The sequence below is a fragment of the Thunnus albacares genome, chromosome 11, assembly GCF_914725855.1.
Source record: "Thunnus albacares chromosome 11, fThuAlb1.1, whole genome shotgun sequence".
NCBI lineage: Eukaryota > Metazoa > Chordata > Actinopteri > Scombriformes > Scombridae > Thunnus > Thunnus albacares.
The window spans coordinates 7,392,267-7,514,162 of NC_058116.1; the positions used below are offsets into that span (position 1 = coordinate 7,392,267).

The window sequence follows — 121,896 nt, forward strand, 5'->3', positions numbered from 1 at the left end:
ACAACAATTTGACATTCAAATTAGTCATTTGCAATTTTTCCAAACAATGATCCCCAGCGTAATGTACAGAAGCCCACATTCACGCAAGGACACACATCATTATACCAGACACACACACACACACACACACACACACACACACACACACACACACACACACACACACACACACACTAAACGAGGCAAAAATATTCATCACAGTACATGTAATACATCATAATTTACCTTCCTCTGGACCTGCACTCACTTTTAAGCTATGCTAGCAGACTGGCTCTAGGGAAGTTAATGTCAGTCAGTCCATCGGTCTCTCAGTCCATCCGCCCACCGTTTTGGTCCAGACCTAAATATCTCCCTGCATCTAACTATAGGATGGACTGCCATGAAACTTTCATAGAATGAGTCCTGATTTTGATCCCCTGACTTTTCATGTGGCACCACTAAGGTTGACATTTTTTTAGTGAAATGTTTTGTCAGCTATTGGACGGACTGCAAATAAATTTGGTACAGACATTCATATCCCCTCAGGATGCAAAATTAATGACATTCCCATTTCCATCAACCTCAGCTGTATTTTGTGTTCACTGCTAAACTAAAGTGTACACTGCACTTGCTAAACATCAGCATACACTGCATTCATACGCATGCATACATTCACACTGCCATTATGACCTTGTTAGCATGCTGATGTTAGCATTTAACTCAAAGCACAGCTCTGTCTCCGAGAAATTACATTAATATACTATTAATCTGCAACAACAAATATATTTTAAAGAAAACATAATGCCACCCAGATCACGTTTTTATGAACATAATTAGGAAAAGGTTTTAATGAACATTTCTGGCAAAAGTCGCCAAATGCTGACTGAATGTATCTGTAAAATACATACTGTACAGTATTTCTTTTGTTTTCCAACATCAATATTTACCCTTGTAATACAATTTCTGCTCCTAACAACTGAAGCTTCAATAAACTTTTTTGCAATTTGTGTTTTAGGCAACTCACAGCACTTCTGCAGTGAATTAATACATAAAGCATGACGTGTTTACTTAATTAACATTTAACCCAAACTTATGCTTTATTGTACATTTACAGTGGGTTAACATATATCTTTTTTATTATTTTTTACATTTTCAGATTTCAATGAAGAACTGGTATAGGTTACTTTTTGGAAGAATTCAAATTAATCCAATGGATTTTGAAGATGCATTGAATCAGTTGATTTTTATATACATTATTAATGTTCTCTGTACTAATAAATGTTTCTCTAGAGATACACCCAATATTATTTATGAATTGGTAAATTTAAATAATTTTTTACATTATATTTTAATCAAGCAACATATCTAAAATGACTTATTAAATTATATATTTACTTATTACATATTATCAACACTGTCTTCTCAGAATCAAGAAGAGAGAATTGCATGTTGTACCATATCCAAGTGATGAAAAGTCCATGACCTTCCAATGCCCTCTCTCTTGCAGACATATTTTGGTAATCAAGATGAATCACTTATTCCAACACATCAGTAAAAAGAAATAATGAGACTGACACAGACCCAAACATCAGTGATTAACCCTGTTTCTGATATCAGAAATGCACATGCTTGTGACAGGAAAAAAGAGAGGGCTGAATGGGCAATTAGCGAATTAGTGGTTCCCCAGCTGAATGGTCATCTGATTAGTATGGCCCTTAAGCTTTATGTGATCATCCTGGATCATTTTCTTTCATTTCCGCTGCTGGTTGTGGATCTATTCCAGCTGCTGGGAGTAAACACACTGATGTACTGTTTGACTCCATTGCCCAAAAGCTGTACTCCTAATGTGATTAGCATGCTTTAGTGTACAAGCCCTCTGTGGAAGTCTAGATAACCAATTACAGAACGGAAGGCAAGCCTTCGGAAATATTCCCAAAAGCTGAAGTGTTGAAAAAAGAAATAAACAGAGGGAGAGAGGCTGATTTACAGTATTGCTCAGAAGTGTTAAGAGAGGACAAACAATGCTAAATCCACTGTTTATTTTACTCTGATAATGACACAAGCAATGGTTCCTCTCCTCTCCTGAATGGAGGCACTGTTCACTTTCTATAAAATGCCACTCTCCAGTGTTAATAATAATAATAATAATAATAATAATAATACATTTATTTGTACAGCACCTTTCATACAAAAAAATGCAGCTCAAAGTTCTTAACAACAAAAGAAATTACTTGCACCAAGTGCTTCACATCAAAAAAGACATAAAATGAACATAAAAACATTTAAATGTACATAAGATACAAAATAAAACCCATTTGATAATTTTAATAAACATAAAATAAAATAAAGTGAAAATATGACACATAGAGTACATACTTTAGTGGTGGTAATTTGAGACTTAAGTGAAAACTCAAAGTATTGTACAGCCATGTGTACACAATCTATAAATCGGTGCCTAGGTCTCTGAAGACATCAGCATACCAGAAACTCCCTTTTCCCAATGGACACAGACTCACCGGTCTTGATTAACCGAAATAAGCCTCTTTCAGCTAAATAACCATATGTGATGACGCACATATGTTTTAATCAGAAAGAGTTCGAGTGATTTCCTGGGGAAATAAAAATGCAAGTAATGAAAATGCTCCATTCAAATATTCTGCTTCAAAGCTTCATTTAATCATGGAGCTATTTAAAGATGAGAGCATGGACAGTAATCACAGTCGCAGGGTTAATGGTGGCCCCCGTAAGCCCAGTGTCAAAGCCAGGATTTTAGAAACACTGAGATCATGTCTCCCCTCAATGTAATCCCATCACCCTCAGCAACTTTGACCTGAAACCAAAATGAAGACAACATGAAGGTCTACATGATGTTTCAAAGCCTTCTCCACCCTGCCAGGAATTAAATGCTGCAGAGAAATGCTCTGAAACACTTTTAATTATGTATTATTTTGTATGTATTTTGTTTGTAGTACTTCTATTATTTTGTGTATATGTATATGTAAGTGTAGAGTGAGATAAGTGTAAAGGTATATGATCACATTCATTCTCTGTTCAATGAAACTTGCCTGCACTTAGCTCCCAAAATGAAGTGATGTCACGGTTTCAGTGAGGGTAATAAATTAATTTTGAGCAGAACGATCACAAGCTGTAAAAAGCTGCATGAGAGCAGTGCTGCAGTTTGTGGTCTGGTAGTGTAATATTATACAAGGAGATGACGTATTACTGGAGAAATGACTCCTTCTCCATTTCTAAACATAGTACATCAATGTCTCAACTTGTCTGCGTTATGAATTTGCAGGGCAAAGCTGTACAAAGGTTGAACTCTGACTCACAAGAGAAAGCACCAAAACAGGAAATGTTCACTTCAATTCATCAGTCATAAAGGCTTCAATTGAAGTGAATGGGAGACACAGGAAATCTCTGCAGGACAGAAGTGTAATGTGAGCATACCGTTAGTGGCTCAGTGCAAGAGGCTGCAAATGCTGTTTGAGGAATGAGGCAGCACTTTGTTAAATCAAGTTACCCTGACAAAGGCATTTCTATGGCCAGTAAAGTGCAACGCTTACATTCCATGGTCACACTAATCCTCTATATTACTAGTAACGTTTGATCAAGATAGACGAGAGAAAAGAAGTCAAACATTTTTTCTTGCCAGCACGTTCAGTGATTGTTGTTGGATGTTTGTTTTTTGATGATTTTATCACCCTAATTTAAAAGTTAGGCCACCATAAACAAAATGGTGCAAAACAAGGTAAGCAGTGCTTTTGAGGAAATATGCGACATCTCTTCTTAAAGCAACAGTATCAAATAGTTATTTCCAAAAAATGAGCATGAAACTTAAACCCATAAAATAAAATGTTAACTATGAGGCAGTCTGACTTTTACAACCAGCAAAAAGATCAGCATAGAATTCAACACTCAGTCATGTAATGGATGATTTTGGAGGTCTCATCTATGATGGATTGCATATTGGCCATTATATAAAATTGTTGTTGTCCTGCCCATTACACTTGCTGGAGAATGTTTTTGTCAATGCTATAACGACTCGAAAAAAGGTACTGAAATAGACTAACAAGAACAGCAGACAACAGGAGCTCAGAGAATTTTGGCTCCCTGTAAAGGTAAAAATTAGGTTCCTGTTATTGGTTTTCCTCAACTGACACCATAGGAATGGGAAGACTTGTCACCGGCTGCCAAGTCTTCTTCCAGGATCGCTGTGTCTCAGCAGTTTTTAATTAAAATGCTCCATTTGTGCCACCTATCCCAGCTGCCTGGGAGAGAAAATACAAGAGAATAAATTACTGTATCCATCCCTGCTGGCTAAGCTCTACAGTTTCACAGCATTTCATTAGGACTCATATGCCATTTTCAAAATAACTTGTTAACTGCTATTCCTAAAAACTAAAAATCTTGATGCCAATTTAAAGAAAAGATTAAAGAAGCAAAGAGTTCAAAATATGGCTGAGATATTGTTCAAATGGTTGGAGGTTGGATAAAAAAAACAGACTGTTAAACTGTTGGACTGATTTTAATTTATTTTATGTATTTAGGATCCCCATAAGTTATTACTGCAGTAACAACGATTCTTCCTGGGGTCCACACAAAAGACAATAAGTTCAAACATCACATTATGGACAATCCACAATATCAATAAACAAAATGAAATAAAAATTAGAGAAAATAAATAGTTCTCACATTCATAATGTCACCTTAACAGTAAATTGTTAAAGCAAATAATAGAGTTAGTAAGCTAGGTATATATAAGTATATATAACTGCCCAATTCTACTAGTGCACAGTGATGCATTACCTAAGTTAACACCACAAATATAATCAACCTTCACATAGAGAATATCATATGTAGCCTACACTGATTTCCCTCTGAATAAGTGCTGTTCTTAATTTTTTTTTTAAACAGATCTTACTGGTAAAGTGGGTTAAATGTATTGTTGGTTTGTTCCAGTTTGTCATAGCCCTATACATTACAGTTTTCTTTAAAGCATTGGTTTTACGTAAAGGTAATGTGAAGCATCCCATGACAGCATGTCTGGTGTCATTATCATTGGTGTGCTAGCTGTGAATATAAGTATGTAGGTTTACTTAAGGCACATATGTTTCTTATATACCAGACCAGGCTGCATGTCAGTCTCTCTTCCAACCTCATCCATGACAGCCTGGCATGCATCCGTTCCACACTGTCCCTCACTAAGCAGTGGAAAGCAAGGCGGGCAGCCCTGTTTTGAGTGAGCTGGATCTTATTAATTTCTTGTTTTGAAGCACTAGACCAGATTGCTGTACAGTAATCAGGTGGGATACTAAAGATTGCATTACTTGTTTAATTGTTGTCTCTGTTAAAAAGTAAGTGCACCTTCTGATGATGGAAATGCCTGTAGTCATTTTGGCAACCATATTATTCATGTGAGTTGACCATGAAAGTGTTCCCTCAAGTTTGACACCAAACAATTCAGCCTCTTTAACCTGTTCAATAGCTACCCCTTACAAAGAGCTGCACAATTCCTGATCTGTCCTTAGAGCATGCCTGGAGCCGAATATCAGACTCTTGGTTTTTTGAGATGTTCAACTTTAGCCTGTTTTCAGAAACCCATTCAGAAACCAGAATAAACTCTTCTTGAAGCTTCTTTAAGCTCCTTGATATTTTCTGCAGATATATAAATTGTAGTATCATCAGCATACATAGCCATGCATTCATTTTTAATACACATGGCAGATCATTTGTAAATATGGAATATTGAAGAGGTCCTAAACAGCTGCCCTGGAGAATTCCGCATGGCAGTGATTTAATATTTGACAGTGTACCTTTAAACAAAACACACCGTTGTCTGTTGGATAAATATTTTTTCATCCAATTGATAGCTGAGGTTTTGAATCCATATGCAGATAGTTTGACAAGTAGTGGCTCATGGTCTATAAGCTGCACTGCGGTCCAGGGGTACAGTACCCACCATTTACTTTCTGTTAATTTGTTTTAACCAGTCATCTATTAATTGAGTTAAAGCTGTACATTTTGAGTAACCCACCTTATATGCATGTTGAAATTCAGAGTTGATACTGTTTTCCCAGAAGTAATGCTGAATTTGTTTAAATACAGTACCCTCCATAAGTTTGCTCAAAAGAGGCAGAATATGGCATAGTAGCTTTGTCACAATCCTTGTTGACAGTTATAGTAATTTACCATCCAGATTATTATAGCCAAAAGGTTTATCACACTTCAATGATATGCAAAGCTTTTCCATTTCTTCTATATTTATATTAATAAAGTCAAATTTGCACTTTTTGTCATACATAATATGTTGTTTAATTAGTAACTCCGACAGCTTATCATTGATTGGCAACATTTGATTTCTTGTATCCACTTTACCTATTAAATAATTATTAAAATAATTAGCTATATCTTGAGGTTTGGTAATAAATCCACCACCAGATTCAATAAATGAGTTTTATTCACTTTATTTTACCCATTACTTCATTAAGGGTTCTCCATAACTCACCCTTTATTTCCTCAATCTTGGATTGATAATATTGCTTTTTTTAAATATATATTCATTTTTGTGACTCCATTTCTCAGTGAACAGTAAGCCTGCCAATCAGCTTAGCAACCAAATGTAATAGCTGCTTTTTTCAGTTTGTCCTTCTCTGTCTTACAGCTTCTCAACTCCAAATCAAACCAAGGGGCTTTAGTGGTTTTGACAGTTAAGTTTTCTGATAGGAGCATGTTTGTCACAAGCAGATAAAAACAGTTGCATAAATTGTAAGGCAGCTTCTGTATGAGTTAATTTAACCACATTATCTCACATTATCCTGTTATCTTAATGTGTCTCAGAAATGGCCGTAATATGTAAAGCATTTTCGAACAGCACAGAAGTCAGTTCTTGCACCTTATTTTTAAGGCTACATATCCAGATGGGCAATTCTTAGTCCTTTCTTTGGTAGTTTAATAGCCATTTAGTGACATATGGCACAATCTCAAAGACAACCTAATGATACACAGTCATTTGATGTCCATTAAAACTAGGATGACCCATCAGTGTTTCTCTTTGGTCTCACAATGTCATAGGGTCATAGCTGATTATGGCATAATTACCCTTTGCTCTGGCTGCTCTCATCGCAGGCAGAAATTCAGCCCTCCTCTTCCTCAGCCACTCGGCAAAGTCCTCATTTCTGTACACCAAGGTGTTTTTTAGGTTTGCTCTTGCCTTTTCCATAATGAGTTCCTTATCCTTAAAATGCAGGAGCTTCACTACGATGCCTCGGGGTATATCAGCCTCTCGTCTGAATCTTCTCCTTCTATGGGCTTGTTCGATTTGAATTGAGTTGGCCTCCATTTTCAGCTTGGTGGTTAACAGTTCACGCACCTTGTTCTCAGTCTCAGCCCATGATTCCTCTTCATGATCCAAAGTTATTCCATCATTTATAATAATGTTCCTTTGGCTTTGGTTCTCCAAATAGTCAAGACGCTCAAGGAGGATATTAGACTGAACTGGAGTGGAGTGAAGTTGTTTTACCAGTTTGTCTAAGTCCTTAAAAGCATCTTTATCCACAGACTGTGTTGCTTTTATTTCATAAATGTCCTTCTGAGAATATTTTAGACTGTTACTAAAGTCCTGGAACTGGACTGGAAAGAGGTCTATGAGAAAATGATCCTACTTCTTACTTGATTTAATGAGTTTATGGTCTCGATCTCTAGCAGGATATGCTTTAGGTTGTGGCTACCATGTGACTGTCGAGTTACTACCACGGCAGAGCATGAGGTGCTGTAGTTGGACCCTGGGGAGCTCCTCCACAGCTCCATGTTTTTATCCAAATATGGTCACTTCTGGCTCCAAAAAACCAAGATGGCGACAGTCACAATGCCAAACTCGAGGCTTCAAAACAGGAGTCAACAAACCAATGGGTAAGGTCATGGTGGCTATACAGTCTATGGTAGCAACTATTACACCTGGTAGGCCGCAGCAGCGAGCTCCATTACAGTAGCGAATAGCGTCCGCACACCGCAGCTCCAAGTAAACACATTGATCATTTCAGTCTGATAAAAATGTATATTTCTTCAAACCAATTGGTTCATGTTGAATTCATATACATATACATCAGTCTGTGTTCATACACAGACTGATAGGAAATGCTGTCATTTTCTCAAGTTTGTATTGTATGTCATGTTTATCTGCCTCAATACAAAGTGAGAAACCGACAACAGCTCTAGGCTTGACTGCACTGTTATTTTATAGGTATTTTATAGGCACACTGCCAAACACTATGTTTTCTGATGCAGTTACAGGTTTGTTTAGCGTAGTGATGTTTGTGACCACAGGAGTTTCATAATTTTAATTAAGATTTGTTAAGAAATACACAAGAAATACACACACATTAAATATTACATGTTTAATGTGGCAGACATATTTTAGATTTCTGTATTAGGAGAAGGTATATTTTAAAGAAAAGCAGCATGTCAGTTTTTCCAAGCAGCAGTTGAAACCTGTTAGAGTTAAAAGTGTTAACATATGTAATTTAATTGTCCGTTCTAAAACAAACAAAATGTAAGACTGTCCTTTGCATGATAAGAATTACTTGATATTGTGATCCATTTTTTTTTGCTCCAAGATTTATACTGTCACATTTTTGTATTTCAAAATATTTTGCCACAATTGACAGGCCTATGAGAAATATCAGTGACTTGTCTCTGACTTGTCTGCCCATTCCTCCCTCCAGGAGAAAGCCAGTCTGTCGTTTACCTCTTGTCACACTGACCACCATCACTTCATTGCATGGCCTTTTTATTTTCCCTGCAGGCAAACAGTTCGTTCTTCAGATCATTCTCAGGCTCCTCAGCTTCTCAGTCATGTTGGAGTTATTGCACTGACTGAGTGGCTACCCCCCATCTCCTCAGGAAGCTGACATTAATCTGAGAGAGACAGAGCACTATTGTCTTGTTAGGTTGTTGTTTAAGACCACTTGCTCTATGTCCATTGTTCAGAAGGGATTTTAAATGACCCTCTCGGAAGTGCTGCACATCTGTGTTTCACTTGATCCTTCATTAACATTTTGTTGACAGGATCCAAAGAGTTCAGTGTATGAAGGCGTCTGAGCAGCTGAACACTGTAAAGCACCCCTCATTTATCTTCCTGTAGACGTTGTGTAAACATACCGGGCTTCTCTTTGGTTCATCTAAGGCATCTGCCCTGACCGAGCACATCATTACACCCAGTTAATCAATTTCTCATACATTCAAACAAAAAGAGTGCACCAGATATGTTTCAGAGACATAACAATAGAAAGTAGAACCTCTCTGCTTCAACTTCCTATCAGCTCAGTCGTAATGAGACCATGATCATAATGAAGGACACTTAAAATACTGATATTTGAGTAACAGAAAAGAGAGAATAATAATGTTGAGATGAAGAAATAATGTCAAAAGAAACAGCCATAACTTATTTACCTCTTATACTTTTACTTTGCATTTGTCTTTCTTATGTAGCTAATGCTCTCACCCAATGCCCCCATGACCAATGTTGCCAGATTGGGTGGTATTCCACCCATTTGGGCCACTTTTTATTTAATCTGGCAGGTAAAATTTGTTTTGATTTCTACCATATATTTTTCATTATTGTAACTGTGGTGTTGAGTTTGCCTAATCATGCCGGATAAAAATAGAAGACCAGATTTATATATGAAAAAATTGGGCTAATTTTATGATGATGGACCTTTTTCACCATTCCATGAAGTGTCCCAGTAAGCCATGTCAGTGAGTGAGCATGCATAATACCAGAGAAATGGAACTGGTTCATCTGAATGCAATGCAGCCATCATTAATGTTATTAATTCTACCCGTGCTTTTCCTGCTTTGATAAGTCAAAATGTCTGCCATGAAAAGGATCTATTGGGCAGGTTCTAGGCTTTGATTGGGCTACTTTTTGTCAGTCCTATCTGGCAACACTGCCCATGACCCTGAAAAAGATAAGTAGATGTATTGATGGATGAATGGATGTGATTTTCCAATGCATACTCTTTCTATTTAAATTCTTAAACATTTACTCATTTTGCCATTATTCTTGTTGTTCTCATTTTTTACTCTGTAAAACATTTCCTTAGAAAGACAACAAAAAGGATAGAAAGCATGGAAATGACAATAAAGTAACATTCTTTTGAGAGTTTATTTCCTGGCACATGGGCTATTTTCAAGTGGAAATTGTTCATCATGCAGTATTTAAATGAATAGTAGCACAATGCAGTCCCTCCAGGAAATTGCAAATTTGCATTTTATAGCGATTTTGATCACAATAATTAATCTAAATTCAAGAAATCTCTGCAATATTTATGAGAGCTTGTTAAATTACCGCAACTTTTCCGCATGAAATGAACAAATCAACAGGCAGAAATTACTGCCATAGACTATGCAAAACAATTCCCAAATGTTCCCAAATGAAGTTTGCATTTAGTCAAAGACTACAAGTTGATGCATTGTTCAGACAGCAAAGATGGACATAATATACCTCAAACATAAAAATGGGCACTTTGGAAATGAAACTATATTTTTACGTTAATGGATTTATTTTATCGGCGTAATTGACAGATTTTATTTGTTGCTAATGTTGAGGTGAAAGGTGAGGTTTAATAAAAGCTTAGATGTGGAACTCAACTACAGTATTTTCTTTTTTATATAACTTTACCTTTTTTAACTTTGAGCCCATGGTTCTCATTGTCAGAAAATAAATAAGAAATTAGCACTGAAATAAAGTTGCTTCTGTGATATGCATATATCGAAGGAAGTGATTACATGTGACTCTTTATTGGTGGTAGTTTTTTAAAAATCGCATTATTTTCCTTTGCTTGCTATTTCTCCCAGTTCCTCAGCACAAAAACATCATAATTTTTGAGAAAAGCCACTGCAAAACCAAGCATTTTTGGCCACAATAATCACACACAAAAAATAACTCTGGCTGGGTGTAATGAAATAAATATTTAAAAAGAGAGGGATGACCTGAATAGCTGGAACAAAACTATAAATACACTATTATCCCGTAGTACAAGAGATACATCCACTGAACCCACAAGGCATTAGTCAAGAGGGGTCCCAGCAAAGAAAACCTTGACCTTCTCTCACAAGATGGAAAATCTCCGGCACATTTCAAAGACACACTGGTTCTTTTCAGGTTTGACTGCAGGCCCAGGGTCTGCCAGTTCTTTGCCTCCTCTAGTGCTTCCTCAGCTCAAAACACAGTACGCTTTCACTGGAACCTCAATTGCTGTGACGTAACCAGGCTCTCAGTGTGCTGCTATGGAGCAAAATTCAGTTTATATTTCCAAGAATAGATGCGGTAGCTACCATGTAATACAAATCTGGTGACGTTTAAGAGGAGTGCAGATGCCTGCAGTTATGTGAAACCACAAGGGAACCAGGGGGCCCCGAAATGAAAGGTTGAAGAAAGGAAAACACACTAGTTCATCCCAGATATGTCAGTCTTCTATCAATAGACCTCACTTTGGGAACCTCTGATTCCATTATGAGTTTGTTGTGCTGTTTTGTCTCCATGACATTTTCCCCTCAAGCAAGCTAATTTCCAAAAATATACACACAGCACCGGAAGAATGGACAGGACAGCTGAGGTCTTTTGATTCAAACTTCATTTCCTGAGGATTGTCCCTCATCTCTGTCCCAGGGTCTTCCATGTGAACAGGGCTGCAGCAAGGATTTTAGAAATCCAAATTCCCCCAGTGCCACCCACCCCTTGAGCTATTTAGCTACCTTATTTCTTACATTTACAATTAATTTATATCAATTATACAATATATTCAGTATTTTTCTTCCTACAGAATTATCTAAATTCTGTTTCAAAGACTGCAGCACTGCAAAAAGAAAGTCCAATTTAAAGCTGCATTAATTGATTGTTTGGCCACCTGGGGGCAGCACAACAGGCTGTAGACACAACACATACATATAATCACCTTATAAAGTTGTTATGGCAAACATGTTATCAAGCAGTTGCTTATTTACACATCCAGTATACACTGACCAACATTTGCATTCATTTTGAGTTGTGTTTCGTCCACCTGAAGTCCAAAATTTACTCTACTTTTTTAGTTATGTTTTGGTCTACACAAACTCCTGAGGAAAATATCTGGCTCTTTAGCTGCTTCATGCTCCACTACAGTATGCTCAAATAAAAAATATAGAAAAAAATATTGGTTAGTACAGCTTTAAAGATATCAAGTCTAAGTGTAAAAAATAAAATAAAACAACAACATAACCTTTCACCCCTCAGTTTATATCCAATCAAGTGGCAACCTCTGGGGCTAAAAAATGAAGCCAACGCAGAAGTGCCACAAACTGCAGTTCCTCAAATGGCCACTTGAGGTTGGCTCCAAAAGTGAATCAATACTCATAGACCCCCATGGTAAAATGCCCAACTTTACAGCAGAAATAAACATGTTTACAGCCTGGTACAAAAAACAGTTTTGGTCTCTATAGCTAGTTTCCCCTTTCATAGCCGCTAGGTGGCATGTTTCAGCAATTAGGCTTCATTTGCCCATTTTGGATTAGCCAGAAGTTAGGTGGAGTCAGGTACTGCCAAGATGGCCATGGCTGGAGCCGCCCACTTTGAGCTTCAAAACCACTCTTCAGAAACCAGTGGGTGATGTCACGCTGGCTACATCCACATTTTTTACAGTCTATGCATCCAACGTGCTGAAACAGCGATGTAGGTTAGCTTTTGATAGCCACAAACTAGGCATATTGTTGCTAAGAAAACACATGGACAGCTGCAGGAGCACAGGAGCTACATCAATTCACAGACACTTTTTCAAGAACACAACTCGTAAGCTGCCAAAATGGCAGGACAAAGAGGCTCTAACCCAGTTAGTGGGGAAATTGGTCCAAATGGTCTAGATTTGATTTAGAGATAATTGCATGTAACAGGTCGGTTCCAGTACAGAGCTTTGCGGGCTTGGAAAATTGGACCCATGCAAGACTCTGGACGCATTAAGAGAAACGTCCTCTACTGCTTTATCACACACCAAATCTGAACAAGATTTTGTTCACATCGTGATGGTGATGTTATCATCCTGTCACAATGGCATATTCATATATTTGTGCCATTAGTACTAAGCGTTGCAGGTGGGTTGACTATGCGAAGAATGATGTGGTGAGGTGATAAGTCTGTCAGGGAGGGAGGAGGAAACAGTATTAGGCTTCATCAATACTTCTGCAGCATACAACTGACTGTTAACATTCCCAACCACCATTACTACACTGCGGGCTGAAACTTGAGTTCACTGCCTGGTCAGGTCCGAAACGTGTGATACAGCTTGCATCTCATGTAAATTTAACATTTACTCGACACAGCAGTTCTCAGTTCATTTGGTGTGAATGTGATGCTGAGTAACATCCTGCATACAAATCATGCCGGATAAATGTAAGAGATTGTGAAAGCAAACACTATTATGCCTGAGCTATTTGTCTGAATTTAAACCTGTGTCGGGTTTTCGACAGAGCTGTAGGAGCCTTCTCTCTGCATGTGTGTAGCAAACAGAAGGTGTTTTACTGCCATCCACTCGTCTCTTCATTAGAATGCAGCACCAGCCTGCAGCTGCACGCAGCGCGGAGAGAGAGGAATGATGAAACCAGAGCTAAAAATAGCTGCCTCCCAGGATCCCCCCTCATACGGCACTGTAAACACTCAGAGAGACAGCGACAGGCAGCGCCAGCCTAGGCCTCTGTGTGTGTGTGTGTGTGTGTGTGTGTGTGTGTGTGTGTGCATACATGGCTTAGGAGTTAGTGTATTGGATATAGTGCAGTCCTGCTCACCCTCCCCTCCTCAGTCATAAACCAGTGTTTGGTTTGGCAAGCATGTGTCATTGGGCTGCTGTACAATTAAAGCCATCTGTGGGGTTTTTACTTGAACAAGTCTTGGGAACATTACCGCCTCACAGCTTTGCTGCAAACACAAAGCAATCACCTTGATAAATCAAAGCTGAGCCCACATTCACATTACCAAAGTAAAAATCTGCATTATGCAAGCATGACAACAGGCAGAATGTAATCCTGATTTAAGGAGACAGTCACCTTTATCACAGGGTTTGTTATTACACTACACAGTGTCCAGTTTTTACACAGTATAAGCAAACAGTGTCAAAGCCTGTACACATACAGCCTGTACAAGGTTATCTCCTGCTAATCTCAGAGTAAATTATGCAGTATCATAAAAATATGCTGTTATAAAACTGTATCATGCAATCTCTGTCGAAAGGATGATTTGATCTCACACATAAACACCAGCAAAAAGAATCATGACATCCAATTTACAAACTGGCATTAAACATGCAACAAAGCTATAAATAGGTATACATGTCACCTAGTTTATTCTGACTTTTCTCACACAAGTCCAGACACCATAATGGGAGGGGCATTTCTGTTAGATGCAAATGAAATAAGGAAGGCAATGTCATCGATGTGAATAACCTTGAAGCCCCACAAATCAACAAATCCATGTGACTGAGGATGGCAACACGTGCACCACAGCCTGGAGAGGACGACAGAGGAACCCCTAGGAGATATAAACTGTATGTTTGAGCCAGATGAGCTTTTAACAACCTGAACCAAAAATGATACAGAGCAGCTTCAACACATTCAACCCCAACAACTGAATGAATGGAAAGTTTGTTTGTGCCGAATGCTGATTAGCATACACCTCATCAATGAGACCAATATACCTGAAGGACTTTATGCATCGCATGCACCAAATCAATTTGACACGATAACTCAATTTGTCAGCCTAAACAAGTGTCGCTAAGCCCCACCCCCTGTCTGTCAAGCTTCCATATTTGCAAGGCAAAAATACAGCTTTTAGTGACAACAGTGCCACACAAAATTCTTAGTTTTGAAACAATGGGTCCCTGATTTTAGACAAATGTAGACAAAGCTGGCTCTTCATTTCTAGCTGGTAACCATCAATTTGGCTGGCTGAAATGACAGGTGTCTTTGTCAGACTTATCTTGCTTATCTAGCTTGCTAATTAAGCTAACGTTAGCTTAATAATTTGGTTGAAAACACCTTAGCTTACATACTTGTTCATATTTTCAAACTGAATATTTTCACTTTTAATGGTACAAGACAAAAGGCTTTCACGATTAGGACTGTCCAGGAAATACTATCGACTACTACTAATACTATCTAGTTGCTTTTTGTGATTTTCTGTTATTTTTATATCATTTTAAACATGGTCAAAGGACCAAAACTTGGGGTGAACATATGTTAAATGGTCCCTGCAAGTCAGAAGACAGGGCTTAAGCCTACGCTGAACACTTTGTTTGCAATTTTAACTCTACTTCGTCCTCAAACTGACATCAGATTGTTTGCGCATGTCCACAAATGGCCGTCTGCTCCATAGTCTGGATCAGATTTGGACTAGAAGATGTACGGATGTATTTGATTACTGTCCATGTTGGTTAAGAACAAGAAAAAGAAGTGAAATCCTACTACTACTGTTTGATTATGAGCCTCCAGAGCTGCCAGAAGTCAGCCATGATGCAGCTTCCAGAAGCTAACCAATCAAGACAGAGTGCATGGGCTCATCAGGAGGGGGGCCTTAAAGTTTTGGCTTCTAATCCACACACCAATGGCATTTTAGGTCTAAAACTGAAATTTTTTTAAAATGCCTTCTAAAGTGCAGATTTTTAAAAGCTCCATTTTCTGTGTATGCATGTGGACATGTAAAACAGAGCGTTTGGGAAACAGTGACGTCACACCTCAATTCATGCATACCCATTGTTGCTTTGTGTAATGAGCATGCACCTGAAACAACAACAACTGCCAAAGGAAAAAAAGGCTGTATTCAGAACCGCCTAATAGATACTACCAACAAATGCAGTTAACATACTGCATACTACAAACATACATACAATTTAATTCTCAGTATACTAGGCAAGGCTTAGCCAGTTTCTAGGTTTGGAAAGCAGAAGTAAACAATAGCACTGATTACAAGTTATAAATGTGGGTTTTCATAATTTACAAATGTCAGAAATCAATTTTCTAAATGTTAGTTTATAACATGATGTTGACGGAATGAAAAAGGTGGAACTCAACTGCGAGGGCAGTGCAGCACCCAAACAGTCTACAGCACACACAAGCTAGAGTTGTGACCATTTCAGCGCTTGCATTGTGGGACACAGTAGGAGAGGTCGGATGCATACTGGAGATTTTTTCCAAATCAGTATAACATCTGGGTAGTTTGGGCGTACTGCAAAATTTGCTTTTGTTTGCATACTGCATACTACATGCTACATTTTGGCCAAATCAGTACATAGTGCTTGTATAGTAGGTTGTTTCAAATGTAGCCCAAGCTTACTATGCATGCTCAGAATGTTCTTCTCTGGTATTTGACATGTCGTTGATGTAGACTTTATCACTGCCACCTACTGACCCGGCATGCTTGTTTGAGCACTTGTAGTTGTTTTTGCGTTCTTGTGTGTACAGAGATATTCTGTAAAATGAGGGTTGTGTGGACAGAATTATTTTTTTAAAAAGAGGGGGAAAATATCTGTTTAGAAAAATATCCATGTATGTGTGGTAAAGGCCAAAGGGACAGGAGCTAAAATGGCCTGTTTCAGACAGAAGCCTAATTGAGGGGCTGCATAATCGGCCAATATAAGATAAATAAGGAGTTTTTTAAACTGTCAAGATAGTCCGGTAGAGCCCCAGAATATGAATATGGACCTGGAAATGTGCATGATGTGCATGCACCTTCCCTTTCACAGGGCTTTTTTTACAACTAGTGTGTAACCCCACAAACTAACATAGTTAGTTAATGACTTAGCTAACTCCTGGCCTTGGAGGAAATGCTTGGTTACTATTGTAGGTAGTAAGCTAATGATTGCAGCTCACATTACAACAGACAAAGGCTAAAAAAAGACACTTGACAGACCTGCTGTACTAGTTATGGTTGCTAAGCTGTGAGTATCGCATTTCAAGTGAGGGGTTTATAGACCCCTATATCCCCCTAGCAATTGCAGTAATTGCAGTTGGTTGTTTTCACAACTATAACTAGCGAATGAGACTAATGACCTGTCAATCACACATCCAATGTTTGAGTGGTGTTCCATAAATGGACATTTTCTTTCTGTGATAAAACAATTCAAACCAGCAGAGAAGACATTAACAGCCGTTCACTTACTTTACTGATAAGATTTCTTCTCAGGACTGTGTGGATTTATACAGACTGTTTCACTGACATCTCTTAAATTAGCAAGAAATCACCAAAACAAGATTTGGTGATGTTTTGGTGAACGAAGAGCAGGAATGACACTTCAACATATAGTACCACCAAATGGTCACATTATGTGTAAGAACCAAATCAACTCTTAAAAATGTTGGTGATACCTTGAAATTTATGTAATGCGTCTATAAATGGGACTCATCCACAGTCTTTAAATAAGGAGTAAAAGCTATTTATGTAGCAGTTCTTAAAGATAAACACAAAGCTGCTGTCCAAAAATAATTTTAATATCCATCCAGTTTGTCTTTTCTACATCCATGCAGTAAAGTAGAGGGATTGTCTCGCATTACACAGTCTTCATGTTCTCAGATCCAGGATGGATCAGAGATCATAGAAAAACAGAGGGAGATATGTTTCCATGGCAATACTGTTTCTTTTTCCTTCTCCCCAGCTTGACGTCACATCTGGCTCCCCAGTAAACCTTTAGCACAAAGGTGTGTATGCACAGATGAGAGGAGAAGAGGGAATGAATACAAAAATGGGTGACAGACGGCAAAGATCCATATTCACTGTGTGGTGAAGGTGGTGTGAATCATCTATTGACTGGTGAGGCAGTGCCTCTTGTTTCTATATATCAGTCCTGTGTCTCATCTCTATTTATCTCATCTCCCATGTGTTTTATATACTGCTACAGCAAAATAATTACCTTAATCTCTCTTATCTTCTGTCGAATCCATTTTAATTCACACAGAACAGCAAAATCCAATCCTTCAGTCTCTTCTACTGTTTAACAAAAGTATCTGGTTGAATATTAGACCAGGCAGGAAAAATACTGACAGCTGCTTTAAACTGATGCTGTCCCTGTAGTGATGCACTTCAATCAGTTTGTAGAGGTTATTTGGTTTGTATACTAAGCTTTATCCTGGTGCAGTAGCTACTCTGTGTACAATTCTGCCATCTAGTGGTTTCCAGTGACACCTTTACACATGGATTGGTTGTGAATCTGATATTTAGTCAGTGAATGTCTGTAGAAAGATAAAAATACATCACTCTACTAATATTAATAATTGAGAAAAAGAATGAGAAATTATTAATAAGCAGGAAACAGTCATAAAATGTAAAATCAGATAAGCTATAAGCAAATAAGGTATTTTTAGATACAGTGTGATGGGGACCCTTCCTGCATAGAACGCAGGTCCAAATTAAGGTCTCAGCATGTCCGTATGTGCGCCAGATGCACGCTGGAAAAGTGTGAACAAAGGTGCATGTGTTTGTTTGAGTGGCAGGTGTGTGAAGGAGACTGTGAGAATACTGGCTGACTGAGGGTGCCACGGGCAGGAAGCCACATCACAGGGACACAACCTCTCTGCAGTGGGTCTCCTCAGAGGACAAGAGGGTGACAAGAGACCGAAAGCAAATTTATCTTGTCCGGCTACAGCACTGCCTTGCTCAGAATGAGGACAGACACAGGCTTTTAACTCTGAGTCATACTGTATTTCCTGGATTTAATGGTGCTGCCTCTGACCCCAAGTCTCAGTGTGATTTTGCTTGTGCTGCTTCTCTGGTTTTAATTTCTAACAGACCTTTTTTCACAGAAGACACTTTAACATGTCACAGTAATAAAAGCACAGGTGTAATTAATAAAATTAATGATCGCTGAATTATTTTTAGCTGCTTTATGTGGAGTCATGGCTTACTGGGACACTTAAATAGCAAGGAGCCATTGGCTACGTTTACATGTGCACAGTAGTGCGATTATGGCCAATACTACGACTAAGATATTAGTGTGATTATGCCGTTAACATGATTGTGAAGGTGACAACTCCCTTTAATAATCCTGTTTGCATGTGTCATATAGTTAGTTTGATTATCTAGAGAGAGTTGTGACATTGAGGAGCTTTGTTTACTTCCTGTTGTTATGTTCTATTACTTTTAAGTAAATAATGAACACAGTAGAGCTCTAGTTGACCCAAGTGACTTGTTTATTCTTCCATGCATGTCATACATGTCGTTATGTATAACTATGAATACATCACACTTGTTCCACCACAATATCATTTGACCAAAAGAACTATGCCATACTATCAGATAATGACATTTGTCGCTGCCATGGCCTAACCCTACTGCAATTACAACTACTTCAGGTGCTACTTTTTGATTGCATCCTCGCCACTCCATATGTAGGTAGGCCTACCGATTCTACCAGCCCCTGCTACTTGGCATTTTTGGTTGAGGATTGGCAGCAAGGAGTGGTGGGAACGGGTGGTCCTGAAGGAGTTCAGTAATCTAGAGTAGAGAAAACTTCACAATGTCCATAAGATCATTCATGTAGCTATGTGAACTGATGTGTGAAATGCATCACCAGCACATCACCGTTCACGCTCCTGTGCCCTGAATACAAGAGTGGCAGTGGCACTATACATACTTGGAAGCCGTGCGGAGTACCGGGTGATTGCCAACCAGTTTGGAGTACACAAAAGTACCCTGAAGAAGGTTGTGTATCTGTTCTGCAAGAAAATGGCGCTTGTAGCACATGATTTAATACAGGTACCCACAGTGGATAAGGCACGAGCCATTGCACAGCGATTTGAAAATGCACGAATCATAGGCTGTATTGACGGAACACACATCCCTGTACTGCCGCTGTTGGACAGCTATAGGGATTTTGTTGATAGAGAGGGGTGGCCTTCCTACATCCTACACTCTTAGGAAAAAAGGTGCTGACTAGAACCATATAGGGTTCTTCGGCTTGTCCCCATAGGAGAACCCTCTTTGTTCCTGGTAGAACCTTTTATAAAGATTCCACCTGGAACCCTTTCAGAGGGTTCTACCTAGAACCCAATAGGTTATACCTCGAACCATCTGTGAAAGGTTCCACCCAGAACCCCCTGTGTTCCACAGAGAACCCTTCTATGGTGTAATGGTTTCACCCCAAACTCTCACTGGGGTTCTATCCAGAACCTTTTCACCTTCTAAGGGTTTCATCTAGAACCGACCCAGGGGGTTCCACCAACAACCCTTTCGTATTTTAAGGGTTTCACCTAGAACCCTCAGGTCTTCTTAGGGTTCTACGAAGAACCTTCAGATTGTATATCGTGGTCATCCATCATTTAAGCAATATTACTCAAGAGGGTGTGCTTTACCGCCGTTGTTGGCAACAATAAAGGTAAAGCACTCCCTCAAGTGTAATATTACAATTATACAACATTAAAAGATAAACACAATGTATTCATATTGTGAGGCAGTTCACTCTAAAAAAAAAACTAAAAAAAAAAACTTGCTTGTGTTATCGCTGTTTCTATTGAAATACATGGGGTATGACTAATACCTGGAAAACAATCACTCACGTCAGTAGACTCCTATGTAATGAAACCTAGTTTACTACTCCAGCAAGTAGGCCAACCCATAGTAATGACCTAGCAGAAGAGGCTATTTCTAGTCCCTGTTGAGTCAGCCAACCAACTTGAGCTAATGCTTTTTAGAGATCGTGGGATTTCCCAGTCTGAATAAATACCTCACATATAAACACAAAAATACTTTGCTAGCTCAATCTTGTTGTGGGAGCTGAGCTATACTCTCAATTGAAGGGAAAACGGCTAAGTTTTGTTGTGTATGAGGGTGCTGGGTAACGATAAAGAGTGGAAAAGGGTTCAGGTTTTTTCAGTGTGTGCAACTGTGTGAGTGTAATCGTCCCACAGTCCTGAGTTGAATCCACTCAGTAAAGGGTCTGTTTTGTTTTCCCCACAACCCCTAATCAGTTCAGTTCAATCAAATTTTCACTGTAAATCCCCCCAAAACAAAACAAAACAAAGACACTAGCAAAGCAACACAGTACATAAAATAAACCCAGCAGAAACATCAGATAGGTCGGACCACCGTGTTTAATTATCTATCTTCAAACGTTACAGTTACGAATGAAAATGACAACAGAAAAAAACAAGTTTCACATATCTCCGCAATTCAAATCAACCACCAGTCTTCTATCCAGAAATGACTGTTGTTGTTAGGGCGACGTCACGGTCTGTAATTCTCATGAATGGCGAAGTAATATTTTTAGTGATGAGGCTTTTTTCATTTGAGCACGGCTAGGTGTGGTGCCATGCTGATTTGAGCACGTTCTAAATGTCTAGTTGACCCAATCAGATTGCTTGCCACGTGTTGTATAATTTAACAATCTATGTTACTATTACCAGTGTTTACGATGTTGACATTGTGAAAACGTTCAAATAATTTTCAATGAGAAAAAAATACTTAAAATAAGCAGTGGAGATAAGCCAACAGGATTGGAGAGGCTGTGCGGGTCCTGGGGGTAACAGGTCAAAAGTGAGCATATGACCAGTGGGATCAGCAACATGACAGATAGGACACAAGCCAGCCTCATCAGGCTGTCCTAAGCAAGTGAATTCATGTAATCTCCAGCAATAGTGACATAGCAGAGAGGGAAGAGAAAAATGACAGTTTGTAGCATCAATCCAAGGTACCCTTACTACACAAGATGAAGCAGTAAGCCATCTACACACAACAAAGTAATGCATGGTCCAATGAGAGCAATCGGAGTATGGGCACGTAATAATGGTGACATTGGAACAGATTGAATAAGCCTGTCCTCCATCTCAAGGCATTTGAGTTATCACCCAAACCCTCTGGTTCAAGCCTTTGGCATACATATTTTTTTGTCCAGGCTGTATAACTCATTTCTACAAAAAAAAAAAAAACAAGTTAGAAATGCCAGCATTAAAATAGTCGACCTTTCACTATAAAAGTCCTTGGTTAGAGTTAAGCTTGCTGAAATAAGATATTAGATTTAGCTTACCTTGACTCTCTGAAGATTTTCTGTCACCTCACAATCCAGCTTCTAGTATCAATTCATACGCAGGTGATCACACAATGTGTGAACAGTAATCACTCTTGATATGTCACACCTGTTTTGTAGAGAAGGGCAGACTATGTGATGCAATCTGTAGGGAAACCAGCTCTCACCTCCCACATAGTAACCCCAGCAGGGCAGCCAGCTCCCAGGCCCCACACACCAAATCCTAGCTTTTCCCCCGGGAGATCGGGGTTCAATTCTCGGCTCCAACACCCCTCCACGCTGTAGAACTCCACCCCCCTAAGCCCTCCCACCATCCAAAATAAAGGAAAAATAGATAAGGAGGGTCGACTGCCCACTCTCCAAAAAGAAGATAAATTTATGGGTAACTCTTTTGGCTCATGAACTCCTCCCTCCAGAGGTTGTAGTTACAATGGTCACAACAAAACTAACATGGTGGCTCAGTAGGTAAGAGCACAGTGTTTTGAAGATTGAGGGTTCAAGACATGATCTTCCCACCAGAGACCACATCATGTAGCTACATTATATACCGTATATGCACTGTATTTTTAGCCACTCTTTATAAAAACTCTCGTTAAGTGTTGTACATCATGAATTAGAAATTATCAAAAAAAAACAATATTAAAAAAGATCTTCAGCAGACAAATGCCCCTCAACTCAACCCTTGTCTCAATGCTCTCTCCACAGTCTATACACCTATACACAGCGTATCTCACATTAGAGGGACTAACCAACATAGTGTCAATACAGGTACACAATTAACTATTGTATGGCATGAAATGATGGTAAAGAAAGACTATGGCAGAACAAAAGTAAAATGAATTGATTAAGGGGATTCCAGATACATCTACATTTAAAAATATTATTTGAAACATAGGTAAACATTTGAATATTTGAGGGTGAGGATCTTCTAACACCCATGCTTTCAACAATCCTTGAAGAGCTCTTTTTTCCAAAAAGGGTTCTTTGGATTGAAAGGGTTCTTATTGGAACCCTTAGTCTTACAAAGAACACCCCGAGAACCCTTTCTTCAAAGGAAGGGTTTTCAGAAGTAAATAGTTCTGGGTAGAACCTCAGCCCTTCAAGAAGAACCCTTTTGGAACACTTACCTCTAAGAGTGAATATTGGACCTGTTTTTCGGACATAGATTAAGCCTAGAACTAAGACTAAGACTTTTTTTTTCAATTGAGAACTCCCTTGGGGATAAACTTAAAAACAAATGGCTAGGACTAGGCTTAATCTATATCCAAGCAAGAGGCCCAGCCTATTGTAACCTTCTGAGGGGGCACTTGGAAGACCTGTGGGAGCTGTATAAGCCATCCAAGCATGCTCTGAGCTCAGTTGGTGCCACTGTTCCCATTATTTATTGTATTTGTAAACTGATTGTTATTCAATATTTAGAGTGTGAAGATTATTCAGGGGAACCAGTTGACTTCCTCCTGCTTGGAGACCCTGCATATCCCCTTCTTGAATGGCTAATAAAGGGCTACATGCAGTCCCCAGCATTAACCCCAGAACAAGAGTCCTTTAATATCTACTTAAGTGCAGCACAGACAGCGGTGGAAATGCGTTTGGAAGGTTGAAATCAAGGTGGGGGGTCCTCTTGAAGAGGAGTAACTTCCACTTCACTGTCATGCCCTTGATGGTGGTTGCATGTTGTGCACTACATAACTTTTGTGAGCAAAAGAGGGAGAAGCTCAATCCAGTGTGGAATGGAGAAATTATTGGCCTTGAGAGAGCTCTGCCTCAGCCAATTGCCAACACATTGCTGGCCAAGAAGCAAGTGCTGTTCGACGAGCACTGACTGAATACATGGCTGAAAATTTCCTGCTGCTTCAACATGTGTAAACCTTAAACATCTGTAAAATCTATTTCATTTCAAAAAGTAAGAATGTTTGATTGAGGTAATCTTGTTTTATTTTCCCTAACACTATCAACACTAACACTAACAACTAACACTTTTTGAAAAAAAGGAAAAGCAGTTTACTTTGCTAAATGCACAAATTATTTAGTGCACATTTTGAAGTATTTCAAGCGTATCTGTTTGTGGACCAGTTTCAAGTAAAAAAAAAGACATTTTCTTTGCAATAATGTGTAATAACAGTGTCTACACTTTTTCTTTTCATTAGTCAAAACGTGTTCAGTAAACATGACCACAGTTTGGTAAAGTACAACTTCAATCTGAAATTTTACTTCAAATAAACTTAACATAGAACTTTTTGCATTGAAGTGTGCTTCATTGAACTAATTCAATTAGCTGTGCGTAAATAATCTGCACTACAGTTGTTGCTATCTGTATTCCTCCTTAGGTGCAGGATGGTTCCTCCCAGTGGGGTAGTTGGGGTGGGATTGTATGGGGTAGCAGGGTGCAGGGTAGGGATGAGGATAAGGTTGAGGATGTGGAGGAAACTGGGGCTGAAGAGTCCTTCCAGCAGAACCGACACCACATGCTCTGTAGTACAACCATGATTTTCCAAGATGCCATTCATCATCCTTTGCTTTCTGTCATGACTCTGAGCCAGCTGGGCCTCCATCCATTGGTTTTGGTTCTGTTGCATCCTCTCCAGGTGTTATGCCCTCTACTTCTGCCTAACTGGCAGCCTCTCTCCTCCTCCCTTTCCCTCTCTCTCTGGATGCTTTTCATTATGCTAACCTGCCTCCTCGTTTCCCTCACTCACGTCTCTTCCTCGTGCCTGAGCTCCTCCCAGCGATGATGAGAGAGAGAGATGCGAGGAAGAGATACGAGGACAGAGGAATTTAATTTATCAAATGGTCCTCACTCACTCCAGCGTCATTTTGAAGAGATGACAAGTTGTCATGATGCGCTTCACCCTAAATGTCAAATATGAATAAGTCAGCAATAGAAATTACTAAGTAAAAGTTTAAACTGTAAAGTTTGCATTTAAAATTCATGTACAATTAATGAACACTTTACATTCAGTAATCTTTATTTTGTGAATAAATAGGCTATGAGAAGCTGCTGTTGTGCTTTCATTCCTTCTCCACAGGTAGTTTTCCTGATCTGCTGTATTACAATAACAGCATGACTGTTTACTCTCCCATCAGATTAGCTGACCAATCAATATACACTTTGGATCAAAGGGGTGTTGCGGTCCGTTAAAACACTTCCGCATAGGATACACCTGTGTTTCCTCGCTCTAAGCTCCTCCAGGAGCCTCCTCTCTCCTCGCTCTTCCTCTCCTTCAGGTGCATTTCAGGGATTGGAAGATCCTCCATGATGGCGGACGGAGATCAATTTCTGGGTCACGGAGGAGAGAGGACGCGAGGAAGCATAGAATTAGCGTATTGAAAAGCACCGTGTGTGTGTGTGTTTGATTGCAGGAGTGGAGTCAGGTGTGAGAAGTCAGGTCACCAGCTGCCAGCCGTCATCATAATTCTGCTCTGCTTCAAATACCTGGTTCCAACTGCCACACTCCGCCAGATCGTAGACTCAGTTACCCTCATTCCTGGCTTGACTCCTGTCTGTCTAGAACCTGCTCAGGATCATCTCTGTTCCCCCAAGCCCTACGGACTCACCCTGCCCTGCTTCGCTCTGCCAATTCCCCTGCTCTGCCCTGCTCCTGTCTCGGCCTCAGATTCCGGCTGCCAGCCCCACCCTTCCCCCCCCGTTCCTCCTCACCCAGCATCTGCCTCCCCCTGGCCTCAAAGACTCCTTTCTTCACCTCAACATCAGGTTGTTAATAAAATCTTCCTGATTCGAATTCCTCACTTCTGCCTCTGTGTTCTGCATGTTGGGCTCTCTGTACTAGCCCATAACACTAGGAGTGCTTGATGCTTAGAAGACCAGGTAGCCATGGCTGAGGTCAGCTGTCTCCTCCTTTTGTTCCGTAATGCCCCTGTATGAGATCATACAAGTATTTAAATACAAGATCCAAATACATAGCTCTGCATGGAACATAAATTTTTTTCTTTTATATTTCAACTAGAAAAGGTGATCAAACTTGGATGAGCAGGAGAATGGAAACGGAAAATGGTCAAATTGCTCTTATAAAATTGTAAATGATTGCTAATGCACTCGTGATATAACCATGAAGATTTCTTCTTCAGTATTTTTCAATCAACACCTATTAAGTAGGAGCTTGAGCAGCTGAATTGGTAAAGTTAACAATATAAAAATAGAGACTCATTCTTTATAAAGAATTTATACTACAGTATGTACTGTTGATTTGCAATCTGAGAATATAATACAAGTAGTCAATACCCGACAGCATGTGTTATATGGTCCCCAATGACCAAGGCAAAGCACCTACTAGTAATATTACAGATCTTTTGACCTACAGTACCAGATTCTGCTGATTCTGGCTGTGTGGATCCTGTAGCAGGGTGTAATTCTGCTTTTTGAGTACTTGTGCCAGGTTCCTCAGCCAGTTGATTGGATGCTATCCCAGGTGGTTCCCCGGAGTCCACATTCTCCTCGATAGCTCTCTCTGTTAAAACATAAAGCAGTTGCCTCTTACAGATAACCTAACACAATTTCTCAAAAGTGTGTGTAAAAAAAAAAAAAAAAAAAAAGTGTGTATGAGTGTTCTTTGCTGGCCATAGGTATCAAATGTTTGAATGAAATGAAAGCCAATAAACCAATTAACTGGTCAGCTGTGTAAGGAAGGTAGGGAATAACAAACATTAAATATAACTTAGTTTACCTTGATCATCATCAGCATCACCGTCACCATCGGGTCTTTGATGCACCCGTGCAAACCCAATGTCCAGCCCACCTTCATTGGCAGTGGCCAGGGGTCTTTGACCTAAAATATCATTAAAGAGGTTGAAGTGTGTAAATGTGGACGGGTGGGAGCCAGTCATTAAGTTCTGTTTTTTGGCTTTACAATATGCAGCCTTTCCTACTTTCCAGCGGACGCATACTTTCTTGGGTGTTCTGGCAAATCCTCTCTCATTCAGTTTGTCTGATACTAGTATCGTCATTATGGTGCTTTTGCCCATCTAAAAAATGCATCATGTCCATGCTACGCAAGACACGCAACATGGACTCTGTCTCCTCAAACTTCCAGAAATATTGTTTCTTCCCTGTTTTGCTTTCAATTATCACATTTGTCAACAATACACCACATGGTCATGGTGACATACATCATCAGTCTCACATGCGCACCTTTCTCAGTTTCAGTAATGCCACTCAGGTGTATACATGTTCTGACTAGCCCCAAATAATGCAAGTAAGATTGGAGTAATCCACATATCTTATTGCGATTATGCTTACTTCGACTAATCGCATTAGCATAGTTGGAGTATAGTGTTTACACAGGCTCTGCCTTACTTGTATTATTGCCTTAATCGCGTTATAATCTAATTATAAGTGTGCATGTAAACATAGCCGATGTTAATGTGATTAGTAACACCTGTGCTTTCTCTGCTATGAGAGAAATGTCTAAATGTCTGTCTAAATGTCTTCTGGGGAAAAGGCCTATTCTGTTATATATATGTGATATGCAAAGTTTAGTACAATAATATGTTGAAGGAGAGGATTTTCATAGATTATATTTCATAGATGATATGTTCTTCATGTCTGTCCATATAGAATCATGTCAAGGTCATGTGGAATAACAGAATTGTCACAAACCATCAAGACAAAAGGCCATAAATGCCTGTGCTTCTGTTTGAAAAATCATTTACATCCAAAGCGTCATAAACTAAGAAACAGTCTAATTTTAAGCTTTGTGACAATGTAGCTTTGAGATCATTGATAATACAGTAAATAATTACTTACAAAAGCATCATAATGTCACAATCCCAGCCTATCCCTTTTGTCTTCCTAGTGTTTTGCCTCTGCCTCCCAGTCTGTGTGAGTATATGTGTGTGTTTGTGTTCCTGCCGCTTACCTGGATCCTACACACCTGCCTGAAATCAGCACATCAACTCCTCAGCCAACGTACATGTCATGCATCAGTTCAATACCTTTACAGAACATGTACCCTGGCATTTCTCCCACTCATCGCGAGATTGTTCTGTCGGGTTTAGTTCTTTATTGGACCCAAGCGCAGAACATGGACTCAGAAGCAGATGATGTTTAACAGATTTATCAAATTGTTGCAGCACAGGTATAGGAAGCCGGGTCTGCTACAGCACAGGCTCTGGAGACTGGGACTGCTGCGGCATGGGCTCTGGAGGCCGGGGCGGCTGCTGGGGCTGGTAGCTAGGCTGCTGGGGCTAGAAGGTCTTGTAGCTAAGCTGCAATGCAGGAGCAGGGAACTGGTGAGTCACTAACCAAGCGTGAGCTGCAGGCTGACAGGCTGGTGTGGTGCCCACCAGGCTGGAGCAGCAGTCCAGGTTGACACCAGTACAATGAGGACCAGAGCTTGGGCAGGCCTGGGTGGAGCCGGCAGGGGCCCATGGGCAGAGACTGGAGACCGATGGGAGCCAGCTGAACATGCTCTGGATCTGGCGGGCACAGTGGCAACATAGCCCAGGGGGATGCAGGGCTGTTGCCAACAGGTTTGAAGGCTTGGCTGGCAAATCGAGGTCCCCCCAGTGCCAAACAGGTTCCCAGGAAAGGGTCTGTCTCCACTGGGTCCATGACTGGCCAGATTGTTCTGTCAAGTTTAGTTCTCTAGTGGATCCAAGCACAGAACACAGACTCAGAGGCAGATGACATTTAACAGATTTATTGTAATGCACTTCAAAAGGGGATGAGATGGCTGCAGACAGCAGGAGGTATGGAGGTGGCATGGTTGACGGAGGTTGTGAGGGAGAATGAAAAATCAGGCATCCTGAAGCACAGGAGACAAATAGGTGTTAATCAGTTGTTAACCGGAGGAAACTAACTTGAAGAAAATCAAAAAATAGTGAGCCAGAGTATATCTACCACACGAGCAGATAGAACTATTTGGCAATGAGTGGGAGAAACACTGGGGTACATATCCTGGAGAGGTGATGAGCTGATGCATGACAGGTATGTTGGCTGAGGAGGTGATGCACTGATTGCAGGCAGGTGTGTAAGAATCAGGTAAGCGGCAGGGACACACACACACACAGACTGGGAGAGAAAACACCAGGAAGAACTAGGGCTAGGCTAGGATTGTGACACATAACCAATATATGATATATCTATAGTGAGCCACATTTACAGCCTCTACCCCAACTGTAGGAGAGTGAAATTTGATGTGCACATGTTGCTTGGATGGGTCACAGCTAAGCATGATAGCTAATTTTTCTCACAAAGAAACTCAAGATACATTAATCAGGTTAAACAGTGCTCCACTGTCCCTGCAGAATGCCACCGTGGGGACTAATAGGGATAGCAATAGCAACTGTTAACAATGCTTTTTGCAATCGTTGAAAAGCATGAAGCAAGTTTGAACTGCTGATGTTTTGTTTTTTTTCTTGAGAAATGTCTCCCTATTGCTGCACCTATCTCTCTGTCATACACATACTGAGACTTCAACCTTATATGCAAACCCTAATCTAGCCAGAAGTGTTTTTCTCCTCAAGTAAATAATGGAGGATGTTAAAGTATCATTTGTCCAAACTCAGTAGATAAAGAAAGAGTGTTCTTGCTCAGCTTCAGTGGATTTCACCTACAGCCTCGATTTAGTTTCTCTGACCACATGCTGCAACACTGGTGATAGCATGTCATTTTAGTGCAGATCAAAGACCTTTTACATGAAGCTGTGGTACTCATGACTGCTATCGTAAATCAGCTTCAGGTAATACTGCGTGCTTCAAACTAGTCAGGGAGTCACATCGCAGCCTTTCATCAGCTGCCTGTGGTGCATCAGCAATCATCACTTATTGAACAATCCATAAGGAGTATTGCTGGGAGAAATATTCAGAATAACCGCTTACATCATGTTGGTTATTGCTCCCATGAAAACTGCTCCAGCACTGCAGGACATGCACGTTAAAGTGTCTCAGCAATTTTAGCTTTATCATGTGTGTAACAGTGTTTTTCAAATATGCTTTCTCTCTGCTATTTTTAACCCTGTAGAACATTTTGTTTAATGTATTTAACTTTGTTTCTGCGTATCCGTCTTGTCTGTATGACTCCCTCTCATCCTCTCTCACTACATTAAGTCCACCATCTCTCTTCTCCGATCTGTCCATTGTTGCCATACAAGGTAACACTTGCAGCCAGAAACCACATTCTTTCCACAGGATTAACATAGTTCCTCTCAGCTGCAGAGAGAAATCATAGCCACATAAGCTATAAATAACTGAGCCGGAGGAAATGTGGGGGAAGACGTAAAAGTTTTAGGACTGAACCTCTGTAAACATTAAAGGAGATTTTTGTTCATGAAAATTACAAAACATCATAAAAAAATGTACATGATACAGATGACACTATAGATTGGAAGTCTATACATACAGGGATGAATCTATAATCTATGAATCTGGTTTTGGATTGTAAAAATGGTTTCAGGGCCCAAACAAGAGTAGAGGAGATCTGATCTCAGTACTAAACTCAAGTCATGACCTGAACAAAACTGAACAAGGGCTGTAACTACAGGAAATCTTGCCAAATCATATACATTGGGTCAGAATTGCTGATATCTATATTTTTTAACAAAATTTTAATTGAAAAACAATATATGTATTCAACATATCCATATTCCAATATGTTTATCTTCACATCTGTGTTGTTATAGCAATGCAGCATCAGTCACAGTGACTGAATTACTTATGGATTACACAACGTTATCGATTTTGACTTTTTCCTCCTCATTAAGACTATTGCTGCTCATCCTTTAATCATTTTAAGACTGAATCTGAAGCCTTAGTCAATTAGCTGCTTCAAGAGAAGAAGCCTCCAGATGACTGTCCGCACCTCTGGATCATTTTTATCTTTTCTCATCAGTCTTGAATTCCCTTATCATTTCTTCATACTTCGTAATAACTTAAAAAAAGAATATAGTTGTAATACATTTTTTCATAGATACTTAGTTTTCTGTGATGTTGCTGTAATTTCTCCCAGATATGAGTAGTCCCATTTCTGTTTTGCATGGCATTGTAGGACAACAGTGTCAAATCAAGCTAATTTAGCATGCATACCCTTTTGACACATTTTTACGCAGACTCAGTTTTGTTGCTTTTCCAACACACCACACTTGACATGGCCAAAAGTATGTGACCACATATGAACATTATAACCATATGTCATTGTTGAACAATCATAGGCATTAATATGCGGCCACTGAATAACAGCTTCCACTCTTCTCAAAAGGCTTTCCATAAGATTTTGGAACCTGGCTGCAGGCATCCAGAGATCAACCACTGATTCTGGAGTTAAGGTCTGGCAGGCTGGTCAGGTTCCTCTACAGCATACCTGGCTTTGTGCACGGAGGCATTGTCACATGGAAACAGGAGAGGGTCTTCAATAAACTGATTTAGCAATAAGATTTTCCTTAAATGGAAGTAAGGGGCCTGGCTAAACAATGAAAAACTGCCCCAGACCAAAAGCAAACACACAAAAGTATGTGGACTGCAGCTCTAAACATCCTCCACAAGAGGGTGCACACCGGCTCAATGTGATATGTAACTCCCTGTGAAACCATATTTGCTTGCTCTCTCCTATTACCCATTAAAAGCATCAGGGGTTGCAGTAAACAAAGAGGCTTTAGAGGTGAATAACCCCAGCTGGGAGAACATGCTGGTTGGACTCCCTTTGTGTTTTTGGGGTCACAGTGTTGTTCCAGTGAGCTGAGCGTCAGCACTAACAGCAGCTGGCATGCTCCAGGCTCTTACTGGCAAATCCCACTGAGTCATCAGCAAGCTGCACCTCTTTGTCCCCAGGTTTAGCTGAGCTCTGTGACCTCCTCCTGTACTCCTGTCATCTCTGTGTCATAGGATTGTGTGCATTGACGTTCAGGCACCACAGAGTGGGATACATACTGCAGCACAGAGACCAAGCAGTGACCTGCACGCACTTGAGTGCACACATATCAAGTTTGTCCATGCATCTTTAAAGATCAAATACATCTGTAATCAATATTCAGATTCAACTCATGCATTAGAACAACAAACAATTGTTTTTATTTTTAAAATGGTTGCTTAGATGTTTTTGCAGACATAAAAAGGATTTCTGCTATTTTTGAGCTTCAGTAATGAGGGTGAATAGAATAGATTGTGATCATGCAAGAATCCCAGAAGCCCACAACACTTTCACATTTTCTATTTTTTGTAAGGGGTAGTTAGACAGAAATGATGAATGATGACAAATTTAATACATTAAGTAGATTAAGAAATCTTTGTCAAAGTGTAAAAGTACATATTAGTTTTTGTAGTAGTTTTGGTATCTCATTGTGTGTCATGGAATTTTGCTATTCTTTGTTTATATACAGTATATCAAATAAATATTCCATAAATGTGTCACACATATCAAAAACCCTGGCCATTGTGTCATATGATTTTTGTTCTTGAACAAAATGAATGACCAGTACCAATTAATAGTTATCTCAAATTGATTACTATGACTTCTTATTATTATGATCTTACAAAAAATAAATCTTATTCTCATAAGCGATATTCTGTATCCATATCTGTATCAGTAACATTATTCAAATTTTTGTAGTTGTATCAGATTTCTAGCAGGTTAGAGAAAAAAGACATCTCAACTTTGTCTCATGCATTCAAGACAAATATGGAATCAGTACATCAAACTAAACATAGCACAAAAAGTAAGGAAATTTTTGTTTGGTAGATTATTTCTTTGTTGTAACAATGCTTCTTGGCAATAAATCTTATACCGTATATCTTATACCAGCATTTGTCCGAGTGACCAACGTGGTTGTGTTGGTCACTCGGGCACGAACAGCATGCCCAAGCTGATCCCACAAGTGTTCAATGGGGTTGAGGTCAGGACTGCTGGCAGGCCATTCCATCCTCTCCACTCCCAAATTCTGGAGGTAATCTCTGATAAACCCCACAAACCGACAAATGCTGGTTGAAGAATGGGATGCCATCCCACAGCAGTGTGTGACCAGGCTGGTGACCAGCATGAGGAGGAGGTGCCAGGCTGTTGGCTGTGTATGGTTCTTCCACACGCTACTGAGGCTCCTGTTTGTTAAATGAATAAATTGTAAAATTGCCAATATGTCTTGTTTCTTCAAACTTCAATCATCCAATCCACCAAACACCAAACAAGAGTCAATGGCAGAATAAGCTGTTTGGCATTGGCAGAGAAGATTTGGCATATTTTTCATGGCCGCAACCCACATACTCAACTCTGCTGCTCATCCCACAAACACATGTTCCTTACAAATGTGGCACCATTTAAAAGGGAAATAAACAGGCTTTCCAACGGTATAAGATTTATTGCCAAGAAGCATTGTTACAACAAAGAAATAATCTACCAAACACAAATTTCCTTACTTTTTGTGCTATATTTATAAATGAGAAAGATCTGCAGGCACTGAAATGTTAGTTTGACGAAATAATTCAATAAATGTCTTGAGTGCAAGAGAAATGTGTAGGAATCTCCCTTTTTTACAAGCTGTATCATATTGATAATTGTTACTAGCATCCATTCTTATGAACTCCAGAGGCCTGTACTACAAAGCAGGATTAGGAGTTGGCAAGGTAACTTCAGGTTTAACTCTGGGTTTTCAGTCCTATGATGGTGGTTCACTTCTTACCAGGGTACATCAGCATGGTAACTTATGCTGAATAGCTAAACTGCTCAGATCAGAACCTGTCAACACCCCGACCACTGGCCAATCAGATCACTGGAAAAAAAAGAGTCATCATTCCTACAAGATGCCGACATGGGCAAAAGTCCTGAGTTTACAATAAAGTGACAAGTAAAAAAGAGCGATATATATTTTTATAGGTCAGTGGAAACATTTTATTGTTCCAGGCTTTCTATTTCCACTCTGGTTTTAAAACAGAGCTTCTAACAAACAGAGAGATCATTTACAACACTAAACACATAATGATGATTTTAGCTGCATTTTAATTGTGCAAAGTTGATTTTATCCCCAGAGTGACAGCTGACAATGTGGATGATTTTACACTCTGATTCCATCACTGCAGCTCAGAATAACACGAGACAACTGTGTGATGATAACTGGAAATAAAAACCAAAGCTTGTCTTTTATTAGAAAAATAATCCACACACTGTTAATTGGCTCCCATGATTAAATGCAACATTTGGGTAAGACAGACCTCATCAGTCATTAACTACTTTCCCACTCTTTGCTTCAGCAGCAGAAACAGTCTGGTGTTACTTTTAAGTTGTTTCATGTGGTATATTCAAAATGGTTTCTTCACCATCCAACTAAATAGCAAAAAATACTCACTCTATACCTAAGTCATATATAATAATTCTTACATGTATTTTAAGCCTTAGCCTACTTTTAATATGTGGAAATTATTTCTAGTGTTCCTACATCTTCTTATTCAGTTGTATGATTACAGGCTGTCATTTACATTTCACTTCTTGAATATGACATTTTTCTGTCCCTAAAACAGAAATTTAACGCATGTACTTGATACCACTGTTTAATCTCATATCATATTAAGTACTTCATTCATGGTTCTGATGATGTCACTTGTAATTAACAACCCTGCCTCTTTCACATGAACGCACTTGTATCTGGATAAGAAAACCCCAGGTTGACTGAGCTAGTTTATAACCAGCTTCGTAGCACTGGTTATCTGGACAGCCAATGTTGGGCTCAGTGAAGGCAGATAACGAAAAAATATCTTGGATATGGCTTCGTAGTACAGGCCCCAGATGTTATCATCATGGACTCATGTTTTGGACGTTCTTGGTTAGCTTATGGTATTTTGTACTTGGTTTTGTGTTCATGTGTATTCTTGGACAGTTTAATGTATGCTGGGTTGTATCTTGAGTATTGTGTTTTCTGGGTTTTGGTTTTCTGTTTGCTCTGTTTCCCTCCTGTGTTCCTGCACTCCTCCCCAGACTGTTTTTCCCTCCACACCTGCCCTGCATCATGTTCATTAGCCCTGCCCTGCTCTCAGTGTTCTTCCCCAGTCTGCTGTTACCTTCACACCTGCCCTGTATCAGTCTTGTCAGTCCAGCCCTGCTCCCAGTGTCTTCCCAGCCTATCAGCTCTCAGCCTGCCCTTGTGTCTTGCCACCTGTTCCTTGTTGTCTGATTAGTTTAGTTTGTATTTAAGTCCTGGTTTTCAGTTCAGTCTTGTTGGATCATTTGCACAGTTTAGTTGCTGCCTGCATTTGTGTCCTGTTCCTGTGTTGGTTGATAAATATATTCAATTCCTTGTGCCTGCTGAGTATCTGCATTTGGGTCCTCCTGCTTTGCATTTGACAGTTCTCATGTAAGGAAAGCCATAATGATTGTACCAAAGATCTGTGTCTATGCATGGACAAACAGTGCTTAGCTTTACATCTGTAGTTTATCAGTGAGGTAGCTGATTCTAGGAAACTCAAAGTACAACATGCTCAGAAGGAATTCTTTACTGCTTTTATTGTGGATGTTGGAGCACCAATGATTTTTGCATTATGTTTAGACTCCTCAAACATTCAAATACACTAAATGCTGACCAAGGAAAAGCCATTCTTCTCTCAGTAAAAGTCTCTGTAAACATCTTGTGAACACAGCATTCAGAGATGCCACTTGCTCCCACCCTGGCTAGGTCTGCTATGCTTGTTTTTTAGCATGCTAATGTTTCTTTCATGTCTATTGTAATGCTGAATATACGATTACAATGTACACATCATAAATTAGCTGTTGATAGCTATATTTTCCATGTTTACAAACCAAGCAAGCAAGTATACATTGACCAGATGTCTCAGATTGTGCTGGTTTCAAGCTGGGTGTCCCAATAAATGTGTTTTTAACATTCACTACCAAACTGTCCCAGTTTTCACCACAATTAAAATACACTTGTTTTTAGTGCTTACATAGACATTTATCATGCTCTGTCCCACTCATTATTACCTAACCCAATATAAAAACAATGCACCATGCGTCTGAATTCAACACTGATTTGTCTGTATGTGTGCAAATCAATGTGTCATTGTCAAGGCTTTTGCTAAACTATGACACTTGAGGCTCTTACTGACAGAACCTCTGACAGTATGCTAATGCCTAGCTATCATGCTGAACAGAGTCAGCCTTTTCTAAAGATCTCCAGGAGGCTTACTCGTTCCTTTGCAAAGTACCTAGCAATGAAAATGCTGTTTTCTGCTCATACTGCAAGAGTACATTTTTGGTCCTGCATGCTGGAAATGTTGATATAAAAGATCATATTAATACAGCCAAACATAAGCGGTGATTTCCCTGAGAGTTCCAGAAAAGAAACTCTGCAAAGCAAAAAGACTGCAAAGCAAAAAGTACCCAGAAATCCTCTTTCTTTAAAGGCTCTTTTTCTCGGTTTTTGTTATTAATGAGATGCAATGGTGATTTAATTTTTTGATGTTTTAATCTTTGTAAACTCATGACCAGCTCATGGTGTAGCATTGTGAAGATGTAAATTAAAGTTATTTTTATGTTATAGTCTATAAAGTTATTTATTGGCCACAAAGAGATTTGTACTTTGTTCTGTTTTAAAAAAAATAAATAAAGCTGGCAGAGAATGTGTCACAGTCGGCCATTTAGCCGGCAGCCTGCACTTATGCACACTGACAAATACCGTGGTGGATTATGAGAGACCAAACATAGTTTTCGGTCTGCTGAGGCGCTGTCCATGGTATTGAAAGGCGCACTTGGTAGGTGTGCTAAGGGCTGATATAATTGTCCCCCATCCTGATGAAAACAGCTATGGTGTATGCATAAGCGCATACATGTGCATGTGCATGAATGTGTGGTACATTTAAGGGTCCCAGTTTGGGGATTTGAAAATATGGTCACTTTAAGCAAGTAGCAATACACTACTGGTCTTATGTTACACGCATGTAATGTCATGCATGTAACAGTCAACTGCTCTCTTGATCCTGTTGACATTAATCATGTTTTACATTTTGCCTTTGTGTTGTCACACACAATGTTCATCAGAAACAGCCAAAGAGTTTATCTTTATGACTTTTAAATGTGTAGTTTGACAAATACTGAAAAAGGGCACTTTTAAGAAACGTATGGTGCTGACCTCTCTCTTAAAAGTAGAAAGACTGTGATCATGAAAAGCCTAAACTTGTATCTTCAGAAAACAAAACTACTAACTCTTCATAGATTTTTACAGCATTTTAAATCCTCAATTCCACTGTGGCTTTTAAAAGCAAAGAAAGGTCCAGTGTTGCATAAGTGGCTGTGCAGTGATTGAATTATGAATTATAACATTGTACTAGGATACAATTAGATTTTGTTTACTGTTTATTCTCACTGAATGAAAGTTTTTCTCAATAATAATACAAATATATGTTCTCAGTGTAATTTATACTACCAACTGCTTGTAAATATGGGAAATAAGAAAATGGAGGACAGAGGGATAAATATACTCAGCACAATATATTTTTTATTAAATGTGCAAAGAACAGTAATGTGAAACACAAATCAAGAGAGAGACAGTCTAAAAGTCATGGACGCGGCGGATGGACCCCACGGTGGGGTTCATGGCTGCCCACTCAATAAAGCGGCGGTACTCTCCCTTCTCCAGCAGGTACTGGCGTCCACGGAAGTTGGGGAGCTCGTAGAAGACCCAGGCACCGTCCTGCACGTGGGCAGAGTGGACCTCTTGGAATTGCCAGTGTTCGAGCAGGGTGCTCACATCTTCACTGAACTCCATCATCTTACCGGTGAAGTGAAGACACTCGTAGATACGAATCCTGAACAAACCAGAGGTCTGCAAAACAACCATAATTACAAACATTTTAGAAAATATACTGATGGTATATAGTTGGTTTGAGTATTTGTTGCACATTGCAACTGAAGACAAGATTAAAAGACAAGGTTAAAATTTTCTCCTTTTTTCACATTTTCTAATATACAATATCAAATATCCAATCTTGTCTCCTATAAATTACATTTACTTATTTGTATTCCCAATTACACTTTGAAAGGAAATGTAATTGCTTTCTGAAAATGTTTATTCAAATGTAGGAAGAGCTACATTTATGTACCATACACAGCTCTTAAGGAGGTGGTCAGGGTAGACGGTGAGTGCAGGACTAATGCAACAGGTACTTAATTTAAGGAAAGATTATGATCATGGTTAAATATTAAACTAAACATGTCATGTTTAATATAACCATGAAGTTTAATAATGTGATAGTTGATAAGTTTTGCAAGCGCTAATATTGTTCATCTGATACATTGGTACATATGATGCATTCAGCATCAACATATTGCAACTTTCTAAATACGTTCATTAACAACATTTCTTTGTTATACAGTATCGATAAACACTTAATCTGGGCACCATAACAGTTCCTACAAAATGAATTCTATGTTGCAAATTAGCTGTATATAAAGGTTGTGTGTGTGTGTAATGAATTTGTCAGGTGTATGTGAATAAATAGAATAATGTTCATCATATTATAATAATCAGTACATCATACTCACATTTCGTACAATCCGGCAAGACCTTATGCTGTCATTGTAGCCCATCCATTGCTGGTAATCAGGGTACTCTCCTCTGGTCAGGATGTACTGGTAGCCCAGGTAGTTGGGCCTCTCATACAGAACCCAGGCTCCACTCTCCACCCGAACTGAGTTGCAGCGGCTAAAATGGATGTTAAGCTCAGGACAGTCACTGTTGCACTCATAATATCGACCTTGGAAGTTCCTGTCTTCGTAAAAGATGATCTGTGAAAAAAATACAAAGTGATGGAGGACCTTGCATGTTCAGTAAGTTGTCTGAGCTAAACCTGTCAATGTAGTAACTCTAAAGACATTTCTCATTGTCCAACAGTACCAGTCAAAAGTTTGGACACACCTTCCCAATTCCCTTGAATCAGAAAGTGTGTCCAAACTTTTGACTGGGACTGTATATCCAAAATGACGGTAAACAAGCAAACAGCGCAAACAAACAAACAGGATGACCGTTGATGATTGTATAATCTGTGTAATAAATCAAATAATACAGACAATGGCTCACAGGCATAATCTGCTTGCCTGTCTGCTTACCTTTCCTACACGGTCCATGTTTGGGCCTCACACCAACTATTGGTAACAGTTTGTTTATCCCACTTTTCACATACACAATATTGCCTACAGGACTGGTCCAGATTTATATATACAGTGTATGTGGGCACACTGAAATGCACTCCCAGGGGCAGCATTGTTTTTGTAATTGCCTCAGCATTTACTGTATATCTGCACAATGGCTGATGCTGCAATTGTTTTAAAAATGCTCGGCTTTATAGTGTTTACTCACTATTGCGATGGCTGACCTTTTGATCCGTCAATGCGTGATTCTAGAAACGATTTATTGATCAAATTAAATTGTCTTCTGCGTACTGGTACTGAGGCTGATACTGTGATCCTGGCTTGTGGCCACACAGCAGCGTGGTATGAGCTTAACGTCTGTTTTGGAGGGGACGGCTGATTACAGACTGTAATGCTCCATCCTCTTGTCTCCCTGCACATCCACACCTCAGTGCACAGTCAGCTGACCACTCTCAGACAAGCTCTGAAAGACATGGTGAATGGGAGGCTCATTATTCTTTGTTTATATCAGCAGCTGAATGTGTTTACAGCCAAAGAAGAGCGTGGCTCATTACTCAAAGTACATTATATGATTTGAGACTCAAAGCAGCATTTAGAGTTTTAGTGTTTTCCAAGTTGTCAACAATGTGTATAGACATTTTTCTTGTTTTTTAGAATGGGAGTCGGGGTCATTCGTAGCACTGTGACCAAACAATGGTATAAACAGCCTCTGGCTGTTACTGTATTCAAATCTGTGACCATACAAGAACCTCTAATGCCAATGCAACTGTGCTGCCCTATTAATATCTACAAAATTGACACAATACCATCCAACAGCATCAGAAACTACAGCCTCCAAAATAGCCATTAAGTTCAAATAACACTTAACAGTGTCAACAAAAATTGATTATAACCTTCATGAAAGTGGTCTGTTGTATTTGACTGCATTAGTTTTAGCTAGGTGTACCTAATAAATAGTCAACTGAGTGTTTATTTTATGTGTTTTATGAGTGTTATGAACAGTTTTGAAATTTTGGTTGAGATGATATGTTCAGGTAACTAATATGAGTATAATATTTATATAATATTAATAATATAATAAAGTTTATTGTACAGTAAGTATGACTGATATACTTTACAATACAGGTAAAATATGTTATTCGTTGTACTGTTTTATTATTATCATATTTATCTCTCTTTATATTATATTTCATGATACGTGGAAATTTGAATTCAACTTTACAGGGGCACAAACAAAGATTTGCATTAAAGCCATTTATTGGAATGCATTTCATTTCAGGAAACTGATTGAAGAACTACAACTCCATGATTCTTCTGATGGAGCCCACGGTTGCTTTCAGAGCTCCCCACACTGAGTGGTGTCGGTACTCCCCTTTCTCCAGCAGGTACTGGCGACCACAGAAGTTGGGATGTTCAAAGAACACCCAGGACCCCTCTAGGACCTTGCAGGACTGGACTTCACGTGTGGGCCACTTCTCCTGGAAAGACTTCATGTTTTCTGTCAACTCCAGAGATTGGCCGTCAAAGTTTGGCCGGTCGAACAGCTTCAGCTTGCATGGCCCTTTGGCCTGAAACCAAATCAGTCGTTATAATGTGTGAAATTACATGTGTGACAAAGAAAATGTGCTCTTTTTTCATATTACTTTTTATTATGGCACCTGGTGACTTACGTTTTTGATGATCCTGCAGGATCTGACACAGTCATTGAAGCCCATCCAGTGGTGGTAGTCATTGTATTCCCCTGGACCGATAACGTACTGGTAGCCTGTGAAGTTGTTGCGCTCAAATAGCACCCACCAGCCTCCCTCTACCTTGACTGAGTTACATCGGCGGATGTAGCCATGCAGGTCAGCTGAGTCCCCTTTGCAGTCATAGGACTTTCCCTGGAAGTCCCTATCCTCGTAAAACACAATCTAGAAAGAAGAGAAACAGACCAGATGATTCACTTTTAAATAAATCATCTGTATTTGCACTTTTTTAAATTCCCACTTACAATACATCTGATTTCAGTGTTTAGTACAAAATTTGTCCCTCCAAGTAGATGTACATGTTACATGTGTTACATGTATACTGTAAATTTTCTAACCTTCTCCATCTGTGAAGCTTCAAATACTGGGCATAGTAACCAACGCAGTACTCTTTATACACAGCAGAGACAATACTACCAAATGCATGGTTAGCAGTGCATGTAGCAGTTATTACAATTCAAATATTCATCTAGATTCTGCCCTTTGTTCTTACTCACTGAATTGCCTCTCCACACACAATAGATGTTTAGCAGTGCCAAGTATCTAAACCTCAGTCACTGCTCAATCCAATCTGATCTGAACCAGTGCCATAAATGTTTCGTTTATGTTTTAACAGTGTAGTGTATGTGGCCCACAGATTACTTCTACATTAATTAACTATGCACTTACAAAATATGTAATTACTTACAAAGCATAAATTATGACAACAATCATGGCAAATAAATGACACTGGTAACATAAATTTAGACGCAAATAGTGGTCCACTAATTATATTCAGTTTTGTCATTCAAAACTTGTGAAAAATATTTGTCATAACTTTGAAAACTCAACTGCTTTCTAGAACAAAAGTGAAGGACAAAAATAACACCAAAACAACTTTGTAGATGTCTTTTTAGCCACAGTAGCAGCATAGCTCTAAGGATGGCAATGTAGGTCTGTTGGTCTGTACACCACATTGGTCCAGACTGAAATAAAGACTGAAATCCAGTGGATGGATGGAAATTTTGTACAGAGATCTATCATTTCCAGATAATGAATCATAATGACCTTGGTGATCCCTGACCCTGACTTTCCCTCTAGTGCCACCATGAGGTTGATATTTGTGGTTTTGAAATATCTCGACAATGATTGGATGGATTGCAATGAAATCTGACAATCATGTTCAGGATGAATTATAATAACTTTGGTGACCCCCTGACTTTTTTGAGTTATAGAGCTAGAGTGAGAAATCTGACCCTTAAAACTGACTACTGCTGCTATCCAAATTATCTACATTGCAGGATTAATATACAGTAGGTCCTCTTGTGGTTTAATTAAACTTCATTAAACTTACATCAGCAAAATTGCGAAGGCAATTTTAGAAAGAGATTAACCACAAAAAATAATGTGTACTGAAATAAACAAATCTATAGTGTAAATTGTACAAATGTTGCTGATACTGTTGTGGTGTTGAACATTTACTTACTAAAGAACTCACAGTTTAAAAGACTTTCATTTTATAGTGATTGCATAGTGGTGCACCACACTGTGCACACCACTATTTATCACTATAAAATCAAGGGGCCCTCCACTAAAGGTTATTTTATTATTCATTTACGATTAAATTTAACAAATAAAGATAATGTTATCACAAACACATAGTATCAGCATCAAATATACTTAAAGGTTGTGATAATACCATATCAAATCAATAAGCAAATAAACAATATGTGTAAGTGGTGTATCTAACTTTACATATATCTGCTGAGCCACTATTTTCATATAAAGTTACAAAGAGTATATATCTTACCTCATTTTCATTTCCTTCTTTGTTTAATTTACAATAAGGTATTTTAACTGGTAGAAGACATACAGTACTCAGAGTTTCAACATAAAACATAAACATGTCTACAGTATTGGCCTGAAATTATGACACTGTGAAGTCCACATAAATGCTGAAAAAAGCATCTGTGCAGACAGATACAGTATGTTGGTGTTCAAATGTTTTTTACCAATAATGTCTAATGTTAACATTTTGTAAATGAGTGAATGAGTGATCTTACACTTGTCAACATTCTTTTTCTTATTATATAAAACCCATCCTTTTTTGTTTGTTTCATTTTGTTTTGTTTCTGTCCTGTGCTGAACACTTATTTGTGTACACTAGATGACAAGACTAGAAGATGTCAGATAACAAAAAATGAAAGAATATAGACAGCATTGTAATGGGTAGGTAATATATTTTTATTCATTTGAGTGCAATAATCTGGGGAGAAGGACAGGTGTCCTGATGGAAAAAGGAGTTTGGAAGCTGAAGGGTCTCAAATTCTGGAACTCTCAACCACCTGAAGGGTTCTAGAACTCTGGAGGCCTCAAGGTTGTGAAATGATTACAGAACTTTAGTGGCACCATTACTCTGGAACTCAAAACTTTTCAAATGATTTTTAACTTTGGTTGTATTGGGGCTTTTGAACCTCGTAGGGGTTCTAGAATTCTGGAGGCCTCAAGGTTATGAAACCATGAACTTGCTCAAGATTCCAGAACTTCAGTGGCATCAGAACTCTGGAACTCAGAATATTTCAAATAATTTGTAACTTTGGTTGTATTGGGGCTTTGGAACCTTTTAGGGGTTCTAGAAATCATGTGACCTCAAAGTTCTGGAGCTGGATCATCTTCAACTTTTGTGGCCTCTGGAACTCTACAAACCTGGTCGTTGCTGTTCTAAAAATCTGTGATCATGCGGAAGGAGCCCACAGCAGGGGAGGTGGCACCCCAATCTGTATAGTTGTGGTACTCGCCACGTTCCAGGAAGTACTGCTGTCCGTGATAGTCGGGCAGTTCGTAGAGGACCCAAGCACCATCCATCACCACACAGGAGTGGAACTCCCGAAACTTGAAGGCCTCGTAAACCGATGGGCAATCGTCAACACACTCTACCGCTTGACCTGCAAAGTCCTGCTTTTCGTAGAATCTGATCTTCCAGGACTTTCCATATACCTTGAAAGAATCATACACATTAGAGCCAAATAATTAGAGAGTGATATAATATTATACTAGTATTTAGAATGTGAATCTGTTAACTTGTTGGTGTTTCCTCAGTTACTTTGAGGGCACATCTACAAATGGGTTTCTTGGCTGTTTTCCTAGATTCCTTCAATAAATGATGGGCATGGGCATGGACATAAAGCACACTGCTGCCAAATCATGAGCCTTTTATCTCTCCGTTTTGTCTGTTGGCCTTTGACTGATTACTGCTTGGTTGGTGCACTCTGTGGTATTTCACTGGAGTTGGAAATACTCCTGCACCAAATTAACCCACAAATGTCAAAAAATAAATAAATTACTACCCAATTTGACTTTGTTATTATGTTTTATCAAATCTATAACGTGGTGTGGTAAGCCTACCCACATCTCAATGAAATTGATACATTAACAATATAATTTACAATTATACAAAGAAGACAATCAATACTAGATGATGAATTTGAAAGCTTTGTTACCTGATGATTATGTATTAAAAAGCATGTAGTGTTTAGTGAGCTTACATTCTTGACAGAGCGACATGACTTGATGCTGTCATTGAATCCCATCCACTGCTGGTAATCAGGGTATTCCCCGGGGCTCAGGATGTACTGGTAACCAGTGTAGTTAGGGCGCTCGTACAGCACCCAGCAGCCACTCTCCACTTTGATGGAGTTGCAGTGGCTGAAGTAAGAGCGCAGGTCTGGGCAGTCAATGCTGCACTCATGGCATCGGCCTTGGAAATTCTTATCCTCAAAGAACACAATCTGGATGGAAGAAAGCAGAGGCAAATCCTGGTAAACTAGCAGCCCAACATTGTAATAAATACAACAATAACACATTGTTGTGCCAGGCTACAATAAAAATGACAAAATGATTAGACAAAAGACAGTTTGAACACATTCTCATTTTGCCTGTAAGATCTTCGAAAGCTTTTTAAGATAGCATTTGCTCCTTACCTTCCCCATTTTTACTGATGTTGCTTGCCTCCCACCCAGCTGCAGCTGTGTTGTGGTTTATATCGAAATGCAGAATGTGCAGACGAGGGAAAGCTATTGTTATCTAAATTAGCTGATTTGCATATCAGCAAAATGGTCAAGTTTGATTTCCCTTTGTCCACATGTGATGGCCTCATATCAAAGAATTGCCAGAACTGAGATGGGAAACTTATTCTATTTAATAATAACTGTGTGGTTGTTGAGTTCTGTCCTATCAAAGGGTTATTACTTGTCTTTAATGCCCATATACTTAAGCATCTTGTTCCTGCTAGAAATGCACCAACATATTTTATCCAGTTTGTTGTTAGTTACAGATTACAGATACACACAAAATACAATGTAAAAAAAAACCTAATAGATGACAGAACTCCAACAAGCAAATGTGTTGAATGTTACTGTACTTTGTTTTGGGCTCTTTCATTTCTGTTTGGAACTGTTCCAGCAGGTAGAACAGCTTGTCTGTCCACTAATCTAAAGGTTGGCAGTTCAATCCCCGGCTCCTCCGCTACATGTGTTGGGGTGTCCTTGAGCATTTGTTCCAGATGCATGGCTCGCTAAGTGAATGTGTGTATGTGAGATGGGGAATGAGAAGCAAATTGGAAAGCACTTCAGATAAAAGTGCTGTATAAATGCATTCCATTGACCAATTTTAATACCATGACATATTGTGGCGGATTCTTCTTGCATTATGAAAACAAACTTTGCTAGTTTAAATTCACAAAACTTGGTTTCATTAAACTGAACATCCTTTTCAAAGCTAATAGTGCTTTTTCTCAGCCAAAAAACACACCTTTCAATCCCAGGTGGAGCTGCAGTGCCACCTCCTCAAAGATTAGCTCCCAGCAGACATTCACAGGTGTCATAGGGAAAGCACAGGTGCAAATAATATTAATGATGGCCCCTGTTCCATAGGTAGAATACAGTCACAATGTTACTTAATGCATTGAGAAAGGTTTATTTGACATGAGAGTCACTAATGAAATGAATGTCAGTGAGTCAGTTGCTTTATGGTGATTACTAAAGTATATATATATATGTGTATATATATATATATATATATATGTAATATAAACTGGATCTTGCATTATGACATAATCTTGTGGCCCTGTCCTGCATACTCTATTAAAATCATATTTTAACATCTTTATTGTTTTATTTTCTGTTCTGCTCACATGGTATCTTTTCTTAAATAAAGTTGTGTTTTATCAAATTATCACAAACTAACTGACCCACAGAAAGCTATGTGGTATTCCAGTTTAGGAGTGCTTATTGCAAATAAATAAAAGTACAATAAATGAGTCATCATAGTGTGTTGTGTGCACTGCACTTGATGGGAACTTGGAGGCAACAGGGGCCTAATAGCAAATGTTTGCCCCTTGGCCCCTAAACAGGTTAATCCAGCCGTGCCATCAGTAATTCATTTCCACACACATCATCACTGAGACTGACACCAACCCTACCTCGATTTCCTTCAGGTTGGGCTTTTAAACTTATTTTATTGGTAAAGCCGATTCACCCCGAATATACCCTAATGTCATGAAATTGTGGAGTAAATCTTATTAAATACACCTGTAGATATTTGAAATGCGTTGTCCCAATTCTTAAGGCATCACACACACTCACCAAATGTGATCTAACTCAGATTTTCCTTGTCACTCTACTCCAGTCTGAGAAATATGAAAACTGTAGCTCAGTTTTTCTCCCTCCTCTCCTGCCTTGTGTCTTCCATCCATTTCCCCTCCCTTTGTTCTGGATCATGATGGCACAAATGAAATTAACAGCGATCGCAGAGCTGCTTATTCATCAGCTTCCAGATAATTTGAATAACAAAACCCTGTTACAGCGTGTATAAAGTATAAAAGCCGCCTGGCAGCCACAGGTTGTTGGACAGATTCCCACAAACACAGATCATCAAACATGGGCAAGGTATGTAGAGACCAGAAAACACTTTTCAGTTTAGGAATGAACCCAACTGACACACAATGTAAACAAACGACTGGTGAAAAGTAAAAGAGAGGAACATGAAACAATCTGAGTTCACAAAAATTAATTTTATAAAAGGACAACTTAAAGCCATTTCCAAATCAGTTCATACAGTTTTTTGTTTTTTTCTTCTACAGATCATCTTCTACGAGGACAGGAACTTCCAGGGTCGCTCCTATGAGTGCATGAGCGACTGCTCTGATATGTCCACCTACCTGAGCAGGTGTACTTCCTGCAGGGTGGAGAGTGGCTGCTTCATGGTATACGACCGCCCCAACTACATGGGAAACCAGTATTTCCTAAGGAGGGGAGAGTACTCTGACTACAATTCTTTTGGCATGAGTGACTCTATCCGATCCTGCCGTTTAATTCCTCAGGTATGAGAGTTATAAAAAGATGCACAATATTATAATTGAGAACCCTAGTTGAGAATATTTGTAATCTTTAAGTAGTTGAATCAATTACTAATTCTGATTTGAAAGTAAATTTCTGCAACTGATGTTGGGTTTTTTGCTCTTTGGAGGATAAACCCATTTTACAAAGTTAACAGCAGCACAATTGTAATTCAAAAACTGCAGTCCATGCTAAGCTGTCTTCTTCTGCGTATTCATCAACAGCACAGAGGAACCTACAGGATGAGGATCTATGAGAGGGAGAACTTCCAAGGCCAGAGTCATGAGCTGATGGAGGACTGTGACAACATCCAGGACCGCTACCGCATGTCTGACTGCCAGTCCTGCAACGTGATGGATGGCCACTGGCTGATGTACGAGCAGCCCCACTACAGAGGCAGGATGATGTACATGAGGCCTGGAGAGTACAGGAGCATGAGAGATATGGGATACAGTGGCATGAGGCTCTGCTCCGCCAGGCGTATTATGGATTCCTGCTGAAGCAGAGTGAAATAATTTGTCATCAAATAAAATGAAAGAGAAATCAAATGCCACCCCTGTCATCTTGTCATTTTATCAAATAGAGGAAGTGCTTTTCTCAGGGCTAAATCTACATTACAAGTCCTGTGCAAACACAACAGTGCATCACTTTCTTCCATCTTCTTCCACATTGTATGACAGTATTTTTTTTTTTAACAAAGAGTTTATTTGTAATTCTGCACATTTGCATAGCTCACAGCTGCCTTATCAGAAAATTAAAACCAAAACCAACAAGAAATACACAAAACAATTTTTTTTTAAAGGGTACTATTCACAGTTCAGCAAACATACATAAAAATTATAAATCATGGTATTCTGTACATCCACATAGAGGAGTCACCCAATAAAGATAAAATAAATAAATGAAAGAAAAGTACTCTACAAGAAACAAATGTTAATCTTAGCCAATTTCATATTTACGTCAGTAAAGCTTCTTATCACATTGATAATCTATAATAAGCAATTACTGGAGCCCATCGGTTTAAAAACATGTCAGTCTTTACTAGGAGTTTTCCTGTTATTTTGTCCATTGAGTAAACGATCATTAACCTGTCTTTCCATTGATGTAAGGTTGGTGGCAGTGTTTTGAGCCAAGATAACGTAATCATTTTTTTTGCCACCAATAGAGGGATATTCAGCAAGTATGTGTATGACAGTATAAAATTTAAATGCATAAAGTCCAAATTACACTTTATCTTCAGCAAGCCAGTGAGGTATAGATATAAATACCGAAATAAATACTGTAGTATGATGTATACAAAATTTTAATGCACGCTATAAAGGTAACAGATGCCCTTTGACTTCACAGTAGCAAGTGTTAGCCACAATAAATCACATCCTGCAGTAATGCTATTATATCCTCTTTAAAACATCACATTGTAATCAGTTTTGTGCCATGCAGTTAGGTGGACCTGTAGTTATTAGTACACATGTATGAAACTTTGAGAGATGATTTTTTAATTTTTTAAGATCATCTGATTACATTCTCTACTGTACCAAACTGTTCAGTCTGATGCAAAGATGCTTCTAGATGAGAAAAACTGTGTAACTCTTGAAAGGGAACTCCACTGCTTTAACAGCATAAAGGTCAGTTTACTTGCTATGGGGAGGTATGACTTGGCCTGTGAAAACAATCATATAATGTCTTCTGTAGCTCTGGAGAAGGAAGGCTGGGGGTCAGGAAATGCCAGAAAATTATTGTGTGTTTTTTGAGCTTGTCCTATAGTACTGTGCAAAAGTTTTAGGCACTAAAAGTAAAGTGAGGATGCTTTCAAAAATAATGCCATGAATAGTTGTTATTTATCAATTAATGTCTTACAAAGCTCAATAAACAGAGGACACCCAAAATCAAATCAATATTTGCTGTGAGCAGCTTTGCTTTTAAAACAGCAGCAGTTCTCCTCGGTACACCTGCACACAGTTTTTCAAGGTACTTGACAAGTAGGTTGTTTCAAGTATCTTGGAGAAGTTGCCACAGTTCTTCTGTGGATTTCAGCATCTCAGTTGTTTCTGTCTCTTCATGTAATCCCAGACTGACTCCATGATGTTGAGATCAGGGCTCTGTGGGGACCAAACCGTCTGTTGCAGGACTCCTTGTTCTTCTTGTTGGTGTAGATAGTTCTCTGTGACTCTGGCTGTATGTTTGGGGTCGTTGACATGCTACAGAAGACATTTTGGGACCAATCAGACGCCTCCCTGATAGCATAATGGATAAGTATCTAGACATTTAAAGTGCCTAAAACTTTTGCACAGTACTGTACATAAGAGACTAAAATTTCCCATTTTAAGAGGGGGTGCAACAATTTCATTATCTGTGAAAGTACACTTTGTAGTTACTATTCGTGTTTTGTGTATGTAGCATTTAGTACAATTTATTTGTGTTTTTGCATGCTTCATTTTATGTGTAGTAGATGTTCATAATGTATACAGTATTCTGACTTTTAGTTACTTGAGTTTGGTTACTTATCTGTTCTTGTGCCTATTCTGAGGTCAATAAAGTGTTTCTTTTCATTTCTTTTTGCCTTTCTGGTGATTTTCAGAATTTTTCAGAGAAGGATTCTCAAGACAAACTGGCTCAGTGTCAATCAGTGTCTGGACTATAAATTACCACCACACCATTCAGACTGCATCACATTTATGTCCACTACTTACAAGAAAGATCTCACAAATGTAATAGGAATATACAGTACATAATACATGCTAATCCCTTCATAATAATAATAATAATCATCATCATCATCATCATCATCACCACCATCATCATCATCAGCATAATCATAATGATAACAACAACAACAACAACAACAACAACAACAATAATAGTAATATCATAACATGTTAATGTCATCAGGTAAAATATATTCTGTACTTTCAAATATTTAAGAAAAATGGGAAATAGATTTTGGCAGGGTTTTTGCATTATCCAAAAGTTTTAAAGGCAGTTTTATGATCCTAGGAAAATGTCTCATGGAGTACTCATGCTCATGGAGTATGTAGTCCTTATACTCATTTACAAACACAAAAATTACATTGTTTTCATCTGACAGAGACTACATGTAGTAAAGCGTATAAGGCCTGATTTTATATGTGTATTATTTGACATTAAAGTCACAATAGACACCAACAATAGATTAATTGTTAAACCTGAGTTTCTCACCCAGCCACTTATTTTATATTAAATAGTATCATACAGTTAAAGGCTAGCCTTTCATCATTGCTGTCAGGGAAGTGTTACAATCTCTTCTGTGACATGACAAAGATATAACTTTATGTATCAAGGTGATGGACTGATGAGTAATATGTGAGTACAACAAAGTGCTTGTCACCATAGACCAAACACTAACAGTACAAAGAGTTCCAGCTGATACATTTGTTACTGTGACCCACCTGTACCCCATAGGAGAGCCGCTGGAGTTGGCACTGCACCAGATGCATACAGTCTGGAATAATAACCATTTACAGACCGATTTAACAAACATTATAGTCCTGTATGCTATGCTGCTGAGTAAGATATTCAAAACAATGACACCATAGGTCATTTAGCTATCATGATGAGTATAAAAGTGACACACAGTTCGTCTGGGCAAAGTACCAGCACAATCAGAGATAGAATTGAACACCAAAATGGGCAGAGTAAGAGACCATTTTAATGTTTTACTATAATTCAGGTTGACAAATATAACATTTCATCATGTGCTATTTGTTAACATAAAGAAATGCTTTAAAAAATGTACTGTTTCATTTTCAGATCATCTTCTACGAGGACAGGAACTTCCAGGGTCGTTCCTATGAGACCAGCAATGACTGTGCTGAGCTGACCTCCTACCTGAGCCGCTGCAACTCCTGCAGGGTGGAGAGCGGCTGCTTCATGGTCTATGAACGTCCAAACTATATGGGCCACCAGATGCTGGTGAGGAGGGGAGAGTACCCCGACAACCAGCGTCTGATGGGAATGAGCATGAGCGACTGCATCCGTTCCTGTCGTATGATCCCCATGGTATGAAGATTTGCAAGGATTCATTAGCTCCTAAGTGTGAACATACTAACTGAAACCTCAATCAAATCTCTCCAACACACCATAGAGGCAGTTTTTGATAACAAAAGTAATCTTCTGTCTCTTCACGTGTCATTTTACAGCACAGAGGTCCATTCAGGATGAGGATCTACGAGAGGGAGAACTTCGGAGGTCAGATGAATGAGCTGATGGAAGACTGCGACTCCATCCAGGATCGTTACCGCATGCCCGAATGCCAGTCTGTTCACGTGATGGACGGCCACTGGCTGATCTACGAGCAGCCCCACTACAGAGGCAGGATGCTCTACCTGAGGCCCGGAGAGTACAGGAGCATGAGAGACATGGGAACAGGCCCCATGGATATGAGGATCGGATCCATCAAACGCATCATGGAATCCTGTTAGATAGAAAAGACTTGTAATCATGTAATCAATAAATATGAATAAATGGTTAATATCTACAGAGAATTTTTCAATGCATAATTCACATTGAGTTTCTAAACTTAAAGCTATTACAAAATGAAAGGAGAAAATTGCATGAATTATCAGCATCTAACTGCTCCCATATGTTTAAGGACCGTTTGGTCCATGGTGAATGCTGCCATTTTAAATAGCAAGGTCAAAAATTTTGTTCTGCCTATGAAATGTGTTATGTCAGATGATGCACGTGACATTAAAAAATGAATCTGAAAGGATGGAAATGGTAGCTGTGAGAATGTGCGTGATTCTCCAGAAGTTAATTACTCCAATATAATAAAACATAGCTTATTTGAGTGTTGAAATATGGCTTGAGGAAGACATGCCAGTGAACTACTACTTACAAGATGCAAAAGGGTCAATGCTCCAGCAACACTTGTATAAAGAACAACTTTATAGACCCTTTTCATAGCAAACATTTTGTTGTTTTAGCTGGAAAATTGCAGGTGGAACCCCTAACATTAATAACGCAACCTAACAGAACAGAGTGACCATTACTAATGAATTAGTTTTTCCTGTTATGATCAGTCCGCACTTTGGAAAAGGCCTGTTGTCAGACCATTTCTACTCATTTGGGTCATCATATCAAACAAAGAAAACATCTTCAGCCAAAAATACTGGCTTTTCTCATTAAATTCAACTAAGAGGGAGGCATAGTTTGTTTCTTGTTTCTTGTCCCATATGATCTGCTCCTCTGCCCTCCTGCTAGAATTTGTGTCTTTCCATCACCCCTCAGTACAATTTAGAGAGCTTTCATATGTCTACATTCAAACGATTTTTATAAAAAATAAAATAAATTGTAATTTTAATTTAAAATGTTTATTTACAGTCAATAAAGAGTGCATTCAAAGAAATTTTATAATAAATATAATAATAAATAATACAAATTTTTGACTAAATTTAATAGGTAAGAATAGAATAGATCATATTTTTTTCTCAGTCCATTAAGGCTCCACTGAAAGATTAAAAAGATAAAGACTTTCATAATGAGAATGCCAATAACGGGTCACTTTTACACATTTTCTGAATGAACAAAACCTTGATAAGACTGCTAAAACAGCACCGAGTGTTTGTAATTAAAGTCAATTTCAGACAAAAAAAAACAAAAACTAACCTTTCAGGCACAGCAATGAATTGTTGTTTTTGTTTGTAGTTATTTATGTGGATCCAATTAAAGGAGAAAATATAACAATGATGTTGTTGAAGTTTCCATAAAGGCAAATTACCTCTATTAATACTCCACTGCAAGTGATAGCTGCTTGTAAGATATGTGGTTAGGAAACAGTAACAATAACTACTCATTTTACTTTTATTGGTGGCATGGATGGGCATTGCCTTTAAAAAAAGACATCCAAAAAAAGGGCAGAGGTCCAATCAGATGACATGTTCATTTGTTTCAATAACACTGTACACATATAGACTTATGGAATTTATCCAAACGTACACTGTAAATATTTTATTTCCATCACTGTTCCACAATAAATCAAAGCCTGCTGCATGAGTGACCTACATCTCTCAATAAGCCTCACCTCACCAGCATTTGTGATCACAGCTACTGTACTATACCATGAAGGACACAGACACCAAACATATTACATACTAAAAGTGTATTTGAATTGCAACATTTAAATCTTTAGTTCGGTACATTTGGGCTGGTGAGAGAATTGCCAGGAGTAACAATGCCATCATGGTGCACAATAAATGACCACAATAATATTGGCTGATAATGTAGGCTTAGCAGCTGGATATTTTAATGCAATCAAAAACTCAGAAACACAAAGTTCTACAGATGAAAGCAAATGGATGTTATGTTACATCTGATAGCTAACAGCTCTTCATGCTTAGAAAGCTAAAGAGAACAAAATAAATAAAGTTTGATTCAATTCAAACCAACGTGAACCCTTCAGAACAAATAAACAAAAATAATAATAATACAGTATAATTACTTACATATAATTACATGAACTACATTTTTTAAGTTTATAAAATATGTGGCTGTTTGGACTTATAACCAAAGAGCAACTAGCTCATGATCATACTGTAATAAGTCCTATAAGTCTCTATAAATTACAACCTTAGTGGTTTGTTTATTATACATGAAGCATGGATATGGAGATGGGAAGTGCTTATTACTGTTGACATTTTACAACAAATAAGGTTCAACAGTAAAATATATTAGACTTCATAAAAATCCATTTTCATTCAAGCCTTCTTGGATTCTATCCATCTGTACAGTATGTACATGTATCAACAGAGATATTTTAATCCCTATCAGCCAGGTAATTATGCAATTGTGCTTTTCTTATATATCTATATTGATATCGATACCTATATATTTCTTATCTGATATGTTTATATAAATTGGTATTGAATCATATTTCTAAGAAAATATGTTTCATCATTTACAGTAGTGAGTGAATCATCCCATACACTGTGGAAGATAGAGACGGCTGTTTATCCATTACAGTTAGAAGCTTCTCTTTATTTTCTTTATGTCAGACAACAATACTGCATGTATACAGTACATGCATTTCAACCAGAGTGTATAGCGCTAAATAATAACCCTTTAATGCCCTGACTGCTCAGTAGGCTTCTATGGCATGTTGTTGCTGGGTCAGGGTTTTGCACAATAGAAGCCCTACATACTTTTTTCACATTGAGCAAGTATAAAAACGGTTACCACCATCAGGAGTACACAGCAGTCACAACTCAGTCCTGAGAAGCAATCAAAAGATCATGACCATGGGCAGGGTGGGTAATAAATATAACAAAACATTTATTTAATATCAATGTCCCAATTATAGTCATTAATAATCTCTGAAAATTGTCCTGATGAAGCATCTTTGTCCTTTCAGATCATCTTCTACGAGGACAGGAACTTCCAGGGTCGCCACTATGAGACCAGCAGTGACTGCCCTGAGCTGACCTCCTACCTGAGCAGGTGCCACTCTTGCAGGGTGGAGAGTGGCTGTTTCATGGTCTACGACCGCCCCAACTACATGGGAAACCAGTATTTCATGAGGAGGGGCGAGTATGCTGACTACATGAGCATGATGGGAATGAGAGACTGCATCAGGTCTTGCCGTATGATCCCTATGGTAGGACGTTCATTCTTTAGAAATCATTTTGTCATCTTTGAATGGTTGTCTGGACTTCTGCCAATTGTTTTTTCTGATGTTTCAATTTACAGCACAGAGGAACCTACAGGATGAGGATCTATGAGAGAGAGAACTTCGGTGGTCAGATGCATGAGCTGATGGAGGACTGCGACAACATCCAGGACCGCTACCGCATGACTGACTGCCTGTCCTGCCATGTGATGGACGGCCACTGGCTGATGTACGAGCAGCCCCACTACAGAGGCAAGATGATGTACATGAGGCCTGGAGAGTACAGGAGCTTCAGGGAGCTGGGCATGAGTGGCATGAGGTTCATGAGCATGAGGCGCATCATGGACTCTTGCAACTGAATGTTCACTAAATACCACTACTGAATAAAGTACCCCACACTCTTATCCTGACTTTTTGCTTAATTGGTTGTTTTTGAGGCCTTAACAGTACAAGAAGAGCTGGGGATTAGAATGGCATCAGTGGGTGTAAATGAGCATGAGGCATATCCCTATATGTGGTAGTTAGAGAACTGCAGAATATTCAATAAAAATTATAACTTCTCAGACATACAAGAGTGTTGTTTTTGATAACACACCCTTGCCTTTGTAATGTGATGGTATATCATTCACGTGTATTTCTTCTTGGTTTTACAATAGAATTCAAAAATCCCCAACATATAAATTGTTTATGCTGCTCACAATTTACCTTCTTGTGCTCACACAGTATATGTGGACAAGTGCTTAGTGACTCCTTCAAATTATTGAATTAAACTATAAAATATCTCTGTTAAAGAAAGTTTTGCTACTGTTGCAAGTGGTTTGAATTCATTAAGTGCATTGATCAAGTTATTAGGATCACATCAGTGTATGATTTTGTAGAAATCACGTAAAGTACGTACTAGGGGTGTGCCCAAAAACAAATACGTTATTCGGCAAAGCACAAATAGTGGGTTTTTTCTTAATATTTGTTTCATACAAATATTTTAAAGATGATTTGTTTTCAGGAAGAAAAAAAAACATGTCAAATACCAGCACGTAGGTTGGTTACATCGCATACATATCACTCTCTCCTCTGCTCTGCTATTACATCTATCAGCAGGTCTCAACGAGGGGAGTCACATTCACCTGCTACATGAGACACATTTCCTAATTTGGACATCATTTCCTTATTTGGGGGTGTTCCCCAGAGATAAAGCTGAGCTACTGAAGGCATGAAGTGCTCTCATGGGACTCTCCATAACCTGTTGTTCCCCTTCTCCTTTCCACATGAAAATACATGAAATAAAATAAAATACACGTAAATACATGAAAAGTGCAAAGCAATAATCACCTTTGAAGTTCTTCCCTACACGTTACACGGTGTGCTGTCACTGTGTTATGGGTGTACAAATAGGCAGAGGTCTGTCTGCAATGAGGTGATGAGTAAAATTTTAGCTCAGTAGTTGAATTAGTTTTATCAAGTCTGATAAAAAAAAGAGTATCCAGGGTGATGTCATCGGAGGTTATCTCATTTTGGGCTTGGAGACAACATATTAAGGGAAAGCCTGTGTTGAGGGCACAGAGTTTGAAAGATGCAGACATTAACAAGACAAGAAGCGTCTCATGAAAAAGATGCTAAAAGAAAAAATGTCTTTCTCTCCAGCTACAAGCAGCAATGCAAGTGAAAGTGGTTGAGTTTTGCAACACAAAGCTGTCACCTAAGTGTGTATTCTGTCTTGTAAGAGTCAGTGACAGTGCTTTGTGGGGCATTTCAGCTGCAAATGTGTGCGTAGAGAAAGACTGAGTGACAATAAATTTCTAATCCTTGAGGGGAAACAAATGAAAGTCAACAGGTGAATGCTCGAGTGGAGGTACGGCAATCAAATTCCTTTTTTGTTCTTTTAAAAAAAAATAGTTTAAGGCTTTTTACATCTTCACTAGATTAGACAGCCGATAGCAGAGAGATGACAAGAAAAAAGGGGAGATGAAGAATGACATGCAACACAGTCCTCTAACGGACACAAAGCAGGAGTGTTGCAACTCATTGTCTGCACCCTAACCCAGACCTCCAGGGTGCCAGGGGTCAATAAACAGGATACTGTGTGTACTCTTTTGTGGCATGTGATTGTTGTCATCTTTTCATATTGTTTGTTGTTATTGTATTTATTGTTGTAACAATGTTTTTATGCTGTCCTCTTTGATCGGTCTCCCTTGAAAAACAGATTTTAATCACAACTAGATTTTTACCTGTTTAAAGGAAAATGAAAAACAACTGATTAAATTCTGTATGACAGCAGCAGCAGTGATGATGAAGGAATACTGAGTAGGGTAGCAGTAACCACTAAGATAGAGCAAGAGTGTTCAGAATATTGACAACTCTGCACTGACTGTCAAAAAACATGTACACGTCAAATAAATTTTTCCCAAAGATGGCTTCTGTCATTTTAGGTAGTTCTTATCACACTGTATGTCCAAGTGCTCATTTTTCTGATGTTTGTTTTTAAGTAGTTATTTGACAATATAAAAAACAGTGTGATCTCATGATTGACAGCTGTGACAGCCACTCTAAAACCTCTGTAAGGCAGTCAGACTCTACCGCGCAGACTCTGGCTCCAAATGACGTCACACAAGCAAGATGGCATCTCCCAGAAAGGAGATATTTTGGCTTCACTTTTACATAGCGGTAGGAAGTGGAGATGCATCAGTAATGGGAGTTTGCTCAACTGTACATTGTAGAAGTCATTTTAAGTGTTACTCTGAGTTTTTGTTGAAGTTCAAAAATCATATCACTGACCTGTCACCTTGACCTGATCACATTCTTGTATATATATATATATATATATATATATATATATATATATATATATATATACATATACACACACACACACACACACACACATATATATATATGTGTGTGTGTGTGTGTGTGTGTGTGTGTGTGTGTGTGTGTATATGTATATATATATATATATATATATATATATATATATATATATAAAATCTGCTTCTATTCAATCTATGCACTCTATGCATCACCTCGGTGCACCACCCGTTGGCATCTACATCCTATCGGACTCAAACTTAAGCTTTATGGCACTTACTTGTGTTGTTCTCTCATGACTAGATCCCTGCTTGTGTTGTATCAGCATCTGTTAAATGAAATTGTAAATTCATATATATTATAAATCCATTATAATTTTGTCATCTTGTTTTTCATGCTGTATTTCTGTAATTTGTCTCTCTTGTTCTATTCTCTACACACATCTATTGCATGACTTGCTGTCCTGAGAAAGGATCCTTCCTCTGTTGTACTTCCTGAGGTCTCTTCTGCCCCCCATCCTAACCCCCTTATTTGTGAGTTTTTCCCTCATTCAAATCGAGGGTTTAAGGTCAGGGGATGTTGTATTGCTTGTATTGCTGTACAGATTGTAAAGCCCCCTGATGCAAATTTGTGATTTCTGATATTGGGCTATACAAATAAAAATTGACTTGACTAGACTGGCTGACCTGAGTGTGATGTATGGAAACTAAACATTTCAGCTTTAAATTCACCACGTTATTGCAAAGGGTGTGTTGGGTATGCATGCAGAGAGCAGAGTGTGTAATGTGTCTGTAGCAGAACATCTTTTGTTGTCTGGCTGAAATGATTTGAAGGTTCACTCTAATAGCTTTAAAAACTTCCCTCAGAAACATAAATTTGACTTTATTATAGCACCTCAATATTTTTAAACCAAGACCAATACTAATGTTTTAAATTCTGGGAAATCACGTTAACAAATAAGGTATTGTTGATTTGAAATACAAAATATTCTAAATAATTTGTGTCAAGCATCCAACATCATCTAGGATAAATTATATTAGGATTGTGAAGTACCTGATCTATCCTGCAAACTGTTTTATATAGATGTAAATCCTAGAGTGATAGTAATCCCAACCCATAATCATAACCAGGACTCCCATCTGAAAAAATCTACCAACTTCCCGCACTGAAACTAAGTCTACAAGGGCAATGTGGTAATGTCAACCACTAGTACAGCATTTAACATTTGATACTACCAGCCTTTGTTCCAAAATCAAAGGTGTTAATACATCTATTTGAGAAGGGATACAATGTATGTGCATAATCACAAATGACTACAAATGGCTATTGTTTGTTTGAGAACCCTATTGTCCACTGAATATTTTGCTTTGATAAAATATTAGCTCCTTGGCTCCTAGTGTTTCAATTCAATCGAGTCAATGATTTATATACTGTAATATAATACTCATATATAACCAATTACATCCCTAAACCATTTTTTGAAAAAGCTGTGCTCTTGTCAAAGGAAAATTCTGTTTGGAGGTTGTGACCCTGTTGGTATATGGGTAAGCAACTCAAAAACTCTATAGGCTTCTATAGTAGGTTGCTGGGTCAGGACTTTCAACAATAGAGGGGCCAACAGTCTTTGTCTCTGGCCAGGTATAAATGTGACATGTTCACACAGGCAGGGCATCAGTTCAAAAACAGTTCTCTGAGAGACCTGGGAAACCACCGCAATCAACATGGGCAAGGTAGGTCTAAATTATTAAATCAGCATTCATTTGCCTACAAATATATAATAGGACTGTGTAAATATGAATTTGGTATCTAAAACCCTTCAATATTTTTTCAGATCATCTTCTACGAGGAGAGGAACTTCCAGGGCCGCTCCTATGAGTGCATGAGCGACTGTGCTGAGCTGACCTCCTACCTGAGCAGGTGCCAGTCCTGCAGGGTGGAGAGTGGCTGCTTCATGGTCTACGACCGCCCCAACTTCATGGGAAACCAGTTTTTCATGAGGAGGGGCGAGTACGCTGACTACATGAGCATGATGGGAATGAGCGGTGGTATCAGGTCTTGCCGTATGATCCCCATGGTAAGTATAAAACACAGCAATAGTACGACTCTGGAAAGAAGCTTAACGTTTTTATCAAATCAATTATTTTTTGGTCTTGTTTTTTAAAAACAGCACAGAGGCCAGTTCAGGATGAGGATCTACGAGAGGGAGAACTTCAGTGGTCAGATGCATGAGCTGGTGGATGACTGTGACTCCATCCAGGACCGCTTCCGCATGAATGACTGCCAGTCCTGCCACGTGATGGAAGGCCACTGGCTGATGTACGAGCAGCCCCACTACAGAGGCAAGATGATGTACGTGAAGCCCGGCGAGTACAGGAGCTTCAGGGACATGGGCATGAGTGGCACCAAGTTCATGAGCATGAGGCGTATCATGGATATGTGCTAATTGTACATTTTGACTCAAATAAATGATCTAACTTTCTAAATTCTGGTGTCATGGTAATTAATTTTATCAATTTATTAGGGTCGACACATTAAAACAGGTCAACTCCCCCTCATCATGTACTTGCTGAGAACCCATTCAATTTAAGGTTTTACATAGAATTCTTTTTAGTAAATCCAGGCTAGCTGAGATTTCCCAGGCTCAGATCCACGGTGTGACCGTTGCTTTCACTCACTGACTGATATGTTTTGGTCATGCTCTGCACTTCAAAATTATTGGTCTTTGGTTTTCAACACCCTTCAGATGTCTTAGGGGTCCCTGTTAACCAAGTCCACAAATTGCCATCTTTGGAGTACCAAATAATTTGCTCTTATCTTTCTTTCTTATCTTTGAATACTAAACAAAGGGATGTTATTGCATTCAGAACTCTTTTGGCCCAACAAAGGAATTCTTTTAGCCTGGAAATCTCCCTCATCACCTTCACATTCTGGGTGGTTAAAAGTTATAATGTCATATTTAACCTTAGAAAATATTTAATATACTTTGAGAGTATATTTTTACTCAAAGAACATTTTTACTAAAAATGGCAGCCTTTTCTTTCCCATTTTGCAAACCTGTCTGTATTACCTTCGAAGTAGAGACCAGATGGTGATGAGAAATTTGTCCTAATTTTACCCAAATTATGCTGAATTTGTCATTACTCAGCTATCTGCTATCTAGAAAAGCAGATTTCAACTAATTAATATTTCAGCATTTGGTTAGAGATGAGTGTTAAATTGCACAACCCAGTATCATGGCAGTTCATGAAATCTTATTTAATCTATAGATTCGTGTTCGTGGACACAAATTTTCCATTTTTTTCATGACACTCAGCACAACTTTCAAACTAATGTATTTCAATTGGAAGTATCTTTCATGCCTGCCTGACTCAGAGCAGTATAAAGCTGTGCTTATTTATTTCCTCTGGTGGGCGGACCAGAGGATCTGCTGCCGGGAAGTATTTTCTTCACTGTCAGTTCCCTTATTAAGGTTTTATTTTAATGATATCCTCAACATTTCTCAACACAAAAACACTAACGTGTCCTTGATAACTCTACAATATGATAGGTTAATGTTATGGCCATCCATTTTAATTATTTCTCCAAAATCAAGTGTTTTTGTTAGTTTTGGATAGCAGAAGGCTACATTACCCATGATCCTCAGCCACCATTGCAATGGAGACAAAGACAGTCCACTTTGTTACCTGTTACAAAACTTTTATTTACTGTTATATCTACAATTTATTTTTAATTACTGAATTTATTCCAAACTTATTAAGATTGTGTGTGTGTTTATGGAGTCCCCCCCATGGAATGCCCCTCTCCCCCTTATCACAGAGACAGTGGCGTTTGGATTCAGATAGTCGTGATTGCGGCCAACTGGTAGCAATTTGAAATGGAATGACGCCCAGCCATGGCAGACAATCCAAAACAGTAGATGAACATGCCAAGTCCACTTGCAACACAATGCCCTTCCCTAACCCTAACCTGCCTTTGCACTAAATTGCATCAAATCTTGTACCATGGCCATATAAATGGGATGAAAACAGGGTTATACAGCTGCTTAGAGGAAGCCATGCTTGCTGAGTGTTTGCACAACGTTTGAAGAGTCAGAGTATTTGCAAAGCTTTAAAACTTGGCACCAGCTGACATTCCGTAATGACAATTGTTGACATGCCTCAGGCCTAACGAGCTGATTAAGGTCTGAGACCTTGTAAAAAGAATCTGAGACTTCAGAACTCTTATGTTTTTTTTAATTTTTGTTTATTTATGACATAAAAGGTAACTATGCATTAATATTTGCTGAAAATGTTGGGGTTTTTTGGACCCATTAGCATCATGTCGAAGCTAAGAGCTAAGCATGGTAACTGCATAATGTTGTAACCATCAAAGGTAGACTTACCACGAGCTATGACATTGTGAAACAATGGTATATGCTCCTGTCGAAGCCACAACTCCGTATGATATCAACTGTGTTTTAAGAAAAACGTTTTATTTGTTTTATTTGTGAAAACTGCAAACATCATGTCGGCTAGTGAGTACTGCTAGCACTGAACTGTACGATTATTTATGTTACATTTACCACTATGATTTCCCTGTGACATGCTGCCTTTTTTTTTAGAGATGAGAACAAGAATGTCCAAAGAGGTGAAAATCACTTCAAGTCAGGCCATGTACTGGAGTGTAGTGTTTCTGAGGGCCAGCTTGTGGGTTCTGTCAGGGCCAGTATGAAAGACAAGTCATACAGGGTTGTGGTGAGTTTTGCAGACTGACTAGTTTGGTAGCTAACTTTAGCTAACATTACTCTACATGAAACTACATGTTGGACCAATCATGTTGTTATCATGTCAAAGTGAATATAAAAAATACAGTTAAAATTTAATCAATTAATTTAATTAATTAAAAAATAGAGCACTATAACTAAATTTAGTGAGCATTAGATTAAATGAGCTGAAAAAGATGAAATGGTGTAAGAGCAGATAGCTAACGTTAAGCTAACTAATTTAGGTGTTTAAAAAAGTGAGTGAAAAATAAGAATAGTATAAATAATAAGTATAAATAGTATGAAAACTATTATAGTATACTATTATAATGGTATAATATAAACAATAAGAGAAGTAATTAGGAAGAACAGTATGCCCCTTCCCAATATTCATGTTCACACTACATACATAAATAAGATCACTTTGGATATATTGTCCTTTCAATCAGGAGGCAACTCGAGGTATGTAAAATTTATTGATTATGTAATGATTATTGTATTCTTTTGTGAGTCCAATCACATCAAATGCTATTCATTGTGTTAAATAGGCTGTGAGTGGGATTTTTTAAAAATCTATATATATGAGTATTTCTTTTCCTCTTTACAGGTTTACACTGGTGACTCTGGAGTCATCAACTCTACCTCCTGTGAGTGTCCCCATGGGGAGTACAAGTGCAGCCAACCTGCTGCTTTGATGATCTGGGCCATCCACAACCTCAGCTCCACAGATGTTGAGTGCCAGTGGAAAAAGCCCAAGGTTCCATCAGACAAGGTTAAGGCAGTGGAGGAGTGTGGGAGTACAAGCCTCTGACCCGTGCACCAACCCCAGTGGCTGCTCAGTCAATTCTGGTTTACTGGGATTTCCTGGATGCTCACTCTCGAGCCTAAAACCCAGCAGGAACCTCTGCTTCACCTCACCACTGACTGTATCATTGCCCCCCACAAACACCTGGGCAGTCATGGCATCCTTGCAGCTATGAGGATGTCAGTGAGGCAGATAATGGCCATCCAGACATTGACAGTGGGGCAGAAGGACAATCATCTCTGGCATGTTCTGAGGAAAGATCGGCCGACGGCAAGCCACTTTGGAAGTGTGCTGATGGTGAAGCGCCCCCTCATTTCCAAGCTCTGTGGGAATCAGGACCTGCAAGGAGTACTGGCTCTACAGTGGGATATAGCTAACAAGCAGGAATGGATCAATGCATTTGAAGATGCCACCAGCATGAAGGTCAGAGGGTCTGGTTCGTGGCTGGCTGACTCTTGGGTCCTGGGTGCCTCCCCAGATGGTCTGGCTGGAGAGACAGACATCATTGAGGTGAAGTACCCATTCCAGTGGGGGGACCATACTATTGAGGAAGCAGTGCAGGATAAGTCCTTGTACCTTCATCAGAAGGAAGGTGGCGCCTTCCACCAGAAGGAGGATCACCACTACTGGCACCAAGAACAGGGGCAGCTTCACATGTCTGGGAAGACCACCTACTGTTTCACCATCTGGACACCCAAGCAGTGTGTGATCATACCCATCTCCCGTGATGACTTCTGGCAGCCTAACGTGGGGATCTTGGAGTCCTTCTACAAGGATCACATGCCTCCACAGCTTGTGTAGAACTGTCAATGGACTAAAACACTGCTTGTAAATCGTTAATAATAGTTAATCATTTCTGAGATCAGTTCACCTTTTTACATCCTTGAGGATAACTACATTGTTCAATTTATTTGTTCTACAGCTGTTCTAATGTTTATATTTGTTACTTTATTTAATTTTTTTATTTATTTTTTGGGAGGCAATCGATCAGAGTTCTCGCCATGCCACCTGTCAGTGCCTGCTAACAGGGAAGCCAATGATCCAAAACATTAAAGGAAATCAAAACAATGATGATCATTTCATTAAGGTATAAAAAGGAGTGGAATTTGTTACTGTGTAACTCTTTATTTTACAGTCTGCTGAAAGCCAATCACATAACACCACACCCTCACACGTGCGTTATTTGAAATGTAATGCAATCTGAAAACAATGAAAAGAACTCCTGCCCACTGTCTCGCTTACTGCTGAAATTTATTACAGGTATATGGGCAGCATCACAACACTTACATGTATATAAACATTAGAGCTGCCTCAATCATTCAATCAGAGGACCACAAAGACCGGTCTGGCTGATGAGCACCTTGAATTAACACAAAGCATATGTGTCACCTGCCAGAAAATAGCATTAAATACAAAATGGACACAAAAGCTTTAACAATGCCAATAAATCTAAAGCAACATCCATATAGCCTCAAAACTCTCCAAAGGTCAAAAGACAGAAAAGAGCAAATAAATTAAGAACAAACATATTGATATATCATGAATCTTACACTGTTATCAAACACTGTCTGTGCAACATCTTTAGTATGTTTAATCTCACTCTTTGTGAACATGCCATGATGCAAAAACAGTGGGATGTTCACACTGACTCCTTCTGGCATAATGTCTTGGATTAGAAATCCTTCATCAGCAAGTATAAGATCACCTGACTTGAAGACCTCCAGGATTCCACTCTTAGCCACGATGTCCTTGTCAGAGACTGATCCAGGATACAGTTTGCTGCAGTATGTTATCACAGCGTTTGTCACCACACCTTGCAAGATTTTAAATGAATGCATGCCTCTGTATGAGTAGGTGTGCTTCTGAAGGTCCATGGAGGCTGAAGTAGCAATTTTAACTGCTGTGCAAAGTATGACCATCCTGCAGTTGCGATACATCTGGAATGAAGACTGTAAGCTTGACAGATTTTTCTCCCAACTTGGTACAGTGGTCATGATGTCCTTGAACCATAACTCATGGAGAACATGGATGAATGTAAGTACTAAATTTGTCACACAAGTGGAGCTACACTGGAAGAGCTGAGCAAGATGCAAGTTGGTGTAGTTATGAAAGAGCTTCATGAGAGTCATGAAGATCTAGTCATCAAGTGACAGAGATTATACCTTCCAGCCAGCATAATAAACGATGGACTCTTTAAATCGTTTCATATAGCCAAAGAAGATGTTGAAGATGCTTCTGTCTGGGAGGCCAGTTTCCATCCTAAGTACCTTTTCATCAAGGGTTGAACTTCGAGTACCTGAAACCTAGACATTTGGGGGTCAGCACACTGTCAACAGGCCCACTCTCCTCCATGGGCAGACTCCCTTCCACAGGAAAATTGCCCCCTACAGCCAGACTCTTCTCCATGGGCAGATTGCTCTGCACAGGTGGACTCTTCCCACACAGGTAACCTTATTGGACCCCTCTCAAGTCCCTCTGTAAAATGGCAGCTGCACTCTCTAGAACTGTCACTGGGCCTCCTGTCTGCATGTCTGAAAGAAGAAAATAATACTTATTCATACTGTGTTATATACACGGAGTAGGCATGATAAAGTAGATATATATTAAAAAAAATACAATTATATAGTATAGTAAATTACATGTCTAGCTACCAAGTTAATGCTGACAACAAAGACTTGCAGAAAGTTAAGAGAGTTGTTGTTAGTGCTGTAGATGAAATAAGCTGTATATGTTGAAAAATATGACTAGCAGTGCTACTAATGCTATAGTAATTTAGGTAGTTTTGAATATGGACGTATGGTTTTTTTAATTGATTTAAAAATGTGCAGGGACGAAATCATGATCTTGCAGGTGTCCCTTGCTGATACACTGAGTATTGATCGATGTGAATCGAATCTGAGAATCTGAGAAGTGATTTTTGCGAGCGGCCAGTGGCTACTTTTACAGATTTAGCATACAGACAACCAACAGCTGGGCTAGCCACAAACACTTAGACATTAGTCATTAGATCTCTAGTCAGGTGTTTCTATGGTAACAGGGTAGATAGTCCTGCCCCAACATACAAAATATGTGATCATTTTATCAATTTATGATGCAATATTAAATATTAAATTACCAACAGTATAATAAGTAGTTAGAATTTACTCAAACTCGACCAGCTACATTAAAATTGCTCCACCAACTTCTCGAACATGTCACAGACAGAGTTCCATCATGTCTTCGTAGACTGGATAAGGGTGTGCTGTGGCAGCTGCATCTGTACCTGCTTCACTTTCAGTGCCAGGGTGGTTGGATGGCTGTGGCTTAAGTGCTTCACCAGCCTCCCAGCAGCAACCAATCACACGACACACGTAAACATTGAAACTGTTGTTGTTGGCGAGTTGCACATAACATGGCACAGAGTCCCAGAGGATGCGCATAGGGGAATTAGCTGCCACAATGTTTTTGGTGTTATCTTGGACACATGCCAACACACAGCTGTTGAGGCCCTATGTCTCCACCGCACTAGTCAGCTTCTCTGCGAGGTTGTCTGACGTGTGATGGACAGAGAGGCTTTGAGTGAGGAGCACACTTGACTGTATCTCCCAGTCAGCATTAACAAAGTGACAAGTAGTTGTGATGTAGCTTTCATTTGTGAGAGCTGTCCAGCAGTCAGTGGTTAGCTTGTCTGCTCTGGCCAACTTGATTTTAAGCTCATCCTTCTTCTCCTCAAAGTGTTTATCAATGCGTTTAGTCACAGTAGCTCTCGATGGCAAAACATACTTGGGCTTGAGGTACCGAATAAGTCTGACTTATTAGAAGTCAGCTGAACTGGGCATTGACAATGGGCAATGGTGCTTGTGGATGTATGGCAAGACAAGATCTGGCCCCATGTCTTCCTCTCCGATATGGATGGGACCCAGTGTGATTCAATCTGGTCTCACATCGGTGGCCTGTTACCAACATAATCTGGCGACTTTCCAGGCATCCGAGAGCCAACCCATAGTAGTGCTCTGTGGGCTGTGGTTTGTGTAGATCCAGGAGAGGGGTACGAAGAGACTCACCTGAGAGGCATAAATAATTTAGGGAAGTGGGAGGATGGATGATTAAAGTATATAAAATTCATATAGTTTATGTTTTTATCAGCTTTTGTGTAGGGCTAAATATCTCACTTCTTCACAGATCATTTTCAGCATGTTCCCAAGGTAATTCACCCCCATCAGTTCCTGAGTGTACCACACTTGAGTGGCTTTAAGTTGCCACACCATATCTGACACCATCCTCATGATGCAGCAGAACAAAAGATGACTTAATCAGCTCTCGGTTTCCCTCTCTGCCCCTCCATGCAAAGCAAAGCTGGATGTTGAACCATGCCTTTCTCAACAGGCCCACAGGTGTATCTGGGGACAGTATAGCTGAATTTCTAATAATTTCCAGGTCAGACTCGGTAATATGAGGATGATGGACACTGGTGTCTTTGCTGCTTTTCCTGTAGTGTTTCAACTTGGCTTTAAAGACAGCAATGCTTGACTTGAACTTTGTATCACTTATCTCTCTATATAAAGCAAGGAATCTCTGTCTGTCTGTATGTATGTATGTTTTTCCTTCGCATATCTCAAGAACCATTCATCCAATGTACTTCATACCTGGCAGGTAGATTGCTGGGGAATCAAGGAAGTGCAATGTCAATGTGTGAAGTTGTTTGGATGAGCAGTTCTCGAGAAATATAAAAAAAAGTACCTCATAAACAACATTGATTTGCTTCTTTTTCTGCCCATGGAGTCAATGAGCAGAAATACGGACAGCACCACTCTGCCATTGCAACCCACATTGTGGTCAGAGATGGAATTATGTCTGTAGTGATAAGAACTAACATAAAGAATGAACTGAAAAAGTTTAGAGAGTTAAGCCCTATTCCCATTCCTTATGCGCGGGAATTTGTGCAGCATGTCTCAGGCACATTTTGAACGGGCTCTACAGTTCATCCGATCAACTTCAGCTCAACTCAAAATTGTAGTCTCCAGATATTCTGCATGTGAGGCATTTAGGGAGCATCAGTAAATTGTAGCATCTACCGATAGCCTGCATTTGAGGTGTTTCGGGAACATGGGTAAATTATAGCATCTACTGATAGCTTGAGTGTGAGACATTTAGGGAACATCGGTATATTGTAGTGTCTACCAATAGCCTGCATTTGAGGCGTTTAGGGAGCTTCGGTAAATTGTAGCATCTACTGATAGTCTGCATGTGAGACGTTTAGGGGTCGGGCACTGTTCTCATAGGTATTGAGAAATCAGCCCGTTCCGAACCGGCACTTTTTGAACAGGTACTATGTGATATATGGCAGTTAATACCAGCTCTAATGCCACACTGTACTCACCTCCAGCCTTAGTGGACTAAATCATGGCATAAATTCAAGTAAGGTGTCATTAAGCATAACCACAGAGTATGTCTCCAAATCAGTGTTCTTTTGTTTTTGGTAGAGAAAGTCTCTCAGTATATTAACTGCCCATGTTGTTCCCTTTTTTGTATTAATCTCATCCTTCTCTTCCTCAATCATTTTAAGCTCTTCAGGTGTCAGTTCCTTCTGCTGTTTTTCGTTTGGTTTCTTTGTTTTCTTCTCCATTTCTTTTTCTTCTGCTGTGTCCCATTCTTCAAAACTGCTGTAGATTGCAAATAGGTTGAAAGAAATGTTAAAATCAAGCATTGTTGTGTTTTTCTTCTCGGTCATTAATTTATCAAGTTGATAACTCAGCTGTGCTTGCTGCAGTTGATAACGAATAAGCTTTGACAGCTGTGCTCTGTAATGTTACTATGGTTACAGGTTGGGTAGTGGATGAACTTTGAACAGTGATTAGACTTGAGCCGAACTATGTATGCAATATATGGTTTTAACGCACACCTGCCGGCCAATCAGAAAAGAGTACTCACCCAGACCATGCTCTAAATTTGCATATTCATAGATACTGGAATTTTTAATGAGGGAGAAGAAGTAAATGTAATTTTAAGAATTTTAACGAGATAATTGAACTTCTTTTGTTGAAAAATGTCAGACACAAATTATTATTCAAAGTAGAGTATTTTAGATACATCTTAAAACATGTCTGGAGGGGATCTTTAAGCCTCTCTTTCCTCTTGTAACAGTAAAATATTTTGTTTTAAAATACTTACAACAAAGCTAAAATCTCATCTTTATGTGGCTTCTCCTAATCTGCTATAGTTAGCATATAAACAAGGATATGTTGGACAGAACAAACATTCTGATCTTACACACATTTTTTTAAACATCTATCCAGTACAACAACAATACCTAGTGACATGTTGCTGCCCATACTGAGTTAGCATGATATAAATGCAGTTTTTCTGGAGTCTTTCTGGCTCCCGTAGTCCTAAATCACTTATTTGCTTCATCTTTTTGTGAAGCAGTGTCACAGATGTGGCACAGAAAAAGTATACAGGCTACTTCAAATACCAATTGATGGCCTTTTTCAATGATTATGCAGTTACACACTAAATTTGATGCACATAAAATTTTAATCTACTGTACCTCATGTACAATACTTGTACAATACAGATGCAGAATGCAATTTTCTTAAACAATTTTTACCCAACATAATTTTTTCATCATTTTCGGTAACTTTGAAAACTTTGGAATCTCCACTAAAATAAAAATAAAAATAAATTTGGTATTGAAAAATGCGTGGCTACATAGCATGAATTTTAATTTATGCGATTAACTTGATTTTGACCCAAGAACAATAAAAGACACAAACATTTAATTTTAGTGAGGTGCATCAAGTGTTACAATAACTTCACTGCTGGTTGTACATTGGATTAATGCTTGCCAGTTATTTTTTATCATATATCTATACATACAAATCCATACAAACAGCTGGATAAACAACTTTTGTTTGTACAGATGTGCATTATATATAGGCATGTCAGACTATTGTGGTCTCACAGAAGAAAACTCATGTCTATAAACTGTCCACTTACCAATCATACAGTGTGCCATACAGTGTGTTTTGTAATGTATGAAAGAGACTATTGTCTGTTACTCTGTATTGTAACTTCGAAAAAATGCTCATTGTATTGACTTCCCTATGGAAAAATCCATTCTAAAGTCTTCTAGGGGATCCAGTCACATGGAAATGTGACAAATGCCCCTGAGCAGTCTATAGGCCTCTATACCATGTTGCTGGGTCAGGGGTTTACACAATGGGAGCAACAGATTCTTTGGGTTTGGTTAGGTATAAAAGTAACAGTTAAAACAGGACCATCATCAGTGTAGCAGCAACATAGTTCTCTGAGGAACAGCAACACAGCAACTATGACCATGGGCAAGGTAAGCATACTCACCTCACCAACTATTTTCGATAAGCAATTTGAACACATATTGATGGATATTATTTTTGGGCTTAATCCCCCTTTGTGACTCCTTTTTTCAGATCATCTTCTACGAGGAGAGGAACTTCCAGGGCCGTTCCTATGAGTGCATGAGCGACTGCTCTGATATGTCCTCCTTCCTGAGCAGGTGCCACTCCTGCAGGGTGGAGAGCGGCTGCTTCATGGTCTACGACCGCCCCAACTACATGGGAAACCAGTATTTCATGAGGAGGGGCGAGTATGCTGACTACATGAGCATGATGGGAATGAGGGACTGCATCAGGTCTTGCCGTATGATCCCCATGGTAGGATACATTTCTAAGATTCTTTCTTGCATTCTTTAAATAGATTTGAATGGTAATTAGTTTAAAAACAACCTTCACATTTAATGCATCCAGTGTTTTCATTACAGCACAGAGGAACCTACAGGATGAGGATCTACGAGAGGGAGAACTTTGCTGGTCAGATGCAGGAGCTGATGGAGGACTGTGACAACATCCAGGAGCGTTTCCGCATGAATGAATGCCTGTCCTGCCACGTGATGGAAGGTCACTGGCTGATGTACGAGCAGCCCCACTACAGAGGCAAGATGATGTATGTGAAGCCCGGCGAGTACAGGAACTTCAGGGACATGGGCATGAGTGGCACTAAGTTCATGAGCATGAAGCGTATCATGGACATGTAAAAATAGTTGTGTAGAATATGTCTTCATAAGCCAAAAATAAATGAAACTTTTTTGAAAAAATCTCTTGTCTACGTGTGGAGTAATTTCATATAAACTTAGTAGATGCTTGGGCAACCATTCCTGTAACATAGAACTTCAGGCATCCAGTGATTTTTAGCACACACTATCTACATGGTTGACATCTTTTCCATATCAGTAAAGATTATTAAAGCAATTCCTTTAAATATGTGAAATATTAATATAATATAAATAATATACAGCAAACATTATTTGTGATATACAATACTTTTTAACTACAATACCTATGAATGACACAGAGGTTGCACATTCGCTGGTTAGTAAATCTCTGCAAACTATAAATATAATCTGAGTAAAAGGTGAACAAGTGGCACTTGTTGGTACAGTTTGTGGTATTAAGCCATTCCTTCTGTTTATTTTGTCAGTATTTTAGTCGTGAAGTGCTTCACAGCAAACATTTTTATTTAGAAAGTAAGCAAGAAAGTAGTCCTCTAGACTTAAAGACATTTTGTCATTTGGCTTGTAACCTAAATCAGATTAAGGTCATTAATATAAAACTGGGTATATATCATCATAGAAGACACAGAATAATGCTTTTAAGCCATTACAGCAAGAACCTGGACAACTACTGGACAAATTGCCATGAGATCTGAAAGGCACATTCATGGTTCCTAAAGGATGTGTTTAATCATTTTGGTGACCCCTTGACTTTTATTCTAGTGCCATCATCAGTTCAAAATTGCATCTCACAAACATGTAACATTATTTATGTCAGTCAAAAGATGAATCTGAATGCTTCCTATCCTTTTCTCCAGCACAGCTATCAGGCCAAATAAATTTACTGAGTTTATTGATGCAACCCCAGAGGACAACACTTTTCTAAATTTGAATTAAAGTTCTAATAATTAATAGGCCTATGAAATTTGGTGTGCACATTTACGATCCGCCCTCAGAAAAATCTTTATGCAATTACATTCCAATTTTTGTTAGAAACATTGCCCCAATTTTGAGCACTACCTTTAATAGGTATTGGTTGGTTTTGGACAAGGTGACTAATATATATATTATTTCATCCACATTAAAATCAGTGTGTGCAGTGTTTTTTATGTATTTGTGTGTCTTGTAGCATTTTGTGTTGGGAATGCATTTCTAGATTCCATGGCCAGCATGCATTGTCAAATTGCTTATAATAAATTTGCTTTTGTTGTTTCAATTTGCTTGTGTTTTCTTAAGGTGGACTGTGTTGGGCTTTTGGGGTCATTTCACCATTGTCAAGTCAAGTAAATTTCATTTATATAGCCCACAAAAAGGACTTCACAGTCTGGACAGTGAACAACACCCTGTCCTCACACCCTGAATTCCAATGAGGAATATCTCTCCAAAAAAAAAAAAAAAAAAAAAAAACACTGAGAGGGGACAAAAAGGAAGAAACCTCATGATGAGCAACAGGGGAGGAATCGCTTTTCCTGGATGCAGATATCCAATAGATGCCATATGTACAGAACAAACAGAAATAATAATTACAGTATGGAGAAGTGGAATTAAAATATTAGCCTGGTGTTTGTCTTCCTCACGCACTGTGGCTATAGCTGACTGCTCTATGGCTCATATAGTTTTATCCAAATGACTTGACAAAACAGAATGAAATATAACAACAAAACAAATCAAAACAATAAATTGCTTATTTATGTGTATTTTAAACAATATGCACAATAATGTATGTATGTCTTTTGCATGGGCAGTTTTACATCTGTAATGGCATCAAGTCAAATAAAATGTGTAACTTTGTACTTGGTGCATCTCTGTTGTATTATTATCAGCATTCATCAACCTGGTAATACACAATCAGAGAACTTCTCTATAAGCTTGTTTTTCTCCGAGACACTGACACACATTGCTGAAATATTTTTTCCTGCCTCTGAATTAACAAACAAGAATATATTTTATGTGGGGAACCTAAATCCCTTTTCACCTCAACCTTTTATGGATAACATTTCACTTTTAAGCCCCTATGTAGCATTTATAAGTAGTACATAAACAATAAATAAATGGTTTATAACACTATAATGTAGTTGTAAGCAGCTATAAGTGTTGTCTATTTGTCAATGGCTATAATTCATCCTTTGGGTACCCATAAGTGGTGGCTGGTGTATAAACAGATAATGAATGACAATATGGTAAAACACAGTTGTAATAACATAAAATATGTCTTCATAAAGGAGTTGTAATTGCTGACAAATACTGTACTAAATAAACATTTTTTTCTGCTTACAATTAAATTATAGTGTTATAACTTTTTATTAAAGGTTTATATACTGCTTGTAAATGCTAAATAGGCAATAATCATTTGTTGAACAAAGCTGAATCTAGTGTGTCGATATACATATAGCACATGCTCACTAGTTCTGAAGCATATATGTTTGTAACATATTGAATATACCAAATCTCAAATCAAACAACCAAATACTGAAAAGTGCTGCACCGTACAGATCATATACACAGTTCTTATGAGTCACATGGGCCAACCTATTCACATTTTACAAGCCCTGTTGAAAATGCTTTCTGTAGTGAGAGAAAAGGCCTTTCTAAAGACTGTGAGGTACCCAGTCCCTGAAAATGTGGAAATAACCTCTGTATACTATAGGCCTCTATAGTAAGTTGTTGAGTAAGGGGTTTTCTGAGGGGGGCCACTGATTCTTTACGTTCAGTGAGGTATAAAAGGAAAGGGTTAAACCAGGTAGGCAGGCAGTTCAGGAGCAAGAGCGACAACACATCTACAGCCAACATGAGCAACATCGGCATGAGCATGAGGGGCAAGGTACTTTTAAAAATCATGTTGTATTAAGCAGGAATTACTGTCTACAAAATAAGATCAATGTTTTCACCTTGTTGCTTTTTCCTAATCATTAAGATTAACTTTTTTTTCAGATCATCTTCTACGAGGAGAGGAACTTCCAGGGTCGCTCTTATGAGTGCACAAGCGACTGTGCTGATATGTCCTCCTACCTGAGCAGGTGCCAGTCCTGCAGGGTGGAGAGCGGCTGCTTCATGGTCTATGACCGCCCCAACTTCATGGGAAACCAGTGTTTCATGAGGAGGGGCGAGTACGCTGACTACATGAGCATGATGGGAATGAGAGACTGCATCAGGTCTTGCCGTATGATCCCCATGGTAAGCATAACATCATTGTGATTTATTGTGTAAAGGGTTCACTGTCTTCTAATATAATACAAACCTGACATCTTTCTGACCTGGGCTGATGTAAACTCTTAACATAAACTGATTTTCATATTACAGCACAGAGGATCCTTCAGGATGAGGATTTACGAGAGAGAGAACTTCGGTGGTCAGATGCAGGAGCTGATGGAGGACTGTGACTCCATCATGGACCGCTACCGCATGAATGAATGCCAGTCCTGCCACGTGATGGAGGGCCATTGGCTGCTGTTCGAGCAGCCCCACTTCAGAGGCAAGATGATGTATGTGAAGCCCGGAGAGTACAGGAACTTCAGGGAGATGGGCATGAGTGGCATGAGGTTCATGAGCATGAGGCGTATCATGGACTCTTGCAACTAAATGTTGGCTAAATGTTCACTGAATGTATCAAATGCCACTAAATAAAGTATTTCCTGCACTATTTTAACTTTTGTCCAGCTGTCACATTTAATGATTATGCAGTATACTCAGTATATAATGGGGGATGAAATTCGAATTTTAACATTTTTAGACAGTAAGCATGTGCTAGCAAGCAGTTATTCATCTTAAAATGTTTTATATCTGATGAGATATTTGGCTCTAAATTTTACTGTAAAACCACAGACCTAAGGCCTATCTTACTATTGATCTTGACAGGAATTCATATTAACTATGCACAACCATTACAGGCTGATGTGTAATCAAACATTTAAAAATTAGATCAAAAGGCTTTTGAATTTTCAAATTCAAGTAAAGATTTGTATTACATATTCCACACATGAGGAATATAAATTGTCATACTGTGCAAACGAAAAAAGTAGCTTGGTTACCAAATATAATAGGTGTGGTAATGCTTAAGTTACAATACAAATATACAAAAATATACGTAGCACATTCATTAATAAGCAAAATAACCATAATATTTTGGTGGTGGTTTGCAACTGTTGCTGATAAATTCCAGTTCCTGCCATTATTACTTAAGTGGCAGCTAAAGTATTTCAAGCTTTTCTCTGTGTCTTTACCGGGAATGCTTCACAGTGTTGCTTTGCTAGTGTCGTTGGTTTGTTTTGTTTTGTGGGGAGATCTGCGGTAAAACCCAGAGTGGACTTTTGAGTTGTCTTTCTTTTATGTTTGTGAAACTGGATTGAACTGAACTGGTTTGATTTTATGGGGAAAACAAAACAGATCCTTTACAGAGTGGATTGAACTCTGAGACTGTGGGACGAGTTACACACGCACACATTCACACACACTGAAAAACCTGAACCCTTCTCACCACTTTATTGTTACCCGGTACCTCCGTACACAACAAGACTTAACCAGTTTCCCCTCAGTTGAGAGCATATCTCAGTTTCCACTCTGGCATCCTCCATCAGCTGTGCCTTTGAGTGACACGGCACTACTAGCTTAAAAATGTCTGTGAAGTTCGCAGACGTAGTGGCTAAATCTGTCAATAGAAAAAGTTTATTTTTCAGCAGATATCTTGGTTACAAAAAGACTGAGCTAGCAAAGCAGTTTTGTGTTTATATGTGTGGTATTTATTCAGTTTGGGAAATCCCACAATCTCTAGAAAGCACTAGCTCAAGTTGGCTGGCTGACTCAACAGGGACTAGAAATTGTCTCTGTTGCTAGGTTGTTACTAAGGGTCAGCCTACTTGCTGGAGTAGTAAACTAGGTTTCATTACATAGGAGTCTACAGACGTAACTGATTGTTTCCAGATATTAGTCACACCCCATGTATTTCCATGGAACCAGAGATATCACTAGCAAAAAGGGTTTTTTTATTTTTTAGAGCAAATTGCCCCACAATATGAATACATTTTGTTTATATCTTTTATTTTGTTGGTAACTGTTGTATAATTGCAATATCACACTTGAGGTTGTGCTTTATCGTCACTGTTGTGCCAACAGTGATGTGGTCAGGAATGAGGCACTTGCACCAAGTTCTGTAAGCATTACTGTAGTAAAGCACACCCTCTCATGTACTCTTGTTAAGTGAATGTCAACCTTATGAAACGTAGGTGGTGCTTTGGACATCAGTGCTAATGCAGAGGAGCATTTGTGGTCAACCCATGGTGTTGCCAACGATAGCCAGTTATGCTAGCTAATGGTTGTTGTTTACGCAACATTGAAAAAGTTTAGACATTAAACATGACTTATTACGCCTTGTCTTGCCGGTCATTTGTCAGTTTATATTCTAAAGGAATAAAATACAACTACTAGGGCTGAGCCAAATACTCGGATGAAACAAGTATCCAGTACAGATAACTTTTTATGAGCATGAGTATCATCCAAGTAAAATGTGTCAGTATCCATACTCGTGATAGGCTAGGTAGCCAAACACAGAGCTCCTTCCCTACACAGAACCTATACAAAGTTCACCGCTGTTGCGCCACACAACACAATCTTGCCATCATCACAGCCAACTTCTGATCAACCCATATCCATTTCAGGTTTAAAACACCAATTTCCGGTTAAACTACAACCACTTCCAGTTTAAGTCCCAGATATAGATAATTTTGTTGGTCAAACAGATACAGATAATGGTGTACTCACTCATCCTTAACAGCCACAGCTACCAAAGACCACTGTGTCATCAGTGTATTATTAACATTATTAACATTAACACTTAGCAACTCTATGCAGTAGGGGCTTACTTCAGTCTTGGGGTCACTGTTCTTTGTGTTTTAATTACAACAGTGAAAACAAGAAAATGCAAAATCTTAAATACCACCAGCTGATTAAATGCCTGACCAGAGAGGAAACACTTTAGATCACTACAATCAACAGTGCATATCACACCGTTCCCCATGCTGCACTGGGACACTCTGACCACATCATAGTCCACCTGATTCCTGCATACAGGCAGAAATTGAAACTCTCTAAAACTGTTGTGAGGACATCTAAGAAGTGGACCAGTGAAGCCATGGAGGATATTCACGTGTGTTTGGACTGTACTGACTGGGATGTTTTCAGGAGTGCTACCAACAGTCTGGATAAGTACACTAAGGCTGTGAGATCATACATCAGCTTCTGTGAGGACAGCTGTGTACCATCACACACCAGGGTTAGTTATAACAACGACCAATCCTGGTTTACAGCTAAACTCCATTCACCAGCTCCAAACCACCAGCTCCTCCTCCCCCACCTCAGCAGGGGCCTGGGCCTCTCCACAACTGCCCACCACTGAGACCTCCTCCTCCCCTACCACAATGATGACTCTCTCCACCCTGGAGAGGGACATTAACATCCTGTTCAAGAGACAGAACCCCTGCAAAGCAACTGGACCAGACGCCTTCTCTCACAGACATTTTTCAACACCTCACTGGAGATATGCCACGTACCAACCTGCTTCAAGACCTCCACCATCATCCCCATCTCCAAAAAACCAAGAACCACAGGACCCAGTGACTACAGACCCATCACCCTGACTTCTGTAGTAATTAAGTCTTTTGAGCACCTTGTATTGTCCCACCTTAAAACTGTGGACAATACAGTAAACTTTGCCCATCACTTCATCCTCCAGCACCTGGACTCTGCAGGAACCTACACCAGGATCCTATTTGTAGATTTCAGCTCTGCCTTTAACACCATCATCCCAGCTCTGCTGCACGATAAGCTCTCCCAGCTGCATGTGCCTGACTCTACCTGCAGGAGGATCACCCACTTCCTGTTTGACAGGAAGCAGCATGTGAAGCTGGGGAAACATGTCTCTGACTCCTGGACCAGCAGCACCAGTTCCCCTCAAGGCTGTGTCCTTTCCCATCTACTCTTCTCCCTGTATACAAACAGCTGCACGTCCAGTCATCAGTCAGTCAAGCTCCTGAAGTTTGCAGACGACACCACCCTCATTGGGCTCATCTCTGGTGGGCATGAGACTGCCTACAGGTGCGAGATTGGCCATCTGGTGTCCTGGTGCAACCAAAATAACCTAGTGCTCAACGCTCTTAAGACAGTGGAGATGGTTGTGATCTTCCGAAAGAACCCAGCCCCACCTGCCCCTATCAGCCTGTGTGACTCCACATTCGACACTGTGGAGTCTTTCTGCTTCCTAGGAACCACAATCAGCCAGGAGCTCAAGTGGGAGCTGAACATAAGCTCACTCACCAAGAAGGTACAGCAGAGGATGTACTTCCTGCGGCAGCTGAAGAAATTCAACTTGCCAAAGCCAATGATGGTGCACTGTTACACCACCATCACCAAGTCCATCCTCACCTCCTCCATCACTATCTGGTACACAGCTGCCAAGGACAAGGGCTGACTGCAGCGTATCATTCGCTCTGCTGAGAGGGCGATTGGCTGCAACTTGCTGTCCCTCAAGGATCTGCACGCCTCCGGGACACTCAGGTGAGCAGGAGCGATCATGGCCGACCCCGGCATACACTTTTTCGAACATTCCCCTCTGGCAAGTGGCTGCAGTCTTGACCAATCTTGACCAAAACTTCATGCCACAAGAACAGTTTCTTCCCAACTGCAGCTGGCCTCATCAACAAGGCCCGGGACCCTTACTGACATGGACCCTACCCCACTTAGACACTACACATTATATTAATGTGAAATCTATCATCTTATATTGCACATCTGTGAACTCATCACATCTAACATGGCATGTTACATTGATACAACTATCTTTATTCTTTGTATTATTACACTTGCACATTACATACAGTATACTGTTTACACTATGAACATTTACACATTCCCGGTCACAGCTCTCTTCTCATAGAATATATTTCTACTTATTCGTTATTGTAAAAAGAAATTATATATTCACACTATCAAATTGTATAGATACTTTTTTTTACCCTCTATTTTTTGATTGTTATGTACAATAACACCTAGACAAATTCCTTGTATGTGCAAACTTACTTGGCAATAAATCTGATTCTGATTAAATGTATTTTCATTTATTTGAAAAATCCATGAGCCAATATTTTTACTGTGAAAATTAAAGACTGTCCTCCCAAGAAAGTGAGTTGCCCAAAAACAACCTATAGTTATGTTTGAGTGACAGATGCCATCTAGCAGCCATAGTTATTATGAACCCGAGTGGTAGTGCAGTTCAGATGACGTATATATAAATTGACAAATTTCCTCATATGGAGGTGGTGGGTTGGGTAGCTGGTATAACCCAGCTTTGGAGTTTGCCACAGGCAGGAGACCGCTATTCATTTCTCATATCCAGCCGCGAGTGTCACATTTCCAACACGACTCGGGACAGTTTTTGAAAGAACATTTTTCTCTAACCTTAACAAAGTGGTCATTTTAACCCAAACCAAGATCAAATGGTTTTTGCACCAAAACCTAACCAGACGTTAACCATAGCGTTGTCACATCATAAAACATAATTATTTTTAACAGTGATTTGTAACAGTTTTAGAAAGCACAGACAAATGATGTTGTCTTGTCAATTGCTGCCGATAGCGGTTCCAGATTAGAAAATACTCCTATGTGTCATTCTGGAGTGCAAACAATGTATTTGGTTGTTTAATTTGGAGGACTTGTCAAAAAATTAAGATAGTCATTAATTTGCATATGGTCTGTGATTAATAAGAGGAAAGAATGTCAGAAAAGCTCATTACAAAGCCTATACACATGTCAAAGAACATTATGGTAGGGTTCAATTACTGTATGATTACATGTCCACAGCAATTCACACTTCTAAGACATGCATACCCTTTTATCCAATCTGAAGGTTAAGACGCACTGAACATTGTGCAACATGGGACTGCAGTGACGCTAAAAAAGGGAGGGGCTTTTTCAAAAGGGAGGGGTAGAAAGTTGAAAAATTCCAACATTATACAAATGAAAGCAACATTCGCCTGATGGCTAATGGCAAGAAAATGTGCACATAGAAGCTATGCAGCACCTGCTGTGGATACATGTCTGTGAAGGAGAAGATCTTTATTGTACCTTGAGGGATCCCTCTTATCTAGAGTCCATCCTCCCAAGAAAAATGACACTATAAAAAACTCATAAATCATAAACTCTGTCGCTTCCTGTTTCCGACCACAAGTCAGGACATTTTTTAAAAACGATAGTCGTGGTGTTTACTGTTGCCATGATGACAAAGGTTGCCTGACTTTAAGGAAGTACAAACCACGATAAAAGTGAGCATTTTAACCCAAACCATGATCTTTCCCTAACCCTAACCAAGTGTTTTTTGTGCCTGACCCACAGCATTGTCACACCATAAGACATCATTATTTTTTAACAGTGATTTAGAATGGTTTTGGAAAGCAGCATAATACACTCCTATTTTGAAAAGCAGCATATTGCGCTCCAACCGGTCATTCTGGTAACACTTTCATGCGTCATTCTGTAAAAATGACGAGTATGGTCATTTAATTTGGAGGACTTGTTGCTTTTCTAGTCCCCGTGGCCTCAAGGATTACAGATGCAAACAAAACAAAGTGCTGCTTGGCACAACGTCACATAAATCTTTGAGATTGTGCAGGTTGCTAATTCACATAATGTTTGTTGATGAGTTGACACATCCACAGTGATGAGTAAGAAGGGTTGGAGGTGATGTTGCGTGATTTGTTCACTTGCAATGGGAGATCGCAATGAAGAGCTTACATTAAGGGGACATAACATGCTTTTTGTAATTTTCTGTCATTTGCAAACTGTAAGAATTTTGAATGTCTATGTTAAACATAATCAAAGTTCCAAAACATGAGGTGAACGCAGGTTAAAATGCTCCCTGAAAGTCGAAGTCCTTCTACTACGTAGCCTCAGGAGCCGATGGAAGTCTGCCAAGGAGCTGCTTTGGGAAATTAACCAGAGTGGGCTCATCAAGAAAACAGGAGCTAAAACAGCCTTTTTCAGACTGAGATCTTGTCACCACTTTGACTACATATATATCACATTGAGAAAAAACTGAGCAAATAAATAAAGCAAATTGAGAAACACATTCACCAATTTTGCAACATGTACGTGGCATAAAAAAAGCAATGCAAATACAGAAAATACAAGCAAATACAGGACACAACAGAACTGAGTTTCAATACTGATAAACACACTAAGAAGTAGTAAAAGGTTGTAGGTGTATAGCCAGTATGTCTAGTAATATTGGAATCATGCAGTCAGTGTTAAAACTAAAATAAACACCACTAACCCATTTTCCAACACAAAATATCCAAGTGTATTTGTATTAGTAATATAAAATTATTTGAAACATTTTTTTTTTACTCCAAATGAGTTTGAAAAATGAAATAGTATTTATTGAATCATTGCTAAATGCTCCTCCATTTTTGAACTCTTGTTTAAATACATTTCTTTATTCATAAATAAAATCCACTTTAGATTCACAGTGATGATTTGCACTGAACAATTTAAACTCCAGCTGTAAATTGTGGTGCACAATGAAGTACCAAACCTATTATTATTGTTATTATGTGACTATACGACAGAGTAAAACAAGCCTCTACAGCGCTCTATACCATGTTGCTGGGTCAGGGGTTTACACAATGGGGGCCCACTGACTCTGTAGGGTTAGGTCAGGTATAAAAGCAAGGGTTAAACCAAACAGGACAGCACAGCAGCGGTAGCAGTACCAACAGAAACAGCTTCCCTCTAAGTATGACCACTACTGACATGACCATGGGCAAGGTAAGATTCAGAATATTTTTTAAAACAAATTATAAATATCATGAATATGACTTGCTTGATCAAATTGTGTCCATTCTTCTATGCTAATATGTCCAATGTTTTTTTAGATCATCTTCTACGAGGACAAGAACTTCCAGGGGCGCTCCTATGAGTGCATGAGTGACTGTGCTGATATGTCCTCCTACCTGAGCAGGTGCCACTCCTGCAGGGTGGAGAGCGGCTGCTTCATGGTCTACGAGCGCCCCAACTACATGGGAAACCAGTATTTCATGAGGAGGGGAGAGTACTCTGACTACATGAGCATGATGGGAATGAGCAGTGGAATCAGGTCTTGCCGTATGATCCCCATGGTAAGTATAAAGCAGCATGTCATAGTAGTTTTACAAAGGTGCAATCTCCACAACATTAGAAATTAAGACATTCATTATTTTTTATTCTCTCCAAACAGCACAGAGGCCAGTTCAGGATGAGGATCTACGAGAGGGAGAACTTCAGTGGTCAGATGCAGGAGCTGATGGATGACTGTGACAATATCATGGACCGCTACCGCATGAGTGAGTGCCTGTCCTGCCACGTGATGGAAGGCCACTGGCTGATGTACGAGCAGCCCCACTACAGAGGCAAGATGATGTACGTGAAGCCCGGCGAGTACAGGAGCTTCAGGGACATGGGCATGAGTGGCACTAAGTTCATGAGCATGAAGCGTATCACCGACATGTGCTAGACATTTTCATTTTGAAATAAAAAATGAAAGATAATGAAAAAATTCCACTTGTGGCTTTTTTCTGTTTTCTGTCAATTTTATATGACCAGTGGTTTTGTGCAATACACTGACTGAACAAAGAGGATTACATGGTCAGAATATACCACAGTGAGATTCCAGGAGGTGACCAAATAAGTTCACAACAAAAGAAATCTTTCATTTTCTTTTCACTTTTCCTTCATATAGTCATATAATGACATCACAGGCACAACACACTGTACAAACATATATTGTCACATAAACATTGAAGAGTGAACACATCTATTAAATACTCCATTTTTAAAAAGAACCTTAGCATACGTACATGCTGCAACAGCAAATTACACGAAACATAATACACCACAAGTACTTCAGCAGGTTACAAATCTGATATATTTTACCACTGTGGCCAATATATATATTTGTTTACACAAATGTAGCTGTTGTATGAAATACAATTACAACTTATGCAAATAATGCATGACATTTGTGAGATTCACACTGGTTTCAGGACATCCTGCCAAAGGACTGCAGTTGAAAATTATCTTTCTGGCTAACACTGGCATATTTACAGAAATGTAGATTAATTTGCGTTATCCTCACAAATAGATAAATAAAATAAGATACTTATATGCCACCATGTCTTGAAGAGATTTACGATCTTATCTAAAGCAGTAGCTGTCAACTCTGGACCTCACTATTTTTTTCCTTTATTTAACCAGGCACACACTTTATAAAGTCTTAAGATTTATTTTTCCAGACAGACCTGGCCAAGAGGTCACCATAAAACACAATAAATACAATACAAATAACATGTCTCATAGAGTTAAGATGCATAAACAAGTATGTGTTTCCAAAGCTATATAAAAAGGTAAAAACAATACATTTAGATAGAAAGTCTACCATTTACTGTATCTGCTTTTTTGTATTGATGTTTCATTCTCCATGGAAAACTATTATACCCTCACTCTCTTGCTATAGATGTGTTGATGTATTCAACTTGTGTCTGCTTTGCAGACAGGCATATTGGACTCATACTCTCAACACAGCTGAGCCCTTTGGCCTTAATGAAGAGCTGAATTTGTCATGCTTCCTGTAATTCATGGTATGTGTTTGCTGCAGTACATGCACCTTTTGTGTTTGATTTCATGTAACTCAAAGATATTGTATATTCTTGTTTTATTGTAAAGGTGTGGCACCTGGACATTGCCTCTAGCAATTCCTGCCCTTGAATCCACTAATTTATTAGTTTATTTATTTGTTTAAATTCTTGTTCCACCTTCTACCCAATGACAAATGTACACCTATCATAGGTTGACTATACATGTCTCTATATCTATACAGTATATGCCTCTTTTACTCTGATGAAAACACAGTAGTGTTGAAACTATTAAATGCTGCAAATCAGTCAGTGTGCTCCAGTCTTTTCTCTCTGAATTATTATACCCCATATGCTGCACACAAAGAAATACACAATGTAATGTAAAAAGTATGTAGAATTGCATTGCAAATGTAGACTAACTCCAACCATCAAATAAGGTTGACTATAACTAGCCAACTTACATATTGTACTTATGCACACAGCTGATTGCCTCATGTACATTTTAGGTGTGAGCAAATAAGAATACATATACAACAAGTAGATAATATATGATATATCAAATACTCAAGCATGCTGTAACTGAAACAGGTAGTTGCTTCACCCTGCACATAGTTAATCCACTCCTTTAAATAACTGAAGCACCCTTATATTAGAAATGAGCTAATATATGGTTATGGTGACCTGAGTCAAATAATTTTGATAATATTTAAAGTTATCAGAAGTGTAAATGGTACATACAGAGGCCATTTGATCTAGAACGATAGAGCCTGTGAGAGGATGCATAATAACTTTCCCATCAGCATTCACAAACAGAGGGACTAACCTTGCATGCTGCTGACTCATGGCTTTCATACAATGGTGCCACTGATTGTTTGGATGTCACGTTAGGTATAAAATAGGCTTAAATCCAGGATAGGATTGCTATAGCATCACTCTATGTATCAGCCACCATGCACGGCAAGGTAGGAATTATAGATATTTTGTCTTCATTGTATTTGCTACATTTTCATTGGATTCTTGTTGTTTCTTTTATGATCTTTGCACTCATTAAGTTCTTGCTCATTGCTTCATTATATTTATTTGCTATATTGTGCAAAATTTAAGTACATATATGCATTCTTTTGGCACTAGTACAACACTAAGATGATAAATCGATAATGATAATGATGATTTACATTGAGATTGGTAATCATCCATCATCATGAATGATGTTGAAATAAGACTGCTCTGTTGGTTTCTAGATCATCTTCTACGAGGACAAGAACTTCCAGGGTCGCTCCTATGAGACCGGCAGCGACTGTGCTGATATGTCCTCCCATCTGAGCAGGTGCCATTCCTGCAAGGTGGAGAGCGGCTGCTTCATGATCTACGACCGTCCCAACTTCATGGGTCAGCAATACTTCCTGAGGAGAGGAGAGTATTCTGACTACCAGCGTATGATGGGTTTCGGTGACTGCATCAGATCTTGCCGTATGATCCCCATGGTATGACTTCTTGTGACACTCAGATATTAAAAAATATAAAGTTCTACATATTTCATATCTCTAATATGCTCAGAGGTGCTAAATGTCATGTTACAGTCACAGAGCCTATCAAAATGACACGTTTATATTTACATTGTCTCTAAACAGCACAAAGGATCCTACAGAATAAGGCTCTACGAGATGGAGAACTTTGGAGGTCAGATGCAGGAGCTGGTTGATGACTGTGACAACATCCAGGACCGCTACCGCATGTCCGACTGCCAGTCCTGCAACGTGATGGATGGCCACTGGCTGATGTATGAGCAGCCAAACTACAAAGGCAAGATGATGTACCTGAGGCCCGGAGAGTACAGGAGCTTCAGGGAGATGGGATACAATGGAATGAGATTCAGCTCTATCAGACACATCAATGAATCCTGTTAAGAAGAGAAGTCAAACCTCAGAAATAAAACCTTTTTCATATTCAACATGGTATACAGTTTTTTATCATGGTAAACTATTAATTTGATTGAATTGTGATTGTATATTGTGTAATCTGAATGCATAATAGAGATGTAATCTAGACAACTGTTGTTGCTTATTGATTGGTTCAGATGTACCTAAGAGGAACAGGCTCACAAATTATCTTCATTTTACATGGTTTTCATTTGATAAACAGTATTCACATGATTCAGAGATATTAATAATATGTAAAGGTTTATCAGTTGATGTAATGAGGAAATTGTCTTTATCCCTCTTCTGTAGATTAAAGTAAATGTATAGTTACCAAAATGCATTCAAAAAGTTATTAAAGTTTTAGTTGTAGATGAAAAAAGTGTGGTAGCTCTACTTGTATAATTATTAATAATAATAAGAAGAAGAAGTATATAAATAATATATATAAATAACTTATATAGCACTTATGAAAAAATATAGAATCAAATAAAAACACATAGCAATAAAAGAATAAAAGTGCTAAACGAACAACATAAAAAAAGCCAGCCTGACAGTAGATAAAAATAGTAAAAACCCACAAAAAAACAGAATAAAACTAGAATCAAGTAAAATTATGGCAGGTGGTGCAATAAAAGTACATTTTGGGCTTAGATTTAAAAGAAACCATTGACTCAGTCTGCCTTATTTCCTCTGGCTTATTGCCAATTTTAAAAATAAATGTGAAAGTGTAGCTGTGAATGTAGAGACAATTAGACTAGAGATGAGTAGTTTCTTGTTCACATAAAATACAACATATTGTACTGTTTTAAAATAATGAAACACATTTAGTGAATCACAGCTTTAACTCTCTAATACACTTGCAGCAGTATTATTCAGGGAGGAATAAATGAGTCAGGGCACAGTTTTCTTTGTTATGAGGTATTCAACAGCTGATTCAATTGTTAAAGGCAAAACACACAGATGGTGTGCACATTCTACCCCAGCGACAACAACCATGGCTTGAAACTGAAGCCAATGCAGAAGTCTTTTCAAGTGCAAATGCTTGCTCCAATAGACTCCCATTCAAATAGCGTCAACTTCTCTCATGAAATATTAAGTCAATACATTTTTTTAACAAGTCATTATGCTCTCAATCTCTAAATTCGGGCCCTCTAATAAGTGTGCTGGTGGTCATTTTGGAAATGATTGCTCCATTAATAAGATATAAAGATGGATAGTAGCTTTGATGTCTGCCATGTGGCTGTTGATTGACAGCTGTGATTGATAGTTTTCTTCCCAGCTCCGGGACTTGCACAGAGTCAGACTATTGTCACAGTATTTCAATAAGTTTATTGTTACTTGATAACAATATCTGCCGTATCAGTTAGCTAATGTTAGCACAAGTCTGCACCACTCTGTGTTCCCCGTAAGTTAGCAATAGCTTCAGTCCAAGGCAGCGAGGCATGTTCCCAGAGCATGAAAGGAAACACCCCACACTCCTTATGTGGAAGGTCCTGGCTCCATAAGTAGCAACTGTGGGCTTCAAACTGGCTCCGATGCAAACCACCGGGTGACGTCACACCTTGCTATGTTCATCTTTATATACAGTCTATGATTCTACCCCATGAAGAACATCATGTGGACGTGGTGGTGTACATCTCACATGAATTCGGGTTTAACATGAAGGCAATATTTACGAAACCTACACATCAGTATTCAGTGACTTCTCACCACATTTTGTTATTATTATTATTATTATTATTATTATTAGCATTAGCACATTTGGGAATGACAATAGAATACTCTAGAAGTGCATTGCTGTGGAGTCTGCTCAGTAGCTTATTCACTAATCACTTTAATTCGTGAGTTGGAGCAATGAGTTTTAACATTTAACAGTTTTAACCTGCATCAATGAAAGTGTGTTCTGCAGCTTACACATGTAGGTATTTGTAGCAAGGGTTACAAGGGCTGTAAGTGTAAGTTATTACAGTTAAGTTCACAAATGATGATATGAATAACGTGCTGAAATAGATGTTGCACAGGTAACAACTGTGAATAAATATGTTGCACCAGTTTGGACCGAGAGCTTCATTCTGAACCTGTAACATGCTCAAGCTAACTGGCTAAGATTTAGTGTTAGCTAATCCCTGTTGCTTTATTTAGCAATCAGCTATCAGTTTGCTGTTAGTAACTGCTTGTTAGTAACTCATACATGTCTTCCTTTTTGTCTCAGTAATGTTATGTTTTTTTATGTCCAGCAGTTTACCCTCAATTCACATCCATCAATGTTATACAAACCATCAGATTACTATAGCTTCCTAAAAAATACAAAGTTCTTAAATGGTGCTGGTGACTGCAATTTGACAATTACTGTTGATACTCAAGACTCACTCCATTTTAGAATATATTTACTCCTGAACAGTTACTATCCTTTCTACATGGAATATGTAATGTGTAATATTCAAACTTTGAAACATCTCATGTTACACTTCTGTCCAGACAGACCCACAGTCTGTGGCAAGGGACCAAGCTGCATCACAGTGAGTGATGAAGACCACAGCAGCAACATGGGACGCCTGAAGAGAGTAAAGCTTGATGCAGGACTGAAGCAGAAGCTGCAAGACATTCAGCAACTGTTCCTTAGATGAATATCATCCTCTCAGTCTGCCCAGCCAGGAGAGACAGTATGATGGTGCCTGTGTTGGTGTCTTGATGGGAGCATCAGCTTCTTCAGTAGTTTCAGACAGAAGCATCCAGGGGTTGGACTGTGGCTGCTGGATATTAGTGTAATCCTTCACATGCTCCTTTTGTAAAATAAAGTTTTATTCTACACAATTCCAATGTGGTGTTTTTTCCTTTATATTATACACTACCTACACATAAATGTTGATTGTGACATGTAGAACTTATGAGTACTGTTTTGTGTAAACATGGTTGCGGAGAACCTAAATATAAATTATTTGCAACAGTTTACTAATCAATTAACTAATCTAATGCTGTTTGTGTTACCAAGTGTCCACATCAACCAGAAAGGTAATAATCCATAATGACAAGTCTACTGGCCTTGTATTACATTGGTTTTAATGTTGTTACTGTGTATTACATTCAAACAATTAGATGTGTAATATGGGGTTAACTTTTCACATTAATACTGAGAAAAAGAAGAGAGGAATCACAGCCAGATCTGCTCAGGTAACAAGTACATGAATAAAATATAAACGTTTGTGATTTCTGTGGATGTCAAAACTTTTGTGTATCTCTACATTTCTTTCAAAGACTGTGACAGAGTGGACATGAACAGTAGAGGGTCTGTTGTCCAGGCTGGAGGTGTCTTCATCTGCTGCACTGTACTGTGGCACAGGCTTCTTCTGTAGATACAATCATGTGTAAATTAATTGTATATAGATCAGTTTGAGCTCAATGTAAGTATATGTGACCACTGAAATATAAGATAACTTTCCGCCTTTGTTCAGTATTCTTTTATTAATGTAATGGTGTACATTCATTTAATTTCATACAATCACCATGCCTGATATAACACAGTTTTTAGGCTCATACAGTTAACTTAGTTTATTCTGCTTCAGCAAGATGTGTATTTGTTCACTACTATCAGTCCAGAATTGTTCAGAACATACAATTTTAGTAAAAGTTGCTGATATACAACTTTCACTTTTTTCTGTTAAAAAAATCCATCTGGTTTATTGTTTTAGCTATAAAAACATTAGATTTGAGATAATATATTTAATAAGCCCTTCAAATGGTTCAAAGGTTTGTTTGTGGACAACACGTTCTTTGTTATTCAACTGCAAAGACAATACAAAGCGGGCCTCTCCTCACAAATGCAACCACCGCAAATCACGATCTGTTGAAGGTCACTTTGAATTGAACTGTACACAGGGGCCTCTGCTCCATGTTGCTCTGTCAGGAATTTGAACAAAGGGGTGATGCATCCTTTGAGTGCAAGGTCACGTATAAAAGCAACAGGAGGACACCGAGATAATTGTGCAGTCCCTTTGAGCTAATACAATCAGCCAACTGTAGCCATGACCATGGGCAAGGTGTCTACAGCTTTTATCTTTCAGTTCTAACATTTTTACTGTGATTTGATGCCCATGTGGTAAAAAAATAATAATAAAAAATGCAAAAGTCGTTCTTTGTTAAATCTAATACATCATTATGATTTTGTGTTTTTCAGATCATCTTCTACGAGGACAGGAACTTCCAGGGTCGTTCCTATGAGACCAGCAGTGACTGTGCCGATATGTCCTCCTACCTGAGCAGGTGCCACTCCTGCAGGGTGGAGAGCGGCTGCTTCATGGTCTACGACCGCACTAACTACATGGGAAACCAGTTCTTTGTTAGGAGGGGAGAGTATTCTGACTACCAGCGTATGGGCATGAGCGACTGCATCAGGTCTTGCCGCATGATCCCCATGGTAGCGTAAATAATTATTTCCTTTTCATTTGTAACGATTCCTTTACTATATGGAAAACAACATTGAAGCCAGTGAAAACAAATTAATATGATATTTGAAGGAGGATTTCAGTGACTCATGTTCTCTCGTTTCAATTTACAGCACAGAGGCCAGTTCAGGATGAGGATCTATGAGAGGGAGAACTTCAGTGGTCAGATGCATGAGCTGATGGAGGACTGTGACAACATGATGGACCGCTATCGTATGAATGAATGCCAGTCCTGCCACGTGATGGACGGCCACTGGCTGATGTTCGAGCAGCCCCACTTCAGAGGCAAGATGATCTACCTGAGGCCCGGCGAGTACAGGAGCTTCAGGGAGCTGGGCCTGAGTGGCATGAGGTTCATGAGCATGAGGCGTATCATGGATTCCTGCTATTAGAGCGCCAGTGTATAAAAGCAAGATTTTAAATAAAATCTAGCGATTCTCTTTTAAATGAATTCCTCTTGAATTCTTCCTCTTACTGACTTTTTCTGAAAGAATCTTATTTAATACCCATGAACTCACACAACAAAGTGCAACTGAAATGGCAATAATTAAGGTAATAGATTGACATACATGGGAAAACTATACACTAAAAAATTAATTAATATCAAAACTTAAACTCCTATACCCAGCAAAACAAGGATCACTACATTACACACCATCAGATGGCAGCATCATCCCATTTAATTTTACCAATCTCTTACAGTGCTACTCAGGTTGAGCAAAACCATGTTAAAAGTTATATAGTAACTAATACACTTTTGGATATATTGAATATTTTTAGAGTGTATTTGTTCAGTTATTGATGGCAGTGTTGAGGGTTAGTCCTGGGTCATCATTTGTATCAAACGTAAAAAGCAGAGTCATATGTTGACGTAGAAAATAGATAAAAGAATAGACTACTTAATTTCTAATAGTACATCAGGTCACATCATTACAATAAATGCACCTTCAACCAGAGAGGTTTTTTAGATCAACAACCTACCACTCTTGGCCCTCCATGACACACGGTGTCTTCCCTGCCTGCTAAATGGAAAGTCAGTAAGTGAGACATATGGAATACATCATCATACAATACATAAAAAGATATAAAAAATATGTATATAGTAGGTGACAAAACTTGCATGTAGTTTTAGAAAATAAAAATATAGCATAAAAATTGTACAAGGGAACATTTTGTTACATTTGTCATGCAAGTGATTCTAAACAAATGTTACTGTTACAAACGTCTCGATGATCTGGTCACACTGCTAATTGTTTTATTTGCCTTAATATGAAGAAGTTAAATTACATTTTCTAAATTATGCAGTTATGATGATGTTATTACACATTAGTGCAAACATGTATCTTTTTTTTATGTGTGCAAAATTTATTTCCTTGTTTCTAGGTTCTGGGTATCCATCATGATGTAGATATTTACTGTACATAGTAATTAAGATTGGTGAAATACTCATATATGTGTCGTTATGAGGGAATATACTGTATTTTCAGCCTTGATGTTTCCTTTTTAACACCAAAAGAATCAATTTCTTATCAAGTCTCTCACCCTATTGACATATAAAAACACAAAAATCTTTTGTAATTTGAAAGCTGTACCAGCTTTTCAAAAAGGCTGACATTCAAAAACACTGATTAACATTACAATGTTTGTATTCTAAGAGTATATAAAAGAGCCATGCTCACCCACCAGAATTGAATTGTGACACACAATGGGAAAGGTAGGGCATTTTGTTTTGCTAGAAGTCTTTTGTCCTCCAGAGTTTAGCAAATAGAACAATAGCCAATATGTGGGATCCACAAGAGTTTTCTGAACCATTTCATTTAGCAAAAAAGTAGCCTGTGCTATTGTAGTTTTGTAACAAGTAATAAACAAAACTTTAATTATCACCTTCTTTAAATATGGAAAATTCCACTGTAAATTGGCTTCTGGATGATCTTACAGTACACCAAATTCATGGTAGAACGATGGATTAAGATTATCAGCAGTAGATGAGCTTCTTGTCTCGCCACAAGTTAAATGTTTGTTATGTATCTTCTGAAATACAAATTATGATCAATTGTGAGTGTTTGTTTAAAATGGCTGGTGGCAATGGTTGAGATAGAGACTTACTGTTATTACCAGTCTTCCCATGTGACAAATGTAGAAAGAAGACCCTGACAGAGGGATGGCAGATTTACAGATATAGTACAGATGCTCAGTCTTTGGTGGCCCAGTGAAGCAGTTTTCCAGTGCCTGCAACACAATTACGAGTATGTAATGTCTACAAATAATGTTGTACTGATGGAATTAATTTAGGGGGCCCCTGATTATGCTCAGGTTGCTATGTCATCCCTTTTAGCAGCCTTTATTTGGTAACTGATTTATTACAAAATATACAATTATTATTTATTTATAATAACTGAACATTCATATATATCTTGAGCTCTATGACTTTGTGCACTAACAAGGAGAACAATGAGAGTCTTTCAATGCGTTTCCCATTTACAACAAACAAACAGACTGCATGAACTTAGCTCTACAGGTAGTGAGAAATGAGCTTTATTCGTCCCAAACCATCAAAGAGCTGCACATGTTAAAAGCACAGAAAGCCCCCCCCCCCCCCCCCCCCTCACACAAGTAACGTTAGCATGACTACGTGTATACAGGCAAAGCTTCACTTACATAATATATATCAGTACAGGATTTGATTGGTCTTTATCAGTACACATAAAGTGACTCTACACACTGTTACAGTAACAGTGTAAGCTGTCTTGCCTTAAAAATGGTGTTTCTTCCTCATCAGTTCCTTTACAAAACTATCCACCATGGTGATGCCATTGATATGATCCTGAAAAGTAAGTCATGATTACTCCTAGGTTTATGATCTGTTAACTTGTTTTTAATGAGCTAGACTCCAGGTACTCCCAGACTAGCTGCCTCTGAGCTAGAGCAACAGCAACCAAAACCTCAGTTTTCTCCCTTTTCAGCTATCTGCTTTTTGTGATTTCCTGTTATTTATATACTGTTATAATGTCAGATATCTATGCTAAACATTGCCGACAAGCTGACATCAGATCATCACGCATGCCCATAAATGACTGTCTGTTCCGTATCCTTGGTTGCTAAGATTGTTGCTAAGGTTTTTCCCTGTGTTGTTCGCATTGTCCACTTACATACTTCGGATTGGATTTCGGCTCAAACATGTACGGACATATTTGAGAAATTGACAATTTGAGTAAAGAACAAGAAAAAACAGTCAAATCCTGCATCTATAGATTGTTTCTTAGTTTGTTGACATAACCTCCTGACTGGCCAGAAGTCAGCCATGATGCAGCTACCAGAAGCTAACCTATCAACACAGAGTGGGTTCATCGGCAGGAGGAGCCTAAAAGAGACAGAAGCTGAGGGGCTGCATAAAGGGTAAGTACGAGATAAAAAAGAAGATTTTGAGATTTTTTGAACTGTAAATCACGGAAAGATATTCCAGTAGAGCCCCAGAATAAAAATATAGACCTTGAAATGTGCATTATACTGCATGTCCCCTTTAAAGGTAAGATAGGTCAGGGATAGAATATGGTGTTACCCGTCACGAGGCCCTGTAGATTTATGATGGCACAGTCTGATGCCCACTGTGGGACTTAGTGATAGGTTAAACAACATCACAGTTCTGCCATCTTTTTAAACAGTTTGTGTTTTATGACAGTGAGGATGTTGAAAAAGGTACAGTATACTTTTCTCACTTAATTTACTATCAACTTGCATATGATCAAGCTCTTTTCTTCATTAAAATAATAATAATAAATGACTCTTACTTTCTTTCACCAGTTGTTGTTTCTTTATTTGGCACTTTGTCATAGCGATTGTGAAGACACAGGAATACTTTATACGTGTGCTGCCCAGTGTTAGGCAGTAACTCACACATTCAAGTAATGTAATTCCTTTTTCAGTAACGAGTAGCGTAAAGCTCTGCAATTTGAGATTCAGATATTACATTAGTTATGAATCCCTGTAATGCTCCATTACTTTGAAAGTTTGGGGTTTGACTTGTTTGCTGTCTTACCAGTAGTGTGATGGAGGGCTGATGTCAGTTTGGTCTCGCTGTGTTCAGTGGACAGCCCGGTCAGTTCGTGCTAGCTCAATGTGGAGGCTGGAGGTGCAGGGACGCAATTAACCCCTACCAAAGGAGTAGAAATGTGACTCAAGGTAGCTCCAGAGTTGTCTTCTTTGCATGTTGTGTCTTTTTACCAGGTTTGCCAGCATTAGTCACTGATAAGGCTACATTCAGGAGTCACTGGTTTAGTTCAGAGTTGGCAGGTGTGAACAATACAATACAGCTTAGAACAATATAGCCGCATTGAGTGGACGAGAATTCATGCAGTCACTGGGGCCAGTGTTAGCAGTTAGCAAGCTAGCAGTTTTTGGTCAGTAAATACCTCCAAACTGTAGACTGGCTGCTTGTTAAACCACAACATCTCCTTTTTTTGCCACACGTTAAATACAGAAGATGTAACACATGGGTGTGGAGGCTTTGAAGTTAAAAGGCACCTTGATGGAGCTGACAACTGAGTAACAAAAGTAAAGTAACACTCAATGTAACAAATTGCTTTTGCTGTTGAATAATATGATTACTTTTTAAGAAATAAATCATCTAATTTTTCAAGTAATTTGCCCAGTGCTGGTACTGACTAGTTGTTGTAATCAATTGTTATCAATGAGCAACACAATTTGTATTTTTTTCACCATGTAAACTGTAGATATATTCACATTCTATACGTAATTAACAGTTTATCACAACTTATTTTTGAAAAATTGGCCATCAGTTCTACAAGTTATTATAACATTGCACTCAGAAATACACATCTACATTTAAATGAGAAAACAAAGACAAGTAGAAAAATTAAACTAATGTACCCTGCTAGCCTTCTGGTTAAAACACATTACCGCAATGTCTGTAGTTTGATTTCAGCAGCGGATTGTTGTTTGTCTGTCCCCTCGTTTCCTGTCATTTCTAAACTGTCATTGTCCAATAAAGGCATCAAATGCCCCAAAATATATATTTTTAAGAAAGAAAAATTTAACTGACTGTTGTAAACATCTTGACATTGTAAGCACACCCACTTTCAGTTTCATGTCCAAATAAAGTTGCACATAATCTGGCTTAACTGTTGGCTTGTTTATAACCTGTCTGATCGTCCTTCATGTTTCTTGCCCAGCTGGATATAATCAACAGAAATTATTACCAAAGCTACAAAACTAAGACCCCATTTTTTCTATACAGAGTTGGACATTTAGATAAAAGTCATATGTGTTTAAACATATTTTTGATGTAAAAATATTTTTAACAGTATTGGAAAATATTGATTGATTGTATCTTTTAAATATAACAATCACATAATATATTATATATATTACGTGATTGGCTTTCAGACTATTTTTCAATTTAGTTAACTATTTAGTAATTTTTACAGTTAATGAAACCACATAAAGAAAGTAAGTGCTTGACAAACATGATTATTAATTACACATCATCTTTATTTGTCAGTAAGTCAAATACAGATTTCTAGCACATATCAGTGATACGCCTCATGCTCATGAACTTGGTGCCGCTCATGCCCATGTCCCTGAAGCTCCTGTACTCGCCGGGCTTCACGTACATCATCTTGCCTCTGTAGTGGGGCTGCTCGTACATCAGCCAGTGGCCGTCCATCACCTGGCAGGACTGGCAGTCAGTCATGCGGAAGCGGTCCATGATGGAGTCACAGTCGTCCATCAGCTCATTCATCTGACCACTGAAGTTCTCCCTCTCATGGATCCTCATCCTGAATGGGCCTCTGTGCTGTAATTCAGAAGATGGCAAATGTAAATATTACCACACGTTTAAAAAAATGCAAGCAACTTTAAATTAGGGATGCTGTCAGAGTTAGATGAGGTCTCTTACATAGGGGATCAGCCTGCAGGATCTGATGGAGTCAAACATCATTCCCATGCTCATCATGCGCTGCATGTCAGAGTACTCGCCCCTCCTCATGAAGAACTGCAGGCCCATGTAGTTGGGACGCTCGTAGACCATGAAGCAGCCGCTCTCCACCCTGCAGGACTGGCACCTGCTCAGGTAGGAGGACATGTCAGAGCAGTCGCTCATGCACTCATAGGAGCGGCCCTGGAAGTTCCTCTCCTCGTAAAAGATGATCTGAAACAGAGAGCAGAGGGAAGATTTAAGAATCTAACAGTGTTCAAGTCAGTGCATTTAAATTATTTTGCTGTGTAGAAACTGTAATGGATTATTAGATTAAAGTTTTAAATATGTGAAAAAATAAGTAAATATCCCATTACCTTGCCCATGATGATGGTTTAGGTAGTTCCCAGTGGATGGTTCAACTTGCTCTGCTATCTCCATGACTCCAGGGCCTTTTTATACAAAATCCCAGGGGCCATGACGTGTTGTTATTCAAATGCAAAAAGCTGATGAATTAGCAGTATGACTTTTGCTGAACGGGGCCCACAAATGTGTAACAATGGTTTTCCATCCATACATTTCTGGCAGCAGTCATCTCCATTGTCTATTATAAGCATAAGCTTTGTGTGTGTTCCGCTCCCAGTCAGAAGGTTCTCCACATATGGTCAGATTATCACTGATGGAACGAAAGTGGCATCAGGCCACACTTCTGACAAACATATGAGAGACCCAGAACTTGTACAAATATTCAATTAGTATAAAGAATTAACTATACTGATGTATGCTTTTTATTTTTGCATTCCACAACAATTCTCCCCACAACAAATCCTGTTTTGTGAATTACAAGAATTTTTTCTCATGCAGTCCAATGTAAATGTCCGGTTGTATGTTTGGTTAATTTGTTTATTGATATACTGCACAGTAATATTCAATTGCCATGAGAGTGTGCCAGCTGGTCAGACATGACAGGAGCGGCATGAGATATGAAAGAGTAACTTTAAATTCACAGTTTGCTCATCTTAAAAAAGTTTAGTAAAAAGTAGATATGCTGTATCTATGTGAATACCATAAATGTGTTTTGTCTCTTGGTGATTACTGTGTAGTTTATACAAGTTATGCACAGAATAGGATATTAAAGTATAATGATTACTACGTAATACTAAGGCTTATTGCTTATTTAAAACAAGTTCACTAGTTTAATAAGTAGCCCTGATATTTATTACAGCTTTAATATGCCTTACTCGCTAAAGAATTCAATGAGGAATTTAACACATGGACAAACCAGGTTGTCTGTATAAGGTGTGGAATCAAGTGATAAAAACTCAGTTCATTAATGTATTAACTACACATTAAATAGTACAACTGAATTGAATAAAGCAGTTATGATAAGGACATGAAGGATGTGATTAAAAAACTGACATTATTGTTTATCACTATTTGCTCAATACCTGTATTTATCATTTTGCATTTGTGTGGGCAGCAATCATGTAATTGAGCACTGGTCAATGGATTAACAAATTGGCTTGTGCAGGTTATCCTAAATGATAAAACACACCGATGTAAACAATTAATTATAAAGGGGATATTGATGAAACTATTACAAAATAGTTTTCAGAAAGAAGCTTTGTTATGAGATTAGCTATAAAGTTGCCTGCAGTAAATACAGTTGTTCGAGTTTGTCCATCTGACACAACTGAACATACTATATTAAGCAATATTTCAAATATACTGCTACTTGTGCATCATTGAACATGTTCCAACAAATAGGTTTTTTTTGTGAGTGGGAAGCCTCTTAGGGATTATCACATTGTAGCTGCAGTAACAACTCCATTTGGACACTAGCATGAAGGGGGTTGAGATCTGGGGGAAAAATGGATGTAGAGGCCCCACAAGTGTGTGTGCATGCCTCCCCAGCACAACAATAGAGCAGAGCTTCCAGCTTTCAAACGCTGGAATCTCAATCAGCAACATCGTTGTCTGTCATTGTTGGACAGGTACTCGTAGCTCAACTTCCTGACTGCTGCTGAAACTGTTGACATACTGCATGTAACTGCAAAGAATAACGGTGTCTCTCTTTCTCATTTCCTCTCACTCATTCTGTGACCCTCTCTCTGCTAACGATACGTTGAGTGTGTGTGTGGGTAAGAGACAGAGACATGTTGTGAGAAAGATTAGTTACTCTACGTTTAGAGATTCAGTACCAGAAACTGTAAAGGGCTGGCAGAGTGTAAATAATTAATTTAGTCAAGTTCAGTGTTGTTAAATTTAATTTTAAATACAGGTACCATAATTATAATTGTATTGTTAAAACAATTAAATGACATTTGGTGAAGAGCACATAATGTCTGGGACTTGAAAAGCTAAGTTAAGGACTTTGGCTTGATGTGGGACTTTAATGCCAAGATTTGGCACTCACATTATTTCTCACCCTTGCTTTATAATACAGGAAAATAAATTAAGTGTGTGAATTGCATGCTGTCAATATTATGATTTTTAGGAATTTAATAAGTAGTTTTAAATTACCAATAAATTATGGAGTACAGCAACGTAGTTACAAGGCATCATATCAGGCAGCCAGAAGAAAAGGTGGTACTAATCTTGTAATACAATAAAGGATTTATAATCTATGGAGTACAGCAGTGAAAATAAGTGAGTCAAACAAGTAGTGTAACAGGTGTTGCCCACTTGATGGGTAGTTTATTTGCTTACAAGTGTATACCATTTGGATTGGCTGCAGTGCAATTAGGCTGTTTACTCCTATTGTTTCATATAGTTATGGAATAAATACAATAAGAGTGTTTTTTTTCTCTTTTGTTTATGGTAGTTACAGAGTAAGTACAAGATATACAAAACCACACTATAAAAGTGTGTCAATGAGAACACATTCACAAAGGAGGTTAAAAATTCAACATCTTTAATAAACAAAGTGTTTTATATTTACAGCAAGGTTTTGTTTGATGGCTAAAATTCAGTGACCCTTCTGAAGGAGCCGACGATGGCGCAGGTGGCACACCAGTCGCGGTACCTCCTGTACTCCCCAGTTCTCAGGAAGTACTGTCTGCCTCGGTAGTTGGGGTACTCATAGAAGATCCAGTAGCCATTCATAACATTACAGGAGTAGACATGGCGGTGATGGAAACGGTCAGACACACAGGGACAGTCATCCATGAACTCCATCATGTGACCACTGAAATCGGGCTTCTCATAGATGCGCAATCTGTATGAGCCTCGGTACTGTGGGATCAAGGGGAGAAGGAACAATCAGATGATGTTATGTCTTGTGTAATGACAAGATTAAGACAAATTTAATTAAATAGACACTGTTAACACAAAAACATGTTCAAATCCTGACTATATGTGAAGTTATCCCCACTTCATGAATTGAACATAGACTCTAAAGCAAGAGCAATGCTGAAATGATTCTTCTACAGTCGTTCATTGTCTTTTCTGTCTTTCCAAATCATAAACACTTACCATCGGAATCATCCGGCATGAGCGGATACAGCTACTGAAGCCCATCCATCTCTGGTAATCGGGATACTCTCCCCTCCTCATGAAGTACTGGTGGCCCATGAAGTTGGGTCGTTCATAGATCATGAAGCAGCCACTCTCCACCTTGATGGAGTTGCAGCGGCTGAAGTACGAGTGAAGGTCCGTGCAGTCATTGCTGCACTCATAGCTCCGACCCTGGAAGTTCTTGTCCTCGTAAAAGATAATCTGGTGGAAAATAGAAGTTGAAGTGTCACGAGCTGTAGGTGAACTTCGCCTAATTACCGGTTTCAGCAAAAGGAGAATAAGAATTTAGCCATTTGTTCAACATAAAATATACTGAGAGCAAATTGACAAGCTTTGTTGCAATTTACATTTAATTTGAGCAGAGAGGAAAAACAGTACTTACCTTGCCCATGGTCTCCGTTGGAGAGATTCCCCATGTTTTCAGGGCTTTTTATACTACCTCTTGACAAACAAAGTATTGTTATTCAAATTCTCTCGTAGTTATAATTGAAGGCTACTAGCACATGTTTACCTTTTTGTTGGAGCACAACATTGGGTCAGAAATATGGATTTGTATTTGAAAAAAAGGATAAATAATTAACTGGTTTGGTGTTTTGACATGCATGGACAAAGGAAAAGACTAGTATGGTATCCACACATCCAGTGGACAATGGCTACAGAACAATATGGAACAGCCCTTTCGCATTAAATATGTTGCGTAACAGAGCAGGAAGCCATTCACTCTCCCTACTGCTCTACCTGAGCAACCCCACTGTATGCAAATAAGTAAGTCTGTACTGCGCTGTTGGTCTGTATGCCGCACTGGACGTAAAGAGTTTATTATGATTTGTACAGTATGGAATACACTGTTACAATGTGCTGTGTGTTACCAGTATGTGTGTGATGTTTATATCAACTTTTATTTCATTTACTGACACGTCACCCGTGACTTCAGGTGTGGTACAGCACATTTTGTTCAACTATCGGACAGTTTTGACTTAATGGACTACAATTCCCTTGATGTCTCACAGCCATATTTGACTCTTTGAAGCCTTCCCCTGTAACAGTGCACTGTAAAATTTGCATGTCGCCTCCGTTTTTGGTCCAGATTTAGCAAATAATGAGTTTCATTTTATGACATGGTTTAAATTGTTCGTTTAATTATATATATTTATTAATTTGCCTCAGCGCTGTACCATTGATGGAGCTTCATACAGATGGAAAAACTACATACACATTACAACTCGGTGACTGAGGTTTATCTATTTATCAAAAGGACCAGTAGTAATTTGATTTGAATAATAACTACAGGATTCATAGTAAGCCTAGTCTTTCAGTTTTCAACCTGTATGTGAACACCTATAATGTAGAATTATTAATGTCAATTTTAGAATGTAAATTTATATTAATAATGTTTGATATATTTAGTAACATGATATGACCCTCACTATAATATTTGTATTGTAAATGATCTAAACTAAAAACAAAACACCTTATAAATACATTTAATGAAACTTTGTTCTCTGGTATAGAAAGTACATTTTGTGTGAATCAGTGTTTGGCCCAGACACAAAACCTGATCTTTGTGACAAACATTCTCCTCCTTTTTCTCTTTCTTTTACAAAAATATTAAGACAACCATAAACAGAATGTGTAAGATTCTCATAATTTACAGGTGTTTTTTAGAATGAGTATTAAAAGGAGAGGAGGTACATCTTCGTCATAACAATCTGATTTTACGTTTGTCATCTCAGGTTAGTTAACTTAAATGTTTCTGATTTGGTGAAACTTAAAAAGAGTGTGGTAGAAAGTGTCTTTATACTGTGCATTTACAAATTTACAAATATGAACTTTGTATCCTGCTTCATTAGGTCCATCCTGATCTTTTACTATTTCTATAATTCACTGCCGGGTCTGTCAGAATCATTGCATTTATGACATTCAGCTCACTTTATCATGTCAGTTTCCTGTCTCACACTCTCCAGTCTGTACTGCTACACTCTGTATGGTGTTTTGTGTTTAAAACTAATTGTATGAATTAACAAACTGTTAGAAGGTAACTCTGGCATTGTTTGGTATGGTATGCCGAAGAGGTATACCATAGAAGTTTATTGGTATAGAAGAGATATGGTATAGAGGAGATTAAACTACAGTGTACAAGCTAACCAGAAGCTATGGCAGATGCATTATTTAGCCCACTGATGCCAGACAAAGTAAAACTCTTTTTGAGGAAGAATGAGCAAACTTGCACTTCACAATAGTAGGGGTATTTCAAAAAATGCTAACAAAATGTAGTGTTAAGTATTAATTCTAGTGACCTAATTCCAAATTGTGAGGCAGTGCTGAGAACTGGCAGATAGAATAAGACAGAATAAGACATCAAAGTTTAATTAAGCAGTTGGTTTATTGGGAAAGCAGACAGTTAAACATGGGGAAAGATGCATTTAAATGAAGCCTGACTTCAGTTGGAGTCAGTGATTCTTCTGAGGGATCCGATTTTCGGGCTCATGCCTCCCCAGTCGCTGTATCTCCTGTACTCTCCGGGCCTCAGGTAGTACACTCTGCCCTTGTAGTTGGGTAGGTCATACAGCAGCCAGTGGCCGTCCATCACGTTACAGGAGTTGATGTCAGATATGCTGAGGTGGTCCTGGACATTTGGGCAGTCGTCCAGCAGCTCATGCATCTGGCCGGACATGTCGGAGCACTCGTAAAGCCTCATCTTGTAGGAGCCTTGGTGCTGGCACAGGATGAAAAACTCTGTTACTGTCTGCAGTGGAGTGATATACATTGCTGGTATCCAGACACATTTTAGTTGTTTTTAAGTTGTTTGACTGGTCAGGTATTTCACTACTGAATTATAGCTCTTGATTTGCAAAAAAAACAAGTATTTAATCTTGCAACAAACAAGAACTACATTAGTACCATTACTTATGGCTATTTCCACAAGTTTTTATGACATACCTGGGGGATCAAGCGGCAAGATCTGACACAGTCATTGATGCCAATGACACGCTGGTTATCAGAGTATTCTCCTCTCCTCAGGTAGTACTGGTTGCCCATGAAGTTGGGCCTCTCATAGACCATGAAACAGCCACTCTCCACCTTGATGGAGTTACACCTGTTGAAGTAGGAGTGAAGGTCGGCACAGTCGCTGCTGCACTCATGAGAGCGCCCTTGAAAGTTTCTGTCTTCGAAGAATATGATCTGCAAAAGCAATCATTGCACACACACACAAAGATAGTTTACCACAGAGCTGTGAATGTATAGCAGAGTAGAGATTTAAAAACACTCCATATAAATAAAATCTGAAGAAATTTAAAGATACGGTTGTGTAGAGTGTAAGTAAAAACATTTAATTTTCTTTACCTTTCCCATGGTTATGTTGGCATCAGGCTGTATTACCGCTCAATGCTGTCTCTGAGCCAAGCCACTGTGCTTTATAAAAAAAAAGACAGAAAGGGCAGCTGTGTGATTGCACAGCATAAAGTATTGTCATTCAAATATATCCCTCGCAGTGATGATGGATCAGGGGTGGGGGTGTGTGGGTGGGAAAATCTGTTTATGTATAGATGACTCTTGGTGTGTGATGATTTATTGTTCTTTCCTCCATGTTCATCACAATTTCCCCCCGAAAATGCCTCTGTACAATAGACTGATAGAGGGTGTACTGCACAGCATCAGCAAATAGTGAAGTTATACTGATATTTAATAGAAACAGCACATGAAAGTCTGTACAATTTATGATCTTAAGAGATATGTAGAGAACATTTTTAGGGACATAGGCCAACATAATACCTGAGGTAGAAAAACATCTTACTTTATGAAGCATTTACATAAATCATACATCACAGATCAGCCTACCTACCATCTATGGACATTTATCCTAAAGGTTACAGTATTCACAAATAACAGTACATTTTAAAAATGGAGATACTATCTCTGAGGTCCTCCTCACAACTAAATGGACTTTGAAGACTCCATTTTGCAATTGCTTTATTACGATGGTGAGTGTTTGATCAAGAACAGGCCCAAAAACGTTCCGTTGTTGCTCTTGAATGCTTTCCACCGAGTCTCTTCTTTGAGTCCATAATCCTTACATCAGGAAAACATACCATTCTGATTGGGATTAATATTTCGGAGTCTTTACAGGACACTAAGATCTTGTCTTAATCTTTGAAGTGTAATTCCCAAATATCACCACACATATCACCACCTCTTTGTCCTGGGCCTTCAGTATCATAACATCTTGAACTTCAGGTACAGTATTTTGTACTAAAGTCTTGTTGTCTGGCTGTGGTCTGAGCATGAAGCCTTTCCAAAAACCTCCATGCCTTTACGGGATCCTTCAAACCGATCAGTAGTCCATGATGCGTCTGATGGAGCCGACCTTGGCGCTCCTGCCACCCCACTCGCTAAACCTCTTGTACTCTCCAGGCCTTATCAGGTACATCCTGCCCCGGTAGTTTGGGTGCTCATAGAAGAGCCAGTTGCCGTTGGTCACATTGCAGGAGAAGATGTCGTTTGTGTGGAAGCGGTCCATGACGCAGGGACAGTCGTCCACCAGATCCATCATCTGACCTCCGAACTCTATCCGCTCATATAGGCGCATGTTGAACAACCCAGGTTCCTGGTGATAAATGAGAATAGGGAATTATAATTTATAATAAATATCAAATTTAATTTTGTCCCATGTTCTAGTTAGAGTATTGCTATAATCAAGCCATTGAAAACATTGGTAGATAAATCACTGAAAGATGTTCAGTTGTTTCAATCAATCAATTTATACATATGTATTCTCCAATGTTGACACTATATAATGAAATATTGAATAATTGTTGATGGATTGCATGTACCAACATTAGGGGAGCAATTTCAAAAGCTGATACAATACTGATATTTTTAGACTGAAGTTACCATTAGGTCAATATTTCATGATTTTAGTGTTTAACCAAAGATTTTATTCTTGACAAGGTCAAAAAACATCTGTCAGAAACATTTAGATCAACATCAGACTCTAAAACTCCAACTGAAAACCAGAATTTGCAACTATTTCAGGGGAAATGACAATGTAATAGTAGTAGGGAAGTGTAAACTATGTAAAACTTTGGAATATATTGCACTATTAAATGAGGGATTACTGTTCAGAGAAGGGAATCTGTGTCAAATCAACAGTAGTGTCATTATATGATGAAATATCTGATGTTAAAAGAGCTATATTTTCTCACTATGTCATTAAACTAATGTACTGTATCTGTGTGACCCTGGTTGGTGTGCAAATCTTGGCTTTGCCCAGAAACAAGAGCTCACCGTGGGAATGAGTCGGCAGGAGCTGACTGAGTCACTGACACCCATCCAGTGTTGGTAGTCAGGAAACTCTCCTCTCTTCAGGTAGTACTGGTTGCCGTTGTAGTTGGGTTTTTCATAGATCATGAAGGAGCCGCTCTCCACCTTGATGGAATTGCAGCGGTTGAGGATGCACATCAAGTCCGCACAGTCGCTGCTGCACTCAAAATGGCGCCCAGAGAAGTTCTTGTCCTCATAAAAGATGATCTAGACGTGGAAATCATAACGGTTTTGTTGTTATTTTTCATAGATCATGCTGCAGGACATTTTAACACTAAAAATTATATTATAATATACATTTGCTGCTTTCTTTCCCTGTTTCTGGCATTGTCAGTGTTATTAATTCCTGTAGGTCCGGTTTCACTTGTTTACGTCACAATAAGATATTTTTTCCTGTCACATATCAATATGATCAGCATACTGTCACCACCCACCCCCACCCCCCACCCCAGCCCTCCTGGGAGCTGTGTTGTTTACCTTCCCCATGTTGGCTGGTTTGCCTTGCCCTGTGTGATCCATCCAGCTCTTTGAAGACTCCCACCTGTTACATATATAGAGAATGTGAAATGCAGACTCTGCATGTGTCATTCATATTGTAATAGCCAGGAATCTTTGGCATCTGTGCCGCTGTGTTATCCTGAAGAGATGTTTAGGAGTTAGGTCTGTGCAGGTGAGAGCTGACCGGTTGTTTGGGGTTGGTCTGATTTTGTGACAGGAGAATTAGACCTGCTCTCCTTGTCGCCACTGATGGTGGTGTTTTTTACTGCTCCTGAAATGAGGGCAGTGCCTATTTTCTAGTGTATGCTCTCATCAAAGCTACCCATATGGATGATTTTGGCACCACTGGACTTCTTGGTATGGATTTTTTTTCTTTAACTTCAAGACTTACGTTCATTTGCAGAGTTTACTAAGTTTACCAAAGTTCAGTATTACCTTACAGTGATGTCACATTACAACTTTGTTCTCTTTTATCTGAATTCTGTTTTAGTTTTTATACTCTTGTGTTGTAAAATGTAATATTCTTATGCCCAAATAAGGTTATTAGTAGGACAGGAATGTGTCCCACCAACTATATACATTAGTAAGCTGAGTAATTAGCAAGATATGATTTTACTTTACTTAAACCCTCCTATTAATTTACAGTTGAGTACAGCTGGGTACAAATGAGTATTTGTGTCTTTTTTGTCAACAGCATTTTAGTTTGTGTTATCTGTAACATAACACAAACTCCCTAACACTGCCCTCTGGTGGATGTGTTCAGTGGTGGGATCATTTCATTGACCAGTGTCAAAAAATACACAAATACTGTTATAGCAATCTGCTATAAGAGTAAAAACTTTGAAATGTTTCAATCAGTCATTGATAGAATACTCTATCTTTGCTAATATAATGTCCAAAAACATTTAAAGGTTAAGAAAACAATGTCTATTTGGTAGCTGTTGTGCAGCTTTTGATCATATCACATGATCTTTATCAGCAGTAGTTGCAGAATTGTGGTGTTTTTTCTGAGCATTTTAAGGATTTCTCATCCATGCTGGCTTAAAAGCTGAGGTTCACTCTTTCCATGACAACTGGGCAAACTCCATCTGCTGATGAAGATCATGTGAAATGACTGAAAGCTGCATAACAGCTACTAAATTGACCTTGTGATGAGACTGTTTTCTCAACTGCGGTTTTCAAAGTCAAGAATAAATTCTGAACCTTAAGTCTAAAGATCTTCAGTTTTAAATTCATTTTACTTGACATGTGAAAAGTAGACTGAGTGAGAGGTGGACAAGCAGAAAGACTTTCCTTCAGCTGTACAATAGATAACGCTTGAGTCTCGATGTGGTAAGTGTCAGCGCTTGCAGTATTTTATTTAAGCTTCTGATGAGAGTCAGGATGTCAGGCCACGACCCTGTCACATCCTCATGAGTAAACATGCCCTCCAAACGCAGAGAGCAAGAACAAAACTGAATACACTTGAGCACTGACGCCATTTTATTCAGCGTGTGAAACAAGGCAAAGAGTAGACATTTCACAAGAACCGTTCTTCTGTCTTTAGAGATCCTTGAGACGCTTGATGGAGCCGACCCTGGAGTTCATGCTACTCCACTCGTTGAAGCTCCTGTACTGGCCAGGCCTCAGGTAGTAGTGACGTCCCCTATAGTTTGGCTGCTCATAAATCAGCCAGTGGCCATCCACATTGCAGGAGTTGAAGTTGGAGATGTGGAAACGGTCCATGAGGTTTGGGCAGTCATCCCCCAGCTCCACTATCTCACCTCCCATGTCGAAATGCTGGTACAGCTTCATCCTGAAGTTGCCTCTGTGCTAAAGCAGACAGGGAGGTCAGACAGGATTTCTAAAAGTAAAATCTGCTCATTTAAGAATACAAATTTGACTTGAGAATACAACTTTTGATAACTCAGTTCTGATAAAACTCACATTTAAGTAAAAGGTTTAGTTCATAAAACTGTACTGTAAAGTGACCTTTTTTCATTATTTTAGATAGATATGTAGTGTTTTTCTTTATATATCTACTACTACCTTGAGAAAATTTTCATTTCCAATAGATTATTTGTGTATATTTGTGTAAAAATGGAGTTCTCTACATGATAAAGGTCTGAATGTAAACTCAGGTTCCCTTCAATTGCTTTATTTCATACTTAAATTTTCACTTAATCTGCAATATTAGGGGATAGACTGCCTAAATAGTCCTGAAATAAATTAATAAACCCCTTTGCTATTCATGCAAGAAGCAGAAGCCACATTTTGGTGCTTGATTTTGGTCTGTTTATGATCAAATTCAGGTGTTTTACCTCTTTATGTCTTTTATTATGTACATGTTTTTAAAAAGCTGTCACTGTTACAGAAGGTCTTACCGTGGGGATCATGCGGCAGGACCTGACACAGTCATTCAAGCTTGTCATGCCCATGTAGTCAGGGTACTCTCCCCTCTTCATGAAGTACTGGTTTCCCATGTAGTTGGGACGGTCATAGATCATGAACATGCCACTCTCCACCCGGATGGACCGGCAGCTGTCAAACATGGAGTGCAGGTCAGCACAGTCACTCATGCACTCATAGTGACGGCCTCCGAAGTTCTTGTCCTCGTAGAAGATGATCTGATGGAGAAAAAGAAGGCAACTTCTCACAGTTGGCTCATATTTGACACTTCACAGTGTAAACCACAGTGATTTACAGAAAGTCTTGTTTGTACATCAATTTAATATCATGTGTAATGTAAAATGAGACACAAACCTTTCCCATAATGGCTGCTCCTGTGTTTTTGAACACTGGAGGTTGCATCTTTATATACATCACCTTGTGGGAGAGGGTACTGCCATGTGTGCTGTTATTCAAATGAGGCCTGATGTCAGCAGAGACTCTACCTGAGTCTTCCCATTCCTGTTTGTCATATCCTCTGTTTGGGTTTAACAGACACTGTACAGCTTCCAGCAAGAGCCACAGCATGAGCAGGCGCTGGAACATACAATGCTGAGCTCTTTTACCAATCTTGTGTTTGTTTAAATTGGGACTCAGTATAGGTGTACAATGTAAAAGTATTTTTGCAAACATGGGCAGATAGATATATAACAACTGTAACCATATAAGTGCTTAAACTTAAGACAGTATACATTTCAAATATTTAATTCTGTGATACTAAAGTGTCTCCTTTTTGTCATTAGAAAGTGTGTGTGGTAATGTGGTGTCTATATTACTGTTAGGGTCACACAACAGTTTTAGTGTAACAACATTAGTGTACTTTAATTCATGATCAGATTAAAACAGTGTTAGTTATTATGGGAAATAGTATTTTGAGGATTATAATGAAATAATAATAGTTATATTGATACTGTCATGTCCAAAGATGATTGTTTGCCCAAATTAACCTTTTTTTATGAGGCAGTTAGTTGAATCAGTCAATACCAAAATATTTATTCACAAGCACAAGGAAAATAGTTTACAAGAGATCCATTTATTTAGTCATTTAAAACCATATCATATAGATATGTCAGGTCAGTCTCCTCCTTCTCTGTCTTATCATAACAAAATGAAACATCCCACTCCTCATTGTATCATAAGACACATTATTTTATTAACATAACTAGTTTCCACAAATGTTTTTTTTGAAGGAGGAAATGTGTTTTTGATTAAACTAAAAAGCAAAATCAGTGGATTCAAATGAGATTAAAACTCTGTGATTCTGCGGAAGGACCCGGTGGTGGCGCAGGTGGCCCCCCAGTCACTGAACTTGCGGTACTCTCCAGGCCTCATGAAGTACTGACGGCCGCGGTAGTTGGGGTGTTCATAGAGGGTCCAGTAACCGTCCATCACGTTACAGGAGTAGATGTCACGGCTACGGAAGTGATCCTGCACTGACTCACAGTCATCACTGAACTCCATCATCTGACCCTGGAAGTTGGGCCGCTCATAGATGCGCATGCGGTAGGGGCCCTCGCTGGTCTGAAAAAATACAGTGAAGTACAGTTAGTTAGAGCAGCATCAGTGCAGGAGCCTTCTAGTTTATTTTGTCTTTGATTATCCTTCATTCTTTTGACTGGGATTAACATTTAGATTTTGAGTTTCACACTTACAAATCCTAATCACAAATCATCTCAGTGATAAATCTTTTAAACATACATTTTTTGAAAGGATTTCCTGGTTCTTCAGTAAGAACAAATGGCATATAGGTAAATCACTCAGCTAAATCCATATACTGTAGTCTAGAATCATGGAAGGCAAAATGTTAACTCACATAGGAGAATGTGCGGCAGGAGCGAATGGTGTCATTATAGCCCATCCAGCGCTGGTAGTCTGGGTACTCCCCTCTGGTCAGCACATACTGGTAGCCGGTGTAGTTGGGCTTCTCGTACAGCACCCAGCAGCCGCTCTCTACTTTGATGGAGTTGCAGCGGCTGAAGTGTGGGTGCATGTCCGGGCAGTCTGTGTCGCACTCATAGGAGCGACCCTGGAAGTTCCTGTCCTCATAAAATATGATCTGGGTCCAGGAGAGAAGATGGAAGCAGAAAGGGATCAAAGCAAGAAACGAACTGTCACAGTTCACAATAACAAGCTCATTAAATACTGATAAATTAGATAATATTGTTGCAGTATCATGTCAAAAGTGACCAACAGCCACCATTTCATGACACTGTTTCTCGGTGCGTACTGCAGTCCACAACCCACTCATGATGTTGTTGAAGCTGTATTACAGTTTCAACAACTCTGGAACACCGCTGCCTTATCCAAACAGATCTAAAACGTACATTAATCTCCTCTACTGTACACCGTAACACTGGTTTATGAAGATCATTACAGACAGAAAACATGATAACACTCTTACCTTACTACTCATCCTGCAAAGAGTACTGGAGCCAGTCACCTACGGAAAATGGTGGTCTCACAAAGCAGGACGAGAGCCCCTCTATATAAACCTCAATCAAAAGGTTAGCAGATCCCACTTTAGCTGTTTTTTCAATGAGCAGGGATTTAACACGCTGGCATCGCTGCCAAAAGTCTTGATCCTGGGCATAGAGCAAAAATCCCTGAATCATCACTGCAAAAGTCCTACCAGGCAAATTACTGACCCACAGTGCCCTTTTTATTGATATGGGCATCGCAGAGACGTTTTATCCACTAATCCGTCATCAAGTGGATTAATCTTTCCATGTAGAATGTCAGAAGTCATCACAAAACAGCAACGGCCTTTAACTATTTGTTGAATTTGAAACTGCAGTGAATGATTATCCCGAGCGTCTAGATAGAAGAATGTCAATATCTGTGTATTGATAATGAGTTAGTTAGTGATACCGTGATATGCTTCATCACCACTGATCATCAGTACAACACATAATCAGCCACAACCATCATCATCTTTAATGTTGCAATAACACTAATGACAGCAAAATCCAACAGAATAATCAAGCTTTGTTTTTATAAAGTAAAGGCAGCAAAAGTGGTAAACTGTAATCACTTTTTCCTTGTGGAAAATAGACACGAGGACCATCATGAGGACAGAAACACACTGCAGGAGGTGCTGCTTCAGGGGGACTTCAGCCTTGCAGAGACTCCTGTGAACCCTCATAGTGCTCAGCTTTGTCCTCATGACACTCAGTGCTGTCCTGAGAGTGAGAAATAGGAGAGAAGAAGTGGTGTTGGGTTAAGATTATGTCTGTTTATATCCACAGGGTGGCAGTAGAGGCCTTTCATGCATGTTTTAAACCAAGATAAAGTTCTGAAAACTTCCTCTTTGGCAAATCTTCATGACTTCAATCACACCAACTTTATTAAGATTTTTTTCAAGGCTCTTTCCTGTTGTCAACATTTTCTGATTTCCTTTTCCACTCAAATATTCTGATCAAAAATAGAAATGGAAAAACTGCAGAAATTCAGATGCTGTGGCTACTTACACTGAGAAAGGAGTGAGAAGAGGATGAAGATGATGAAGACTGCACTGAAACTCCTCTGGTGGGGGCACTGGTCTTTGCCCTCTCAGACAGCCATCTTTTCAACTTTTGATCTACAAGAGTTTTTCAAGGTTTTTAAAATAAATCACAATTGATAGGAATAAATTAGGAAAGAAAGAAAAGCAGCTTGACAAAAATTCTCTAAACAAGGTCCAAATTATTTGTTGTTTCCAAAGCTTTCAACCAAATATCATTGCCCTTTTCAGCATTCATAGTTTCTCAGTTGTCTTGGTGATCTCAATGATATATTTTTTTGTCAAGCTACTACTTCCAAAGTCAGAATGAACCTTCAGCTAAAAAGAAAGACTATTTCTGCTGTGCAAATGCTGTTTTTTTCTGGCCTCAAATCAGTTTTGCCTGTTTAGGACTCTAAAAATTGCTTAAATGAAACAATATCATAAGGCAACATTATTCTTTGGTTGAACAGCTCACAATCATATGCAACCTGTGTGAGTGTGCATCGTCTGGCTATTAAGAGTCACAAGCCAGAAAAGGTTGGGAACCACTGTATTAGATAATACCAGATAACTGTGTTTAATATGCATACACACTTACTGTGCCTCTTGGAGTGGTGCACGGCCTTGTACGAGCCAAGCATAGCAAATGGATGGTAGGATAGAGTGAAGGGATAGACAATTGCACCCTATGGTTGAAAAGACAAAGTTTTAGCAGAATTATACAACAAAGACGATACAAAAGCATGGACAGCCACTTTCACAACAGTGTGTCAAAACTATCCACATACTGTATTTGTAACACATTAGCCAGGACAATTGTTGTACCTTGGATTCCTGGTTGGGGTATGAGGCAGCTGGTTTACACCTATACAGAGCCAAGATTTCCTCCACTGGCAGACTATCCTAAATCAGGAAAAAGGTGCAATGGTTAGAAACTAGCATATCAAAAAGCATTACATTATAGCAGTTAAACACATTCTGATTCCTGTGTGAGATTAATCTCAGGAAGTCTTTGGGGGTTTTAAGCAGGAAGGTAAAGAGTCTTTTGTTTGGGCCAATATTTCTCACATGAGTTTGAATTCAGATTGCACTTTTCTCTTTGAGTCAGGGCTATTATTGACGTATCTACTTACAGTCACTCAAATTTAAGCCCGATCTTAATGTTAATTTTTTTTTTAATGGAACTGAAAATGAACATATGGAAGAGTGAGATATACATCCCAGTTAAATCTCCATCCCACCTCACCCTAGTCCCCTGACCCCAGCATTTTTGCAGGACGCAGTTACACTCCTGGTTTGGACTAGGTTTTATTTAAAGGTACAGATGTCCGAAGCATATTAGGAAATTGTGTTTTAACAAAACCCACATTAATGTATAAATTACTCTTACCATAATCATCCCAGCAAAGGATGACAAGATCATGGCTTCCCGTTCTAAGCGGTTAGGGTACTGGGCACTTCCTGAGACGCTTGTTGTTCCACTGTGGCAGAAGGTAAAGTTAGTAGAAGATTCATACAACGCAGCTTAGACAGCTTCATATACAGTCACCTCTTGGAAGCGTTGTGGGTTCAAATACTCAAGGCTGCAATCTCATTCCATCCTCCACTATCTACAGTTTCTAGTCTTTATGGAGTTATAGGTGAGAACTCTCCGTTCAGTTACAGAACCGTTCATCTCATCTCATTCTGGTTCAGTCTCAGCTGCTCCCAGATGTTCCTAAACTGTGGCATCAAAGAGGATTTATTGCATTTTAGGACTACCAAGTGGACCTAGTGAGCACACAGTGGGCATGTATGCAGCCTCAGAAACACCAGTGAAGCGAGTCAAGCGTTAGGGTTTTCTCCTGGATTTTCTCCTGGGTAAGGGTCCATGGTCGTTACCTTGTCCACTTCTGCCACAATCCCTCTCATTTTCTCAATATAGCAAAATAAACCTCTATCAAGTGTAGTCGAACTTGTTAAATGTCTTTATTTCCCACATATATTCACAAATACCACCTTTTTTTTATAACTACACTATTGCATAAAATGGAAATAATCTAGATATTGTGCAAAATTGTTTTCACCCCCCCTTTCAGTTCGACATATTTGGTGTTTTTGGAAGCACTGGGGTCTTAAGTTGAATTTCAAATATTTTGTGGTACAGTATTTTGTAGAGATGAATCCACCAGCAGTTCAGAGTTTTGGGCAAACTGATAAAGATCCAAAACAATGTTAACTTCAGACTACAACTATATCTAAATACAAACAGCTTACATGATGTCTCTGTCAAACGCATCCCGTCCCTGTTCCCTGTCCAACCACCAAAGGGCAACACTGATGGCAAGATCATAGTGAGCCTGTAACATGCACACAAATGACAGAACCAATTAAAGAACGGGTTCACAATTTTTAAGTCTGTCTTAAAACAACAATCAGGAGGCCAAATGAACATTGAAATAGGTTTTTCTTGCTGTAATTATTCCTCCTGTTCATACTGACCATTAGAAGATCCCTTCATAATACACTTACAATGTAAGTGATGGGGGCCAAAATCCACAGTCCTCCCTCTGTGCAAAAATGTATTTACACACACACTGTGGATTTTGGCTTGTATCACTGAAAGCACATTTGAAGGGGATCTTTTAACAGCCAGTACGAAAAGGAGGAATGATTGCAGTGAGGAAAACCTCTTTCTGTGTTCATATAGGCAACTGTTTGACAAGCTTGAAAAATTGTGAACCTGTCCTTTAATTGCATCTGTGGTAGTTAATATTTATTCACAATGACCAACACTGCTTCTGGTAAAGACAATCTAATGCTGTGTTATTACCAGGTCATCCAGCACTGTGGAGGTCCCCTTTCCCTTGGGATCAAAAGAATTCTCTCTGAGTTTCTGCCCAATGTAATCACCCCTGAGATTAGAAAAAATGTGAGTTACCCTTTTAAATACACTTCATAACCATATCATAACAGTTTCTGGGTTTTAATATCCACTCACAGAAGAGCCTCAACATTTCTTTTCAGCTGCCTTGCCCCCATTTTCTGAATGGTTTCTTTTCATCTATGACTCCTGCAAAGGAAAACATTTCAATACTTTCTGACAAGAACTGAGTAAAGTGGAAAGTCTGTGAAACTAATTGATGTACTGGCGGCAAGGAAAGGTAGCTTACATAACATCATTGACCACAGATAAGGGGGTTAATTTACTGCTGTGGATGCAGTATGATGTAGCCAGGTCATGAACCTGACACCTTGTTGGGCCCACACAATGAGCTACCAACAATAAAACAATTGTCCAGTATTACAGTCATCCTTAAAAATACATCTGTGACTGATACTACACAGCAAATCAAAAACAGAATCAATTTGATTTCTTCTGCACTAACATTTTTAATGGAAAGACAAAAAACAATGGCTGGCATAAGAAATTCCACATGCAAGCATTTGTACTCACCACACAATTCTGTGCGACTGCAAACTGTTATACAGCAAAAACAGGATGTTACAGTACTTTACATGATAACACTAAACCCTAAACATGGTTGGCTCCAGTCATACTAGACTGAATCTGGTGACCTTTACAGGGAACACAAGCCTTTAACAGCGATGTGGAGTCAACTTCTCAGGTGAACAGCCTGGACTGAATAATTTATGACCAACCTACTGTCAATCTCTAACAGTTATCAACCAGCCATCGCTGGGAAACAGTGGTTATCAGAACATACAGTGTCTGCAATGTGGAATGTGTATATTGGGTTTGGGTGCCCCAAACACATACAAGGTATATGCTCTGTCTGCAAAGAATGGTAGTTCATTTTAATTTGATTAACAAGACTGATTAAAAGGTCTTTATTCAAGCATTAAAGAAAAATAGCAACTTAAAAAAACTAAATAAATAAATGTATTAAAAAAAAAAAAAAATCAGTCAATCAAAAGGGATTCTTCCAACGCTGGCTTCTTCTGCTGCTTCTTCTTCTTCTTCTTCTTGCCGTCTTTACACACCGGAGAACTCAAAAACATGCTGTCGGTGAATTTATCTCCACGCCTTATTTTGCTGTTTAAAAAAAATAATGCAATAAATTCATATGCCTTTTATTTGTCTGTGCAGGAATGCATTTTTGCTGATGGCTTGTTATATTCTGATGTTTATATTATAAACAATACAGAAATAGAGTTGTCATCAAAGTTTACAGACATGAAGTCCTCACCTGTTGAGGGTGGGCTCCTTGTAACTGACGACACCATTTCGTCTCCTGGTTCTCCCTCTATTTTCCATATCTGGGGTTGTAATGGTGTTGGTCAGTGATGTTAAGACTCTTCCAACTGCAACACACAATAAATTAGACCAAAGTTTACTTTTATGTTTTTTTAGGCTTCTTTAACAAATTAAGCCCCAACAACGGAATGAACAGACACAATCAGTTTACAAAACAACATCTGCTTTTTCATATTACTACATAAAACAAACTAGAAATCAAACGAGCCATATTGACACTCAAATGATAAGACAGCATATTTTCTCCCCTACCTATAGCTGTATGTAGCTATGTTTTCCAGGTTTTTAGATATCCATATAGAACTTCTGCCTCAAACACAATGCAATGGAAGTAAACAGAATTTCATTTGTGGTTCTCAAAGGAATGACAAATGTAATTTAGTCGAATCAACAGCCACGTCTGTGTATGTTACACTGCATGATACGCACCTAGCTGTCACCAGTTTTGATCAGAACTGTCATTTTCGCTGCTGTGAGCACCACAACCAAATCACATCCACCTCCATTGTGTTGGGTTGGAGGCAGAAATATCAGAGATGAATATCTGAAAACCTGGACAAGATACTACAGTGGCTGGGGATTGAACATCAATACTTTTTTAGTTTCAACTAAACTATGTCCATTGTCAAGTACCAAAAGCTGGCATCAAATGTCTTGCTCTCTTATTCTTTGATCAGATAGTTCTTGATTTGAATCAAAAGTTTGCCAATTTTAGACTATTTAATTTAGATCTAGTTCTTGTATGGCTGCTTGTGATTGGACAACATTTAACATTTGAAACTTTGGTGCCTTTTGTTAAATGAAAAAAGGCCTTTGTAGGAAAAAAAACGTTTTCAATATAAGGTTAAAAAAAAGGTCTCATTTACGTACGAGTACCTAAACTTTAATATAGTATTGGCACTAGCATTAAAACATTTCAAACAATACCCAGCCTTCAATACCACCAGAGATTATAACTTTTTTTTCTAAGTTGAACTAACCAATTAAAGTTGAAATATGTAGTGACTATATCTTTAAATCTATCTGTAGAGTTTGGTGAAACACTAAAAATGACACATTACTCTTCATTCTCTGCTGCTATGTCAGGTCACAAATGTACGCCTGACAATGACAATGTCATCTAATGTAACTACATCAGATACCTGGCTGGTCAGATGCACAACAAGGTGAAAATATTTGTTAATATAACACTAGACGCTCTGTCATCTTTGTGGCAGTTGAAATATGCATAGTAACAGATTTCATGCAAAAAAATTGCAGTATACAGGATACCACACCTGGAGAGGCTTCAGTTGTGATGGTAGCAGACTCCTCAATCACTCTCATCCAACCTGATGTCTTCCTTTTGGGACTGTAGAGTAAAGAGCCCACCTCAGTGTCAGCAGTGCTGTCATCTGTGGCCAGCCATGGTGGCATCTCATCCGTCAGCAGGTCTCCCAGATTTTGATGAACTGCTTCATCACTGGTGTCTACCTTGTGGCTGTAGGAGACTGACACATTAGATGTCCTCGTGTTGTTTAGTGAAACACTGTCTTGAGTTTTCCGCCTAGAGACAACAAACGTCTCCCTTGTATTTCTAGTTTCTGCTGGTGTATGCAGTTTGGATGTCGTTCTATACTGTTCAGGATTCCAAACCATCCTCGACTTTGACTTGGTGGGTTTTGAATTATATGAATGTTCAAAGCTGTTATCATTTTCAATAATGTCAAAATGTGAGTCAACCACTTGTAAATCATCTAACTGTTCTTTATTTCTTTCAGGGTCATCCATGTATGCACTGTCATGGAGAGGTAAGGCCTCGTTGGCGTCCTGAAGATAACATGCTCCATCCCCAGACCTGAATCCTGTGTTGCCACGGCTACATTTTTTCTTCTTTTTCTTGTCACTTGAGTGATCAACACATTCCTCCCTCCGCACGGCTTTCTTTTTGCTGGATCGGCCAGTTTCTTCTCTCCTGGGTTTTTTAGGTTTCTGAACCTCTGTACCTGCAGTGGAGACTTGGTCCAGCGGCAGCACTTCGTCATGGTTCTCGTTGCTACTCAAGTCCTCTTGAAAGCTTCCTGAATCCTGAGTGGCCACCCAAGGACGCTTACAGGAGCTCTGTTTTTCCTCAACAAAGGCTCTACCTCTATGCCTGTGTAGATTTGGCTCTGAATGCTGCCTTTCAAAACTTGCATCCATGACTGATGATGGTTCTTCTGCCTCACAGTTGGATTCTGTATGAGAAACAAAGTCCTGCTCAATGGGAACAATTTCTGGTGACGCTCTGTTGTATGAGGTGCTATCCTTGGCCACTGAGATTACAAATGTCTCTCTGCATCTTGATTTGTGACTTCCTCCAGAATTTGTAGCCATCACTATTTTGCTCTGTAGTTTATTGCTAATAGAGGGAGGGGGGCTCTCATGTTCTGTCTCTGGATGTGTGACCTCATCTGCACAAAACAGAAACTCCTCAGGTGGTTCCTGGTGTTTGGGTGATTCATATTTTTCCTTAACTTCTTCTTCCACTTTGTTATGGACCAATTCCAATTTGGACTGACTGTTCTCACTTTCCTGAGATGACGAAGGCAAGGTCACAAAAGTTTTCCTGGTGACAAATGACATCCTCTTATGTTTGGTCTTGGACCTCCTGCATTTGATTTTAGATCTCGCCTCTTCAGCAATATTTTTCTCTGGTGGTAATTTCACACTTTCTTTGGCTTTGGAAAAGTGGTTTTCAGGATCCATGAAATAATCATCCAGGTCTGGTAAGACAATGTCACAGGACTCTGTCTTTGACATGGTAGGGTCATGGTCTTTGAATATGTCCTTTGACATTTTTTGAGGGTTGCAAGCTCCGAACTTGCTCAGTTTGGGAATGCGAGAGGTGATACCACTGCTACACTGTGTTTTTAGTAACTGAGACTCAATAACTTCCGGCTCTGCAAAATCCTTTAGTGCATGTTCATCTGTCTGTAACAAAGTCTCAGTGGGTGCACTCTGTACCTCACTCAACCTAGAATCTGTGGAGTTCCTCACTTGTGGATTTTCAGCCACAGTTGACCCATTTTCTTGTTCCTTTTTCTTCTTGCTTTTCGGTTTGCCAGAGCGGCCTGTTTTTTTGGCCTTGGTTTCCACAGTGACTATTTCAATAGCATTACTTACAGTTGTCATCTCCATTGTTGTATTCATAAGCACAGTGTTCTCTTGTCTGTTGACATGGTCTGGTCCAGTTTCCTTGACTGAACTGCTAGGAAGGTCAATATCATTAGAAAGAGATGGCTTGGATTTTTCACTTGTGCTGACGACAGAAGCGGTTTGACTGTTCTGGAGACAGTTGACTGACTTAACATCAAACCCAGGCTGAGAGAATATCATCGACAGCCTCTCTACCTCATCCCTTAGGCTGCTGGACTGACGGGATGTTCCTGTCTGGCGAGCCTGTATATACTTGCTTGAATGTCTTTTCTCATCGACTGTGTCACCTGTTACGGAAAATAGAAAATACAAATTACTATTTACAGTGAACACTACATCAGTATCATAGGGAAGATAACAGCAAATTATTTGATGATGATTAAAATACAAAAAATTCTAAATATTTATCCCCCTACTATTGCAGAGATCAGTGGATTCTTTGAGTCTGCTCTGGATACTGAAGACGTTTGCAGACATGTTTTTCTCAGGTACATCCGCTGTTATCTTTTGGGGGGGTAACAACAATTCCCTTGACATTTCTGGCTGAGGTGGTAACTCATCTGGAAGACTATAAAGGGAGTTAGGGAAGGGATAGCAAGACAGAAAGAAAGAAATATCAGATGTGATTTACAGAAATCAGTTTAAGAAACAGTTTTTGGTCCAAAGTACATTTCAATCTAAGACACACCTCACCTTCTGATTGGAGGATTTTCACTGTTGATGTCATCAGACTTGTAATTGTCAGATAGTTTAGGGAGATCCTGTGGGTGGATGAATACAGTCACAATGACAGGTTATGCCTGGTATATTTTGACATTTCAGGGCATTTGTATCTGCAATCGTTCAATCTTATAAATACTTGTGAATTTGATTAGATAGCAGTCTAAGACTGTCAGACTTATTTTACTTTTAAATCCCATATGAAACAACTGGCACAGAAACTAATATAAAAATGGAACAAAAGCCATTGTGCAATGGACCATCATGTCTGTGCTGAACTATGAAGATATCCTGTACTCTCATGCTGTTCATTCCACCTTAAAACAACTTGATGCAGTTTACAACTGTGCCTCACATTTTATTACAGGAGATAAATATCATACGCTTGTTTGTGTTTGTATGTAACTGGCTATGTTTGTTGTGTTTTCTCTCTGTAACCATTACTTGGGCTGTACTCAGGTCTCTTGCACAAAGGTGATCTTGATCTCAATGAGATCTCTGATTAGATAAAGGTTATATATACTTTCACAGCCTGAGACATCATTGTAGGGATAGACAATAATTACTATTAATGTTTATTATCTTTCCATATAATCCTATCCTGACAAAATTCCCATTAATTTATCATGGTTCTCACAGTTCTCACATCTTATTGGGATACACATAAGTTAAACTTATTTATCGCATCACACATGCCATAAAAACAATCATAAAAACATACTGAGATGGATCCTTACACTGTCAGAGAAAAGGTCAGCCACCATGTCCAAGTGAAGCAGAGTGTTGCTATGGAGATTTTTCAAGATGGGGAGCTGTGAACAGACAAAATTAATTGTGAGATTCTGTGCATTAAAACCAACATATGGTCTAAAATGACACCAACATGCCTTGGTGATAATGCAAACCAACCAGTTTCCTGTGCTTGTATTTCTTGGTGGCCAGCTCAAAGCACAGGGCCTCCACTTGTTTCTGCAGGTACACAATCTCCATCTCCAGCTGCCTGCTCCTCTCCTTCTGTGCCTCCAACGCAACAGCTAAGGCCTTGTTGTTGGTCTTCAAAGAGACCTTGAAGAAGGAGGAGGTGTCTGGTGCGTTCAAGAAGAAGCATCACAGTGTTAAATTATATCATGAAAATGATTTCACATTAAATATGTCTTCTGTGAATGTCTGAGAGAGATAAAGGTTGTAGTATGACAAACTCACTGTGCATCTTATTTTTTATCTTTGATGCTGCAGCTGAAGCCCGCTTGGAAGTCATTGAAGGTGGCATTGTCCTCTGATGGCATGTAACGCTGACTTCGATGGGTGATGATCACTTGGAGTTTCACTATGAATGAAAAGTGCGGTACAAATTAAATATATTATTATTATTGTTGTCGTATTATTATTACTATTAATATTACTATCCGATTGAGTCAATCTAGCTACACACCAACGTCAAAATAGAAAACTTGTCTGCCTATATAACGCGTAACTTACATTGCTACTATAAAGTTAAAGTTAGTACCTAGGTTTTGCTCTTGAATCGTCACTTATTTATAATTGGCGCTCCAAAAACGGCTAACCAACGAGGTTAGCTGACAATCTCAAAGAAAGTTATTGATTTTTCACGTTCAAACTCAGGCCAACGTTAACATTAGATGAAGTTTAACGCTAACTTGTTTGTTTGAATTGTGATTAGCTAACTTACCGTTATGCTCACTGGGTACAGCACGTTACTCTACTTGTTCTCACTCTACTGCAAAACTTACGCTAGTCGGCGGCAGAACTTGTGTCTTGCAAACAAATTTTCTTGATAACGACCGTGAATGAATCAAAGAAACCTCATTGTGAAGTTATTAAAAATACCGTGAAAACGCCACTGAGTCAATTTCAAACATAAACAAAAAGTCCGCCGCGCTTCTGCGCAGGTGCTGGGAGATGCGTCATGGAAGCATAAGGCCAATCAGAAACGATTATATCTGGGACGTAATTTTTTTTTTTTTTTTTTTTTTTTTGCTTTATTGAAACAAGTCAAGCACCTTGTGGATACAATTTGAGTCTATAATCACAAATACACAAGGGGGACTACAGGAATATTACAGGATAATAAAAATAAATTTTTAAATAAAGTTTACAGTGGTTATACGTTTTAACAGCTTTTTTGATTGTACACAGATTGTACATTCAGATATTGAAGAAATGTATTGTTTGATATGGACAGTCAGCTCTGAAAAAATTTGGCTTTTTGTTTAAGAATTTGGATTTGTGAATATATAATTTGGTCAAAATAATAAGCAAATGAATAGAA

General features: G+C 38.9%; 20 protein-coding genes, 1 long non-coding RNA gene and 1 pseudogene across 25 annotated transcripts; 10 read left to right on the plus strand and 12 right to left on the minus strand.

The window, feature by feature from the left end:
- Nucleotides 1–26,151: 26,151 nt before the first annotated feature.
- LOC122992847 lies at nucleotides 26,152–27,844 on the minus strand. The gene is made up of 3 exons (XR_006406154.1): nucleotides 27,775–27,844; nucleotides 26,696–26,797; nucleotides 26,152–26,479 (listed from the first exon to the last, which is right to left on the minus strand). It is a non-coding gene; the product is annotated as an uncharacterized LOC122992847 (long non-coding RNA).
- A 9,645-nt stretch (nucleotides 27,845–37,489) lies between these two features.
- On the minus strand, nucleotides 37,490–39,063 carry crygs3 (crystallin, gamma S3). The gene is made up of 3 exons (XM_044366041.1): nucleotides 39,046–39,063; nucleotides 38,482–38,724; nucleotides 37,490–37,762 (listed from the first exon to the last, which is right to left on the minus strand). Exons 1-3 carry the CDS (start codon nucleotides 39,061–39,063, stop codon nucleotides 37,490–37,492), a joined length of 534 nt encoding a protein of 177 aa, XP_044221976.1.
- A 1,307-nt stretch (nucleotides 39,064–40,370) lies between these two features.
- Nucleotides 40,371–41,182, minus strand: crygs4 (crystallin, gamma S4). The gene is made up of 3 exons (XM_044366249.1): nucleotides 41,174–41,182; nucleotides 40,758–41,000; nucleotides 40,371–40,655 (listed from the first exon to the last, which is right to left on the minus strand). Exons 1-3 carry the CDS (start codon nucleotides 41,180–41,182, stop codon nucleotides 40,383–40,385), a joined length of 525 nt encoding a protein of 174 aa, XP_044222184.1. The 3' UTR covers nucleotides 40,371–40,382.
- Nucleotides 41,183–43,212: 2,030 nt separating this feature from the next.
- Nucleotides 43,213–44,808, minus strand: LOC122992014 (gamma-crystallin M2-like). Of its 2 annotated transcripts, none has more exons than XM_044365534.1 (3): nucleotides 44,795–44,808; nucleotides 44,360–44,602; nucleotides 43,213–43,811 (listed from the first exon to the last, which is right to left on the minus strand). In XM_044365534.1, exons 1-3 carry the CDS (start codon nucleotides 44,801–44,803, stop codon nucleotides 43,536–43,538), a joined length of 528 nt encoding a protein of 175 aa, XP_044221469.1. In that variant the 5' UTR covers nucleotides 44,804–44,808; the 3' UTR covers nucleotides 43,213–43,535. The 2 variants fall into 2 exon arrangements, with proteins under 2 accessions (XP_044221469.1, XP_044221470.1); XM_044365535.1 differs by having other exon boundaries at nucleotides 44,369–44,602; nucleotides 44,795–44,803.
- Nucleotides 44,809–46,750: 1,942 nt separating this feature from the next.
- Nucleotides 46,751–47,709, plus strand: LOC122992013 (gamma-crystallin M3-like). Its single transcript, XM_044365533.1, has 3 exons — nucleotides 46,751–46,759; nucleotides 46,954–47,193; nucleotides 47,434–47,709. Exons 1-3 carry the CDS (start codon nucleotides 46,751–46,753, stop codon nucleotides 47,707–47,709), a joined length of 525 nt encoding a protein of 174 aa, XP_044221468.1.
- A 3,139-nt stretch (nucleotides 47,710–50,848) lies between these two features.
- Nucleotides 50,849–51,666, plus strand: LOC122992008 (gamma-crystallin M3-like). Its single transcript, XM_044365528.1, has 3 exons — nucleotides 50,849–50,880; nucleotides 50,996–51,244; nucleotides 51,385–51,666. The coding sequence occupies exons 1-3, from the start codon at nucleotides 50,872–50,874 to the stop codon at nucleotides 51,664–51,666; spliced, it is 540 nt and encodes a 179-aa protein (XP_044221463.1). The 5' UTR covers nucleotides 50,849–50,871.
- Nucleotides 51,667–54,423: 2,757 nt separating this feature from the next.
- Nucleotides 54,424–55,258, plus strand: LOC122992010 (gamma-crystallin M3-like). Its single transcript, XM_044365529.1, has 3 exons — nucleotides 54,424–54,489; nucleotides 54,594–54,836; nucleotides 54,929–55,258. Exons 1-3 carry the CDS (start codon nucleotides 54,475–54,477, stop codon nucleotides 55,205–55,207), a joined length of 537 nt encoding a protein of 178 aa, XP_044221464.1. The 5' UTR covers nucleotides 54,424–54,474; the 3' UTR covers nucleotides 55,208–55,258.
- Nucleotides 55,259–59,292: 4,034 nt separating this feature from the next.
- On the plus strand, nucleotides 59,293–60,133 carry LOC122992012 (gamma-crystallin M3-like). Its single transcript, XM_044365531.1, has 3 exons — nucleotides 59,293–59,380; nucleotides 59,482–59,724; nucleotides 59,818–60,133. Exons 1-3 carry the CDS (start codon nucleotides 59,372–59,374, stop codon nucleotides 60,091–60,093), a joined length of 528 nt encoding a protein of 175 aa, XP_044221466.1. The 5' UTR covers nucleotides 59,293–59,371; the 3' UTR covers nucleotides 60,094–60,133.
- A 1,466-nt stretch (nucleotides 60,134–61,599) lies between these two features.
- Nucleotides 61,600–64,245, plus strand: LOC122992005. Of its 2 annotated transcripts, XM_044365524.1 has the most exons (3): nucleotides 61,600–61,910; nucleotides 62,251–62,383; nucleotides 62,999–64,245. In XM_044365524.1, exon 3 carries the CDS (start codon nucleotides 63,260–63,262, stop codon nucleotides 63,995–63,997), a length of 738 nt encoding a protein of 245 aa, XP_044221459.1. In that variant the 5' UTR covers nucleotides 61,600–61,910; nucleotides 62,251–62,383; nucleotides 62,999–63,259; the 3' UTR covers nucleotides 63,998–64,245. The 2 variants fall into 2 exon arrangements, with proteins under 2 accessions (XP_044221459.1, XP_044221460.1); XM_044365525.1 differs by lacking the exons at nucleotides 61,600–61,910; nucleotides 62,251–62,383 and adding an exon at nucleotides 62,394–62,853.
- A 6,176-nt stretch (nucleotides 64,246–70,421) lies between these two features.
- Nucleotides 70,422–71,306, plus strand: LOC122992011 (gamma-crystallin M3-like). Its single transcript, XM_044365530.1, has 3 exons — nucleotides 70,422–70,520; nucleotides 70,624–70,866; nucleotides 70,974–71,306. The coding sequence occupies exons 1-3, from the start codon at nucleotides 70,506–70,508 to the stop codon at nucleotides 71,244–71,246; spliced, it is 531 nt and encodes a 176-aa protein (XP_044221465.1). The 5' UTR covers nucleotides 70,422–70,505; the 3' UTR covers nucleotides 71,247–71,306.
- Nucleotides 71,307–74,009: 2,703 nt separating this feature from the next.
- LOC122992006 (gamma-crystallin M3-like) lies at nucleotides 74,010–74,907 on the plus strand. Its single transcript, XM_044365526.1, has 3 exons — nucleotides 74,010–74,082; nucleotides 74,193–74,435; nucleotides 74,562–74,907. The coding sequence occupies exons 1-3, from the start codon at nucleotides 74,050–74,052 to the stop codon at nucleotides 74,838–74,840; spliced, it is 555 nt and encodes a 184-aa protein (XP_044221461.1). The 5' UTR covers nucleotides 74,010–74,049; the 3' UTR covers nucleotides 74,841–74,907.
- A 7,059-nt stretch (nucleotides 74,908–81,966) lies between these two features.
- LOC122992007 (gamma-crystallin M3-like) lies at nucleotides 81,967–82,836 on the plus strand. Its single transcript, XM_044365527.1, has 3 exons — nucleotides 81,967–82,070; nucleotides 82,178–82,420; nucleotides 82,519–82,836. Exons 1-3 carry the CDS (start codon nucleotides 82,041–82,043, stop codon nucleotides 82,792–82,794), a joined length of 549 nt encoding a protein of 182 aa, XP_044221462.1. The 5' UTR covers nucleotides 81,967–82,040; the 3' UTR covers nucleotides 82,795–82,836.
- Nucleotides 82,837–84,831: 1,995 nt separating this feature from the next.
- LOC122992864 (gamma-crystallin M3-like) lies at nucleotides 84,832–85,865 on the plus strand. The gene is made up of 3 exons (XM_044366857.1): nucleotides 84,832–84,876; nucleotides 85,156–85,398; nucleotides 85,546–85,865. The coding sequence occupies exons 1-3, from the start codon at nucleotides 84,865–84,867 to the stop codon at nucleotides 85,819–85,821; spliced, it is 531 nt and encodes a 176-aa protein (XP_044222792.1). The 5' UTR covers nucleotides 84,832–84,864; the 3' UTR covers nucleotides 85,822–85,865.
- A 3,909-nt stretch (nucleotides 85,866–89,774) lies between these two features.
- Nucleotides 89,775–90,726, plus strand: LOC122992863 (gamma-crystallin M3-like). The gene is made up of 3 exons (XM_044366856.1): nucleotides 89,775–89,870; nucleotides 90,008–90,247; nucleotides 90,389–90,726. The coding sequence occupies exons 1-3, from the start codon at nucleotides 89,856–89,858 to the stop codon at nucleotides 90,665–90,667; spliced, it is 534 nt and encodes a 177-aa protein (XP_044222791.1). The 5' UTR covers nucleotides 89,775–89,855; the 3' UTR covers nucleotides 90,668–90,726.
- Nucleotides 90,727–95,762: 5,036 nt separating this feature from the next.
- LOC122992258 (gamma-crystallin M1-like) lies at nucleotides 95,763–96,694 on the minus strand. Its single transcript, XM_044366010.1, has 3 exons — nucleotides 96,585–96,694; nucleotides 96,190–96,441; nucleotides 95,763–96,087 (listed from the first exon to the last, which is right to left on the minus strand). Exons 1-3 carry the CDS (start codon nucleotides 96,591–96,593, stop codon nucleotides 95,812–95,814), a joined length of 537 nt encoding a protein of 178 aa, XP_044221945.1. The 5' UTR covers nucleotides 96,594–96,694; the 3' UTR covers nucleotides 95,763–95,811.
- A 2,410-nt stretch (nucleotides 96,695–99,104) lies between these two features.
- si:dkey-57a22.15 (uncharacterized protein LOC795575 homolog) lies at nucleotides 99,105–100,206 on the minus strand. Its single transcript, XM_044366077.1, has 3 exons — nucleotides 100,106–100,206; nucleotides 99,682–99,924; nucleotides 99,105–99,441 (listed from the first exon to the last, which is right to left on the minus strand). Exons 1-3 carry the CDS (start codon nucleotides 100,112–100,114, stop codon nucleotides 99,169–99,171), a joined length of 525 nt encoding a protein of 174 aa, XP_044222012.1. The 5' UTR covers nucleotides 100,115–100,206; the 3' UTR covers nucleotides 99,105–99,168.
- A 1,908-nt stretch (nucleotides 100,207–102,114) lies between these two features.
- Nucleotides 102,115–103,230, minus strand: LOC122991641 (gamma-crystallin M2-like). The gene is made up of 3 exons (XM_044364801.1): nucleotides 103,069–103,230; nucleotides 102,664–102,906; nucleotides 102,115–102,439 (listed from the first exon to the last, which is right to left on the minus strand). The coding sequence occupies exons 1-3, from the start codon at nucleotides 103,075–103,077 to the stop codon at nucleotides 102,164–102,166; spliced, it is 528 nt and encodes a 175-aa protein (XP_044220736.1). The 5' UTR covers nucleotides 103,078–103,230; the 3' UTR covers nucleotides 102,115–102,163.
- Nucleotides 103,231–103,268: 38 nt separating this feature from the next.
- Nucleotides 103,269–105,531, minus strand: LOC122992457 (annotated as a pseudogene).
- A 1,340-nt stretch (nucleotides 105,532–106,871) lies between these two features.
- Nucleotides 106,872–108,348, minus strand: LOC122992450 (gamma-crystallin S-1-like). The gene is made up of 3 exons (XM_044366243.1): nucleotides 108,286–108,348; nucleotides 107,907–108,149; nucleotides 106,872–107,355 (listed from the first exon to the last, which is right to left on the minus strand). Exons 1-3 carry the CDS (start codon nucleotides 108,343–108,345, stop codon nucleotides 107,086–107,088), a joined length of 573 nt encoding a protein of 190 aa, XP_044222178.1. The 5' UTR covers nucleotides 108,346–108,348; the 3' UTR covers nucleotides 106,872–107,085.
- A 677-nt stretch (nucleotides 108,349–109,025) lies between these two features.
- Nucleotides 109,026–110,125, minus strand: LOC122992624 (gamma-crystallin M2-like; the record flags this gene model as incomplete). Its single annotated transcript, XM_044366479.1, has 2 exons — nucleotides 109,026–109,491; nucleotides 109,784–110,125. Coding segments are annotated over 2 exons (618 nt in total), but the record flags the coding sequence as incomplete, so codon positions are not given.
- A 753-nt stretch (nucleotides 110,126–110,878) lies between these two features.
- Nucleotides 110,879–114,709, minus strand: LOC122992623 (uncharacterized protein C2orf80-like). The gene is made up of 8 exons (XM_044366478.1): nucleotides 114,432–114,709; nucleotides 114,264–114,345; nucleotides 113,708–113,790; nucleotides 112,842–112,932; nucleotides 112,277–112,354; nucleotides 112,050–112,137; nucleotides 111,438–111,547; nucleotides 110,879–111,149 (listed from the first exon to the last, which is right to left on the minus strand). Exons 1-8 carry the CDS (start codon nucleotides 114,470–114,472, stop codon nucleotides 111,081–111,083), a joined length of 642 nt encoding a protein of 213 aa, XP_044222413.1. The 5' UTR covers nucleotides 114,473–114,709; the 3' UTR covers nucleotides 110,879–111,080.
- An 89-nt stretch (nucleotides 114,710–114,798) lies between these two features.
- On the minus strand, nucleotides 114,799–121,531 carry sgo2 (shugoshin 2). Of its 3 annotated transcripts, none has more exons than XM_044366475.1 (9): nucleotides 121,297–121,531; nucleotides 120,810–120,933; nucleotides 120,516–120,691; nucleotides 120,344–120,418; nucleotides 119,580–119,647; nucleotides 119,303–119,454; nucleotides 116,987–119,173; nucleotides 115,642–115,756; nucleotides 114,799–115,487 (listed from the first exon to the last, which is right to left on the minus strand). In XM_044366475.1, exons 2-9 carry the CDS (start codon nucleotides 120,874–120,876, stop codon nucleotides 115,355–115,357), a joined length of 2,973 nt encoding a protein of 990 aa, XP_044222410.1. In that variant the 5' UTR covers nucleotides 120,877–120,933; nucleotides 121,297–121,531; the 3' UTR covers nucleotides 114,799–115,354. The 3 variants fall into 3 exon arrangements, with proteins under 3 accessions (XP_044222410.1, XP_044222411.1, XP_044222412.1); XM_044366476.1 differs by having other exon boundaries at nucleotides 121,358–121,530; XM_044366477.1 differs by lacking the exon at nucleotides 121,297–121,531 and adding an exon at nucleotides 121,114–121,178.
- Between the last annotated feature and the right edge of the window lie 365 nt (nucleotides 121,532–121,896).

What these genes read in the sequence shown, in the direction of transcription:
- LOC122992258 (XM_044366010.1), bottom strand. An exon ending in CCTGCAGGCTGATCCCCTAT is followed by an intron (nt 96,088 to 96,189) that starts GTAAGAGACCTC and finishes TCTGAATTACAG; the next exon opens with CACAGAGGCCCATTCAGGAT.
- LOC122992005 (XM_044365524.1), top strand. Translation starts at nt 63,260, where the DNA reads ATGCTCACTCTCGAGCCTAAAACCCAGCAGGAACCTCTGCTTCACCTC.
- LOC122992010 (XM_044365529.1), top strand. An exon ending in CTTGCCGTATGATCCCTATG is followed by an intron (nt 54,837 to 54,928) that starts GTAGGACGTTCA and finishes TTCAATTTACAG; the next exon opens with CACAGAGGAACCTACAGGAT.
- LOC122992623 (XM_044366478.1), bottom strand. Translation starts at nt 114,472, where the DNA reads ATGGGGGCAAGGCAGCTGAAAAGAAATGTTGAGGCTCTTCT. An exon ending in CCTTTGCTGGGATGATTATG is followed by an intron (nt 112,355 to 112,841) that starts GTAAGAGTAATT and finishes TTCCTGATTTAG; the next exon opens with GATAGTCTGCCAGTGGAGGA. An exon ending in ACCCCAACCAGGAATCCAAG is followed by an intron (nt 112,138 to 112,276) that starts GTACAACAATTG and finishes TTTCAACCATAG; the next exon opens with GGTGCAATTGTCTATCCCTT.
- LOC122991641 (XM_044364801.1), bottom strand. An exon ending in CTTGCCGCTTGATCCCCCAG is followed by an intron (nt 102,440 to 102,663) that starts GTATGTCATAAA and finishes ATCCTGTGCCAG; the next exon opens with CACCAAGGCTCCTACAAGAT.
- si:dkey-57a22.15 (XM_044366077.1), bottom strand. An exon ending in CATGCCGGATGATTCCGATG is followed by an intron (nt 99,442 to 99,681) that starts GTAAGTGTTTAT and finishes TTGATCCCACAG; the next exon opens with TACCGAGGCTCATACAGATT.
- LOC122992007 (XM_044365527.1), top strand. Translation starts at nt 82,041, where the DNA reads ATGACCACTACTGACATGACCATGGGCAAG. An exon ending in CTGACATGACCATGGGCAAG is followed by an intron (nt 82,071 to 82,177) that starts GTAAGATTCAGA and finishes ATGTTTTTTTAG; the next exon opens with ATCATCTTCTACGAGGACAA. An exon ending in CTTGCCGTATGATCCCCATG is followed by an intron (nt 82,421 to 82,518) that starts GTAAGTATAAAG and finishes CTCTCCAAACAG; the next exon opens with CACAGAGGCCAGTTCAGGAT.
- LOC122992013 (XM_044365533.1), top strand. An exon ending in CCTGCCGTTTAATTCCTCAG is followed by an intron (nt 47,194 to 47,433) that starts GTATGAGAGTTA and finishes ATTCATCAACAG; the next exon opens with CACAGAGGAACCTACAGGAT.
- LOC122992863 (XM_044366856.1), top strand. An exon ending in CTTGCCGCATGATCCCCATG is followed by an intron (nt 90,248 to 90,388) that starts GTAGCGTAAATA and finishes TTCAATTTACAG; the next exon opens with CACAGAGGCCAGTTCAGGAT.
- LOC122992864 (XM_044366857.1), top strand. An exon ending in CTTGCCGTATGATCCCCATG is followed by an intron (nt 85,399 to 85,545) that starts GTATGACTTCTT and finishes GTCTCTAAACAG; the next exon opens with CACAAAGGATCCTACAGAAT.
- LOC122992014 (XM_044365534.1), bottom strand. An exon ending in CATGTCGCTCTGTCAAGAAT is followed by an intron (nt 43,812 to 44,359) that starts GTAAGCTCACTA and finishes GATTCTTTCAAG; the next exon opens with GTATATGGAAAGTCCTGGAA.
- LOC122992008 (XM_044365528.1), top strand. An exon ending in CCTGTCGTATGATCCCCATG is followed by an intron (nt 51,245 to 51,384) that starts GTATGAAGATTT and finishes GTCATTTTACAG; the next exon opens with CACAGAGGTCCATTCAGGAT.
- crygs4 (XM_044366249.1), bottom strand. An exon ending in CCTGCAGGATCATCAAAAAC is followed by an intron (nt 40,656 to 40,757) that starts GTAAGTCACCAG and finishes ATTTGGTTTCAG; the next exon opens with GCCAAAGGGCCATGCAAGCT.
- LOC122992006 (XM_044365526.1), top strand. Translation starts at nt 74,050, where the DNA reads ATGAGCAACATCGGCATGAGCATGAGGGGCAAG. An exon ending in GCATGAGCATGAGGGGCAAG is followed by an intron (nt 74,083 to 74,192) that starts GTACTTTTAAAA and finishes CTTTTTTTTCAG; the next exon opens with ATCATCTTCTACGAGGAGAG. An exon ending in CTTGCCGTATGATCCCCATG is followed by an intron (nt 74,436 to 74,561) that starts GTAAGCATAACA and finishes TTCATATTACAG; the next exon opens with CACAGAGGATCCTTCAGGAT.
- LOC122992011 (XM_044365530.1), top strand. An exon ending in CTTGCCGTATGATCCCCATG is followed by an intron (nt 70,867 to 70,973) that starts GTAGGATACATT and finishes TTTTCATTACAG; the next exon opens with CACAGAGGAACCTACAGGAT.
- sgo2 (XM_044366475.1), bottom strand. Translation starts at nt 120,876, where the DNA reads ATGCCACCTTCAATGACTTCCAAGCGGGCTTCAGCTGCAGCATCAAAG. An exon ending in CTGACCTTTTCTCTGACAGT is followed by an intron (nt 119,648 to 120,343) that starts GTAAGGATCCAT and finishes ATCCACCCACAG; the next exon opens with GATCTCCCTAAACTATCTGA. An exon ending in AAGGAGCCCACCCTCAACAG is followed by an intron (nt 115,488 to 115,641) that starts GTGAGGACTTCA and finishes TTTTTTAAACAG; the next exon opens with CAAAATAAGGCGTGGAGATA.
- LOC122992450 (XM_044366243.1), bottom strand. Translation starts at nt 108,345, where the DNA reads ATGTATATAAAGATGCAACCTCCAGTGTTCAAAAACACAGGAGCAGCC. An exon ending in GAGCAGCCATTATGGGAAAG is followed by an intron (nt 108,150 to 108,285) that starts GTTTGTGTCTCA and finishes TTTCTCCATCAG; the next exon opens with ATCATCTTCTACGAGGACAA. An exon ending in CCTGCCGCATGATCCCCACG is followed by an intron (nt 107,356 to 107,906) that starts GTAAGACCTTCT and finishes TGTCTGCTTTAG; the next exon opens with CACAGAGGCAACTTCAGGAT.
- crygs3 (XM_044366041.1), bottom strand. An exon ending in CTTGCCGGATTGTACGAAAT is followed by an intron (nt 37,763 to 38,481) that starts GTGAGTATGATG and finishes GTTGTTTTGCAG; the next exon opens with ACCTCTGGTTTGTTCAGGAT.
- LOC122992012 (XM_044365531.1), top strand. An exon ending in CTTGCCGTATGATCCCCATG is followed by an intron (nt 59,725 to 59,817) that starts GTAAGTATAAAA and finishes TTTTAAAAACAG; the next exon opens with CACAGAGGCCAGTTCAGGAT.